We start from the raw sequence: 144,179 nt of genomic DNA on the forward strand, positions 1-144,179 counted from the left end.
AGGGATACTGGTCTGTAGTTGTTGACATCGGAGGGATCGAGTGTAGGTTTTTTCAGAAGGGGTGCAACTCTCGCTCTCTTGAAGACGGGAGGGACGTAGCCAGCGGTCAGGGATGAGTTGATGAGCGAGGTAAGGTAAGGGAGAAGGTCTCCGGAAATGGTCTGGAGAAGAGAGGAGGGGATAGGGTCAAGCGGGCAGGTTGTTGGGCGGCCGGCCGTCACAAGACGCGAGATTTCATCTGGAGAGAGGGAGAAAGAGGTCAGAGCATAGGGTAGGGCAGTGTGAGCAGAACCAGCGGTGTCGTTTGACTTAGCAAACGAGGATCGGATGTCATCGACCTTCTTTTCAAAATGGTTGACGAAGTCATCTGCAGAGAGGGAGGAGGGAGGGGGGAGGATTCAGGAGGGAGGAGAAGGTGGCAAAGAGCTTCCTAGGGTTAGAGGCAGATGCTTGGAATTTAGAATGGTAGAAAGTGGCTTTAGCAGCAGAGACAGAGGAGGAAAATGTAGAGAGGAGGGAGTGAAAGGATGCCAGGTCCGCAGGGAGGCGAGTTTTCCTCCATTTCCGCTCGGCTGCCCGGAGCCCTGTTCTGTGAGCTCGCAATGAGTCGTCGAGCCACGGAGCGGGAGGGGAGGACCGAGCCGGCCTGGAGGATAGGGGACATAGGGAGTCAAAGGATGCAGTAAGGGAGGAGAGGAGGGTTGAGGAGGCAGAATCAGGAGATAGGTTGGAGAAAGTTTGAGCAGAGGGAAGAGAAGATAGGATGGAAGAGGAGAGAGTAGCGGGGGAGAGAGAGCGAAGATTGGGACGGCGCGATACCATCCGAGTAGGGGCAGTGTGGGGAGTGTTGGATGAGAGCGAGAGGGAAAAGGATACAAGGTAGTGGTCGGAGACTTGGAGGGGAGTTGCAATGAGGTTAGTGGAAGAACAGCATCTAGTAAAGATGAGGTCAAGCGTATTGCCTGCCTTGTGAGTAGGGGGAGGGTGAGAGGGTGAGGTCAAAAGAGGAGAGGAGTGGAAAGAAGGAGGCAGAGAGGAATGAGTCAAAGGTAGACGTGGGGAGGTTAAAGTCGCCCAGAACTGTGAGAGGTGAGCCGTCCTCAGGAAAGGAGCTTATCAAGGCATCAAGCTCATTGATGAACTCTCCGAGGAACCTGGAGGGCGATAAATGATAAGGATGTTAAGCTTGAAAGGGCTGGTAACTGTGACAGCATGGAATTCAAAGGAGGCAATAGACAGATGGGTAAGGGGAGAAAGAGAGAAAGACCACTTGGGAGAGATGAGGATCCCGGTGCCACCACCCCGCTGACCAGAAGCTCTCGGGGTGTGCGAGAACACGTGGGCGGACGAGGAGAGAGCAGTAGGAGTAGCAGTGTTATCTGTGGTGATCCATGTTTCCGTCAGTGCCAAGAAGTCAAGGGACTGGAGGGAGGCATAGGCTGAGATGAACTCTGCCTTGTTGGCCGCAGATTGGCAGTTCCAGAGGCTACCAGAGACCTGGAACTCCACGTGGGTCGTACGCGCTGGGACCACCAGGTTAGGGTGGTCGCGGCCACGCGGTGTGGAGCGTTTGTATGGTCTGTGCAGAGAGGAGAGAACAGGGATAGACAGACACATAGTTGACAGGCTACAGAAAAGGCTACGCTAATGCAAGGAAATTGGAATGACAAGCGGACTACACGTCTCGAATGTTCAGAAAGTTAAGCTTACGTAGCAAGAATCTTATTGACTAAAATGATTAAAATGATACAGTACTGCTAAAGTAGGCTAGCTGGCAGTAGCTGCGTTGTTGACACTACACTAATCAAGTCGTTCCGTTGAGTGTAATAATTCTACAGTGCTGCTATTCGGGGCTAGCTGGCTAGCTAGCAGTGTTGTTTACGTTACGTTGAGTTAAAAGAACGACAATAGCTGGCTAGCTAACCTAGGGAATCGGTCTAGACTACACAATTATCTTTGAAACAAAGACGGCTATGCAGCTAGCCACGATCAAACAAATCAAACCGCTGCACTGCAATGAAACGAAAATGTGAAACCACCTGACCGGGTTGTTGAATTCAAAACAGCAGACGTTGGCTAGCTGTTAGCAGTTAGCTGTTGGCTAGCTAGCAGAGTCTCCTACGTTAAGGACGACAAATAGCTGGCTAGCGAACCTCAGTGAATTAAGATAATCACTCCAAGGCTACACACACTAAACTACACAATTATCTTGGAAACAAAGACAGCTATGTAGCTAGTTAACACTGAACTACACCATAGCTAGCTACATAATAAAAGGTTCACTTTGACCTCATAAAACCTTTCCACTACAAGCTTCTCTTCCTCTTTTTTGGGAACACTCATTGTTCTCGAGAGTAGCGTTTACCCTTCCTTGATCTATCTCTGAGAGGGCTGTGGTTCAGTTCTGAAGCCTGGGGAGTTTTAGCATGTCGGATGGATCGTCACATGGTCTTCATCCGTGAGAGACAGTGGAGAGAGAGGGTCGCTGTACTACCGAGCCAACCTCAGTCTCCTGACTCCTCAACCATCCTGGCCACTCTCTATTTCTCCTCTCTCCCTTTTGTTCTATGGTGTTCCCCAGGCTCTCCTTCCTTCAAGAGGCCTGGAAACCCGACCCTACTATAGTCATACTGTACCTGTGAGTTCATCGCTAGCTGGGCTTTTGGGTTAAATAAAGAGGAAGTTGAGAATCCAACTGTATGTAGGTTGCCTGCCTATGGAGGGCTGGTCCAGGGCTGAGGGGGAGTTGACGGAGGAAGGGAGGGAGAGGGTTAAGTTACACCAGTGGAAGAGCAGGAAACGCTGAGGTGTTGATCTCACTGAGAAGTCGCCTGTGCCGCTGAGCAGTGCCCTGGGTATCCCACTCTCTCTCTGAACGTTTACAAGTCATCCGTTCAGGACGGGGACTGGGAAACACTGCAGAGGACCGTGAGACCCCAGGAATTCAGGGTCCCTGACTGTGTACCAATCAGCAGCGCTAGAGAAGGTATAGAGCCAGTCTCCTAATTACCTGCTGTAATGACTGTGTACCTACGGGGCACTGTTAAATTGCTGCTGCATGCACTTAAGGCTGGGCAATAAATAAAATGTATTATGTTGATGTTTAAGACAATTTCGCTAGAGGTTAAATAGTAGTAGGCTATGAGCAGACAACAAAAATATATTCAGTTATATTCAAAATTGAGATCAAATGTGAAATGAGAAACCATATTCAAAGTTATTTTGAAAGTTATATTCAAAGTTATATTGAGATCAAATGTAAAATGTGTATAGTACAAGGAAGAACTGAAGCTGAATGTGCTCATATACATGTAAGAGTAGTTTTATAGATGGTTTGAACTCTTGCTGGGCTGTCATTTATTATATCCCAAAGACACATTGTGAACACATACTGCACTTCTGCAAATGTGTCTTAGTATATTGTTAGGAAATCTATTGGAAATACAGTATTATACTGTTACTTTATTTATTTGGTTGAGTGAATTTATATTGCGGTATTTTATTTTATTTAATGCAAAAATTATGAATTAATTAAATAATCACTAGGTATTTACAGACAGAATACTAAAATTGTAATTACACAGTATTAACATGCAAATTATTTGCTTGTTTAATCTGGGTTGCCATGTAGTTGCACATTTGAGTACCCTTACTATCATACAATCGCCTATTGGAAGCAGTAGTGTAAAATACTGTGCTACCACAAAATGTAATTCACTGAAAACACATGGATGTCATCGAGTCTGATCTAATGGATTGATGTTAGTTCTTTGAATCTGCACAAGAAGTCAGAATAAGTACTGACGGACGTCCGTCCATGAAATTCCTGAAGCGGTTCACCGTTTCTCCACTACTGGGTATTTGTAGCTGCGAATAAAAGATTCAAAACAACACAGACAGAACCAAATCACATTGTTACATTATTTGCTTCATTCATCAGAATATAAATCAAATTAAAGTATAATTGGTTGGGGCTTCACTACAATGACTCTCGTGTGTGTGTGTGTGTGTGTGTGTGTGTGTGTGTGTGTGTGTGTGTGTGTGTGTGTGTGTGTGTGTGTGTGTGTGTGTGTGTGTGTGTGTGTGTGTGTGTGTGTGTGTGTGTGTGTGTGTGTATGTGTGTATGTGTGTGTGTGTGTGTGTGTGTGTGTGTGTGTGTGTGTGTGTGTGCCTTTGTACGTGTGTATTGCACATCTCTGCTTTCTTATTGTGTTTGCAGCCATCCATTTGTGTTTTACAGTGTATTGATCGCAGGTAAAACCACAGTAATGGTTTCTATCCCATCAGTGCCTCGGTTTAGCTGTTTGCCCTGCAGTTCTATTTACTGACATTGATTAATGAATTCACATACTAACTCAATCATTACATCCTGGACAGAGCTGTTCAGAGAAATAGTCAAATTCATATGGTCCTTATTGTGAAGAAATACATCTCAGAACTTGTGAAAGATAACAATGAAAACATTTTTTAAAATCTTACCTACTGTAGATATATTTTACCATTAGAATGCATTGACTTGCCCTTTTACCAAGGTAAATCATCTTAGTGCACTAGCAGATCATTTTTCTTATTTAAAAAATAAAATATACAGCATATTTTTTAAAAGCTTTACTTACACAAGTGGTGTAAGATCATTAATCTCATTTCAAGTTATTTGATCTTAACAAGACATGTTACCAAGAAAAATTCCCTTAATGCACTGGCAGATCCTTTTATTTTTTTTTAAACTTAAAGCTAAAAAAGTCTTGAAACAAGTCAGAATATCTGAAAACAATACAAAATCTCTTGATACATTTTCTGATTAAGCTAAGTCAATGCAAAACAATTCAAATGCGCTTTCTTGGTGAGCCGGATCAACTCCCAATTTTTTATTTAATTTAATTATGTTAATACAATATAAAACAATATAGGTAATTTATAACGTTGTTTGCATATTTAATATTTTTCAACAAAAATTAGATAGAATAGAATGCAAACTTTTACCAGAGGTTATTGTTTTAGAGTTCTACATTTCAGTTATATCTAGTGCCTGAAGAAGTTTTGGAAATGTTTTTTTTTTGCAAAAAATAAGTCACTGTTTAAAATGGATCCTATGGCTCCAAGCCATTTATAATGTGATGAAAATGCATTTATGGTTGCTACTACTCTGTATGTTGACAAAAGCAACAATCCCTTCTAGGGTTTATGCTTCGCTTATGTCACAAAAGTCACTGTGGATTGTTATGTTGTGAGATGTGGCAGTGGCAGACTGCTGACATACCAGCTTCACTGCTGGCCGGGTCGCTGTGGACAGGTGGCAAATGCCGCTGGGTTTGTGGAGAGATAAAACACTGGAAACAAACACACACACACACACACACACACACACACACACACACACACACACACACACACACACACACACACACACACACACACACACACACACACACACACACACACACACACACACACGCACACACACGCACACACACACATACTGAACATGACCATTGACAGTGCAGTTATTGGGTACCTAATGACTACAAGACTCATAGTGCAGTATATCTGTAGATCTCCTCTCCCTGGGCTGCAGGGCTGGTTGGATGCTGGTTTCCCTGGCGTTGGAGACCGTTTAAAGTGGCTTCCAGCCCCAGGGCAGAGCTAAAATATGCAGCAACAACACTCTGTAGGAAAATGAAAGTGAGAGCAAGTCCTGGATGGTTCCAGGGGTATTCTCTTACACAAATGAAGGGAGACGTATTGAGGCTAAGCAGTAGCTTGGGGTCTTCAACTCCCAAACTGTGAACAATATCAGGGCATGGGATGTTTTTGGGGGGTTCTCAAGTTAGCTGTTCACCAAGTGCCTTGTCCTCGTGTCCTGCTTACCGTATTTAGTTATTTTGGGGCAGATTTTCCTACCCCTCAGCAGATCTCTAAAACGTACAGACAACTACACGAACGAAGAGTATGAGACTGAATACATTTTCACCTAATTTTAGAGAGTTGTCTGGGTTTCTCTATAGAGTATGTAGTGAGTAGGTATCGTTATATGAAGCAAAAATACTGGTCTCATGTTTACAGTGCCTTGCAAAAGTATTCACCCCCTTGGCGTTTGTACTACTTTGTTTCATTATAACCTGGAATTTAAATAGATTTTTATTTGGTTTTCATGTAACGGACATACACAAAATAGTCAAAATTGGTGAAGTGAAAAAAATATATAATAATAAAAAACAGAAAAGTGGTGTGTACATATGTATTCCCCCCCTTTGCTATGAAGCCCCTAAATAAGAACTGGTGCAAACAATTACCTTCAGACGTCACATAATTCGTTAAATAAAGTCCCCCTGTGGGCAACCTAAGTGTCACATGATCTGTCACATGATATCAGTATATATACACCTGTTCTGAAAGGCCCCAGAGTCTTCAACACCACGAAGCAAGGGGCACCACCAAGCAAGCGGCACCATGAAGACCAAGGAGCTCTCCAAACAGGTCAGGGACAAAGTTGTGGAGATGTACAGATCAGGGTCAGGTTATAAGAAAATATCTGAAACTTTGAACATCCCACGAGCACCATTAAATCCATTAATAATAAATTGAAAGAATATGGCACCACAACAAACCTGCCAAGAGAGGGCCACCCATCAAAACTTACGGACCAGGCAAGGAGGGTATTAATCAGAGAGGCAACAAAGAGACCAAAGATAACCCTGAAGGAGCTGCAAAGCTCCACAGTGAAGATTGGAGTGTCTGTCCATAGGACCACTGTAAGCCGTACACTCCACAGAGCTGGGCTTTACAGAAGAGTGGCCAGAAAAAAGCAATTTCTTAAATAAAAAATGGTTATGTTTTTCATCGGCAGGGACTGGGACACTGGTCAGAATTGAAGGAATGATGGTTGGCGCTACATACAATAATATTCTTGAGGGAAACCTGTTTCAGTCTTCCAAATATTTGAGACTGGGACAGAGGTTCACCTTCCAGCAGGACAATGACCCTAAGCATACTGCTAAAGCAACACTTGAGTGGTTGAAGGGGAAAGATTTAAACATCTTGGAATGGCCTAATCAAAGCCCAGTCCTCAATCCAATTGAGAATCTGTGGTATGACTTAAAGATTGCTGTACACCAGTGGAACCCATCCAACTTGAAGGAGCTGGAGCAATATTTCCTTGAAGAATGGGCAAAATTCCCAAGTAACTAGATGTGCCAAGCTTATAAAGACATACCCCAAGAGACTTGCAGTTGGAATTATGCAAAAGGTGGCTCTACAAAATATTGACTTTGAGGGGGTGAATAGTTCGTTTTCAGATTATTCGTCTTATTTCTGGTTTGTTTCACAACAAAACATATTTTGCATATTCAAAGTGGTAGGCATGTTGTGTAAATCAAATGATACAACCCCCCCCAAAATCAATTTTAATTCCAGGTTGGAAGGCAAAAAAAATGAAAAAATCCAGGGGGGGTGAATACTTTCGCAAGGCACTGTAGGTCTTTACACCTTATGATCAGGTTAGATAGAGCATTTAAAAAATACAAGATTGTTGCTGAATTGAACTGAATCAGCTTCGATCTATCCCGTGGAGGAGATATCTAGCTTTTGGTAAAGTTACAGAACTTTTGCTACATTAGCCAGGGCTGTAGAATGGGAGTGGAGATCAAACCAATCAATGTAGAATTATCTCTGTAATAACTGGGCAACATGTAGCATTGTTATTGATAGCTGGTGTGTTTCATATTTTCCAAGAACATGTACTCAGAACTGGTTCCAAGATGGTAACATTAATCTCTCGCTTTGCTCCTAAAGAGTGTGTTGTGCTGCAAAGCACTTGGCCAGAAGAACATATACACATCATACTAGAGGCAGAGGAGGAGGGGAATAAGAACAGGAGAATGTGACTAAATTCACTTTAATTGGTATTTCAAGGAGGTCTGGCAGAGTATGGTCATGGTGGCTTGTATTCTACGTTTATACATGTTGCTGCCAAGAAACAAAGCTTAAAAAGAAAAGTGGAAAAGTTAAGGTCTGCCAAGTGGGTGTGATGCTCTGCCTCTTTATTTAATTCTTGATTCCCAATCAGCTCCATTTGGATAAGACCTCGTTTCTGCATGTTAAATTATTTAACCCCAATTAGTGGTTAGGCCTAACTCCTACGTACATCTGGCTTGTAGGCTAGCTGAAAACAGATTCAAAATGATCCCTTTAAAACAATTCTATGTAACAATCTAAATAAATCTACTATAACACACTTTTATATTGTACTCCCAGGCAAGAAAAAATGGACACAACAACCACTAAGAAATTGGGAGACAAAGAGGATTTGGAGTTAGCCATGATAAGATCAGTAGAGACCACACTAAAGAGAAAGCATCTCATGCAAATCCCCATCGACTGATGTGGACGAGCTGCTGTATTAGTGTTAGGTCACTCAACATTTCCTCTCTCATTACAGGGGATACGTCCCAAATGACACCCTATTCCCTTCATAGTGCACTACTTTTGACCAGGGCCCATAGTGATCTGGTTAAAAGTAGTGCACTAAATAGGGAATAGGGTGCCAATTGGGACTCGCACAGGGCCTTCTCCTTTCTTAAAGGGGAGGTGTGGGCCCAGTTGACCCAGGTCAAATTGCAATGCCATGCTCAGTTGATTACCTGGTGGGGGCTGCTGCTGTTTAGTAAGTGGATCCCCTAACCTTGTGTCTTTCACATTAAAGAGGTCTAGCGCTGGCGGCAGATCAGGCAGAAGGCAAAGCATCGACCTCAACTGAGCTGGGGGGAAAAAGTGCGAAAAATAAACCGTTGCTAAGGCTCTCTCGCAAACATGTATAGAAATAGACAGACACACACACACACACAAGTACACACACACAAGCACACACACAGACACTAAATCTCTGGCGGGATGTCTCGCTCCGGCCTCCTTTTCTCTTCTCATCAGGGTTGAATGTTTTTTGGAATTGAGAATAGCCAATGAGATTTAACTGTCAGCTGTGAGAGTGGCACACGAATGGTCCAGCCCTGGGTATGATGTAATGGTGCAGGCAGTGGGTGGCACTCAGTGGTTTAATAAGAGGGTTATAGTGCAGCTAACAATAGAACAATACTTATTCCAGTTCCGTTTTTGTGCATTTTTTTTTACCCATTTGAACAAAATAACCTGTGTAGCCTATTATTTATTCTCCTTACAATCACGACATCAGATTAGTATTATGGTCATGTAGTACATTCAACTCTGAGATGTAATCATTTGGATTGTGATTTGTAGCTGAAGACAGTGGTTAGGGAGCAACATGTACATAACATTACACACCCCACATGGCATGTGAAGATGATTATGTTGATAGAGAACAAAAAAATACAACCACATGTACAGTACAATGACATACCACAGAGAATGTTTTGCGGAAAATCATTGTTTTTTTAAGCCTATAAATTCTGTTAACTGGACAGAAATATTCAGTCATGTTAAGTATCACATAAAAGCCAATATCACAGTGTAAATATCAAGGACAACACTTTAATTGTATGTACATATATTAACCACTAATCATTTTTCACTTAGTCGGGTCAGGGATTCGAACCGGCGTCCTTATGGTTACTGGTCAAACGCTCTTAACCGCTAGGCTATCTGCCACTGCTCTTTATTAACTATTACTATGCCTTTATTATAGCTAAGCTATAAAGCTATACATGACATATAATGTTTGAATGAGAAAATAATGAAGAACTAATATATGGCTAATAAGACATAATAAAGGCCTAATTAACTACTTATACACATACGTATAAACTACAAATTAGTGGTTGTATGTGTACCCAAGTTTGAATCTAACTGGACTGGTCAAATAGGGAAAGTATGCTGTGAGTTGCACTGCATTACTTGTTAGCCTTGTAGTTTGTGCTAGCTGGGGAGGGCTTGTTAGCCACGTAGTTTGTGCTAGCTGGGGAGGGCTTGTTAGTCTTGTAGTTTGTGCTATCTGGGGAGGGCTTGTTAGCCTTGTAGTTTGTGGTAGCCAGGGAGGGCTTGTTAGCCACGTAGTTTGTGCTAGCTGGGGAGGGCATGTTAGCCACGTAGTTTGTGCTAGCCGGTTGAGGGCTTGTTAGCCACGTAGTTTGTAGTAGCTGGGGAGGGCTTGTTAGCCACGTAGTTTGTAGTAGCTGGGGAGGACTTGTTAGCCAAGTAGTTTGTAGTAGCTGGTGAGGGCTTGTTAGCCACATAGTTTGTGGTAGCCGGGGAGGGCTTGTTAGCCACGTAGTTTGTGCTAGCTGGGGAGGGCATGTTAGCCATGTAGTTTATAGTAGCTGAGGAGGGCATGTTAGCCACGTAGTTTATAGTAGCTGGGGAGGGCTTGTTAGCCACGTAGTTTGTGGTAGCCGGGGAGGGCTTGTTAGCCACGTAGTTCGTGCTAGCTGGGGAGGGCATGTTAGCCACATAGTTTGTAGTAGCTGGGGAGGACTTGTTAGCCACGTAGTTTGTAGTAGCTGGGCAGGACTTGTTAGCCACATAGTTTGTAGTAGCTGGGGAGGGCTTGTTAGCCTTGTAGTTTGTGCTAGCTGGGGAGGGCTTGTTAGCCACGTATATTGTGCTAGCCAGGGAGGGCTTGTTAAAAATGTAGTTTGTGCTAGCCGGGGAGGGCTTGTTAGCCACATATATTGTGCTAGCCAGGGTGGGCTTGTTAAAAACGTAGTTTGTGGTAGCCAGGGAGGGCTTGTTAGCCACATAGTTTGTGCTTGCCGGGGAGAGCTTGTTAGCCACGTAGCTCGTGCTAGCCAGGGAGGGCTTGTTAGCCACATAGTTAGTGCTAGCTGGGGTGGGCTTGTCAGAACACAAGTCACAAAAGCCTTGTGTATGCCGTGCTGCCTCAGTCTCTCCTATTGCTATCCTGTCCTCTGTTTGAGGTAGCTCACACTTCCACTCTATCCTTTAAAACAAATGTTTTGTGAAGTAGTTTATATGTGCAGCAGCTCGATTATCTTGTGACACGCATGTGTTGGGCTTGGTCATGCCTGTGTGTAAGACACTCACAGGGATAAGAGCAGAAGTGGAAACAACATCTATCTCCATTTGTTCAGCTGCTGGGAGACATGATTAAGTGGCACAGATATGATCCAGAGAGACACCTCGCTCTGAGCCCCCTAAACTCAATACACACATGTGCATCCAAGCATGCACACAGACACACACAACACACCAGCTACACACACACACACAAACACACACTACACGCACACCAGCCACACACATACCAGCCACAAACACGCACACAATGTGACGGCTTGAGTTTCAGACCCTGGGTAGATTGGCTGGCTGCTGCTCCCTGTCCTGATTTATTGTTGCAAATTGAAATATTCCAAGAAGTGAGTCAGTTTGTGTTGGCAAGGCAACCGTCCAAGTTACAGGCTACACCACAAGCCTATTTTCATAGTATACACTGTATCAGCCATGGAATGATGTGGCCACAAAAACAATATGAATTAATCGAGATATTGCTGAAATATCTCAGGAAGATTTTGGCTCTGGACCTGGACTCTGGACATGGACTCTTGACCCTGGACCCTTGACCCTGGACTCTTGACCCTGGACTCTTGACCCTGGACTCTTGACCCTGGACTCTTGACCTGGTCTCTTGACCCTGGACTCTTGACCCTGGAATCTGGACCCCGGACTCTAGATCCCGGTGCCGTTCGGTCGGACCTCCAGTGAATTCTCCCAGGCACCAGCCGGAGTGATGGCTGGGCTGTCAGGGATCAAAGCAGAGGTGTGTAGTTAATGTTGGAGAGATGTACCGTAATCTGAACTCACTGTCAACACAGGCTATCACAGGAATGTTCGTAATACTGTCTGGCTGGGGGTTCCTGATTACTGTGAGTACTGCTTGGCACAGCCTCCTTCTATTGTTTTCCAATGCCAGGACCCTGCTCTGCCCTGGCATAGGGCTTATAAAATACATACAATAAATACAAATTAACTAAGCTGAAAAAAATGTGGGTCCATGAGTGGCCATATGTGGGTCCAGGAGTGGTCATATGTGGGTCCAGGAGTGGTCATATGTAGGTCCAGGAGTGGTCATATGTGGGTCCAGGAGTGGTCATATGTGGGTCCAGGAGTGGTCATATGTAGGTCCAGGAGTGGTCATATGTAGGTCCAGGAGTGGTCATATGTAGGTCCAGGAGTGGTCATATGTGGGTCCAGGAGTGGTCATATGTGGGTCCAGGAGTGGTCATATGTGGGTCCAGGAGTGGTCATATGTAGGTCCAGGAGTGGTCATATGTAGGTCCAGGAGTGGTCATATGTAGGTCCAGGAGTGGTCATATGTGGGTCCAGGAGTGGTCATATGTGGGTCCAGGAGTGGTCATATGTGGGTCCAGGAGTGGTCATATGTAGGTCCAGGAGTGGTCATATGTAGGTCCAGGAGTGGTCATATGTAGGTCCAGGAGTGGTCATATGTAGGTCCAGGAGTGGTCATATGTAGGTCCAGGAGTGGTCATATGTGGGTCCAGGAGTGGTCATACGTGGGTCCAGGAGTGGTCATATGTAGGTCCAGGAGTGATCATATGTGGGTCCAGGAGTGGTCATATGTGGGTCCAGGAGTGGTCATACGTGGGTCCAGGAGTGGTCATATGTAGGTCCAGGAGTGGTCATATGTAGGTCCAGGAGTGGTCATATGTGGGTCCAGGAGTGATCATATGTGGGTCCAGGAGTGGTCATATGTAGGTCCAGGAGTGGTCATATGTGGGTCCAGGAGTGGTCATACGTGGGTCCAGGAGTGGTCCTATGTAAGAGTGCTCTGGTAATCCCATTAGTTTTTTCAGTGGGGGTCTTCTCTTTCCTTCCCTTTCCTTTCCGCTTGATGGAGTGAAATGAGTGTTCATGCCACAGTCACAGCATATGTCCCAAATGGCACCCTTTTCACTAAATAGTGAATTACTTTTAGCTTGAGCCCTATCAAAATTAGTGAACTATATAGGGACTATGGTGCCATTTAGAATGCTTCGACAGACAACGTGGCATGGCATATGTTGGCCTCTTTGAGTCATGGTCTTTTAGGTAGGGTGTGCCCATTAGCATGGCTTTACAGACTGTGTCGTAAATTATGACACAGGGGTCAAGTCAGCAGTTTTATGTACAGGTAATGTACACTCACACAAATGAGCTAGCTTGCAAAACACAGGCCAGCTCTCTGTGTGCTGTCTGTACATTGTCCTAAAAAATATATAACCTTGAAGAAGTGGGCAGACAAGTCTACATTTTGACAGATGAAGAGTAAGGGATTTAGCTCAGCATGAGTTTGGTTTAGGGGTTAAAAGAGAATACATTTTAACAATAAATACTGTGTGCATATCACAGTAGCTGTCAAAACCAAGTACAAGTTTTCTGTAGAGACAACCCACCATTTAAATAAGTCAACCGTTGTTGTAGAAGATAGTGTAGCAATATTGAATTAAAAACAAACCCAACCGCACTTTGTCCATGTCCTGGAAATAGCTTTACTGTGACATACATGAGATACATGAATATGCATACTGGCACACTCAACTCAAAGTTAGACAGCTGACTCATTGTTCAACTCAAAGATAGGCTAAGGGCACCAGGCGAGACCCAGATGCAGACACAGGAGGCAGATGGTTAGAGTCCAAGATGTTTATTAACAATACAAAAGGGGAAGGCAAGAGAAAAGTCGTGGACAGGCAAATGGTCAAAACCATGGCAGGCAGGCTCGATGTCAGGGCAGGCAGAATGGCCAGGCAGGTTCGATGTCAGGGCAGGCAGAATGGCCAGGCAGGCTCGAGGTCAGGGCAGGCAGAATGGTCAGGCAGGCTCGAGGTCAGGGCAGGCAGAATGGTCAAGCAGGCTCGATGTCAGGGCAGGTAGAATGGTCAGGCAGGCTCGATGTCAGGGCAGGTAGAATGGTCAGGCAGGCTCGAGGTCAGGGCAGGCAGAATGGTCAAGCAGGCTCGATGTCAGGGCAGGCAGAATGGCCAGGCAGGCTCGAGGTCAGGGCAGGCAGAATGGCCAGGCAGGCTCGATGTCAGGGCAGGCAGAATGGCCAGGCAGGCTCGAGGTCAGGGCAGGCAGAATGGCCAGGCAGGCTCGATGTCAGGGCAGGCAGAATGGCCAGGCAGGCTCGAGGTCAGGGCAGGCAGAATGGCCAGGCAGGCTCGAGGTCAGGGCAGGCAGAATGGTCAGGCAGGCTCGATGTCAGGGCAGGCAGAATGGCCAGGCAGGCTCGATGTCAGGGCAGGCAGAATGGTCAGGCAGGCTCGAGGTCAGGTCAGGCAGAATGGCCAGGCAGGCGGGAATGGAGTCCATAAAAACAGGCAAAGGTCAAAACCGGGAGGACTAGTAAAAGAGAATAGAAAAGCAGGAGCACGGGAAAAACACGCTGCTTGACTTGAACCTTCCAAACGAACTGGCACAGAGAGAAAGGAAACACAGGGATAAAAACACCAGGGAAAATAAGCGACACCTGGAGGGGGGTAGACAATCACAAGGACAGGTGAAACAGATCAGGGTGTGACAGATATTCTGCTAATACACTGTTCAACTGAAAATGTGTCTGCTAGCTCACTGTTCAACTGAAAATGTGTCTGCTAACTCACTGTTCAACTGAAAATGTGTCTGTTAATACACTGTTCAACTCAAAATGTGTCTGCTAACTCACTGTTTAACTAAAAATGTGTCTGCTAACTCACTGTTCAACTGAAAATGTGTCTGCTAGCTCACTGTTCAACTGAAAATGTGTCTGCTAACTCACTGTTCAACTGAAAATGTGTCTGTTAATACACTGTTCAACTCAAAATGTGTCTGCTAACTCACTGTTTAACTAAAAATGTGTCTGCTAACTCACTGTTTAACTAAAAATGTGTCTGCTAACTCACTGTTCAACTCAAAATGTGTCTGCTAACTCACTGTTCAACTCAAAATGTGTCTGCTAACTCACTGTTCAACTCAAAATGTGTCCGCTAACACACTGTTCAACTCAAAATGTGTCTGCTAACTCACTGTTTAATTCAAAATGTGTCTGCTAACACACTGTTTAACTAAAAATGTGTCTGCTAACACACTGTTCAACTCAAAATGTGTCTGCTAACTCACTGTTCAACTCAAAATGTGTCTGCTCGCTCATTGATCACCTCAAAGTCAGCCAGATGACTCATTGTTCCTGTGGAATGAAATACCCCCACAAATTATAATTGACACAAGCAAGTATAATCCTAATATTATCTGTGTTCTTAGAGAGAGTGAGAGAAAGAGAAAGCGAGAGAGTGTGAGATGGCGGAAGAGAAAATGAGAGAGATTTTATTTTTTATTTCACTTTATATATTCACTTTATATATTATCTACCTCACTTGCTTTGGCAATGTTAACACATGTTTCCCATGCCAATAAAGCCCTTGAGTTGAATTGAATTGATAGATACATAGAGAGAGAGAGAGAGAGAGAGAGAGAGAGAGAGAGAGAGAGAGAGAGAGAGAGGGAGAGAGAGTTGAAAAACAGAGGGCCATTCTCTCTCCGCCAGCGGGAGATCCCAATCTCACCCTCCTTGTGGAAAATAGACATTTGCAAAGTATCATCTCCGAGCTCATTCTTTGCATTGTGATGAAAGTGTTTTGTCTGCTCTGCTGCGCGGCATACTGATAAGAGAGGCTCAGGGCTTGGCCATGGACCTTGAACTCCTTGGAAGTCTCTCAGAGTGGAGAAAAAAAAGGCATCAACTCGTCCACTTGTAAACATCATGATAATCTAGTCTACCTGTAAACAGCATGGTAATCTATCATCAACATAAACTGTGGTAGGGAGAGGGATATTTAAAAAGAGTGCTTTCTGTTTCTGTGTGGTAGTGCTTTCTCCCTCTCTCTGTGTGTGTGTGTGTGTGTGTGTGTGTGTGTGTGTGTGTGTGTGTGTGTGTGTGTGTGTGTGTGTGTGTGTGTGTGTGTGTGTGTGTGTGTGTGTGTGTGTGTGTGTGTGTGTGTGTGTGTGTGTGTGTTTGTATGAGTGTGTGTGTGTGTGTGTGTGTGTGTGTGTGTGTGTGTGTGTGTGTGTGTGTGTGTGTGTGTGTGTGTGTGTGTGTGTGTGTGTGTGTGTGTGTGTGTGTGTGTGTGTGTGTGTGTGTGTGTGCATGCGTGTTTGCATGCGGGAGGTTTGTGTGCAGGTTTTCGGGAGGTTTGTGTGCAGGTTTTCGGGAGGTTTGTGTGCAGGTTTTCGGGAGGTTTGTGTGCAGGTTTTCGGGAGGTTTGTGTGCAGGTTTTCGGGAGTCATCGGAACGGAGTCAAACACGTTGTTTCCATGTGTTTGATGTTTGGTACCATTCCATTTATAACATTCCAGACATTACAATGAACCCATCCTCCTATAGCTCCTCTCACCAGCCTCCTCTGGCACAGACTGCTCTCAGACTGCTTATGTTAAAATGTTAGTATGGGCAATCTGACAACATCCATACTGTCAGGTGCAAAAATTTGATTCCAAATGTGGATGCACAAACTGGCAAAGAGAATGAGTACAACCTCAGATGTTGCAAGTAAAATAAGATTAGAGATGGAATAATTTGGAGATAAATAATTTAGAAAAAGGGAGGGAGAGGAGAAAATGAGTCACAGGGAGAAGGAGAGAGCGAGGGGAAGTTTTATGACATCGCCAAGTTGGTAATTGCATGCTGTCAAATAAAAACAGTTCATTAGTGGATCCTGTTGAAAGATGACCATCATGCCCTGGGGTATTACTACCCACCTCTGCCAAGATGGACCGTGATGGGAAATGTGACTGGTACCCCCACACACACATACACTCCCTCCTCCTTCTTTCCCTCCATTAAAAAAAGCACAATACCTCTTCTTGTTTGAGGGATCTAGCTTCCAGCCAGCGTGTGGATTAATAATACAAATACGGCTAAGCCCAGTGCCGCTTGCGTTGATGTGGAGAGAGACAGGAGGGTTAGAGAGAGAGAGAGAGAGAGAGAGAGAGAGAGAGAGAGAGAGAGAGAGAGAGAGAGAGAGAGAGAGAGAGACAGGAAGGTTAGAGAGAGAGAGAGAGAGAGAGAGAGAGAGAGAGACAGGAGGGTTAGAGAGAGAGAGAGAGAGACAGGAGGGTTAGAGAGAGAGAGTGAGAGAGAGAGAGAGACATGAGGGTTAGAGAGAGAGAGAGAGAGAGAGAGAGAGAGAGAGAGGAGGGTTAGAGAGAGAGACAGGAGGGTTAGAGAAAGAGAGACAGGAGGGGTAGAGAGAGAGAGAGAGAGAGAGAGAGAGAGAGAGAGAGAGAGAGAGAGAGAGAGAGACAGGAGGGTTAGAGAGAGAGAGAGAGAGAGACAGGAGGGTTAGAGAGAGAGGGGAGGGTTAGAGAGAGACAGGAGGGTTAGAGAGAGACAGGAGGGGTAGAGAGAGAGAGAGAGAGAGAGAGAGAGAGAGAGAGAGAGAGAGAGAGAGAGAGAGAGAGAGAGAGAGAGAGAGAGAGAGACAGGAGGGTTAGAGAGAGAGAGAGAGAGAGAGAGAGAGAGAGAGAGAGAGAGAGAGAGAGAGAGAGGAGGGTTAGAGAGAGACAGGAGGGTTAGAGAGAGACAGGAGGGTTAGAGAGAGAGAGGAGGGTTAGAGAGAGAGAGAGAGACAGGAGGGTTAGAGAGTGAGAGAGAGAGAGAGAGAGAGAGAGAGAGAGAGAGAGAGAGAGAGAGAGAGAGAGACAGGAGGGTTAGAGAGAGAGAGAGAGAGAGACAGGAGGGTTAGAGAGAGAGACAGGAGGGTTAGAGAGAGAGAGACAGGAGGGTTAGAGAGAGAGAGAGAGAGAGAGAGAGAGAGAGAGAGAGAGAGAGAGAGAGAGAGAGAGAGAGACAGGAGGGTTAGAGAGAGAGAGAGAGAGGGAGGGTTGAGAGAGAGAGGAGGGTTAGAGAGAGAGAGGAGAGAGGGTTAGAGAGAGAGAGAGAGGGAGAGAGAGAGAGAGAGAGAGAGAGACAGGAGGGTTAGAGAGACTTTTGACTTTTGGTCTTGCTTTATTGAAACATTCTTAATTCATTTAAAACTCACCCCCCCACTCCTAAAATAAATAAAAAATAAAAAATAAATAAAAATACACAAAAACCATCTCCTACAACCGTATATCCAAAACATCTTCCCCAGCAATACAGACAGCCCCCCCAACACACCATATCTCCTCAAACATCTCCACACATTTGATCATTTTATAGAACTCAAACTCAACCCTAAGGCGCGCAGAGACCATCCCATGAAACAGTAGTAAAGGGTCTGTTATCCCCCCACCTTTGACCCTGTTCCTCCTTGTTAGCCAAATAGCTAACTTTGCCTGAGCAAACAGAAAATTCAACAAAACACATTTTTCTTTATCCTTACTCGAATACCTGTATCCCATTATAAACATCCCAACAGCAAAAACCACCCCCAACCTGTCACACAGACATTCCAACAGAGACATTAATGGCATTAACCTGGTGCACACAGAAAACACATGAATTACAGTTTCTTTCATTTGACAGAAAGGACACCCCTGCCCAATTCCCGGATCAACCCGTGCCAACCAGCTGTTAGTGGCCAGGGCTCCATGAAGAACCCTCCACTGGAGGTCCCCTGACCTCTTTGGTACTGGGGGTTTGTAGAGCGCCCTCCATCTAAAACCCACCATACTCTCCGCCCCACATACCCCCTGCCACTGATGTGCCTTCACTCCTGTTAGGCTTCTAATGCTCCTCACCTTAACGCAGAGGTTGTAGAGGGCTTTACCTCCCACCCCCTCAAACTCCCCAGGCTCGGAGTGTTAAAATCTAACAAGTCCTCCAGACCCCCTTGCCAGTCTCCAGTCTCTGCCGTCACCTGCAGTGGCGGGAACATTGGTGGCCCCTCTCCCTTTGGCCTCTCAAACACCCCCCTTACCGGCTCAGACAGTGCCTCCTGGACCTCCTCCAGGAATCTCTCCAGCAGCCTAAGAGACGTTATTCCTGTTTGTTGCGCCAAGACCTCCGGGGTTTTCCACCCCTCCTCTCCCAGCAGTCTCAGGTCACCCAGCCTTTGTAAACCCCCTGCCATCAGTTGCCTCTGCAGGGTGGCCGACTGAACCGATCTCAAAGGGATGGCTGGGTTGTGGAAGATGGGCTCCTCCCACACCCACTGCCCAGGCTCCACACCCCCTTCTCGTGTGGGCCTTAGCAGCTGCCAGGCCCTCAGCACCGCAGAGTAAAACTCTGAGAGACCTGCTGTACTCAGCCTCTCCAGCTTCATGAGGAACAGCTGCCGGTCCAACCCTCTCTCCTCTCCTCAGCAGCGCGCATGCTGGTTCCCTCCAGCCAACATCAGTGTGGTACAGCAGTCTCTGCACCGCCTTTAGTCTGAAAGCAGCCATCCTGCTCTCCAGTTCCACCAGGCCCTGTCCTCCTTCGTGGACGGTCATGTACAAAACTGCTGCCTTCAGCCAGTGATGTCCCGACCAAAAAAAGTCCACCAGCTTGCGTTGCAGGTCTGCAAGCAGACCGGCGGGGGGGTTGAGGACAGCCAGTTTATGCCACAAGGAAGATGCCACCAGGTTGTTGATTATCAGCACCCTCCCTCTATATGACACTTGGGACAGGAGCCACCTCCACCTGGCCAGTCTTGACACCACTGCCTGTGTCAGCCCCTCCCAGTTCTTGCTGACCCACCTCTCCGAGCCCAGGTACACCCCCAACACTTTAAGCCCTTCACAACCCCACTGCAAACCCCTGGAAGCAGAGGAGGAGCCCTATCCCCCATGCCCCACATAACAGAGCTTTGCTCTTTCCCAGTTTACCTTAGCTGATGAAGCTCCCTCATACACCTTCAGACTGGTCTCTAGTTCCTGCATATCTTGCCCATCCCTGACCATCACAGAAACATCATCTGCATATGCTGAGACTGCAATTCCTGTCACCACATCCATGCCTGTCCAGCACACTCCCCGCAGTCTCCTGCGTAGCAGTCCTAAAAAAGGCTCAATGGCTAGTGTGTACAGCTGCCCAGATAGAGGGCATCCTTGTCTAATGCCCCGTCTCACCCAGACTGGCCTACTGAGCCCCCTCCCACCTTAACCATACATGACGCCCCAGCATACAACAGCTTCACACAGGTCACAAAACTCTTCCCAAACCCAAACACAGACATCGCATTAAACAGATACTCATGATCCACTCTATCAAAAGCCTTCTCTTGATCTAAAGAGACCAGTCCAAAGTTCACATTAGAACCTCTCGACAAGTCCAACATGTCCCTAATCAAGAACAAGTTGTCCGTGATTGAGCGTCCCGGTACACAATATGTCTGGTCCTTGTGTATTATAGAGTCCAGATGGGACTTCAGTCTGTTAGAGAGGACCTTGGCAAAAATCTTGTAGTCCGCACAGAGTAACGCCACAGGCCTCCAGTTCTTAAGTTCACACAAGTCCCCTTTTTTGGGCAGGAGAGTCAGAGCCGCCCGACGGCAGCTCATCGGCAACTCTCCTACCCCTACGCATTCTCGCAACACGCAAAATAAATCCTGTCCAATTGTTCCCCAGAATTTTTGTAAAATTCCACTGGAAGTCCATCAACCCCGGGTGCACGACCGGGGGACATCTGGGTTACTGCCTCTGCCAGTTCATGTGACAACAGAGGAATGTCCATTTCATCCCTCTGTGCCCGAGAGAGCTTAGGGAGTCCTGCGAACAAGACCTGAGCACACATAGGATCACACATTTCTGCCCTATACAATTCAGTATAAAACTCCACAGTCCGCTCCCGCATCTCCCCCACCACAGAGGTCACCCGCCCATCAGACAGCCGTAGACAATGCATACCCTTGGCTTCACTGCTCTGTCTTTCCAAACCAAAGAAGAAGGAGCTGGGAGCATCCATCTCCTTGAGCATGGAGAACCTAGCTCTTACAAGTGCTCCCTTTGCTTTAACCTGGAAAAAACTGCCCAGGTCCCTACGTAGTCGGCTAAGTTAGCCTGGAGGCCTACATTGCCTTGCCCCACCATCTCTACCTCCATCTCACTAATACACCGCTCTAGTTCCCCCAACACTCTCCTAGCCTCTGAGGATGAGAGAGCTGTGTACTGTTGACAGAAAAGCCGAATTTGCACTTTCCCCACATCCCACCACTGACTCAGAGACTCATACTCCTCTCTTCGCTGCCCCCATCTTTCCCAAAAAGTCTGGAAACCTGAGCAAAAAGTGGCATCTTGTAAGAGCTTTACATTGAACTTCCAATAAGATGCCTGCCGGGGCCCTGGTGAAATAGACAGCCGAGCCATGGTTATGTGGTGATCCGAAAACCCCACTGGGAGAATGGTAGCACTCAGAAGCCTATTGCTCTGATTCCTGGACATGTAAAAACGATCAAGTCGAGCTGCACTCACCCTAGCCCCAAAAACCTTCACCCACGTATACTGTCTTGTGTTTGGATGTTTAGTTCTCCAAACATCCACTAGGTCAAACTGATTAAAGATGTCCCTTAACACTCCCACTGACACTGAATGAGGCTCTTCCCCATTTCTGTCTTTTGTAAAATCCATTGTACAGTTCCAGTCACCTCCGATCACCAGCGTCTCCTCAGGCGCTACTTGTGAGAGTTCCTGTCTAAGACTCCCAAATAGAACCCCTCTTTCTCTCCCTGTGTTAGGCGCATACACATTTATAAAGACAAAACACATGTTGTTAATTTCTGCTTTAACAACAAGCAACCTGCCCCTACACACCTCCTTTGAGGAGCAAATTTTTACAGCCAGACCCGGTGCAAAAAGGACTGCCACCCCTGCACTAAGATTTGTCCCATGGCTCAACACACTTGCCCCTTTCCACCAGAGCCCCCAATCAACTTCATTCACCACATCACTATGCGTCTCCTGCAGAAACAACACCTGTACTTGTTTATGTTTTACATATTCACTCAACACACTCCTCTTTCCCGCATCTCTGGCGCCATTTATATTGAGCGAGCCTACCCGAAGAGTCTCCATAAGAAGTGGGAGAAAAGCCAGCAGAGAAATAGACCAATAGCAAAGCTCAAAAAGCCCCAGTGTCAGTAAGAAATTAAACATTTAAACAGTGTCTGAAGGTAAACCTTTACGCACTGTTGTGACCCACTTCCTCAACCTAAACCGTTTCTTGGGTGAGAGGACACCATGCCCCTCATTTCTCATAGCATGTTGTACTGATCTTACAAACTTTCTAGGATCAGGAAAAAAAGCCTCAAGATTAACTTTTTTCCCCTTAGTCTCATTCAGGAACCTTGTCAGTTCTCTCAACGTGTACTTAGACCTCTCTGGTTGACTGGCTGTCAGCTCCGGGCCAATTGAAGAGGAGTCTGAAAAAAATACCTCCTCATCCTCTTCCTCAGACTCACTTTCCTCCTCTTCTCTATCTCCCACCCTGACCACCTGCCCTTTCTCTCTGGTTAGGGCCTCCCTCCTCCTCCTCCCCTAATCTCTTACACTTCCCCACTATACTCTCCTCATCCACTAGAATAACCTGACTAGACGCAGTATCATCTGCACCACCCTCCATAGCATGACTAGGGCCAGCCTCAGCTACAACACCCTCCATAGCATGACTAGGGCCAGCCTCAGCTACAACACCCTCCATAGCATGACTAGGGCCAGCCTCAGCTATACCACCCTCCATAGCATGTCTAGGCCCAGCCTCAGCTACCCCACCATCTCTAGCCTGACTAGACCCAGCCTCTGCTTCTCCACCATCTCTAGCCTGACTAGACCCAGCCTCATCTACACCACCATCTCTAGACTGACTAGGCCCAGCCTCTGCTGTCTGCATCTCCTTAGCAATTTTCAGGTCTCTTTAGAGATGTTTGATCAGGTTCAAGTCCTGGCTCTGGTAGGGCCACTCAAGGACATTCAGAGCCTTGTCCCAAAGCCACTCATGCGATGTTTTGGCTGTGTAGTTACGGTCGTTGTCCTGTTGGAAGGTTAACCTTCTGTCCAGTCTCAGGTCCTGAGTGCTCTGGAGCAGGTTTTCATCAGTGATCTTGCTGTACTTTGCTCCGTTCATCTTTCCCTCAATCCTGACTAGTCTCCCAGTCACTGCCTCTGAAAAACATCCCCACAGCGTGATGCTGCCACTACCATGCTTCGCTATAGGGATGGTGCCAGGTTTCCTCCAGACGTGACACTTGGCATTCAGGCCAAAGATTTCAATTTTGTTTTCATCAGACCAGAGAGTCTTGTTTCTCATGGTCTTAGAGTATTTAGGTGCCTTACGGTAAACTCCAAGCGGGCTGTGATGTGCCTTTTACTGCGGAGTGGCTTCCGTCTGGCCACTCTACCATAAAATGCTGTTTGGTGGAGTGCTGCAGAGATTATTGTCTCTCTGGAAGGTTCTCACATCTCCGCAGAGGAACTCTAGAGCTCTGTCAGAGTGACCATCGGGTTCTTGATCACCTCCCTGATCAAAGTTCTTCTCCCCTGACTGCTCAGTTTGGCCTGGCGGCCAGCTCTAAGAAGTCTTGGTGGTTCCAAACTTCTTCCATTTAAGAATGATGGTACCCTACCACAGATCTGTGCCTCAACACAATCCTGTCTTGGAGCTCTACGGACAATTCCTTTGACCTCATGGTTTGGTTTTTGCTCTGAAATAAACTGTCAACTGTCAACAGTATTGTGTGTAGATTGCTGAGGATTTTTTTCATTTAATCCATTTTAGAATAAGGCTGTAAAGTAACAAAATGTGAAAAAAGTAAAGGGGTCTGAATACTTTCCCGAAGGCACTGTATATCATCTGAACAGATTCTGTCAGACTTGGGCCCTGACAGTTAATGGTGTTCCAAAAAAAGTCGCCAGTTGCCAGGACCAAAAAATACAAATTCCACCGAGAGACTGTTGCCCTAGAGCACACAAAAAAACGACATCTACCTGGTCCTAAACATCAGCACCACAGGTAACTTCCAAAAAGCTGTGAACGATCTGAGAGGCAAGGCAAGAAGGGTCTTTTAGGCCATGAAAGGAACATCAAATTCGACATCCCAATTGGGATTTTACTTGAATCAGTTATAGAACCCATTGCCCTTTATGGTTGTGAGGTTAGGGGTCCAGTCACCAACAAATAATTCACTAAATGGAACAAACACCAAACTGAGGCTCTGCAGGCAGAAGTTTGCAAAAACATACCCTGTGTATAATATAATCTAAAACACCAAATGATGCATAAAGAACACAATTGTGACGATTCCCACTAATTATAAAAATCCAGAAAAGAGCTGTTAAATTCTACAACCACTTAAAAGAAGTGATTCTCAAACCTTCCTTAACAAAGCGCTCACCTAGAGAGAGATGAACCTGGAGAAGAGGCCCCTCTGCCAGCTGGTATGGGGACTCGGCTCACAAACACAAACAGACTCCACAGAGCCCCAGGACAGCAACACAATTAGACCCAACCAAATCATGAGAAAACAAAAAAGATAATTACTTGACGCATTGGAAAGAATTTGCTATTTGGCCCTTAACAGCGATTACACAGTGGCAGAATATCTGACCACTGTGACTGACCAAAAATGAAGGAAAGCTTTGATTATGTACAGACTCAGTGCGCATGGCCTTGCTATCGATCGTGCTCTCAAGAGATGACAAGCTATGTGCACACTGCCACACAAAATGAATTAGAATTTGAGCAACCCTTCCTAACCTTCTGCCAAATGTATGACCATATTAGAGACAACTATTTCCCTCAGATTACACAGACACACAAAGAATTTGAGAACAAATCCAATCTTGATAAAATCCCCTATCTCTTGGGTGAAATACCACAGTGTGCAATCACAGCAGCAGAAATTGTGACCTATTGCCAAAAGAAAATAATGAGAATGATTTATTTCCGCTTTTAATTATTTCATCACATTCCCAGTGGGTCAGAAGTTTAGTATTTGGTAGCATTGCCTTTAAATTGTTTAACTTGGGTCAAATGTTTTGGTAAGCCTTCCACAAGCTTCCCACAATAAGTTGGGTGAATTTTGGCCAATTCCTCCTTACAGAGCTGGTGTAACTGAGTCAGGTTTGTAAACTTTTGACTTTAACTGTATATACATAATATGACATTTGTAATGTCTTTTTTCTTTTGGAACTTCTGTGAGTGTAATGTTTACTGTTCATTTTTATTGTTTATTTCACTTTTGTATATTATCTACTTCACTTGCTTTTGCGATGTTAACATATGTTTCCCATGCCATTAATGACCCTTGAATTGAATTGAGAGAGAATGAGAGAACGAGAGATATGAGGGGCCTGTTTGCCTGCCTGTCTGCCTGCCTGCCTATCTGCCAGTCTGTCTGCCAGTCTGTCTGCCTGTCTGTCTACCTGTCTGCCTGCCTGTCTACCTGCCTGCCTTTGATGCCTACTGTCAGAGAGCCCAAATGTTATGTTCCCACTCAGCCTGCAAAGACACAAGAAAAAGGCCATTCATTAAAATGTCCTTCTTGTTAAGCCTAGCTATCAGTTGGATTGGACACAAGCCAATTCCTGACCCCAGGGGGATTTTAGCATGTCCCAGGAATGTGCTTTGACTGGGAATGTGGAGTTCTAGAATACCCCAACTGGAGTTATCTGACATTTCTACGGAATGCACAGAATTCAAGGACACATGGAACATAGAACACACGGAACACATAAAATAGCACCCTATTCCCTATATAGTGCACTACTTTTTTTTACCAGGGCCCATAGGTATCTTGTCAAAAGTAGTGCACTATGTAAGGTAATAGAGTGCCATTTGAGATGCAGGCCGTGCCTGAGGGGTGGCGCTGTGTTCCTTCCCGAACATGGCTAATGCATATCTGAAACAGTGCCCACTCCGCTAGCCTTGAAATACAGTATGCAACATGCCACATGCCACATGCAATGAATTGGACAGTGCTATTTTTTACATCTTGATTTATGAGTCAATTTCTCTGTTGGCTGGACTTTAATATGAAAGGCCTGGATTGTTGATGTATGGCTCGCTTTCTGTTGGCGTTGGACTGTCCATGTTTCAAATGTCAACCTTGCATTAACAGATAAAGTAATTCACAATGTTCTGACAAGACTATCCCAGTGTAAATCCTCACCCCCTAATTCACCACCATGAAAATCATTATGGTTCCAAAGAAGTCCTTTTGTATTTTAGTTGGTTGTCCTTGAATCCATTTTTACATTGAATTTTGCGGTCATTGAACAGACTGTAATATTGCTCTCGAGCAAATCTATTTAATCTGTGAATAATTACAAAAACAAACTTTGTGAGGCCCTTTCAGGAGCCCATAATCTTGCGATTAAATTAGGCTTGGGGCCTTTAAACACATGTTTCAATGGTCTCTCTCGCCTCAGCTCCTGCAGCACTTTGGGGGCCTTAGGGGCATTTACCGGGCCTGATAAATAATGATCACGGAGGGCTGATTTCTTAATGCTGATGTATGGCTCTGACGGGACAGGTGCTGGCTCCTCAGGTTCCTAATGCCACCGTAATTAATCTCATGTATCATGTGATTAACCTAAAGCCCAGGTAGAGTCCGGAACAGCCCAGAACAGCCCAGAACGCATGAATTATACAACAGTTAAAAATCGCACTAAAAACTATTTCACACACACGCAAACACACACACAGGTAGATAACCTTGTGTCTCCATGATATAAATGTTTCCTTTATCTCCCTTTTATTAGAAGACACGACTAGTCCTATGTCCAATATTTGTTGATTATCAGTTATAATACTTGTACTTTTCCTTGTGCAGATGGATATGAGCCACATGTGATCCATTTGCAGCGGTATGCTTCCAGTAATCTGGCTTGCGAGGTGGCAGCCTGGTGCTTGGCATTGAGCTGCCTGAAGAAGAGTTACACTACATGGCCAAAACTATGTGGACACTCCTTCAAATAAGTGGATTCGGCTATTTCAGCCACACCTGTTGCTGACAGGTGTACAAAATTGAGCAAACAGCCATTCAATCTCCACAGACAAACACTGGCAGTAGAAAGGCCTTACTGAAGAGATCAGTGACTTTCAAAATGGAACCTTTCTAACAAGTCAGATCATCAAATGTATGCCCTCCTAGAGCTGCACCGGTCAACTATAAGTGTCAACTGTAAGTGTCTAGGTGCAACAACGGCTCAGCTGCGAAGTGGTAGGCCACACAAGCTAACAGAACAGTTCCGCTTGGTGCTGAAGCGAGTAATGCGTAAAAATCATCTCTCTTCGGTTGCAACACTACCGAGTTCCAAACTGCCTCTGGAAGCAACACCAGCGCAAGAACTGTTCATCGGAAGCTTCATGAAATGTGTTTCCATGGTCGAGCAGCCACACAAGCCTAAGATCACCATGCACAATGCCAAGCTTCAGCTGGAGTGGTGTAAAGCTCACCATCATTGGACTCTGGAGCAGTGGAAATGCATTCTCTGGAAAGATGATTCACACTTCACATTGTGGCAGTCCGAAGGACAAATCTGGGTTTGGCAGATGCCAGGAGAAAGCTACCTGCCCCAATGCATAGTGCCAACTGTAAAGTTCAGTGGAGGAGGAATCATGTTCTGGGGCTGTTTTTTTGTGATTCGGACTAGGACCCTTAGTTCCAGTGAAGGGAAATCTTAATTTTACTGCACAGAATGACATTCTAGACGATTCTGTGCTTCCAACTTTGTGGCAACAGTTTGGAAAAGGCCTGTTTCAGGTCATGTTTCAGCATGACAATTTTTTTATTTATTTTTTATTTCACCTTTATTTAACCAGGTAGGCTAGTTGAGAACAAGTTCTCATTGCAAAGATAAAGTGTAGCAATTCGACAGATACAACAACACAGAGTTACACATGGAATAAACAAAACATACAGTCAATAATATAGTAGAACAAAAGAAAACAAAAAGTCTATATACAGTGAGTGCAAATTAGGTAAGTTAAGGAAATAAATAGGCCATGGTGGCAAAGTAATTACAATATAGCAATTAAACACTGGAATGGTAGATCGCCAGAAGATGAATATGCAGCTAGAGATACTGGGGTGCAAAGGAGCAAAATAAATAAGTAAATACCAATATGGGGATGAGGTAGGTAGATACATGGGCTGTTTACAGATAGGATAAGTACAGGTGTAGTGATCTGTAAAATGCTCTGACAGCTGGTGCTTAAAGCTAGTGAGTGAGATTTTTGCAATTCCTTCCAGTCATGGGCAGCAGAGAACTGGAAGGAAAGACGACCAAAGCAGGAATTGGCTTTGGGGGTGACCAGTGAGATATACCTGCTGGAGCGCGTGCTACGAGTGGGTGCTGCTATGGTGACCAGTGAGCTGAGATAAGGCGGGGCTTTACCTAGCAGAGACTTGAAGATAACCTGCAGCCAGTGGGTTTGGCGAAGAGTATGAAGCGAGGGCCATTGCGTACAGGTCGCAATGGTGGGTAGTGTATGGGGCTTTGGTGACAAAATGGATGGCACTGTGATAGACTGCATCCAGTTTGTTGAGTAGAGTGTTGGAGGCTATTTTATAGATGATATCACCGAAGTCGAGGATCGGTAGGATGATCAGTTTTACAAGGGTATATTTGGCCGCATGAGTGTAGGATGCTTTGTTGCGATATAGGAAGCCTATTCTAGATTTAATTTTGGATTTGAGATGCTTAATGTGAGTCTGGAAGGAGAGTTTACAGTCTAACCAGACACCCAGGTATTTGTAGTTGTCCACGTATTCTAAGTCAGAGCCGTCCAGAGTAGTGATGCTGGACGGGCGAGCAGGTGCGGGCAGCGATTGGTTGAAAAGCATGCATTTAGTTTTCCTTGCGTTTAAGAGCCGTTGGAGGCCATGGAAGGAGAGTTGTATGGCATTGAAGCTAGTCTGGAAGTTAGTTAACACAGTGTCCAAGGAGGGGCCAAGAGTATACAGAATGGTGTTTTCTGCGTAGAGGTGGATCAGAGAATCACCAGCAGCAAGAGCAACATACAGAAAAGAGAGTACAGAAAAAAAATACAGAAAAGAGAGTCGGCCCGAGAATTGAACCCTTTGGCACACCCATAGAGACTGGCAGAGGTCCAGACAACAGGCCCTCCAATTTGACACACTGAACTCTATCAGAGAAGTAGTTGGTAAACCAGGCGAGGCAATCATTTGAAAAATCAAGGCTGTCGAGTCTGCCAATAAGAATGTTGTGATTGACAGAGTCGAAAGCCTTGGCCAGGTCGATGAATACGGCTGCACAGTAATGTCTCTTATCGATGTTGGTTATGATGTCGTTTAGAACCTTGAGCGTGGCTGAGGTGCACCCATGACCAGCTCTGAAACCAGATTGCATAGCGGAGAAGGTATGGTGGGATTCGAAATGGTCAGTAATCTGTTTGTTGACTTGGCTTTCAAAGACCTTAGAAAGACAGGGTAGGATAGATATAGGTCTGTAGCAGTTTGGGTCTAGAGATTCACCCCCTTTGAAGAGGGGGATGACCGTGGCAGCTTTCCAATCTTTGGGAATCTCAGACGATACGAAAGAGAGGTTGAACAGGCTAGTAATAGGGGTTGCAACAATTTCTGCAGATCATTTTAGAAAGAGAGGGTCCAGATTGTCTAGCCCGGCTGATTTGTAGAGTCCAGATTTTGCAGCTCTTTCAGAACATCGGCTATCTGGATTTGGGTAAAGGAGAAATGGTGGGGGCTTTGGCGGGTTGCTGTGGAGGGTTCCGGACAGTTGACCAGGGTAGGGGTAGCGATGTGGAAAGCATGGCCAGCCGTAGAGAAATGCTTATTGAAATTCTCAATTCTAGCGGATTTATCAGTGGTGACAATGTTTCCTAGCCTCAGAGCAGCGGGCAGCTGGGAGGAGGTGCTCTTATTCTCCATGGACTTTACAGTGTCCCAGAACTGTTTTGAGTTAGTACTACAGGATGCAAATTTCTGTTTGAAAAAGCTTGCCTTAGCTTTTCTAACTGCCTGTGTATATTTGTTCCTAACTTCCCTGAAAAGTTGCATATCACGGGGGCTATTCGATGCTAATGCAGAACGCCACAGGATGTTTTTGTGCTGGTCACTGCCACGTGCACTAAGCGAGGTCCATACAGAAATCGTTTGTCCAGATCGGTGTGGAAGAACATGACTGGCCTGCACAGAGCCCTGACCTCAACCCCATCAAACACCTTTGGGATGAATTGGAACGCCGACTGTGAGCCAGGTCTAGTCGCCCAACATAGGTGCCTGACCTCACTAATGCTCTTGTGGCTGAATGGAAGCAAGTCTTCCCAGAAGAGTGGGGGCTATTATAGCAGCAAAGGGGGGACCAAATCCATATTACAGTTTTTCCCAATTTTTTAACACCCGTTTTGCTGAAACTACGTCTCATGTCCTCAACACTCTAAACACAAAACAGTTAGCCAATTCCCTAAACCCCACAGACATCTTGCTGAATGAAACACACCAATCAAAATCATGTACTCTCTGTTCAAATTTAAACTCTGGATACAAATGAGACACACACACACACATCAAATTAATCCAACTTAGTGACAACCGAGATCACACTAATGTGACATTCAAAACACTACTATTAAAATCTATTTCAGTGTAAAGACTAAGATTGTGTTGTTAAACTGTTTATTGTTTTTATACTCAAACAAGAAAGGAACACAAATGCAAAAATGTACGTTTTATATTTCAACATCATTCAATACATGTCAAACAGCAAGCACACATACAGTAAAACTGCAAACATATAGTAAATATATTTTTCATATGCAAAGGATGAAAAATATACCTATTTGTACTACTCTACTGTATGTTAGATGAATTGTAGGGAATACATTTTTAAAAACTGTCAAAATACAGTAAAATCAAAATCATCAAGAAACAAATACTCCACTGCGAAAACTAAATCAGTCATGTGTGTCGTTTTGGTCCGGTCACAGATTTTCATCAACATCACAGGCGATATTCTCCTTTGCCAGACAGCGGGGAAATATATTTTGGCATGATGCACCTACCCCTGACAGAACTCTGCTGGAATGTCACCACAGGCCTCCTCAATTGACTGGAGAAGAGCCATAGGTTCATGGGGTTTTGCGATCATACACCTCCCACCGCCATGCTGAAAACAACTCCTCAATGGGGTTGAGAAATATGGTGGGAGATAGGGAATTTTAAACCTGTGATGGTCATGGAACCAGTTGCGGACCTGAGCAGCCAGATGGAAACTCACGTTGTCCCAAATTAGAACATACATTTGCTGCTCAGGATCACTTGGCCATCTCTGCTCTGCTCTGTCTGAAAAAGCTTGTCATCTAAGGAGTTCAGGAAATGAAGGAGATGGGTAGTGCTGTATGGTCCAAGGGTGGCATGGAGGTGGAGGACCCCATTGTGGCTCATAGCTGCACATTTGGTGACATTACCCGTTACGCGCTGGCCAGGCAACTCAATAATGGCACGTAGAGCAATGATGCTCCCTCTTCTCCTCCTCGTCTTCGCTAAATTGAATCCTGCCTTCTCTATGAATATGAGTTCATGTGGGATGGGACGTGCATCCAAATCATATGAAATCGAATTGTATATGTCACATGCGCCGAATACAACAGGTGTAGTAGACCTTAACGTGAAATGATTACATATAAGCCCTCAACCGACAATGCAGTTCAAGAAATAGAGTTAAGAAAATATTCACTATATTAACTGAAGTAAAAAGCAATATTAAAAGTAACACAATAAAATAACAATAACGAGGCTATATACAGGGGAATCGGTAAAGAGTCGATGTGCAGGGGTACAGGTTAGTCGAGGTCATTTGTACATGTAGGTAGGGGTAAAGCAGCAGCAGAGTAAAAACAAGGGGGGGGGGGTATCAATGTAAATAGTCAGGGTGACCATTTGATTAATTGTTCAGCAGTCTTATGGCTGTGGGGTAAAAGCTGTTAAGGTGCCTTTTTGACCTTGCGCTCCGGTACCGCTTGTCGTGCGGTAGAATAGAGAACAGTCTACGACTTGGGTGACTAGAGTCTTTGACAACAAAAATGTTTAGCCTGCCTCTTACACCACCTAATAAATATGTCCTGGATAGAAGGAAGCTTGGCCCCATTGATGTACTAGTCCTCTGTCGGATGGTGAGCAGTTGCCACACCAGGCGGTGATGCAACCTGTCAGGATGTACTCGATGGTGCAGCTGTAGAACTTTTTGAGGATCTGGTGACACACGCCAATTCTTTTCAGTTTTGGGGAAAAGGTGTTGTCATGCCATCTTCATGATTTTCTAGGTGTGTGGACCATGACCGTTTGTTGGAGCTGTGGACACCAAGGAAGTTGAAACTCTCGACATACTCCACTACAGCCCCATCAATGTGAATAATTTTCCTGTAGTCCACGATCAGTTTCTTTGTCTTGCTCCCAATGAGGGAGAGGTTGTTGTTCTGGCACCACACTGCCAGGTCTCTGACCTCCTCCCTATAGGCTGTCTCATCATCGTCGCTGATCAGGCCTACCACTTTTGTGTTGTCAGCAAACTTGATGATGGTGTTGGAATCGTACTTGGCAACGCAGTCGTGGGTGAACAGGGAGTACAGGAGGGGATGACGCACACACCCCTGCGGTGCCCCCATGTTGAGGATCAGCGTGGAAGATGTGATGTTGCCTACCCTTTCCACCTCGGAGTGGCTCGTCAGGTAGTCCAGGATCCAGTTGCAGAGGGAGGTGTTTAGTCCCAGGCTCCTTAGCTTAGTAATGAGCTTGTGGGCACTATTGTTTTGAATGCTGAGCTGTGGTCAATGAACCGGTTGCTGTCTTTTTCTGTGGCTAGGATCAGAATTTAACAATTGTATTCATATTTACAGGATCGGATACATCACATATTATACGTGTTGTCGTTCAGCCACGACTCTTGAAACATAAGATTTTACAGTTTTTAAATGTCCTGTTGGTAGGACAGTCTCGAACGGAGATCATCCAGTTTATTCTCCAGTGATTGCACGTTGACCAATAGAATGGATGGTAGAGGTGGGTTACCCACTCGCCGATAAATTCTCACAAGGCACCCCGATCTCCGACCCCTGTATTTCCGTCTTTTCTTCATGCGAAGAAGGGGGGTTTGGGCCTGTAAATACTGTAATTACTGTATAGTAAAGTTCACTGGCAACATCAATGAGTCTCTAATGTTTCAAGAGTGTAATAATATTACATTACTTACTTGCACATATTCGTACTGTTTATCCTTCACTCCTTGGGAATTCCTTTCTTCCGGAGATGGTGTTGTTAAGGATGCGGGCTATGGTAGATAAGCTCACTGTGATGTTATGAAAGATGGCAGGGTTTTCAATAATCTGTTGTTGGATTTCTCGCTGTTTTATTGGATTATTTTCAACTACCATTTGCACAATGGCAGCCTCCAGTTTGTCAGTAAATAGACATGTGGTGGTCGTTTTTCAGTTCTACAAAAAAAATAGCATACAGGACAGTAAACACTACAGTAATACAGTATACGAGATACACATGTTACAAAGTAGTACAGCTCCCAATTTCATACAGTAAGACATTAAACATTTACTTTGTTTCTCCTTTCAGTATGTATTGGAATCTATAGTCTTTCCTGTGCTTCATTTTGTTCTACTGTCAAGTAGTAAACTTAGTAGAGAGGTCCAATGTCTGCAGTACATACCTATTTTCATTTTGGAACATCCGGCTACGGTGAAGCGGCTCAGATTGGGCTGCACTCTCTTCCCAGCCTCTCAAGGTCAAAACACAGGTGACCAAATGGTCCACCACAGTCGCCCAAATTTCATCAGAGATTACTCTCCTTGTTCTTGGTCTACCTCCATCCCCACCTCTTCCTACACCTCTACCTCTACCCCTACCTCTCTCCGCCAAGTTTGCTTCCAAACAATGGAGTACTCACCTGTGGCCTTTTTATCCATACTTAAGGTCTGATTACAAAGTGAACATTTATGCAATTAGTGTTTGCACATATGCAGGGTGAAAGTGATCAATTGGACATTGAGCTTAGCTTGTTGAAGAGTGTTGCTTTAGATTTGCACACAAGAGATTTTGGTCGTGAAGGTTGTGCCAAAGGTAGAGAATTGTGTGTTGTGTTTTGCCAAATGTTTGTGATAGAATTGCAATCTGAGTGTAAAGCAAAACATGTGCAAGTTGTATTGCAGATTTGGTGTATGGTTCTGCTAAATGAGTTTGGGTCATTGTGCCTCATGGGCCAGTTTTAGTGTGTAAACAATCGGGAAAAACTGGTGGCAAGCGTCCACATACTTTTGTCAATGTAGTGTATCTCTTCAGGTCCAACCCTCTAGTAAATAATGATATAAAGCAAAAAAAGAATCCTGTTCTTTATGTCTGACATTACCGTCACTCACTGGCCTACTTACTGTTTACTGTATACTGTACAGCAGGCCAAACTGTCGCAGACTATGTCCTGATCGATCCTTGCTGAAGATTCAAAAATATATACAGTATGTTATTTAGCTGTGTTGATCCTGGATAGACTTTATGTTGTGTTGATCCTGGATCATCTTTATGTTGTGTTGATCCTGGATTGTCTTTATGTTGTGTTGATACTGGATTGTCAAGTAGCTGTGTTGATCCTGGATCATCTTTATGTTGTGTTGATCCTGGATCGTCTTTATGTTGTGTTGATCCTGGATCGTCTTTATGTTGTGTTGATCCTGGATCATCTTTATGTTGTGTTGATCCTGGATCATCTTTATGTTGTGTTGATCCTGGATCATCTTTATGTTGTGTTGATCCTGGATCATCTTTATGTTGTGTTGATCCTGGATCATCTTTATGTTGTGTTGATCCTGGATCATCTTTATGTTGTGTTGATCCTGGATCATCTTTATGTTGTGCTGATCCTGGATCATCTTTATGTTGTGTTGATCCTGGATCATCTTTATGTTGTGTTGATCCTGGATCATCTTTATGTTGTGTTGATCCTGAATCTTCATATAGCTGTGTTGATCCTGGATCATCATGTAGCTGTGTTGATCCTGGATCGTCTTGTGATACTCAGCATTTTTAGGAAATTAAGACCAACGCAGCCAAGAATGTTACTGTAGAACTTTGATTAATGGATCTACTGTATTACTCTAACTGTGTGTGAGTAAATTAATTAATTGTGAGTTGGGCTGAGAAGAGAGCAATATGTTGATTTTTCTTTTTTCTCTCTCTCATGCTGGTGATGGTATAGTGTCAGTCAGAACACAAACTGTCCTTCCGACTGCCCAGCTGGGTTAGACTGAGCAGGCTATTACTGCTCTACTGACGTCATATGGAACATGGAATGAAAAAATATTTATTTACAAACCATCAGGTTGTCGTCCCTCTGACTCTTTGTAACAACATAGTTCTGAAGAGCTCCATGTTTCATTGCACTATAGTGAGGATAGATTTGGAAGTAGGAAGCGTGGTGGACAGTTGCGTGAGAGAGTTGTAACAGTTGAATGGAATCTGGAATCTGAGGACTACATCCCAAATGTCCCAAAATCTGAGTCTGCATCCCAAAGGTAACCCTATTCCCTGTATAGTACACTAGTTTCAGAACAAACCAGTCATATGAATCAGACTGGATCAAGAAGAAAGGAAAGAACAGCAGATTTTGGGACATTTCAACTCTCTAGAGACAGCAGGAGTGGTAGAGATACTCTTAATGATAGGCTATGAAAAGCCAACTGACATTTACTCCTGAGGTGCTGACCTGTTGCACCCTCGACAACTACTGTGATTATTATTATTTGACCATGCTGGTCATTTATGAACATTTGAACATCTTGGCCACCCCTCATAGCCTGGTTCCTCTCTAGGTTTCTTCCTAGGTTTTGGCCTTTCTAGGGAGTTTTTCCTAGCCACCATGCTTCTACACCTGCATTGCTTTCTGTTTGGGGTTTTAGGCTGGGTTTCTGTACAGCATGTTGAGATATCAGCTGATGTAAGAAGGGCTATATAAATACATTTGATTTGATTTTGATTTGATGTCAGAGAAGATAAAACTCCATCTAGAGTCTATTGATGAACTGGTGCATCAATCTAAGTAATATAATTTTAAAAATCCCCATCAAAATCTGTCAGCTAGAGATATCTGTTTTATTGCATGGGCTGCAACTCAATCAACAGCATCCGCCGATGTCGCCGTTCTGCATCAGAGGTAGGAAGTGGCAGAGCTACAGCGCTCTCTGTCAGACAAAGTATTCTCACGGAAACATCTGTGGCCTGCAAACTAATTCTACCATTCTTTAGATAGGGGAGACAGTCACAAAAATGATGTTGTTCTCCATTTTGCTCTATGTGAATTGTCGGAAGGTAATCCATACAAATCAATGAAGTATGGAGGTAGTTTTGTGCAAACAAAGATAAGGGGTTAAATATGTATAAGTATATACAGTACCAGGCAAAAGTTTGGACACACCTACTAATTTCACGGTTTTTCATTATTTGAACTATTTTATACATTGTAGAATAATAATGAAGACATCAAAACTATGAAATAACACATATGGAATCAAGTAGTAACAAAAAAATATATGTTATATTTGAAATTCTTCAAAGTAGCCACCCCTTGCCTTGATGACAGCTTTGCATACTCTTGGCATTCTCTCAACCAGCTTCATGAGGCAGTCACCTGGAATGCTTTTTCAACAGTCTTGAAAAAGTTCCCACATACGCGTAGGACTTGTTGGCTGTTTTTCCTTCAATCTGCGGTCCAACTCATCCCAAACCATCTCAATTGGGTTGAGCTCGGGCGATTGTGGAGGCCAGGTCATCTGCTCTGCTTCTAGGACAAATTGCCCCTACACAGCCTGGAGGTGTGTTTGGGGTCATTGTCCTGTTGAAAAATAAATGATAGCCCCACTAAGCTCAAACCAGATGGGATGCTGTATCACTGCAGAATGCTGTGGTAGCCATGCTGGTTAATAAGTGTGCCTTGAATTCTAAATAAATCACTGACAGTGTCGCCAGCAAAGCACCTCTACATCTCCTTCTTCATGCTTTGTTAAGGTGGGAACCACACATGCGGAGATCATCCGTTCACCTACTCCGCGTCTCGTAAAGAGACGGTGGTTGCAACCAAACATCTCAAATTTTGACTCATCAGACCAAAGGACAGATTTACACTGGTCTAATGTCCATTGCTCTTGTCTCTTGGCCCACAGAAGTCTCCACTTTTTATTAGTGTCCTTTAGTAGTGGTTTCTTTGCAGCAATTCGACCATAAAGGCCTGACTCACGCAGTCTGTTACTGTGTGTCTGTTACTTGAACTCTATCTTGAACTTTATTTGGGCTGCAATCTGAGATGCAGTTAATTGCCGATTTCAGAGATAACTCCAGATCTCCCTTTCCTGTGGCGGTCCTCATGAGAGCCAGCTTCATCATAGGTCTTGATGGTTTTTGCAACTGCACTTGAACTGCACTTGAAGAAACTTTCAAAGTTCTTGAAAAGTGCCCTATTGACTGACCTTCATGTCTTAAAGTAATGCCGTAATGTCATTTCTCTTTGCCTATTTGAGCTGTTCTTGCCATGGTATGGACTTTTACCAAACGTATTGGCTCAAACACATTAAGAAGGAAAGAAATTCCACAAATTAAAACTTCTTAGGGATAGCTCCCTTTTTTTTCAACTTTCGCCTAAATGACAAACCCAAATCTAACTACCTGTAACTCAGGCCCTGAAGCAAGGATATGCATATTCTTCGTACCATTTGAAAGGAAACACTTTGAAGTTTGTGGAAATGTGAATTGAATGTAGGAGAATATAACACAATAGATCTGGTAGAAGAAAATACAAAGAAAAAAACAACAGTTTTTTTTACCACCATCTTTGAAATGCAACAGAAAGGTCCGTGTTCCAGCCATCACTCTGGTTGTAATTCCGATGGTGTCCACAAGATGGCAGTAGTGCATGTGCAAAGTTTCAGATGGATAACTAAGTATGAGTAACTAACATAACTAAGAATAAGTATGAGTGAACTACATGACATTAGCGTGAGGTCACCCACATACATTTGGGCAAATCGTGAAGGAGACATTTGCATTCATATTACAGTTTTCTGCAAGAATATCGTCAAATCTGTATACTTGGACTTTGATTTAGCTTTTCCAGTATTAGCAGTCATATTATAAGTTCAACATTTGGAAAACAACCAGTTTTCATATCTTCATAACTCTGAATATTCTTATAATTTTTGTCCAAAAGGCATGCTGTCATATAAGGTTAGTAGCTACATTTTACGACAGATAAAAGGTTTCCAGATACTCCCGTAAAGCCCAGCTCATTGGCTATCTAGCTAGCTTTGTCACTGGCGTGCCATGAAGGTGTCTTTCTCTGACCAAATATGTTGTCCTATAGGATATACTACACCCCTAGTGATAGAGTGAAGTCTCGTTACGTTCTAGGATCTCTGAGGAGGACATACAAATGTGATTTCACTCTTTGAAACAACGTTTAGAGTTAGATATTCACAGATTCCCTTCTTTGCAAATGGAACGAGTGGAAATACAAAATTGATCGTGCATGCTATATGGACCTTTTTACGAGATTAAAAATGATTTTATCCAACAAAACGACACTTCATGTTATATCTGGGACCCTTTGGATGATATATCAGAGCAAGATTTCAGAACGTAAGTACACAGTGTTTTTTGTTGTTAGGAGCTCTCCTCAGACAATGTCATGACATTTTTTTGGACAGCGTAGTTATATTAACAATAATTTAAGCTTTCAGCCAATATAAGACATTTATATGTACCGACATTTGTTGTTTATCTAAAGTCTGCAATGGCGACACAAGGCGCTGCATAACTTACAGCTGTCCCGTTGACGGGCTGCCGATCCCTAATTCATTTTTAACAAGGCACACCTGAAATGAAATGCATTCTATGTGACTACCTCATGAATCTGGTTGAGAGAATGCCAAGAGTGTGCAAAGCTATCATCAAGGCAAAGGGTGGCTACTTTGAAGAATATCAAATATGAAATATATTTTGATTTGTTTAACACTTTTTTGGTTACTACATTATTCTATATATGTTATTTCATAGCTTTGATGTCTTCACTATTATTCTACAATGTAGAAAATAGTAAAAATAAAGAAAACCCCTGGCATCAGTAGGTGTGTCCAAACTTAATTTCACCAACATTTCACTTAGGGCAGCAAAATCAATGAATGTCACCAACTGACATTTTGAACTACTGTAATTATGGGCTGAGCAACTACTGCAACTTCTCTGCAGTTTTTGTGGAAAGGGGCAACATGATGGAGCGCTGTTTACAAGGGGGAACGTGATTAAGCTCTGTTTACAAGGGGGAACATGATGGAGCGCTGTTTACAAGGGGGAACATGATGGAGAACTGTTTACAAGGGGGAACATGATGGAGAACTGTTTACAAGGGGGAACATGATGGAGAACTGTTTACAAGGAGGAACATGATGGAGCGCTGTTTACAAGGAGGAACATGATGGAGCGCTGTTTACAAGGAGGAACATGATGGAGAACTGTTTACAAGAAGGAACATGATGGAGTGTTGTTTACAAGGGGGAACATGATGGAGAACTGTTTACAAGAAGGAACATGATGGAGCGCTGTTTACAAGGAGGAACATGATGGAGAACTGTTTACAAGGGGGAACATGATGGAGTGTTGTTTACAAGGGGGAACATGATGGAGAAATGTTTACAAGGGGGAACATGATGGAGAAATGTTTACAAGAAGGAACATGATGGAGTGTTGTTTACAAGGGGGAACATGATGGAGAAATGTTTACAAGGGGGAACATGATGGAGAAATGTTTACAAGGGGGAACATGATGGAGAAATGTTTACAAGGGGGAACATGATGGAGAAATGTTTACAAGGGGGAACATGATGGAGAAATGTTTACAAGGGGGAACATGATGGAGAACTGTTTACAAGGGGGAACATGATGGAGAACTGTTTACAAGGGGGAACATGATGGAGAAATGTTTACAAGGGGGAACATGATGGAGCGCTGTTTACAAGGGGGAACATGATGGAGAAATGTTTACAAGGGGGAACATGATGGAGAAATGTTTACAAGGGGGAACATGATGGAGAACTGTTTACAAGGGGGAACATGATGGAGCGCTGTTTACAAGGGGGAACATGATGGAGTGTTGTTTACAAGGGGGAACATGATGGAGCGCTGTTTACAAGGGGGAACATGATGGAGAAATGTTTACAAGGGGGAACATGATGGAGAACTGTTTACAAGGGGGAACATGATGGAGCGCTGTTTACAAGGGGGAACATGATGGAGTGTTGTTTACAAGGGGGAACATGATGGAGCGCTGTTTACAAGGGGGAACATGATGGAGAACTGTTTACAAGGGGGAACATGATGGAGAACTGTCTACAAGGGGGAACATGATGGAGCGCTGTTTACAAGGGGGAAGATGATGGAGCGCTGTTTACAAGGGGGAACATGATGGAGTGTTGTTTACAAGGGGGAACATGATGGAGCGCTGTTTACAAGGGGGAACATGATGGAGAACTGTTTACAAGGAGGAACATGATGGAGAACTATTTACAAGGGGGAACATGATGGAGCGCTGTTTACAAGGAGGAACATGATGGAGAACTGTTTACAAGGGGGAAGATGATGGAGCGCTGTTTACAAGGGGGAACATGATGGAGAACTGTTTACAAGGGGGAACATGGTGGAGAACTGTTTACAAGGAGGAACATGATGGAGCGCTGTTTACAAGGGGGAACATGATGGAGCGCTGTTTACAAGGGGGAACATGATGGAGAACTGTTTACAAGGGGGAACATGATGGAGCGCTGTTTACAAGGGGGAACATGATGGAGAACTGTTTACAAGGGGGAACATGATGGAGAACTGTTTACAAGGGGGAACATGATGGAGCGCTGTTTACAAGGGGGAACATGATGGAGCGCTGTTTACAAGGGGGAACATGATGGAGTGTTGTTTACAAGGGGGAACATGATGGAGCGCTGTTTACAATTGGGAACATGGTGGAGAACTGTTTACAAGGGGGAACATGGTGGAGAACTGTTTACAAGGGGGAACATGGTGGAGAACTGTTTACAAGGAGGAACATGATGGAGAACTGTTTACAAGGGGGAACATGGTGGAGAACTGTTTACAAGGAGGAACATGATGGAGCGCTGTTTACAAGGGGGAACATGATGGAGCGCTGTTTACAAGGGGGAACATGATGGAGAACTGTTTACAAGGGGGAACATGATGGAGCGCTGTTTACAAGGGGGAACATGATGGAGAACTGTTTACATGATGGAAGGGGGAACATGATGGAGAACTGTTTACAAGGGGGAACATGATGGAGCGCTGTTTACAAGGGGAACATGATGGAGCGCTGTTTACAAGGGGGAACATGATGGAGTGTTGTTTACAAGGGGGAACTGTTTACAAGGGGAACATGATGGAGTTTGTTTACAATTGGGGGAACATGATGGAGCGCTGTTTACAAGGGGAACATGATGGAGAACTGTTTACAAGGGGGAACATGATGGAGGGGGAACTGTTTACAAGGGGGAACATGATGGAGAACTGTTTACAAGGGGGAACATGATGGAGCGCTGTTTACAAGGGGAACATGATGGAGAACTGTTTACAAGGGGGAACATGATGGAGAACTGTTTACAAGGGGGAACATGATGGAGAACTGTTTACAAGGGGGAACATGATGGAGAACTGTTTACAAGGGGGAACATGATGGAGAACTGTTTACAAGGAGGAACATGATGGAGAACTGTTTACAAGAAGGAACATGATGGAGTGTTGTTTACAAGGAGGAACATGATGGAGAAATGTTTACAAGGGGGAACATGATGGAGTGTTGTTTACAAGGGGGAACATGATGGAGCGCTGTTTACAAGGGGGAACATGATGGAGAAATGTTTACAAGGGGGAACATGATGGAGAACTGTTTACAAGGGGAACATGATGGAGCGCTGTTTACAAGGAGGAACATGATGGAGAAATGTTTACAAGGGGAACATGATGGAGTGTTGTTTACAAGGGGAACATGATGGAGCGCTGTTTACAAGGGGGAACATGATGGAGAACTGTTTACAAGGAGGAACATGATGGAGTGCTGTTTACAAGGGGAACATGATGGAGAACTGTTTACAAGGGGAACATGATGGAGAACTGTTTACAAGGGGAACATGATGGAGAACTGTTTACAAGGGGGAACATGATGGAGAAATGTTTACAAGGGGGAACATGATGGAGAACTGTTTACAAGGGGGAACATGATGGAGCGCTGTTTACAAGGAGGAACATGATGGAGAACTGTTTACAAGGGGGAACATGATGGAGCGCTGTTTACAAGGGGGAACATGATGGAGTGCTGTTTACAAGGAGGAACATGATGGAGAACTGTTTACAAGGAGGAACATGATGGAGAACTGTTTACAAGGGGGAACATGATGGAGTGTTGTTTACAAGGAGGAACATGATGGAGAACTGTTTACAAGGGGGAACATGATGGAGAACTGTTTACAAGGAGGAACATGATGGAGAACTGTTTACAAGGGGGAACATGATGGAGAACTGTTTACAAGGGGGAACATGATGGAGTGTTGTTTACAAGGAGGAACATGATGGAGAACTGTTTACAAGGGGGAACATGATGGAGAACTGTTTACAAGGAGGAACATGATGGAGAACTGTTTACAAGGGGGAACATGATGGAGTTTTGTTTACAAGGGGGAACATGATGGAGAACTGTTTACAAGGGGGAACATGATGGATAACTGTTTACAAGGGGGAACATGATGGAGAACTGTTTACAAGGAGGAACATGATGGAGAACTGTTTACAAGGGGGAACATGATGGAGTGTTGTTTACAAGGAGGAACATGATGGAGAACTGTTTACAAGGGGGAACATGATGGAGTGTTGTTTACAAGGAGGAACATGATGGAGAACTGTTTACAAGGGGGAACATGATGGAGTGTTGTTTACAAGGAGGAACATGATGGAGAACTGTTTACAAGGGGGAACATGATGGAGCGCTGTTTACAAGGAGGAACATGATGGAGAACTGTTTACAAGGGGGAACATGATGGAGCGCTGTTTACAAGGGGGAACATGATGGAGTGCTGTTTACAAGGAGGAACATGATGGAGAACTGTTTACAAGGAGGAACATGATGGAGAACTGTTTACAAGGGGGAACATGATGGAGAACTGTTTACAAGGGGGAACATGGTGGAGAACTGTTTACAAGGAGGAACATGATGGAGCACTGTTTACAAGGAGGAACATGATGGAGTGTTGTTTACAAGGGGGAACATGATGGAGTGTTGTTTACAAGGAGGAACATGATGGAGAACTGTTTACAAGGGGGAACATGATGGAGTGTTGTTTACAAGGAGGAACATGATGGAGAACTGTTTACAAGGGGGAACATGATGGAGTGTTGTTTACAAGGGGGAACATGATGGAGAACTGTTTACAAGGGGGAACATGATGGAGCGCTGTTTACAAGGAGGAACATGATGGAGAACTGTTTACAAGGGGGAACATGATGGAGCGCTGTTTACAAGGGGAACATGATGGAGTGCTGTTTACAAGGAGGAACATGATGGAGAACTGTTTACAAGGAGGAACATGATGGAGAACTGTTTACAAGGGGAACATGGTGGAGAACTGTTTACAAGGGGAACATGATGGAGTGTTGTTTACAAGAAGGAACATGATGGAGTGCTGTTTACAAGGAGGAACATGATGGAGAAATGTTTACAAGGGGGAACATGATGGAGAAATGTTTACAAGGGGGAACATGATGGAGAAATGTTTACAAGGGGGAACATGATGGAGAACTGTTTACAAGGAGGAACATGATGGAGAAATGTTTACAAGGGGGAACATGATGGAGAAATGTTTACAAGGGGGAACATGATGGAGAAATGTTTACAAGGGGGAACATGATGGAGAACTGTTTACAAGGGGGAACATGATGGAGCGCTGTTTACAAGGGGGAACATGATGGAGTGCTGTTTACAAGGAGGAACATGATGGAGAAATGTTTACAAGGGGGAACATGATGGAGAAATGTTTACAAGGGGGAACATGATGGAGAAATGTTTACAAGGGGGAACATGATGGAGAACTGTTTACAAGGAGGAACATGATGGAGAAATGTTTACAAGGGGGAACATGATGGAGAAATGTTTACAAGGGGGAACATGATGGAGAAATGTTTACAAGGGGGAACATGATGGAGAACTGTTTACAAGGGGGAACATGATGGAGAACTGTTTACAAGGGGGAACATGATGGAGAACTGTTTACAAGGGGGAACATGATGGAGAACTGTTTACAAGGGGGAACATGATGGAGAACTGTTTACAAGGGGGAACATGATGGAGAACTGTTTACAAGGGGGAACATGATGGAGAACTGTTTACAAGGAGGAACATGATGGAGAACTGTTTACAAGAAGGAACATGATGGAGTGTTGTTTACAAGGAGGAACATGATGGAGAAATGTTTACAAGGGGGAACATGATGGAGTGTTGTTTACAAGGGGGAACATGATGGAGCGCTGTTTACAAGGGGGAACATGATGGAGAAATGTTTACAAGGGGGAACATGATGGAGAACTGTTTACAAGGGGGAACATGATGGAGCGCTGTTTACAAGGAGGAACATGATGGAGAAATGTTTACAAGGGGGAACATGATGGAGTGTTGTTTACAAGGGGGAACATGATGGAGCGCTGTTTACAAGGGGGAACATGATGGAGAACTGTTTACAAGGAGGAACATGATGGAGTGCTGTTTACAAGGGGGAACATGATGGAGAACTGTTTACAAGGGGGAACATGATGGAGAACTGTTTACAAGGGGGAACATGATGGAGAACTGTTTACAAGGGGGAACATGATGGAGAAATGTTTACAAGGGGGAACATGATGGAGAACTGTTTACAAGGGGGAACATGATGGAGCGCTGTTTACAAGGAGGAACATGATGGAGAACTGTTTACAAGGGGGAACATGATGGAGCGCTGTTTACAAGGGGGAACATGATGGAGTGCTGTTTACAAGGAGGAACATGATGGAGAACTGTTTACAAGGAGGAACATGATGGAGAACTGTTTACAAGGGGGAACATGATGGAGTGTTGTTTACAAGGAGGAACATGATGGAGAACTGTTTACAAGGGGGAACATGATGGAGAACTGTTTACAAGGAGGAACATGATGGAGAACTGTTTACAAGGGGGAACATGATGGAGAACTGTTTACAAGGGGGAACATGATGGAGTGTTGTTTACAAGGAGGAACATGATGGAGAACTGTTTACAAGGGGGAACATGATGGAGAACTGTTTACAAGGAGGAACATGATGGAGAACTGTTTACAAGGGGGAACATGATGGAGTGTTGTTTACAAGGAGGAACATGATGGAGAACTGTTTACAAGGAGGAACATGATGGAGAACTGTTTACAAGGAGGAACATGATGGAGAACTGTTTACAAGGAGGAACATGATGGAGAACTGTTTACAAGGGGGAACATGATGGAGTGTTGTTTACAAGGAGGAACATGATGGAGAACTGTTTACAAGGGGGAACATGATGGAGTGTTGTTTACAAGGAGGAACATGATGGAGAACTGTTTACAAGGGGGAACATGATGGAGTGTTGTTTACAAGGAGGAACATGATGGAGAACTGTTTACAAGGGGGAACATGATGGAGCGCTGTTTACAAGGAGGAACATGATGGAGAACTGTTTACAAGGGGGAACATGATGGAGTGCTGTTTACAAGGAGGAACATGATGGAGAACTGTTTACAAGGAGGAACATGATGGAGAACTGTTTACAAGGGGGAACATGATGGAGAACTGTTTACAAGGGGGAACATGGTGGAGAACTGTTTACAAGGAGGAACATGATGGAGCACTGTTTACAAGGAGGAACATGATGGAGTGTTGTTTACAAGGGGGAACATGATGGAGTGTTGTTTACAAGGAGGAACATGATGGAGAACTGTTTACAAGGGGGAACATGATGGAGTGTTGTTTACAAGGAGGAACATGATGGAGAACTGTTTACAAGGGGGAACATGATGGAGTGTTGTTTACAAGGGGGAACATGATGGAGAACTGTTTACAAGGGGGAACATGATGGAGCGCTGTTTACAAGGAGGAACATGATGGAGAACTGTTTACAAGGGGGAACATGATGGAGCGCTGTTTACAAGGGGGAACATGATGGAGTGCTGTTTACAAGGAGGAACATGATGGAGAACTGTTTACAAGGAGGAACATGATGGAGAACTGTTTACAAGGGGGAACATGGTGGAGAACTGTTTACAAGGGGGAACATGATGGAGTGTTGTTTACAAGAAGGAACATGATGGAGTGCTGTTTACAAGGAGGAACATGATGGAGAAATGTTTACAAGGGGGAACATGATGGAGAAATGTTTACAAGGGGGAACATGATGGAGAAATGTTTACAAGGGGGAACATGATGGAGAACTGTTTACAAGGAGGAACATGATGGAGAAATGTTTACAAGGGGGAACATGATGGAGAAATGTTTACAAGGGGGAACATGATGGAGAAATGTTTACAAGGGGGAACATGATGGAGAACTGTTTACAAGGGGGAACATGATGGAGCGCTGTTTACAAGGGGGAACATGATGGAGTGTTGTTTACAAGGAGGAACATGATGGAGAACTGTTTACAAGGGGGAACATGATGGAGCGCTGTTTACAAGGAGGAACATGATGGAGAACTGTTTACAAGGGGGAACATGATGGAGCGCTGTTTACAAGGGGGAACATGATGGAGAACTGTTTACAAGGGGGAACATGGTGGAGAACTGTTTACAAGGGGGAACATGATGGAGAACTGTTTACAAGGAGGAACATGATGGAGCGCTGTTTACAAGGGGGAACGTGATTAAGCTCTGTTTACAAGGGGGAACATGATGGAGAACTGTTTACAAGGGGGAACATGATGGAGTGTTGTTTACAAGGAGGAACATGATGGAGAACTGTTTACAAGGGGGAACATGATGGAGAAATGTTTACAAGGGGGAACATGATGGAGAAATGTTTACAAGGGGGAACATGATGGAGAAATGTTTACAAGAAGGAACATGATGGAGAAATGTTTACAAGGGGGAACATGATGGAGAAATGTTTACAAGGGGGAACATGATGGAGAAATGTTTACAAGAAGGAACATGATGGAGAAATGTTTACAAGGGGGAACATGATGGAGAAATGTTTACAAGAAGGAACATGATGGAGAAATGTTTACAAGGGGGAACATGATGGAGAAATGTTTACAAGAAGGAACATGATGGAGAAATGTTTACAAGAAGGAACATGATGGAGAAATGTTTACAAGGGGGAACATGATGGAGAAATGTTTACAAGAAGGAACATGATGGAGAAATGTTTACAAGGGGGAACATGATGGAGAAATGTTTACAAGGGGGAACATGATGGAGAACTGTTTACAAGGGGGAACATGATGGAGCGCTGTTTACAAGGGGGAACATGATGGAGTGTTGTTTACAAGGAGGAACATGATGGAGAACTGTTTACAAGGGGGAACATGATGGAGCGCTGTTTACAAGGAGGAACATGATGGAGAACTGTTTACAAGGGGGAACATGATGGAGCGCTGTTTACAAGGGGGAACATGATGGAGAACTGTTTACAAGGGGGAACATGGTGGAGAACTGTTTACAAGGGGGAACATGATGGAGAACTGTTTACAAGGAGGAACATGATGGAGCGCTGTTTACAAGGGGGAACGTGATTAAGCTCTGTTTACAAGGGGGAACATGATGGAGAACTGTTTACAAGGGGGAACATGATGGAGTGTTGTTTACAAGGAGGAACATGATGGAGAACTGTTTACAAGGGGGAACATGATGGAGCGCTGTTTACAAGGGGGAACGTGATTAAGCTCTGTTTACAAGGGGGAACATGATGGAGCGCTGTTTACAAGGAGGAACATGATGGAGAACTGTTTACAAGGGAGAACATGATGGAGCGCTGTTTACAAGGGGGAACATGATGGAGCGCTGTTTACAAGGGGGAACATGATGGAGAACTGTTTACAAGGGGGAACATGATGGAGCGCTGTTTACAAGGGGGAACATGATGGAGAACTGTTTACAAGGGGGAACATGATGGAGAACTGTTTACAAGGGGGAACATGATGGAGCACTGTTTACAAGGAGGAACATGATGGAGCTCTGTTTACAAGGGGGAACATGATGGAGAACTGTTTACAAGGGGGAACATGATGGAGAACTGTTTACAAGGGGGAACATGATGGAGCGCTGTTTACAAGGGGGAACATGATGGAGCGCTGTTTACAAGGGGGAACATGATGGAGCACTGTTTACAAGGGGGAACATGATGGAGCTCTGTTTACAAGGGGGAACATGATGGAGAACTGTTTACAAGGGGGAACATGATGGAGCACTGTTTACAAGGGGGAACATGATGGAGAACTGTTTACAAGGGGGAACATGATGGAGAACTGTTTACAAGGGGGAACATGATGGAGAACTGTTTACAAGGGGGAACATGATGGAGAACTGTTTACAAGGGGGAACATGATGGAGAACTGTTTACAAGGGGGAACATGATGGAGAACTGTTTACACGGGGGAACATGATGGAGAACTGTTTACAAGCGGGAACATGATGGAGCGCTGTTTACAAGGAGGAACATGATGGAGAACTGTTTACACGGGGGAACATGATGGAGAACTGTTTACAAGGGGGGACATGATGGAGAACTGTTTACAAGGGGGAACATGATGGAGAACTGTTTACACGGGGGAACATGATGGAGAACTGTTTACACGGGGGAACATGATGGAGAACTGTTTACAAGGGGGAACATGATGGAGAACTGTTTACAAGGAGGAACATGATGGAGCACTGTTTACAAGGGGGAACATGATGGAGCGCTGTTTACAAGGGGGAACATGATGGAGCGCTGTTTACAAGGGGGAACATGATGGAGAACTGTTTACAAGGGGCAACATGATGGAGAACTGTTTACAAGGAGGAACATGATGGAGAACTGTTTACAAGGGGGAACATGATGGAGCGCTGTTTACAAGGGGGAACATGATGGAGCGCTGTTTACAAGGGGGAACATGATGGAGCACTGTTTACAAGGGGGAACATGATGGAGAACTGTTTACAAGGGGGAACATGGTGGAGAACTGTTCACAAGGGGGAACATGATGGAGAACTGTTTACAAGGGGGAACATGATGGAGCGCTGTCTTCAAGGGGAACATGATGGAGTGCTATTTACAAGGGGGAACATGATGGAGAACTGTCTACAAGGAGGAACATGATGGAGCGCTGTTTACAAGGGGGAACATGATGGAGAACTGTTTACAAGGGGGAACATGATGGAGAACTGTTTACAAGGGGGAACATGATGGAGAACTGTTTACAAGGGGGAACATGATGGAGCGCTGTTTACAAGGGGGAACATGATGGAGAACTGTTTACAAGGGGGGACATGGTGGAGAACTGTTTACAAGGAGGAACATGATGGAGCGCTGTTTACAAGGGGGAACATGATGGAGCGCTGTTTACAAGGGGGAACATGATGGAGAACTGTTTACAAGGGGGAACATGATGGAGCGCTGTTTACAAGGGGAACATGATGGAGAACTGTTTACAAGGGGGAACATGATGGAGAACTGTTTACAAGGGGGAACATGATGGAGCGCTGTTTACAAGGGGGAACATGATGGAGCACTGTTTAAAAGGGGGAACATGATGGAGCTCTGTTTACAAGGGGGAACATGATGGAGCGCTGTTTACAAGGGGGAACATGATGGAGAACTGTTTACAAGGGGGGACATGGTGGAGAACTGTTTACAAGGAGGAACATGATGGAGCGCTGTTTACAAGGGGGAACATGATGGAGCGCTGTTTACAAGGGGGAACATGATGGAGAACTGTTTACAAGGGGGAACATGATGGAGCGCTGTTTACAAGGGAACATGATGGAGAACTGTTTACAAGGGGGAACATGATGGAGAACTGTTTACAAGGGGGAAATGATGATGGAGCGCTGTTTACAAGGGGGAACATGATGGAGCACTGTTTACAAGGGGGAACATGATGGAGCTCTGTTTACAAGGGGGAACATGATGGAGAACTGTTTACAATGGGGAACATGATGGAGCACTGTTTACAAGGGGGAACATGATGGAGAACTGTTTACAAGGGGGAACATGATGGAGAACTGTTTACAAGGGGGAACATGATGGAGAACTGTTTACAAGGGGGAACATGATGGAGAACTGTTTACAAGGGGGAACATGATGGAGAACTGTTTACAAGGGGGAACATGATGGAGAACTGTTTACAAGGGGGAACATGATGGAGCGCTGTTTACAAGGGGGAACATGATGGAGCACTGTTTACAAGGGGGAACATGATGGAGCTCTGTTTACAAGGGGGAACATGATGGAGCGCTGTTTACAAGGGGGAACATGATGGAGAACTGTTTACAAGGGGGGACATGGTGGAGAACTGTTTACAAGGAGGAACATGATGGAGCGCTGTTTACAAGGGGGAACATGATGGAGCGCTGTTTACAAGGGGGAACATGATGGAGAACTGTTTACAAGGGGGAACATGATGGAGCGCTGTTTACAAGGGGGAACATGATGGAGAACTGTTTACAAGGGGGAACATGATGGAGAACTGTTTACAAGGGGGAACATGATGGAGCGCTGTTTACAAGGGGGAACATGATGGAGCACTGTTTACAAGGGGGAACATGATGGAGCTCTGTTTACAAGGGGGAACATGATGGAGAACTGTTTACAATGGGGAACATGATGGAGCACCATTTACAAGGGGGAACATGATGGAGAACTGTTTACAAGGGGGAACATGATGGAGAACTGTTTACAAGGGGGAACATGATGGAGAACTGTTTACAAGGGGGAACATGATGGAGAACTGTTTACAAGGGGGAACATGATGGAGCGCTGTTTACAAGGGGGAACATGATGGAGAACTGTTTACAAGGGGGAACATGATGGAGAACTGTTTACACGGGGGAACATGATGGAGAACTGTTTACAAGCGGGAACATGATGGAGCGCTGTTTACAAGGAGGAACATGATGGAGAACTGTTTACACGGGGGAACATGATGGAGAACTGTTTACAAGGGGGAACATGATGGGGAACTGTTTACAAGGAGGAACATGATGGAGAACTGTTTACACGGGGGAACATGATGGAGAACTGTTTACACGGGGGAACATGATGGAGAACTGTTTACACGGGGGAACATGATGGAGAACTGTTTACAAGGGGGAACATGATGGAGAACTGTTTACAAGGAGGAACATGATGGAGCACTGTTTACAAGGGGGAACATGATGGAGCGCTTTTTACAAGGGGGAACATGATGGAGCGCTGTTTACAAGGGGGAACATGATGGAGAACTGTTTACAAGGGGGAACATGATGGAGAACTGTTTACAAGGGGGAACATGATGGAGAACTGTTTACAAGGGGGAACATGATGGAGAACTGTTTACAAGGGGGAACATGATGGAGAACTGTTTACAAGGGGGAACATGATGGAGAACTGTTTACAAGGGGGAACATGGTGGAGAACTGTTTACAAGGGGGAACATGATGGAGAACTGTTTACAAGGGGGAACATGATGGAGAACTGTTTACAAGGGGGAACATGATGGAGCACTGTTTACAAAAATTCCTTTCTGTATGAAGCATGCATATGACGCTGATGCACAAGAAGAAAAGTATGTGAATGCAATCCAGAGAGCCTTAATTGTCATACAGACCAAGGGCAAGGCTGTGTCCTATCAACATACATTTCAGGCGGATTAATTAATCCATGTGAAGATTCACTCAAAGACTAGAAGCCATTTTTCTTTCTTCTTACACTGTCTTCTACAACATATTTTTCTCCTCTCTTCAAGACGTTACTTTCTCCTTTCTCTCCCTCTCCTCCTCTCTGGGGGAGGTGTGGGCTGCAGCAGCTAACTATGTGTAGCAGGCAGCAGGCAGCAGGTAGCAGCCGGTATCTTCAGTGGTGGGGTGCAAATGAGATCAAGCGAGGCACGCCCTAGCTCGGCCCTCGGCCCCCAGTCCAGCCCCTCAACACCCAGTCCAGCCCTCAGTCCCCAGCTCGGCCCTCAGCCCCAAATCCGTCCCTCAGCTCGGCCCTTCAGGCGAGAGTACAGCCAGAACCCTCTCTGAGTCAGTGGAGTGGAGCCTTCTCCTGGCCCCGACCATCTGGTCCGCCCCTGCAGGCTGGGTCCATACTGATACAGACAGCCCAGGGCACAGAGCAAGAGGAGGAATGCAAAGAGGAAGGAGGGGGTGGAAAAGAGAGGAGAAGACTTAGAGAAAGAAGAGAAAGGAAGGAGGTGGAGCAGAGGGACGAGAGGGGGAGACAGGGAGGAGATCTGGTCAGCCACTGCAAGCCTAGTGATACAAGCTCCACAGAGCACAGAGAATGAGGAGGAATGCTGAGAGAGAGAGAGAGAGAGAGAGAGAGAGAGAGAGAGAGAGAGTGGAGGTACAGTACATAGAAGGGAGTCGAGGTGGGGGAGCAAGTGTGGAAAGAGTAGAAGATCAGAGTAGAAGTAGAAGAGCTACGTTGATGTCAGGAGAGAAACCTGGTTATTGCTTGAAGCTATTTATCTGTTTACTCTGTTTACTCAACCTCAACCTGGTGCGATAATCACAAAACAGCCATCAAGCACAGTACTGGATGTTCAGCGAATATTAACAACAATATCACTTGTATCATGGGATGAAATTAAAGTACAATAAAGGACAGAAAAATGAAGCGTTAGATTGGGCTGAGTGAGTGTTGTTGTGTCCTAGAACATGGATGCCTGTGGGCCTGCCTGAGGGTGTTGGTTGGTGAACCGGACTCCATGACGGTCTCTCAGGACGTTATTACTGTAGCTTACTACTCATTCCATTCCAACAAGTAGGGGTTGTATCTATTCAGACACGCTTTGTGTTCTAAACAAACCTCCATGGGTTCATGGTGTGTATCGCAAATGGCACCTGATTCCCTTTATAGTGCAATACTTTTGACCAGAGCCCCATAGTCAAATGTAGTACGCTGTAAAGGGGATAGGGTGCCATTTGTGACACAGACCATATCTCTACTCTGAACCTATGATCTGAGATTGAAGTTGATCTAAGATACATCTGAAATGGAACACACTGCTGGGACCTCCTTTGTTGTCTGATGATGTCAAAATGGGTCACACAAATAATGGTAATGGTCAGTAAAAAGAACACAGAGAGAGAAAAGACACTGGCAGAACTACAAACGATTTAGGATGTAAAACTCAGAGTGGAATATCCCCAATCAGACTTGATATCAAAGACAACGTATGGTGAGGAGATAGAGAGCGTTTTTGCAGAGAGTGGTGGAGATAGAGATCCGGGGAGAGATAGAATTTGACAGAGAAGAGTATAAATAATGAGCTGAAGAGAATGAGAGATGAATGAGAAAGACTGATGTGTGTACTGTTGAATAGAGGGGGTAGAGTTTGATAGATGGGAATTAGATTAGATAGTTTGATAGTCACATGTACAGTGTTGCAGATGTAATTACAGGGCACAGTGAAATTATTGTGCTCCGAGCTCCAACAATGCAGTACACAGCTAAAAACAACACATATAGAATAAATACAAATAATAATATATACACATTAAGGGGAGGGACAGGTGGAGGAGCTCCGAGCTCCAACAATGTGGTCCAACAGTATGCTCTCGATGGTGCTCCTGTAGAACACTGTAGAACACTGTGACGGCCCATGGGGACAGTCCACATTTCTTCAGCATCCTGAGTTTCAAGAATCGCTGTTGTGCTTTCTTCACCACAGTGTTTGTGCGGTTTGACCATTTCAGCTCCTCAGAGATGTGTACGCTGAGGAACACGATGAGGATGGGGACGTGCCCAGCCTGGTTCCTCCGGAAGTCCACAATCAGATCTTTTTTTTCGGACATCAAGGGAGAGGTTGTTTACCTGGCACCATGCTGTCAGAGTGGCAACCTCCTACCTGTGGCCATCTTGTTGTTGTTGGTGATCAGGCCTACTACTGTCGTGTCGTCAGCAAACTTGATGATGGAGTTGGAACTGTGTGAGGCCACACAGTCATGTGTACACTGCATGCACAATTATTAGGCAAATTGTATTCCTCAGGATGAATTTTATTGTTGAACAAACACAATTGTAACAATGTACGCTGAGAGTCGGGAAGCAAGTTCAGGGAGTGAATACATTTAATAAATAAATGAACTTAACAAGAAACACAAACAGAGCACTGACATGAAACAGCAACAATGACAACTGGGGAAGAACCCAAAGGGAGTGACATATAAAGGGCAGGTAATCAAGGAGGTGATGTAGTACAGGTGTGTGTCATTATACGTGTAACCCTGGTGACAGGTGTGCGCCATAATGAGCAGCCTGGTGACCTGGAGGCCGGAGAGGGAGCACACGTGACAACAATGCTCTCAGTCTATCCAAAATGTTATTTAACCTCAAAACTGTATATTTTACAAAGGAAAGTATAAACCTGCAACGTTAAGTAGGAGCTTTAGGCGAGACGGCCTCTGTCAAGGGCCATCTTAGCCATAGGGATAAAAAGTTCAAGACAGAAAATAAAACAGAGAGGAGAGTTGAGAAGAGGGGATAGAGATTTGTAGAGCGGGAGAAAGAGTTGGATTGACAAAGAAAAAGAGAGGGTAGAGGGAGAAGAGGGGATAGAGATTTTGTAGAGCGGGAGAAAGAGTTGGATGGACAAAGAAAAAGAGATGAGTGGGAGAAGAGGGGATAGAGATTTGTTGAGCAGGAGAAAGAGTTGGATGGACAAAGAAAAAGAGTGGTGAGGGAGAGAAAGATAGCGAAAGAGAGCTCCTGTTACCTCATTGACCCTCCCTGTCCTTAGCTCTCCTGTCTGTCAGTGTGTCTGTGGTCTGGCCAGTAACAGGAGTCTCTCTGTTAGAATCCAGTCTGTGTTTTCACAGCTTGACACACATTACCGAACCACATCCATGTGCTGCCATCCAGATCACGTATGTTGTACCCAGGATTTTTTTTTTGCCTCTTAATTTGCCTCAGACTGAGAACTGGCTGATTAAATAAATAAGTTTCTGATTGAACACTGACACCTTTTCTCTACTACTCCCTGGGTCTGTTTATTGTTTCTCCCTTTGAGGGGGCTGATGAGGTGTTATGGCTGTCTAGATGTCTAGATGTCTCTCTCTCTGTTTCTCTCTCTCTCTGTGTCTTTCTCGCTCTCTCTTTCTGCGTGTGTGTGTGTGTGTGTGTGTGTGTGTGTGTGTGTGTGTGTGTGTGTGTGTGTGTGTGTGTGTGTGTGTGTGTGTGTGTGTGTGTGTGTGTGTGTGTGTGTGTGTGTGTGTGTGTGTGTGTGTGTGTGTGTGTGTGTGTGTGTGCTTTAATAGAAATATGGTAAAATGGAAAAGTACAATGAAGCATTCATAGCTGTAACTCTCGTCAGACATAGAGAAGAATGTCATTCATATTGTTCACATCTCACAAAAGTACCCTTGGATAGATGGATCTGATGGTAGCATGAAAACATGAGAAAGTCATAGGAGGCTGCTGAGGGGAGGACGGCTCATAATGATGGACGGAACGGAGTGAATGAAATGGCATCAAACACATTGACACCATGTGTTTCATACTTTTGATACCTGCTCCAGCCACTACCATGAACCCGTCCTCCCCAGTTAAGGTACCACCAACATCCTGTGGAGAATGATATGACATATCAAGACAGAATGTTATATCATTTAAGAAGGTAATAACTTTGCCCTTTATAGACATTGAACAAAAATATTTTATGAAGCATCATCCATATTGTTTACTTTTACAGCAGATTAATATATTTTCTGGACAGATATTCATGCCCTGATAATCAACTGTACATCTCTATGTACTCGCAGGGTCACAATGATATGTTTTAGAGACTGTTCATGGCACAACACTTCAAGGGAAGGAAAGGTCTATATCCTTAAGCTTGAGAGTGTATCATGTGACTTACCATGACTCCCCCTCTCTGTAAAGAAGTGGTACAATCCTGTACACTACTGCCACCTTCATATAGCCTGTTGAACTTGCACCACCTGACTGAATGTGTGCATATAGTCCACATAAAGTATCCACTAGGTTTAATTTCATGGTTCACGTACAACCTTTGTCCTCCTTTAAAACCTCAAACCCTGTAGTCTCTCAAATCAGAAGTGCAATATTGGTTTAGATGAAACGTGCAAAGTTGTGGCACACTTAACATAACAAAAACGTATTCTATAGAAACATTATGCTTCCCTCTTTTGAGCTAGAGAGTGAATAATCAATTTCTGTAAAGTCAGACAGTGGTTTGAATATTGAAGACTGTGCTTAGAGACACTGAATTTGTTGATTTAGCAGCTGACTCCTAAAGCATCCATTCTGTAGGCTACATAATCTCATAATAACACAGGTTATTCCAACACAACGCAAACAAAATACCACAAGCAATTTATTGTTAGTGAGGGCCTGATATAGCCCATCATCTCATTAATAACAATAACCAACTGGCAGATTTGCATATCGTTTTAATTATGGAAGTGGTCAGAGAGAGAGAGCAGATGTGGCATTTGGCAGTTGAATTTAAAGCCATAAGCCCCAGATAATGTCACAATGAGGCAGTGGACACATAATACTAATGATGATATTCAAAGGCTAAAGGCCTGTGTATGTGTGTTTGAGAGAGTTATTCATGAGTATGTATGTGCGCACACACACATGTGTGGTGTGTGTGTGCGTGTGCGTGTGTGTGAATAAGCCAGATATAGTTGTTGTGGTGGGAGGCCAGAGGGAGGTGCTGATTTTGGAAGTGTCCTGCTCATTCGATTGTTCCATGGAGAAGGCTTTTTCTGAATTGCTCCTTAAATACCAGCCCATCAAATCACGCTTGGACAGCCTGAGATACAGATGGAAAATGGTGGCATTGATATTTGTCAGTATCGGCTACAAACAGTACATAGTATTACGGTACGTGGCCTTCAGATCGCAGGCTTGAAAACAACTGGCTTGGTACTGCTCTGATTCAGACGTTATGGGCAGCCTAGCTGTGTGGAAGAGAGGGTGCTTTTTGTTTCCTTAAGTGTCCATGCATCAATGACCTTTGAAATGTTTGAATCCTTTATGATGTCATGTGATTTGTGGAAGCAAAATGTTAGTATTCAAAATGTGTGTGTGCGTTCCTGTGTGCGTGCGGGTGTGTGTCATCTACATATGACTAATGATCACAAATTGATCCGATTGATCAATCAGTCTGCCTTTTGCATTGGTTATCCATATAGCCCATCCATTAACACGTACTCTACCCCTTTACATGCTGTCATTGTATCTGCATTGATACCAGTAATTAAAAAGCACACGTCAACCATTTCCAGGCAGGGTCATGTGGGGATGTAAATTTGGCTGGCAAAGCAGCATCAAGGTCACAGGCAATAGCTGCTTCATATCTGGTACATTACATGAGTGGACAATTTACTGAAAATGACAATTACAATGCTTTTGAATTAGGATTCATGTATATTTGCCATTGGAATTATTGATTGAGTGCTTTATTCACAAATTATACTAACACAGACAAGAATATATTATCTGCACTGTGTATTAGGATGTCCACTGTTTTTGTGTGGAACTCAGAATGGGCCATGTGGTGCTTCTACATGGGATTCTACTGACTGAGTGTGTGAGCGGGCTGAATCAGTGCTGTGTAATGTACTGTAGGAAAAACTGGATATGAACAAATACTGAGGGAATGTATCCAAATGACTGTTTGAATACTGAGGGAATGTATTCAAATGACTGTTTGAATACTGAGGGAATGTATCCAAATGACTGTTTGAATACTGAGGGAATGTATCCAAATGACTGTTTGAATACTGAGGGAATGTATTCAAATGACTGTTTGAATACTGAGGGAATGTATTCAAATGACTGTTTGAATACTGAGGGAATGTATCCAAATGACTGTTTGAATACTGAGGGAATGTATCCAAATGACTGTTTGAATACTGAGGGAATGTATTCAAATAACTGTTTGAATACTGAGGGAATGTATTCAAATAACTGTTTGAATACTGAGGGAATGTATCCAAATGACTGTTTGAATACTGAGGGAATGTATCCAAATGACTGTTTGAATACTGAGGGAATGTATTCAAATAACTCCTGCCATGGAATTCTATGGTCTCCAGTAGTGCAGAACACTTCTTAAGACATGTAGGAAATACTGGTTTGTGTGTGTGTGTGGGGGGGGGGTCAAACTCATCTGACCATTTTGACTTAGCTACCCATTTCAATAAATCATAACAGAATCCGCTCCCATCTGAAACCGTCATAATGAACACGTTTCATCTCAGCGGGAGACTGTCTGCCAACAGTGGTCGGGATATTCTGGTCCTGCTGTAACATTTTGTAATCCTATCCCAGTCCAACTCTTCACAAGAAACTATTAGCCACTTAGAGGTCCTGATTAGAAGGAACCCAAAATAGTCTTTCAAGACTCTTTTATTTCCATCTTGATAATATTATTTTTGAAAATAAATTGTGTACATTCATTATATGCGGAGCTGTGGTTTATATGTTATAGCCTCATGCAATATAGCCCAATAACATAGCAACAATGGTTAAATGAGACACTTGTATCTGGTATGCAACTAGCTAATGACAGAGGAGCAACGTTGACTCGTTAATTTGTTTCATAGCCAGGCACTGATGCCTCTTGTGAGGAAGTGATGCCCACACATTCCACCACAAAGCCAGCACCTACAGTTTAACCTACAGAGGACCCTCAGCCAACTGGTTCTGGGGGCTCTGCTCACAAACACAAACAGACCCCACAGAGCCTAGGACAGCAACACAATTAGATCCAATAAAATTATGAGTAAATGTTTCCTGGCCCTAAACAGAGATGACACACTAGCAGAATACCTGATCACTGTAAATGACCCAAAATTAAGAAAATAATTGGCTATGTACTGAATCAATGAGCATAGCCTTGCTAATGAGAGAGGTCACCATAGATAGACCTGGCTCTCAAGTGAAGACATGATATGTGCCCACTGTCCACAAAATGAGGTGGAAACAGCTGCACTTCTTAACCTCCTGCTTCATTTATGAATATATTAGAGACAGATATTTCCCACAGATCACACAGACCCACAAAGATTTTAAAAACAAAACGAACATTGATAAAGTCCCATATCTGTTAGGAGAAATACAAACAACATTGTAAATACCACAAATAGTAATCCGTTTCTGTATCTTCCCCCACTAGTGTACTACAACGACTTGCACAATGCTAAAACACAGAGCTAGATAGCTAGATAGCTAAAACACAGTAGATAGCTAAAACACAGTAGATAGATTATAATATAACACTAGAAATATCTTTATCTTTTTGAATCCGCTGTGAATGCAATGTTGACTGTTATTTTCTGAAAGTTTTTTGTTGATACTTTTAATTATTCTCACTTTTGTTTATTGTTTATTTCACTTGCTCTGGCAATTTAAACAGATGCCAATAAAGCTCCTTTGCATTGAATTAGAGAGAGAGAGAGAGAGAGAGGGAGAGAGAGAGAGAGAAAGAGAGAGCAGTGGCAGTGAGGATAGATCGCTATCAGCTGAATTGATTGCAGTAAACGTCTCCCAAGGGTTTCAAGGGGAAAAGGCAATTCTTGCATTAGCAATAAACTATCCGATGTTAGTCACTGTGACTGGGAGATCGGACCGCTTTATTGGGAAAAGCGCTCTGCCGCTGCATTCGGGTGTACACGGGGAAGGGGTGGGTGCCAAAAGTCCCCCGTTCTTCGCCTAATGTAATCATTTAATCTTTTGAAGGCAACACGGAACTCGGGGGCGCCTCTGAACCAGCCCAAGAGGCAAAGGACTGCTGCTGGGGCATCGTACTGCGGATAAACTGAATCGTTGCCTGGACCCGGACCCAAGTGGACAGCATGTCCCCCGCAACACCACCCACCTTCGGGGACTCTCGGACAGAGTCACTAGGACTACGGAGTACACCCGTCAAGATGTGGAATCGCAGCGTTGCCTGAAATTGTAAACGCCTGCGCTAGGTGTCATTTACTGGGGGGATCTGACCATGGATAGTTCACCATGCTCAATGGATATACAGTAAAACGGCTTTCAGCATCTCCGAAAAAGGTGAAGTAAGACACATTACTTTGTTGTTGCCCGTCTTACTGGTAGCGGATAGGCTATCCTACGTTTTATCGCTAACATCTGGACATGCGTTATGAAATACATACTACGCTGTCCACTAGGTATATAATAGCCCTGCGATGGTAAATATACATATATATATTAACACTTTAAATGGGCAATCTGCAGTTGAAACAATAACAGAGTGGTACCCCGCCACTGATTTGATAAAGAGCTGAGGGATGGATGGGGCTGGACTAATGTCACCACTCTCAAATTCATAGACAGAGCTATGGATGCAAGGACTGACCATCAATGATATAACAATTGTAGTTTCAACTATGTTTTGAGGCTATACATTGTTTGCTTACAATTGCATTGTTTACAAGCAATAGAGTAAAGCAAGCTTGTGTTTTGGGGTTTGGTGTGGTATGACAGTTAAACTAAGGTCATGAGGCATTCATAAGTTATATTCTTTTAAGTGCTATTCTTTAAGTATCGATGGGCATATACCATACATTTTTAAGTCTAAAAATTGATGTAGCAGTCGCAGATTGCTGCTTTAACTAAAATATAAGTAATTGGATTTTACGCATATGTTTTACGCACACATATTATGTTTATGTCGAAATGGAAAACAAGCCTACAACACTAACTGCATATTTTCAACAAAATCAATTTATATTTGTTTATTGTATTTGAATAAGACACTGCAAGTGAGCCATTTCAGACATTAAATAAATTGGCACCGCAAGTCTCTCGCTATATTCCCTCTTTTTTGCGCAGCGTTTGAAATTCACCTGCGTTCTGTGACAAATTGGTAATGACGAGGAACTTTTACCTACGCTGCTGCTGGCGACTGTAATCAACCTTAAAATTGATGGCTATGATTGAGACATCGGCCAAGGTTTTTACGGACATTGCCGAGGCTTTACCTGTGATAAATCAATATGTATCCAGATAGAAACTGGTGATCCATGTTTTGCAGTCTACCATTCGTTGCGGGGGAGGCACACCAACTAACCTCCTTATCAGCCAGGCTTCTGATCCTCCTGCCCTGACAGTGTAAACAGTGGAGAGTTACAATACATCATCAGATAATGTCTTAGCCATTTTGGATGACATTTGAGGCAATGACAGCCAGCCATGTGTAATATCATTACCTGCCCCCTTCATATCTTAACTACCTTTATAATTAATTCATGTGGTCATATCTGAAGATCAGTCCAAACAGATTTAAAAATTGATACTGTCTGAGATGGATAGTGGTGATATTGTCAATTATGGGAGGTGGGTTGCAAGTTTATTTGTGACTGCTTGAATACAAACTGTATTGGCCCACTTTAGTGTATTCTCTTACATCTCTTTGCATAACAAGTTAATTAAAGATGTAAACCCTCCAGGGAGGTTGTATGTTTTAAAGCACAATCGTCATTAACTGCATATTTAGTGCATTCAACTTCACTAGAGTATTGTGTCTTGTCTTGTGACCTTGTGCATTCAGCACCTCTTCCTTCAGAGAAGTAGTAGTCCACATCGATCTTAGTTTCCCTCCGAACAGTAGACATTTGTCCAGTTTTATCTCTGTTGACAGCCCATGTTCATCATGTCCAGCTTCAGCCTCAGTTGCAAGTTGCTCTTCCCCCTCTAACAAAAACAACTGAATCACAACATTTTTTATTTAAATAGAACTGTTTTCACTGATGTTTCTGTGCATCTCTCTCTCTCGGTGTAAGGGCTGTGTTATAAAATGTTATTCTTCATGTCATGTGCATCTCTCTCTCTCTCTCTCTCTCTCTCTCGGTGTAAGGGCTGTGTTATAAAATGTTCTGTGCTTGTTAAAATGTTATTCTTCATGTCATGTGCATCTCTCTCTCTCTCTCTCTCTCTCTCTCTCTCTCTCTCTCTCTCTCTCTCTCTCTCTCTCTGTTCTCTCTCTCTCTCTCTCTCCTCTCGGTGTAAGGGCTGTGTTATAAAATGTTATTCTTCATGTCATGTGCATCTCTCTCTCTCTCTCTCTCTCTCTCTCTCGGTGTAAGGGCTGTGTTATAAAATGTTATTCTTCATGTCATGTGCATCTCTCTCTCTCTCTCTCTCTCTCTCTCCCTCTCGGTGTAAGGGCTGTGTTATAAAATGTTATTCTTCATGTCATGTGCATCTCTCTCTCTCTCTCTCTCTCTCTCTCTCTCTCCCTCTCGGTGTAAGGGCTGTGTTATAAAATGTTATTCTTCATGTCATGTGCATCTCTCTCTCTCTCTCTCTCTCTCTCTATTCTTCCTCATCTCATCTCTCCTCTCTCTCTCTCTCTCTCTCTCTCTCTCTCTCTCTCTCTCTCTCTCTCTCTCTCTCTCTCTCTCTCTCTCTCTCTCATTACCATTGGAGGACTGCTCTGTGCTTCTTGTGAGTGCAGTGGAGCAGAGCTCTGTCCATCACCGCGGCATTTGACAGATTAAACACCTCAATGCCCTCTACAAGTTTGAGTGCACAGAGCCAGTGATCTCTTCAGCATCACTCACTTCACGACTCAGCGCTCATAAGACATTTGCCAGCTTGTCTTTATTCCAGACTCAATTTACTTTATTTATTGATCTATTTATTCATTTATGTATGCATTTGTTTTTCTATGTATTTATTTCTCTCTCTGTGTTGACTTCATTCAGTATTTCTTGTCAGCTTCAGCACATGCTGAAGTTTAAAAAAGTACAACCTGCACATTGATAATGTGCAGCTCCACACGATTATGTTTCCATTGTTGATTTTGATATGGATTAAACCCACAATGCAATACTGAAATTTTCATAGACACTTCATTTTTACAACTTTGTAATTATGATTTACAATACTTCTTACATTGTTCATTCTAATGTAATTACACTGTAAGAACACTGTAATGTAAGTGATATCTAATTATTTTTACAACAAGAGCATGGTTGAACATCAACTTTCTTTAAATAATATCCACTGCTGCAGTACATGTCTGGTGAGGAATATGAAATAAGAGTCAAACTCATTACCATGCACCAGTCTGTTCTATCCAATTGACAACTCCTCACTTTTTGTCTTTGAGTTATTCAAATTAAAGTATTCCTTTATGTTTATATAGAGGAAACACAAGCATTCTAAGAAAGAACAGCCCACTGATTTCTCTATTTGTTTCTTTGAAATAGGCCTCTGGATCCAAATTTCAAGTCCAACGGAGGCTACATCAGTCTGTGCCCAGCCTTGTGTGAAGCAAAAGAGAGAAACAGCAAGAGAGAGACTGAAAGAGAGGAAGAGAAGGAGGAGGGAGGGCTCTCCAATGATAACCCTGAGTGTACGTTACACGGCTCTCTGGTAGCCACCATTTTAAATTGGCCCTCACAGTGCTCCGCAGCGGCTGACTGAGAGTGAAAATGTGATGAGCTTTTCTGTCGTCCCCATAGCGAGCGAGCGTGGATGGAGGCCGGCGAAGGAGGCGCATTGCTTAATGAGACCATTGCTCTTGTGTTGGGAGGCTTAGGACAGGCAATTACTGAGGGATTACCACCAGAGGCCTCCTCCAGCAGTGCTGCTGCCGCCGCTCAACCACTGCTGACTGCTGGGGCAGGGAACTAAGCAGACACAGCTTGTTACAGAACATTTTTTTACTCTTTGGATTTTTATTGTTTTTGTTCCTTTTTTTGTTGTGGTGGTTGTTTGTTGGAATTTGTCATTTTTCTCACGACAAATCGTCTGTATGTCATATTGTTAATAATGGAGCTCCATCAGTCAGGGCGTGTGTGGAATAAGGACTGGGTCTCTTTCCTCAGGCCGTGGATACCCATACTGCTGGGCCTGCACATGCAGTTCTCCCGGGCGTCCGGGTCCAGCTGCCCAGAGGAGTGCCGCTGTGACAGGACCTTTGTTTACTGCAATGAGAGAAGCCTGACCTCGGTGCCTCTAGGGATCGGAGAGGGCTACAAGACCCTCTACCTCCACAACAACCAGATAAACAATGCCGGCTTCCCCTTGGAGTTTCACCACATAGCCTCCGTGGAGAATGTCTATCTCTACGGCAACCAGCTTGACGAGTTCCCCATCAACCTTCCCAAGAATGTTCGGGTGCTGCACCTGCAGGAGAACAATATCCAGACCATTTCCCGGACCGCACTTGCCCAGCTGCTGTGGCTGGAAGAGCTACATCTGGACGATAACTCCATCTCCACGGTTGGGGTGGAAGAAGGGGCGTTCAGAGAGGCAATCAGCCTCAAGATGCTATTCCTTACAAAGAATCACCTGAGCAGCGTCCCTATTGGTCTACCGGAAGATCTCAAAGAGCTGCGATTGGACGAGAACCGGATCGCGGTTATCGCAGAGGAGGCGTTCAGGAATGTGACGAGGTTAGAACGCCTCCTGCTGGATGGGAACCTGCTGACAGACGAGGGTGTGGCACCTGGAACCTTCCAGGACCTGGTAACGCTCCGGGAGCTGTCTCTGGCGCGGAACTCCCTCACCTACCCACCCCCACTGCTCCCGGGGGACGTTCTGGTGAAGCTGAACTTTCAGGATAATCAGATGAATGAGATCCCTGTGACGTCTTTCGAGGGACTGAGAAGGCTAGAGAGACTGGATATTTCCAACAACCAGCTGCAGTCCCTGACACAGGGGGTCTTTGACGGCCTCGTCAGCCTCAGACAGCTCACTGTTCGGAACAACCTTTGGCTGTGTGACTGCAGCATTAACTGGGTCATACTGTGGTTAAAGTCCCTGCCAACCTCCCTCAACGTGCGCGGCTTCATGTGCCAGAAGCCTGAGAGGGTCCGTGGCATGGTAATCAGAGAGCTGAACACTGAGCTGATCCAGTGCCCTCACAGCACCACAACTGCCCCGCCGCCCATCAACCTGCCCCCCACCTCACCAGGCCTGACCTCCCGCTCCCCTCCCTCCTCGACAAACTCCCCATCAGACATGCACTCCCTCTCTCCCCCCTCCAAGCTCCCCTCCTCACCCACACCTCACCCACACCCCCCTCTCCTCTCCTCTTCCCCTCCCAGAGACGGGGAACAGAGGACTAACCTGCCACCCCTGGACCCAGAGCGGGAGAACCTGCAAATCAAGTTCACCATACTCAACGGTTCAGCCATCCATGTCAGCTGGGTGGCCTCCTTCCCTGTCACAGCCTACAAGGTCACCTGGGCCAAGATGGGTCCCAGCCTGTCTGGAGACACGGTCCGGGATAGGATGGTGGGAGGGGAGCACCGGGGCATACGGTTGGCCAATCTCGAGCCTAAATCCACCTACCGAATCTGTGTCATCCCCTTAGATGTGTTCAATAACTACCGGCCCAAGGATGATACAGTGTGTTCAGAGGCTGTGACTAAGCCGGTCTCCTATGGTCCAGATAATAATAAAGGACCTTTGTGGCCGGAGCAGGCCACCCAGCAGGACCCCAGCTCTCCCTTCCTCCTGGCTGGCCTCATTGGAGGCGCTGTGATTGTTGTCCTGGTGCTTCTGCTCAGCATATTCTGCTGGCACATGCACAAGAAGGACCGGTCGTCCTCGACCAATTGGAAATACAACAAGGGCAGGAGAAAAGATGACTATGGAGAGGCAGGAACCAAAAAGGATAACTCTATACTGGAAATGACTGAGACCAGCTTCCAGATAGTGTCCCTGAACAACGAGCAGCTCCTGAAAGGAGACTACCGCATACAGCCCATGTATACCCCTAATGGGGGCATAGGCTTCAGAGACTTCCCTGTGGGGAACAATAGCACAGTATATTGCAAGAACAATGTTCAAGCAGACACAGACTTTTGCCGTGCATGATGGTTTTGCACAACAGAGTGTTATAGAACCCCCTTTGTATTAACACATACACTTAACTACATACAGTACCCTGTACAGTATATATTTCATAGACCCCTGTGTCTACAATGTAATTTATACACCAGCTGGACTATAATGTTGAATTCAGCTACCTTTTATATTCCCTTAGTTAAAATGCTAATTGATTTATAAGTTATTGGTTTCTTGAAGTTGTGTTACTCGGTTCTGTGCAGACAGATTTGTCCAATCAGAGTTCTCTCATCATTTTATATAAAGTTTGGTTCTGATTTGAGCTCCATAACCGCTGGGCCATTTTATATTCAGTTTGGTTCTGATTTGAGCTCCATAACCGCTGGGCCATTTTATATTCAGTTTGGTTCTGATTTGAGCTCCATAACCGCTGGGCCATTTTATATTTAGTTTGGTTCTGATTTGAGCTCCATAACCACTGGGCCATTTTGAAGTCGTGTGATAGCCAGATAGTGTACTCATTGCTAAAAGATGTGCCTCACCAGTGATGAATCTAACAAGCACAGTGTCCATAACAGATATGGCTATCCCAGGTTTTGGCAATGGGAATTGAAATAATTGGGGGTTATGTAAATTAGACTTGCTGTGTCAACTCAATGTGACAGAGAGAACCAATATAAAACCAGCCATTCAGGAAATGATATTTGGAGAGAAATATTTTCTCACGGTAAGGATTTGAGAGAGAGAGGATGAGAGGGACAGAGGGAAGGAGGGAGGGAGTGAGAAAGAGAGAGAGAGAAATAGAGAGAGTGAGACAGGGTGGAGAGAGAGAGAGAGAGAGTGCTTTCAAATATACCACAAGAGGGCAGAGTTGTTCATTATGGTCAATTAGTCATTACATTCATTTCTTGGACATTGCTTAGTACTGAACAGAGATTCTACCGATGTCGTCCTGCTGCAGTGAGTGACATCTCTCTCATCTTCACATATCACAACAACAACAAAAAACAGAGAGATCTGTTGGTCTAAAAGCTGCATGGACTCCTTAGTTTGGAGTGCTGATCTAGAATCAGTTTAGCCTTTTAGATCATATTGAATAAGAATTCAATGGACAGGAGGGACCTGATTCTAGTTCACCTCTCCTACTCTGGAATGCTTTACGAATACAAGCCCTGATCCAAGTATTTCTCTCAATAACAACCCACTCCTATGTTATTGGCCACTGGTCACTTACCACAACGTGGATATAGAGTTTATGAAATGGTAGAAGTAATCAAGCTTTGTTGAACCTTTTGATTGTTTCCAAAGCTGTTGAAAGATTTTTTTATAATGGACTTGACTCATGCACAAGTCATACGTATGCGTCTTACGCTTTCCTTTAAGTAGAATTACAGCGTAAGGAAACTGTACTGTTTGTTATAGTTGAGAATGAAAGATGGGTGTTAAACACATAGCAGAGTTAACTGGAACAAGCATGTCTGTCCAGAAAGATGGAAAGCAACTATTTCAGTTTTTGTTCAACAAAAAATGATGTTATGGTATTACATTATATGTGCCTTGAAATGATCCGCTCATAATGTAATGTCTTTTGAATCCATGTTTTTGCACAAACGTGTACTGTACTGTATATACATACAATTGACATTGAATTGTTGTTGAAAAAAACTATTTCCTGGTATTTGATGATTTATTTTTGTCGTATTGTTTTTTTCTTTTCTTCTTTTACCTCACTTTAAATTCACTTCACATTTGATCTCAGAATGTTCCTGACTTCTAAGATAATAGGAAATCATTTTTTTGAGATTTGATCCATGATGCTACTGTCTTCTCTGGGAGAAATACACAAATTATGTAGAGAAGCTATAATGATGCTTTGAGTTATTTTCCATCAACATGTCTCTTCAGATCTCACCAATTTGGAACAGACTTTACATGTGTAGGCTGAATAATTAAGAAAAGTCTGAAACACTGAATGTTACCCTTGAGAACCAAGTCTGGGGAGATGATACTGCAATCTGTTTGTTACAAAATGTATTGTGTCCCATATCAAATCACTTGTTAAGGGGATGTAGAACATTGAGGGTTTGCTTTTGTATCTCTAACATTCCAAGACCATATAGAGTCCTGTAGTAAGTTGCATCCCTCATCCTCAGACATTCATTCAACCTCTGACATTTGGTTTCATGAAGCTTCTATTTTATAATCTATTTACCAAGACTCTATTCTAATTAAAGGTCAACGGACATGTTGTAAGGCAGAACTTCTTTATTCACAATTGATACCTTGGCCAGACTCTACCCACATTGCATTGAAGGGCACACATACTAGTAGTCCTCTTTGGCTCTCTGACACCTTTTCTACTGAAGGATGCAATTACATGAACCAGTACAGAACCAGGCCAGGTTTCTGCTGTTGTCCTCATTAGTCTTGTGTTGTGTGTGTGTGTGTGTGTGTGTGTGTGTGTGTGTGTGTGTGTGTGTGTGTGTGTGTGTGTGTGTGTGTGTGTGTGTGTGTGTGTGTGTGTGTGTGTGTCGGTGTGTGTCGGTGCGTGGGTGGGTGCGTATATGTACACATACTCTCCTGTGATTCCTCTGAGAGCAGAGAACTAAAAGAGGCCTATAAATAGTATGCCGCTCTAAATTACCTCTAACCTCTGACCTTTAACCAATGATCCTGGTGGACCTGGTGGAGACAGAAATCAGCCTTTAGACTCACACTTCTGTGCCCTCCAGTTATGTGGTCATCCATAAAAGAGTTCAACTACCAAACAAACACTCCCTCTCTGGGGAGTCTAGTGTCCATGAGTGAGATACTTTTTTGAGGACATACAGTATTTGAAGATAGTGTATACATACAGTATAGTGTATATGTGTATACTTGGGCTCCAAGGCACTGCATCTCAGTGGCCTAAGGCACTGCATCTCACTGAATCTCAGTGCAAGAGGTGTCACTACAGTCCCTGGTTTGATTCCAGGCTGTATCACATCCGGCTGTGATTGGGAGTACCATATGGCGGCGCACAATTGGCCCAATGTTGCCGGTGTAGGCCATCAATGTAAATAACTATTTGTTCTCAACTGACTTCCTAGTTAATTAAAGGTTAAATAAAATGTCCAGGTCTTCCATGGTCCTAGTGTGGAGGAGACATTGAGGAATGAATGTGAACTTTATCTAACTCATAAATCATGCATTGCTGTTAATGTAATAATATCCACAGAATGTTTAGTTCTTCATGCATATCTCAAGTAAGATTTTAGCTCTTGGTGAATGTGCTAAACCAGTGACTTAGCTCAGTAACCAGTTTCTGAACCAACAAAGTCTCTCACATTCTGTATCCACACAGTGGCGACCGACTCTCCTCAATCGTTTATGCCTTGGAGCGTCTATCAGCTGAAACTTTATGTCCTTGATTGATCCACTGTCTTATTTGCTTAGGTTTGTTTCTAGTTTGAACGTTATAGTGTCAAGGGCTATTTTCTGGACCAAGGGAAGCACAGACAGTCATTATTCTCCAGTCATAAATGCCTGGGAGCAACCATCAGTTGAGAGTTTTATATTCTCCCTTTCCATGGCATACTTACTTACAATTGATCAATTGTACGCTATGTTTACAGAGGGTGTGCTTAGACTGAGTGTTTTCAAGGATCATTGCGTTGAGTTTTAAGATGTGTTTGATGTTTTGGTGGGTAAGACATGGCCCAGAATGATTCTAGTACAGGTTGACTACTATTTAAATGAAAATAATCTAGTTTATACACATATTACTTACTATAAGTAAAATACTTATCTGTTAAGTTGGTCGTATATCAATCAAATAGCATTCCAATGCGCTATGCTTGTATGGTTATTACCAAAACCACAGCACATGTGAATCTCACATTGCAGTTTAATCTTGGAGTCTTTAGCCTATCGACTCTGTATATTAAATGTTTAAGTAATCACCTCGGTTGCCCATGGTCATCCCTGAACCACAGTAGCTGTGCTGGCCAGACAACTAATAGGCCGGCCACTGTTAACTTGACAGCCTGATTCTCTCAGTACCAGAGGGTCACCGCAGGGTGAGACATCACACGGTTGACACTGTGAGTGCCTCCCAACTGACACCCTATTCCCTATATAGTGCACTACTTTCAGCCGCTGGTCCAAAGTAGTGCATTATGCAGGAATTAGGGTGCCTTTTGGGACACAGGGTCTTAGTACCAGAGGGTGAAACAGAACACACCATATTTTACACTTTCCTCACAATGAGAGAGAAGATGCTTAGGAATGGGGCAGGAAAGGAGGGAAGGGATTGATTGAACATACATTGTGATAAGTTCCCTTGGGAGAGTTGAAGAGATTTGAAGAGATTTACCAAATGGCTGGGGTCGCTGGTTGGCTGTATACCGAATAGAGCCATAGTGCCTAGTGCACAAATTTGAGTGACTCGGATGCCATTTGAGTCGCTAGTTGGCAGTTTCTGTTCCTGTTGTGGCTTCGCTTATGGTTTTTAGACAGCTTAGAACAGGATGAGGGAGCAGGGGTTCAATCTGGTAACTGACTAATAACTAGTCTGGAGGTTTTGGCAATGTGCAGAAAACAATAGTAGTGGACGATCCCTGAAATCAGTCCATAACGCCTGGTTGCAGCAGCTGGCTATAATGGTTCCCAGCTCACAGGAACATTTGGGCTGCAATAACTGGACATGTTGGTGCCTAGCTCACAGGAACATTTGGGCTCCATTCCTCATGGTCATTAGCATGGCCAGCTTCCATTAAATGAACGCACACACGCACGCACGCACGCATACACACACACACACACACACACACACACACACACACACACACACACACACACACACACACACACACACACACACACACACACACACACACACACACACACACACACACACACACACACACACTGGGGGCTGTTTCTAATGAGTAAGGGACCCCTGAATGATGGTCTCCCAGCTTCCTGAGCCAGAGGTATAAAGATTGAGTACACACACACACACACACACACACACACACACACACACACACACACACACACACACACACACACACACACACACACACACACACGAAAGTATTGATCTAAGTGGCTCCACTGGATTATGAAATATGATTCCCAGCCCTAATGGTGTTTGGCTTGAGATAGACTGCCTCCTCTGTTCTGAGCAAATAAGTTTCAAACGTTAGCAGAAAATAGAGAAGCTGTGTTAAATGCTGTCTGGGGTTGTCCTTGCGTCTTCCTGCATTGATTAAGAACTAAAACCAAGGTATTATGGGGTATCTGTGCTTTACTAACGGATGGTTTCTTTGGGAGAGGACCATTTCAGTTAGTTTGCAGCACCACAGGCCTGTGGTTTTATAATCACTGTCACTAATCATGAAAGTCAATCAGAAACATGCTCAGGCAATTATCATAATCAAGGACACGTCTGGTCTAGCTGAAAGGCATCTATCCGATGAGATAAAATATGGAGAATATGCACAGATCAAAACAACATGACATTGACTGCTTTTTATCCCTTTTAATTAAAATCGATTTAAAAAAAAAATCTGATATTTTTTTAATGTGAATTCAATCTAGTTGCAATTAGTATACAGTAAATAATAACAAGGGTTGCTTGAGTGTGAGTTTTAGAGACATTTCTAACTGAGATAGGCCTACGTGACATCGACACAAACCCTCTATTTGCCCCTTCTGTGAAAGTTGTCAACCAAACTTCAGTGCAGTTTTGACTTCATTTGACCTTGACACCATTGCCAGTGAGCCTCTCTCCTCTAATAAACTTTAGCCCACGCAGGGAAACTGTGTTCCTTCTTACCAGATTGTGTATGTTTGTGTGTGTGTATTCGTGCATGCGTCTGTGTACGTGTGTGAGTGTACACACGTGTGTGTGCGCCTGTGTACGTGTGTGTGAGTCCATGCGGACGAGGTTAGTTGTAGGATGCTTGGCTGGTAGAATGTGGCTTATTATCCTTAACATAATGGACTAGAGGGAGCATTACTCATAACGTTGGCTCTCATCCAACACTCTCTCTCAGCCTTTCCTTCATTAACACTACCGTTATTGCAGGCGTCATGACAAATTGAGCTTCACCTTTCAGAGAGGATTTAGAACCCCTCATATTTATCAAACTTGGTATCTGCTATTCATTCTCCAGTCAAATAGAATCATATGTGTTAGAAATGAATTAGAAAAAAAATGTATGTGATATTTGTGCCTCAATACAGGTGTTATGACTTTCTATAACTTTGAATGGATGACTTTGGCATCAGGCTGCCACTCTTAATCACCAAGCTGTCCTGAGTGGATCAGTTGGTAGAGCATGGCACTTGATCGGGGGACCACTGAATGAAAATGTATGCATTCCCTACTGTAAGTAGTTCTGGATAAGAGCATCTGCTAAATGACTCAAATGTAAAAATGCCTGAAGAGGTGCTGTGAGATTAGGATAGAAATAGAGAAGAACTGGAACGAACTAGAGAAGACCCTGGATAGATCCAGATAGGAACCAGTAGAGAACTAGACCCTGATAGAACTAAACGTTGGATAAAACTAGAGCCACAGATTAACAAGCTGCACTATACAAGCAAAACTCAGTCTAATGACAGGCATCTTGGCGACGTAAGTCCCACAACACATTCTAGTTAGAATGCAAAATATCATGTTATTGTTATGGAAAGTCTGGCACCAACATGGTGGATGCTTTGCCAAACTCTGTTTATGTTAATCACTATCACTGGCTCTGGATCGCTCCTCTTCAGCTGGATAGACTGTGAGTGCAAGATATTTGTGTGTGTGTGTGTGTGTGTGTGTGTGTGTGTGTGTGTGTGTGTGTGTGTGTGTGTGTGTGTGTGTGTGTGTGTGTGTGTGTGTGTGTGTGTGTGTGTGTGTGTGTGTGTGTGTGTGTGTGTGTGTGTGTGTGTGTGTGTGTGTGGAGCTGGTTTCAGAGGACAGACTAGGGTCCCCCAGCCATATCATAATTCACACGGGCACACAAATGATACATAGGAAAGGCTGGCAATTGCACTCAAGGGAGTGATTGAAAAAGATTATTCCACTTTCCCAAATGCAGTGGTTATCGCCACCCTGCTACCACGAAAATACTTTCACCCTGCCACCATACAACGGGTGAATGAAAGCATTTTGCGAGACTGTCCCTCAAAAACCTAATGCATACCTGGCACACTACTCCACCCTGGACTCCACCCGCATAAGCCTTTACGACCAGGTCCACCTCTACAGAGAGCAATCCCAATTTTTGCCAGGACCCTGAAAGACGTCACCCTCAACCGTAGCCCCAGCACCTCAAACAGGAGCGACAGAGCAACTGACACCCCGCCCAGACCAGCGAGAAACCCTCCCAGACCTGCAAAAAAACCTCCCGAAGGACCTGCACAGAGAATACCCACACCAAGAGGACCTACACCCAGACCACAGCATTACCAGCCACACCCCAACCAGCTAAGACCACCCCAAGCAAACCCTGGCCATACCCTATATAGATCCCCCATATCAGACCTATGCCCCCCCCGCACCTGTGGCAAGGCCTTCAACATGACTACAGGATATTTGACCAGGCCATGAGCAGGACAACAGAACCAACCCGTAGAGCAACAGAACCAACCCCCACTATTACAACGGCCCAAGCACCATCCTGTGACCTAAGATGCTCAACATGCTCTGCTCATACCTTCTGTGATGGTCTGGGCTTAAACCACACAAAAACAACACTAGACACTATGGAACACAAAACTTTTATTATCACATCCTGGAATATACAAGGGCTGAGGTCATCTGCCTTTGGCCTGAAGAGCAGGAACCCAGACTTCATAAAATAAATTGGAAATACAGACATTGTCATTCTACAAGAAACATGGTATAAAGGAGACGTACCCACTGGTTGCCCTCAAGGTTACAGAGAGCTGGAAGTTCCATCCACCAAACTACTTTAACGATGACAGATACTACATCCTAGAGGGGGAGATCAACAATTCTCAGGCTCAGGGCCAGGTACTGTGGTGACCTAAATGCCAGAACTGGACAAGAACCCGACACCCTCAGCACACAGGGGGACAAACACTTACCTGGAGGTGACAGCATTCCCTCCCCATATGCCCCCCTATGCCCCCTAGACACAACTATGGAAACATAACCAACAAAAACCAACAAAAACTCCTGCAGCTCTGTCAGAAACTGGGTATATACATAGTCAATGGTAGGCTTCGAGGGGACTCCTATGGTAGATACACCTATAGTTCATCTCTTGGCAGTAGTACTGTAGACTACTTTATCATTGACCTCAGCCCAAAGTCTCTCAGACTGTTCATAGTCAGCCCACTGACATCCTTATCAGATCACAGCAAAATCAGTCTACTTGAACAGAGCAATACTCAATCATGAGGCATCAAAGCCAAAGTAACTGAATAATATGAAGAAATTATAAAGATGGAAGGAAAGTAGTGTGTAAATCTACCAAAAAACAATTAGGCAACAACATATTCAATCCCTTTTAGACAATTTACTGGACAAAAGGTTTCACTGTAATAGTGAAGGTGTAAACTTCGTAGTAGAAAACCTAAACAGTATATTTGACCTATCAGCTTCCCTATCAAATCAATGGCAAATGGTTTAATGAAGAATGCAAAAAACCAAGAAAGAAATTGCAAAACCTATCCAACGAAAAATGTAGAGACCCAGAAAACCTGAGCATACGCCTTCACTATGGTGAATCAACAAAACAATACATAAGACCACTATAGAAAAGGAAGGAAGAGCACGTCACAAATCAGCTCAATGTAATTGAAGAATCCATAGAATCTAACCACATCTGGGAAAATTGGAAAACTAAAAAAAAAAAAAAAAAAGAAACATGAAGAGTTATCTATCCAAAACGGAGATGTATAGGTAAACCACTTCTCCAATCTTTTTGGCTCTATGAAAAAGAACAAACAGCAAAACCATATACATGATCAAATACAAATCTTAGAATCCACTATTAAAGACCCACTGGTTTCTCAAGAGAACCCACTGGATTCTCCAATTACACTGAATGAACTACAGGAGAAAATGCATACCCTCCAACCCAAAAAGGCATGTGGTGTTGATATTATCCGAAATTAAATAATAAAACATACAGACCATAAATTCCAATTGGCTATACTTAAACTTTTAAAATCATTCTAAGCTCTGGCATCTTCCCCAATATTTGGAACCAAGGACTGATGACCCCAATAACTACAGGGGGATATATGTGTCAACAGCAACCGTTGCATTATCGTTAAGAGCAGAAAACAATGCAGTGAGCAAATGTCAAATTGGCTTTTTACTAAATTACCGTATGACAGACCACGTATTCATCCTGCACACCCTAATTGAAAAACAAAGTCTTCTCATGCTTCTTTGATTTCACTAAAGCTTTCAAATTAAGTTGGCCAGCGATACAAATTGAAGGAAAGTGATGGAAAGTGGTGTTGGGATAAAAACATACAACATTATAAAATCCATGAACACAACTTGGGCAGTTAAAATGGACAAAAAAGACACACATTTCTTTGCAGAGGGCTGGGGTGTAAGACATGAATGCAGCCCCACCATGTTCAACATATATATCAACGAATTGGCGAGTGCACTACAACAGTCTGCAGCATCCGGCCTCACCCTACTAGAATCTGAAGTCAAATGTTTACTGTTTGCTGATGATCTGGTGCTTCTGTCCCCAATCAAGGAGGGCCTACAGCAGCACCTAGACCTTCTGCACAGATTCTGTCAGACCTGGGCCCTGACAGTAAATCTCAGTAAGACAAAAATAATGGTGTTCCAAAAAAGGTCCAGTTGCCAGGACGACAAATACAAACTCCATCTGGACACCGTTGCCCTAGAGCACACAAAACAATTATACATACCACGGCCTAAACATCAGAGCCTTGGTTAACTACCTCAACACTGTGAATGAGGGCCTTCTATGCAATCAAAAGGAAAATGAAATTTGACATACAAATTAGGATTTGGCTAAAAATACTTCAATAAGTTATAGAACCCATTGCCCTTTTCTGGTTGTGAGGTCTGGGGTCTGTACACCAACCAAAATGTCACAAAATGGGACAAACACCAAAGTGAGATCCTGCATGTAGTATTCAGCAAAAATATTCATTGTACAACGTAAAACAGGCCGACACCCACTAATTATCAAAATCCAGAAAAGAGCAATTACATTCTACAACCACCTAAAAGGAAGCGATTCCCAAGCATTCCATAACAAAGATATCACCTACAGAGAAATTAATCTGGAGAATAGCCCCCTAAGCAAGCTGGTCCTGGGGCTCTGTTCACAAACACAAAAAGACCCCACAGAGCCCCAGGACAGCAACACAATTAGATCCAACCACATCACGAGAAAACAAAAAGATAATGACTTGACATATTGGAAAGAATTTACCAAAAAACTGAGCAAACTAGAATGCTATTTGGCTCTAAACAGAGAGTAGACAGTGGCAGAATACCTGACCACTGTGACTGACCAAAAACTAAGGAAATGTTTGACTATGTACAGATTCAGTGAGCGTAGCCTTTCTGTTGAGAAAGGCCGCTGAAGGTAGACTTGGCTCTCAAGAGAAGACATGCTATGTGCACACTGTCCACAACATGAGGTGGAAACTGAGCTGCACTTCTTAATAACCTCCTGTCAAATGTATGACGATATTAGAGACACATATTTCCCTCAGATTACACAGACCCACAAAGAATTTGAAAACAAATCCAATTTCAATAAACTACCATATCTATTAGGTGAAATACCACCGTGTGCCATCAAAGCAGCAAGATGTGTGACCTGTTGCCACAAGAAAATGGCAACCAGTACAAATACCATACCTGATACCTGACTGTAGAGCTATAGAATCGGTGCAGTGCAAATGTAAAAAATGTAGGGAGAGAGGACATAAATAAATATGCAGGTGCAAAACAATGTGGGGATCAACAATATTATCTGTTTGCTGTGCATGATCACCAGAAATGGGGCATCATGCGGCAATTACTAGCATAGCCTGCTGGTCTTTTGGTATGTCAAAATTGCTTGAAATTGATAATTGAGTTATGAAGATTGCCTTTTGAATTTGTTGTTAAATGAATTATTACACAATCAAAATATGTTGGAGACAAAATAATGAAAATTGCTGTCCGGTAGCCTCAATAAATAGACAAAGATTTGTGACCTTCAGACAATAAGATTCTATCTGCACTAAGCATAGTTATGAGAAATGTAGCATCATTTTCATACATATTGAGCATCGCAGATCTTAGACCTGTTTTGTGGTGAATCATTTTTTCATAACCCATTAAGGTCCTCACCTTAAAGGTACATAAAGTATCCTGAGACATCCTGAGACATTTGTAAATTCAATTTGTAAATTAAATTTGCAAAGCTCCTGATAGAACCTAATGGCTCTGAAAAGTCCATCTGGCTTCCACCATGGCAGCTTTGAAGACTGTAGCGATTTGAATATATAAATGTCCCCAGAATCCACTTTTGCCAAGATGCAGCTCCAGTTTCAAACTGGCCTGGGCCCTATGACCATTCCCAAACTACCTGTCATTGTAGGACTCCTGCTGTCCCCAGAACCTGGCCATGCTGCTGCTCCAGTTTCATACTGTTCTACCTTTTTATTCAACCATGCTGGTCACAAACATTTGAACATCTTGGCACGTTCTGTTATACACAAACCCGGCACAGCCAGAAGAGACTGGCCACCCCACATATGCTCTCTCTAATTCTCTCTTTCTTTCTCTCTCAGGAGGACCTGAGCCCTAGGACAGTGCCCCAGGACTACCTGACATGATGGCTCCTTGCTGTCCCCAGTCCACCTGACTCCTGACTGACGGGCGGCTCTGCAGCTCCGGACAGTTTCAACTGTTCTGCCTTATTATTATTGACCATGCTGGTCATTTATGAACATTTGAACATCTTGGTCATGTTCTGTTATAATCTCTACCCGGCACAGCCGGGAGGACTGGCCACCCCGGACAGACGGGTTCCTCTCTAGGCAGGTTTTGGCCTTTCGGGAGTTTGGCAGCCTAGCCACGTGCTTTTACACCTGCATTGTTTGCTGTTTGGGGTTTTAGGCTGGGTTTCTGGCTCTGGCAGCTTTGAGATATCAGACGGGAAGGGCTATATAAATAAATTTGATTTGATTTGATTTTGGCAGCTCCGGACAGACGGGCGGCTCTGGCAGCTCCGGACAGACGGGCGGCTCTGGCAGCTCCTGACTGACGGGCGGCTCTGGCAGCTCCGGACAGACGGGCGGCTCTGGCAGCTCCGGACAGACGGGCGGCTCTGGCAGCTCCGGACAGACGGGCGGCTCTGGCAGCTCAGGACAGATGGGCGGCTCTGGCAGCTCCTGACTGATGGGCGGCTCTGGCAGCTCCGGACAGACGGGCGGCTCTGGCAGCTCCGGACAGACGGGCGGCTCTGGCAGCTCCGGACAGACGGGCGGCTCTGGCAGCTCCGGACAGACGGGCGGCTCTGGCAGCTCAGGACAGACGGGTGGCTCTGGCAGCTCCTGACTGACGGGCGGTTCTGGAGGCGCTGGTCAGGCGGGAGAACCTGGAGGGAGGAGACGGAGAGACAGCCTGGTGCGTGTGACTGCCACAGGACCCACCAGGCCGGGGAAACCTACAGGAGGCCTGGTGTGTGGATGAGGAACCGGATGGACCAGGCTGTGGGGGAGCACTGGAGCTCTGGTGCGCAGCCTGGCACCACTCCTCCAGGCTGGATGACCACTTTAGCCTGGACCCTCCAGAGTGAGGGCACAGGTTGAACCGGGCTGTGGGGAGTACTGGAGATCTGGTGCATACCACTTGCACCTCTCCCTTAGGCTCAATGCCCACATTTGCGTGGCACGGGAGGAGCGCAGGCATAGGGAGCACTGCACCCTCCCAGGGCCCCGGAGACACAGCACGCAGAGCCGGCGCAGGATACCCTGGGCCAAAACGGCATACCGGAGACTAAACACGCTGAGCCGGCATAATACGCCCTGGCTGGATGCCCACTCTCGCATGGCACGTGCGGGGGGCTGGCCTACAGCGTACTGGCGACACTGTGCGCTTGACCGCATAACACGGTGCCTGACCAGTACCACGCTTCTTCCAGTAAGCACGGGGAGTTGGCTCAGATCCATCGCCTGACTCCACCAATCTCCCCGTGTGCCCCGCTGCCTCTCGTGCCTGTTGCTCTGCCTTACCTCATATCGCCGCCGCTCATCTTTCATTGCCTCCAGTTCTTCTTTGGGTCGGCGATATTCCCTAGCCTGTGCCCAGAGTCCCTTACCGTCTAGAATCTCCTCCCATGTCCAGGAGTCCAGAACCCTCTGCTCCTTGTTACCACGCTGCTTGGTCCTTTTTTGGTGGGTAGTTCTGTAACGTCTGTTGTCGGGAGAAGGAGAAGACCAAGGTGCAGAGTGGTAAGTATTCATAATATCTTTTAATCAATAAGAATACTTGAACAAAAAACAACAAAACGACAAACGAACAGTTATGCAAGTTGCAATGCACAAAACAGAAAACAACTACCCACAAAAACAGATGGGAACAGGCTACCTAAGTATGGTTCTCAATCAGAGACAACGATTGACAGCTGCCTCTGATTGGGAACCATCCCAGGCCAAACACATAGAAATTCAACACACAGAACAAAACATAGACTGAAAAACATAGAATACCCACCCCAATTCACACCCTGATCAAACAAAAATAGAGACATAAAAAAGGAACTGATGTCAGAACGTGACAGTCATCACTGAACAACGATGTGACATCATTTATTTTAAGATTTCTGACAGTGTTTATTTTTTGCTTGTGTGCCATTGTTGTTGGCTAAACTATCTTGAACCTTACTGAGATTCATTCTATAGCTAGATGACTCCTGATATCTCCAGGAGTGAGAAGTGTAATTTTTGTCTTTATCTGTTGTCTAGTACTGTCTTTTTGTTAGCTAGAGCCATCTACTTTAAGTGCTACCTGTCTTCCCAGTAGCCTACATGGTGTGTGAACTGCTGACTGCTCATCATTTGCAGATAGTTGTTGACACGTCAACCAGGATCAAGGGGCAGGGCAATTTGTGACTTGTTTTCGTAATCAGTGGCTGTATTGGAGGTAGTTTCACATCTCCTAGGCAATCAGCAATTAGTAAAGGGAGGTGTGCTCTTCACCTCTGCTAGGCAATTAGCAATTAGTGTTAGTATGTCAGTCTCCCTTAGTTTCTCAGCGTCAGCTGTATGTGTCGGTTGTGTCACAAACTAAGACCATCGCTGAATCAAAGATGGTTCTGCCGAGCTGTTCTGTGGAGTGGTTCGAGGAAGGAAAGAGAGAAAGGCTCCACACCACTCTCTCACTTGAGTGTCTTACCTAGTTATTTTCTAGGTGCTCTTTTTGTAGCTTTGGCAACTTTTTATTTATTTGTATTTTTGATACCTGTACAGACTCTCCCCACCCCTTGGCTACAACCCTTCTAATTTAGTTTACGCTGAATGCAAAACACATGAAGAATTACGCGTCTCTGGCAGCATTTGGATCTATCGATCTGCGGTCATTAAAGTAAACTTTATCTCAGTCTTTGCAACCTTTCAGTCACTTTCCTTTTTTTCCCTGAAGAGGAAATGGATCACCCCGGAGAACACTTCTACTCCAGCTGCTCTTTCTTCATCTGACTACGTTTTCTCTTTAGGTCTGAGAGCATCTGGTCATTGCGATGGTGGCACAGATCTACTTATGTCCATCTACTCATTTGAATTCCATGCTGTCACTGTCACTTGTCCACTCAAGCTGAACATTATTGTCATCTATTTCCCACTAGGTGCACTTGGAGAGTTCCTCAATGAGCTTGACCACTTGATAATATAATTTCCTGAGGGTGTTTCACCGCTCTTCATACTTGGCGACCTCCAGACGTATGACTTCGATTCATTTTTTTTCTCCAACGCTAACCACTCAGCCCCTTCCGAGATGGTCATGTGTCATCGCAATCTTCGCTCTCTCGCTCCCACTACACTTTCCTCTTGTAAACTATCATCTCTCCCTTCTGCTAAATCATCCTCCATCCTGCCTCCTGATTCTGCCTCTTCGACCTTACTCTCCTACCTTTCCACATCCTATGACTCGCACTCTCCCCTTTCCTCCCTTCCGGCTAGGCCCTCCCCTCCTGCTCCGTGGCTGAGTGACTCATTGCAACCTTACAGAAAAGGGCTGTAGCCAGTCAAAATGTCCGAAAAACAAATCTTTCTGAGGACCTATCATCCTTTCACTCCCTCCTCTCTGCCTTCTTCTCCTCTGTATCCACTGCTAAAACCACTTTCTACACCTCTAACTCTAGGAAACAATTTCCCACCTTAATCCTCCACCCCCTCTCCCTCCCTCCTCCTTCTATCCGGACGACTTTGTCAACCACTTTGAAAAGAAGGTTGACAACATCCGCTACTCATTCATTCAGCCTATTGAGTCCACTGGTCTCACAGAACTACCCTACATCTTGACGACATCATGTGACTAGTGAGGTCTGGCCGCCCGGCAACCTGCCCGCTTGACCCCATCTCCTCCTCCCTTCTCCAGACCATCTCTGGAGACCTTCTCCCATTACTCACTTCCCTCATCAACTCAGCTCTGACCACTAGCTGCATCCCATCTGACCTCAGAATGGCCTGAAACAAACACTCAACTCATCTGACATCAAAAACTATACATGTGTATCCCTTTCTTTACTTTTCAAAACACTTGAGTGTGCTGTTTCTGATCAACTTTCTCGTTATCTCTCTCGGTATGATCTTCTTGACCCTGACCAGTCAGACTTCAAGACGGGTCACTCAACCGAGACTGCTGTTCTCTGTGTCACGGAGACTCTCCTTTCTGCGATAGCTGACTCTCTCTCTTCTGTTGTTATCCTCCTAGAACCATCCACTGCCTTCGACACAGTGAACCATCAGATCCTCCTCTCTACCCTTTCAGGGCTGGGCGTCTCAGGCTATGCACACATTTGGACTGCATCCTACCTGCCAGGCCGCTCCTACCAGGTGACATGGAGAGGATCTGTGTCTGCACCATGCACTCTTACTACTGGTGTCCCTCAGGGCTCGGTTCTAGGCCCTCTTCTCTCAATACACCAAGTGACTCGGCTCCGAGATCCTCACATGGTCTCTCCTATCATTGCTATGCGGATGACACTCAACTACTTTTCTCCTTCTCCCACTTCTGACACCCAGGTAGCAACACGCATCTCTACGCGCCTGGCAGATATCTCAACTTGGATGTTGGCCCACCACCTTAAGCGCAACCTCGACAGGATGGAGATGCTCTTCCTCCTGGGTAACGCCTGCCCCCTCAAAGACCCCTCCATCACAGTTGACAACTGCACAGTGTCGCCTTCCCAGATTGCAAAGAACCTTGGAATGACCCTGGACAACACTCATTCTGTCTTTAAGTAGCAGAACTGCATATTTTCTGATTCATTACATTAGTATCTGGCATGTCTCCACTGTGTGTGAGTGGATTGGAGGGGAGCTGCTATGATTTCCTGCTCAGTCCATCTCAGGGGATGCACCCTATTCCCAATATAGTGCACTTAAAATGAGTGCACTATGTAGGGAATAGAGTGGTATTCGGGACACAAACAGGCTTAATGGCTTGTTGCAGTGTCTTTAATTACGCCAGCCTTTGGAGAGATCCCTGTTACTTACATTGCTGACATTGGGAGTAGAGGCATCTCATGTCTCCCTGCAATTGTCAATAATCCCACTGATGGCACTCTAACTGGGTTAAGCGCCCCGTTAGCCACCTAACTAATGTACCATCTACCATTATTAGTATCATAGGATAGCACTCGGACAAGTTACTAGACCATGTGGACGTAATGCATGCTATGCATAGACATAACACTATAAAACATTACAATGGCAAGCCCTTCCTATAAACATTCCTAATTATGTTGTCCGGTGTTGTAAAAAATGACTGTATGCATTACACGTTTATTTATGGTATGATGTATCTGGTATTGGGGGAATAGTCATCGCTTCTTGTGATGTATGTATGTGGAACGGGTCAATATACATGAATAACACAAGATAAGTGGGAGGGCACTAATATTGCATTATCAATACATCCAATGGAATGACATTACTTCATCAGCACTTCTTAGTGTGTTTAACATATTCACCAGATTATGACTGCATGGATTTAGGTTGAGAATTTATTGTCCCATACAGGATCGTCAGCTAATCTGTGATCCTGAGACCCTATTCTCCATTTCATCATATATTTCCCACTGACTCTCAGGACAAGAAGATACTTACTCTTTCCTCAGCACATCCATATGGGCCTGATGTCCTTTCAGTGGTGTAATGACCCTCCTCTCTACCTCCCTCCCTCCCAACCCTCCCCCACCCTGGTCCCTGCATATCATTTATCACTGCTCCCACTTAATGAGAAATCTTTCCAGGGTATGTCAGAAAAAAAAGTCATTTAGATTCAATAAATAGGTGAGTCAATGAAGATATTACACCATAGTAATCAAGCAGCAAATTCAACTACAGTACAGTATGTGTTTACTTGTTTTTCGTTAGATAAATGCATTTTTTTTTAAATGCTGCTTCAGTAACAATGAGAACAAACAGATAAAATGGTAGCTCACTAAAGGCTGACCAAATGTTCACTAATCATACATTCTGCAATTGCATTTATCTTCAGTGTGGTTAAAACCTTACATCTTTGGATTGAAAACAAAAAACAAAAAAACAATGTGTGTAATGAGAGCTTTGTGAGAGAATCAGCCATAACATAATTATATCCATTAAATATCGGAACATTTTCTAATAATATTATCTAGATGTATTATTAATACAAAACATGTTCTCCTGTGGAAAGCTAAAATGAACCAATTCAACATGTTTAATGAATGCCCCTTAATCCATCCGAACCCGACAACTTTTAGTGAGTTAAAAAAGGGACTGGGGGATTCATTTAAATGATGGGTATTGACTGAACCAATGGACCTTCAAACTGTCAGGGAAGAATTAAACTGTGCGCAAATGTGCCTGAATTGCGGGGTAGCTAGCAAGGCCTTGATGGAAGGAGAGGAAGAAGTGGAGGGCAAGAGAGGGAGAGTTGGAGATGGAGGGAGATGGAGATGTGGAGGTGGAGGGAGATGGAGATGTGGAGGTGGAGGGAGAGGTGGAGGGAGATGTGGAGGGAGAGGGAGATGTGGAGGTGGAGGGAGATGGAGATGTGGAGGTGGAGGGAGAGATGGAGGGAGATGTGGAGGGAGAGGGAGATGTGGAGGTGGAGGGAGATGGAGATGTGGAGGTGGAGGGAGAGGTGGAGGGAGATGTGGAGGGAGAGGGAGATGTGGAGGGAGAGCGAGAGGTGGAGGGAAAGAGAGAGAGGTGGAGGGAGAGAGAGTGTAGGGAGAGAGAGAGAGGTGGAGGGAGAGGGAGCGGTGGAGGGAGGGAGGGAGGGAGAGATGTGGAGGGAGAGAGAGTGGAGGGAGAGAGAGTGGAGGGAGAGAGAGAGAGGTGGAGGGAGAGAGAGAGAGAGGTGGAGGGAGAGGGAGTGGAGAGAGAGAGAGGTGGAGGGAGAGGGAGTGGAGGGAGAGAGAGAGAGGTGGAGGGAGAGGGAGCGGTGGAGGGAGGGAGGGAGAGAGAGATGTGAAGGGAGAGGTGGAGGGAGAGAGAGAGAGAGAGAGAGGTAGAGGGAGAGAGAGGTGGAGGGAGAGAGAGAGAGGTGGAGGGAGAGAGAGGTGGAGGGAGAGAGAGTGGAGGGGGAGAGAGGTGGAGAGAGGTGGAGGGAGAGAGGTGGAGGGAGGAGAGGTGAGGAGGGAGGGAGAGGGGAGAGAGAGATGTGGAGGGAGAGAGAGTGGAGGGAGAGAGAGTGGAGGGAGAGGGAGAGAGGTGGAGGGAGAGAGAGTGGAGGGAGAGAGAGAGAGGTGGAGGGAGAGGGAGTGGAGGGAGAGAGAGAGAGGTGGAGGGAGAGGGAGCGGTGGAGGGAGGGGGGGAGAGAGAGATGGGAAGGGAGAGGTGGAGGGAGAGAGAGATACAGAGAGAGGTAGAGGGAGAGAGAGGTGGAGGGAGAGAGAGAGAGGTGGAGGGAGAGAGAGGTGGAGGGAGAGAGAGAGAGGTGGAGGGAGAGGGAGATGTGAAGGGAGAGGTGGAGGGAGAGAGAGATACAGAGAGAGGTAGAGGGAGAGAGAGGTGGAGGGAGAGAGAGAGGTGGAGGGAGAGGGAGCGGTGGAGGGAGGGAGGGAGAGAGAGAGGTGGAGGGAGAGGGAGAGAGGTGGAGGGAGAGGGAGCGGTGGAGGGAGGGAGAGAGAGAGGTGGAGGGAGAGGGAGATGTGAAGGGAGAGGTGGAGGGAGAGAGAGATACAGAGAGAGGTAGAGGGAGAGAGAGGTGGAGGGAGAGAGAGAGAGGTGGAGGGAGAGGGAGATGTGAAGGGAGAGGTGGAGGGAGAGAGAGATACAGAGAGAGGTAGAGGGAGAGAGAGGTGGAGGGAGAGAGAGAGAGGTGGAGGGAGAGGGAGCGGTGGAGGGAGGGAGGGAGAGAGAGAGGTGGAGGGAGAGGGAGATGTGGAGGGAGAGGTGGAGGGAGAGAGAGAGAGGTGGAGGGAGAGGGAGCGGTGGAGGGTGGGAGAGAGAGAGGTGGAGGGAGAGGGAGATGTGAAGGGAGAGGTGGAGGGAGAGAGAGATACAGAGAGAGGTAGAGGGAGAGAGAGGTGGAGGGAGAGAGAGAGAGGTGAAGGGAGAGGGAATGGGGTGGAGGGAGGGAGAGGGAGAGGGAGAGGTGGAGGGTGAGAGAGATACAGAGAGAGGTGGAGGGAGAGAGAGATGGAGCAAGAGATGGAGGGAGATGAAGAGGTGGAGGGAGATGTAAAGAGGGAGCTAGAGGGAACGGGAGAGATGAAGGGAGAGATAAAGAGAGAGATGGGAGGCAAAACTAACTGCCTATGCTCCTTAGTGTAATCGGTGCCTGTGATTGGATGCCCTGAGCTGTACTGAGGCCTAGCATCACAGATCACACCACAGCCAGCTACGCTCAGCAGATGGGAGCAAGGCTGGCTTTACCTTATCTACCTTATGGGGGATGTGAGGATTTGAAGTTGAAAGTTGTTTTGATGTGACATATGCTGGTGTGATGGTTTGATATTGAGGCTGATCTGGTAGACTAGCAGACCTGGTTAAGTGGTAGAACACCAATGTTGATTAGTTTTTTTTAGCCCTTTTTAAAAAGCTTTTGAAAGTTATTATAAAAAATACATAAATCCAGAAGTATAAATTGGACTACAATATGTTATGCGTATAGTACTGTAATGCATTTTCAAAGTACCTTACTATGCCAGAGAATGTACCTGTCCCTATCCTGTCCATGCTCAGAGAAAATACCTGTCCCTATCCTGTCCATGCTCAGAGAATGTAGCTGTCCCTATCCTGTGCATGCTTAGAGAATGTACCTGTCCCTATCCTGTCCATGCTTAGAGAATGTACCTGTCCCTATCCTGTGCATGCTCAGAGAATGTACCTGTCCCTATCCTGTCCATGCTCAGAGAATGTACCTGTCCCTATCCTGTCCATGCTCAGAGAATGTAGCTGTCCCTATCCTGTCCATGCTCAGAGAATGTAGCTGTCCCTATCCTGTGCATGCTTAGAGAATGTACCTGTCCCTATCCTGTCCATGCTCAGAGAATGTACCTGTCCCTATCCTGTCCATGCTCAGAGAATGTAGCTGTCCCTATCCTGTCCATGCTCAGACAATGTACCTGTCCCTATCCTGTGCATGCTCAGAGAATGTACCTGTCCCTATCCTGTCCATGCTCAGAGAATGTACCTGTCCCTATCCTGTGCATGCTCAGAGAATGTACCTGTCCCTATCCTGTGCATGCTCAGAGAATGTACCTGCCCCTATCCTGTGCATGCTCAGAGAATGTACCTGTCCCTATCCTGTCCATGCTCAGAGAATGTACCTGTCCCTATCCTGTGCATGCTCAGAGAATGTACCTGTCCCTATCCTGTCCATGCTCAGAGAATGTAGCTGTCCCTATCCTGTCCATGCTCAGAGAATGTACCTGTCCCTATCCTGTCCATGCTCAGAGAATGTACCTATCCCTATCCTGTGCATGCTCAGAGAATGTACCTGTCCCTATCCTGTCCATGCTCAGAGAATGTACCTGTCCCTATCCTGTCCATGCTCAGAGAATATACCTGCCCCTATCCTGTCCATGCTCAGAGAATGTACCTGTCCCTATCCTGTGCATGCTTAGAGAATGTACCTGTCCCTATCCTGTCCATGCTCAGAGAATGTACCTGTCCCTATCCTGTCCATGCTCAGAGAATGTACCTGTCCCTATCCTGTCCATGCTCAGAGAATGTACCTGTCCCTATCCTGTCCATGCTCAGAGAATGTACCTGTCCCTATCCTGTCCATGCTCAGAGAATGTAGCTGTCCCTATCCTGTGCATGCTTAGAGAATGTACCTGTCCCTATCCTGTGCATGCTCAGAGAATGTACCTGTCCCTATCCTGTGCATGCTCAGAGAATGTACCTGTCCCTATCCTGTCCATGCTCAGAGAATGTACCTGTCCCTATCCTGTGCATGCTCAGAGAATGTACCTGTCCCTATCCTGTGCATGCTCAGAGAATGTACCTGTCCCTATCCTGTCCATGCTCAGAGAATGTACCTGTCCCTATCCTGTCCATGCTCAGAGAATGTACCTGTCCCTATCCTGTGCATGCTCAGAGAATGTACCTGTCCCTATCCTGTGCATGCTCAGAGAATGTACCTGTCCCTATCCTGTCCATGCTCAGAGAATGTAGCTGTCCCTATCCTGTCCATGCTCAGAGAATGTACCTGTCCCTATCCTGTCCATGCTCAGAGAATGTACCTGTCCCTATCCTGTCCATGCTCAGAGAATGTACCTGTCCCTATCCTGTCCATGCTCAGAGAATGTAGCTGTCCCTATCCTGTCCATGCTCAGAGAATGTACCTGTCCCTATCCTGTCCATGCTCAGAGAATGTACCTGTCCCTATCCTGTCCATGCTCAGAGAATGTACCTGTCCCTATCCTGTCCATGCTCAGAGAATGTAGCTGTCCCTATCCTGTCCATGCTCAGAGAATGTACCTGTCCCTATCCTGTCCATGCTCAGAGAATGTACCTGTCCCTATCCTGTCCATGCTCAGAGAATGTACCTGTCCCTATCCTGTCCATGCTCAGAGAATGTACCTGTCCCTACCCTGTCCATGCTCAGAGAATGTACCTGTCCCTATCCTGTCCATGCTCAGAGAATGTACCTGTCCCTATCCTGTCCATGCTCAGAGAATGTACCTGTCCCTATCCTGTCCATGCTCAGAGAATGTAGCTGTCCCTATCCTGTCCATGCTCAGAGAATGTACCTGTCCCTATCCTGTCCATGCTCAGAGAATGTACCTGTCCCTATCCTGTCCATGCTCAGAGAATGTACCTGTCCCTATCCTGTCCATGCTCAGAGAATGTAGCTGTCCCTATCCTGTCCATGCTCAGAGAATGTACCTGTCCCTATCCTGTCCATGCTCAGAGAATGTACCTGTCCCTATCCTGTCCATGCTCAGAGAATGTACCTGTCCCTATCCTGTCCATGCTCAGAGTACATAGCTATCACTATGCCGTGCATGTTCAGACCCCAACTGTTGACAAATTGAACTTAGATTAACTGGTGATTGGACTTTAATCCTCTCTGAAATATGACCTCAGTCAGATGTTGGGTGGGCCCCAACCACAAGTTAGTAATTGACACAGCTTGACACAGTGTATTGTCATTATCTGTCATAAACTAATCAGTGCTCTCACTTCAGCTGTCACACACCTAGAGTAAATGAGGGCATGAATAAAATTTGTAAAAAATCAACAAGAAAAAAAAGTGATGGGGTTGAGGCAGGTTTATGAACCTTGTGGGCATGTAATCCAGTATAGTGGAAAGGCTGCCACCTCCAGACCACACATGCCCACTGTTGACAGGGTTTCTAGTCCTGCCTCAAGCCCTATCCCTTTCTTTTTTTGTCTCCCCCCGTTAGTCTTTGTCTTTATATCTGTCTCCCTGTCTCAAAGTATCATTGTCCATTACAATAATATAAAAAAGAAAAAAAAGACGAGATTCTATAGGATGTGTTGAAGTGTGTTATAAAACGCGTTATGGACAATGTAGTTGATTTGAAAATGGTATTTAGCTAGCTATCAGTTGTAGAACATGTATTTAGATGGATAAATGCGCACACATTAGAAGATTGTCTGAATATCTATCTAAACATTTCATGGAAAACAATCTCAAATAAAAATACAAGTCATGATCAAAGAATACCACAGCCTTTTAAGTCGATTGACGACTCTCAGACAAAAAAATGCATTGAACACCACGATTACCATGTCCCCCGTGGGGTCTACTCAGCACAGAGCAAGATTCATGTGTCAAAACTCTCTCTGCTCTGCTCTACATGCATACATTCATGTATGTCTCCCTTTGCTTTATGCATAACAGCTGTTTCAATGCCGCCATGACCTTTCTTGAACTGCGTCACAAACGGCACCCCATTCCCGATTTAGTGCACCACTTTTAACCAGGGCACATTTTACTAGTGCACCACTTTTAACCAGGGCACATTTTACTAGTGCACCACTTTTAACCAGGGCACATTTTACCAGTGTACCATAAATGACCAGGGGACATTTTACCAGTGTACCATAAATGACCAGGGGACATTTTACCAGTGTACCATAAATGACCAGGGGACATTTTACCAGTGTACCATAAATGACCAGGGGACATTTTACCAGTGTACCATAAATGACCAGGGGACATTTTACCAGTGCACCATAAATGACCAGGGCACATTTTACCAGTGTACCATAAATGACCAGGGGACATTTTACCAGAGTACCATAAATGACCAGGGGACATTTTACCAGTGTACCATAAATGACCAGGGGACATTTTACCAGTGTACCATAAATGACCAGGGGACATTTTACCAGTGTACCATAAATGACCAGGGGACATTTTACCAGTGTACCATAAATGACCAGGGGACATTTTACCAGTGTACCATAAATGACCAGGGGACATTTTACCAGTGTACCATAAATGACCAGGGGACATTTTACCAGTGCACCATAAATGACCAGGGGACATTTTACCAGTGTACCATAAATGACCAGGGGACATTTTACCAGTGCACCATGTAGGGAATGCGGTGCCATTTTGGAGGCAACATTGTTCCCCCAAACCCCGTAAACGAAGTGCCGAAAAGGCAAAAGCGCAGATGAATCACAATGCCTCCCTGACACTGCTGTTTGATTCCAGTCAGAATGAAAGAAAGGGGGGAAATATGTTTCTGGCTGCAATCTTCCAATCGGATTACGTTCCCTGTCCCTGCTTTATCCCGGCAGCTCTGTGGGATCAGGGTGACAGCAGCATTCAGGAGCGTCGGCTCTACAGCTCCATGCTATTCGAATGCAGAAGCTGCATCGCTGCCTCCCTGATAAAAATGTCACCTATGATTTCGCCGAGGATTCCTCATGTCTGCTTCCTTGCTGTTGTCGCTGCCACTCTAAATACGTAGGGCTAAGCTGACGCTGTGTTTTGAGGTCATTTCATAAAGCTGTTATTCTGGAGCGCTATTATATTATAAAAGCATGCAAGGAAAGTGTTTATGTTCAATGAAAGGCTACAGTGAGTCTGCAGCTCTCTAAAGGCACAATCTGGGATATTTCCTGCTGTTCCATAATGATCCAAGTGATGGGGCTGCCATTAAGATCAAATCAAAGACTCAGGATTGTGGCTTTACTCCTAGCCTTTGGAATGCTGTCAGTGTGTTGGTTTCAGCTATAACATCTCCAAATCAAATCAAATGAAATCAAATGAAATCAAATCAAAGGCTACATCTCAATTATAGCTCAGTGTCTCTGGCTTCATCCCAAATGGCACCTCTATATTGTGCACTTCTTTTGCTCAAAACCCTATGACCCTTGTCAAAAGTAGTGCACGACATAGGAAATAGGGTGCCATTTGGGACATACTGTGTCTGAACACAGGATGCAACCCTGTGCCTCGTGTCAAAGCATCACAACCCAGCAGAATCAACCCAGCAGAATCAACCCAGTAGACATGGGAAGACAAAACATGGCTGACTGGACACCTAGGAGACCTCATTTACATTTGATGGAGGTCAACGACAGGCTCATCTTGAGAGAGAGAATACTTCCCAAATAGCTCCCTATATAGTGCACTACTTTTGACCAGAGCCCTATGGGTCCTGGTCAAAAGCTGTGCACTATTTAGGAAATAGGGTTCCATTTGGGTCTATTCAAATAACTGAATTATTTACAGTTCATTCCCCATTCTGAGGATAATATATATGAGAGAGAGAGGGAGTTAGAGAGAGAGAGATATAGTAGTCTCTGCTCTGCTTTGACTCAGAACCATGTCACCCTGCTCCTGGACAGGCAGGTACAGCACCGCTCTTCTACCCCTCTGAGCCCAGATACGCACCGAGAATCTTGATCCCCTCACAGCCCCTCTGCATCCCACCTGGAAGCTGCGGAGGTACCCTTTCCCTCCTTGCCCCACATAAGAGTCTTGACTAGTCTCCAGGGCCAGTAGGTCTTGCTCACCCTTAACCATCACTGAGACATTATCAGCATATGCTCACAATGCTATACCTGTCCCCAACCCTATGCCTGGCTCTCTCAGAGAGAGATGCCCTCATATACATACATTAAATGCACATGTCCCTTACTGCTAGGAACTCTATTATTTCTTTTCAAATTCATTGATGTTGATTTTGAAAATATTTCCTCTCTCTCGTTTTGCCTCCTGTTGGGTCTGGTTATTTTTGGGATCTGCACACTGTGATGGTGAAGGTTGCATCCCAAATGGGCTCTGGTCAAAAGTAATGGACTAAATAGGAATTGGGTGCCACTTTGGATGCAGTTCAAGCCTCCACTCCCCAGCTTTGCCTTGTCTGTCAACCTCTTAATGCCTTACTTAGTGTCTTACAAACATATGGGTATGAGTCAAAAAAGACAGACAAAATTACACACACACACACACACACACACACACACACACACACACACACACACACACACACACACACACACACACACACACACACACACACACACACACACACACACACACACACACACACACACACACACACACACACACACACCTACTGTGCTCACTCATACCCTCTACTCCTAAACCCCTGACTCTTCTCTTGAGGGATTAAACTTTTTCACACAGAGAGAGAGAGGGGGGTAATTGTCATGTTTATGGAACCTAACAGCTATTGAGTCTTGAAACATACAGTGTTACATTGCTTTGTATCAAAATGATCATAACACCAGTTTAAGTCATTCCTTACAAGATATTCCAGTCTGCTTCCGAGAATCGGTTATGCTTTGTCAATGGTCAAATAAAGACTTTCAAGTCTTTGCTTAGGCAATAAGCACACCCTTACATGGTACACTCCCTGGCACACTTCCTGAGATAAGTTATGGTGAGCCACAAATACAGTAGCATCAACTTCCATAATGTGAGAAAAGCAATATTATTATTGAATAGAAATATCTTTCCACTATGACCAGCCTGCCAATCAAGATACCAGCACACCGGTAAATGATCCCACAGTTTATTGTGCAACGTTTCGATCCAAAGGTAAGGTTTTTAGATGTGCATACATCATGTTTGAAACTACCCTATCACTCAGTTCCATTAGCCGTGTTGGTCACAACAACATTCTGAACACATTGGCTATGCAGCAGGTGAGTCCTCTCCAGCAATGGGAATAAAGACGTGGACAAACCACCCACAGCAGCAATGAATCTCTCCCTGCCTCAGATTAATTCATTAGTCCACATGCAGAAAGAAGTGCACCTAGAACTCAATTTGCTGTTATCTCTGTGCCTCTGCAGGGACGGCACAAAATAATGTCAATTCAAACAATTTGATTTGAGTGAATTAATTGCTTGGTATGGCAGTCTGTCGGTGTGCTACTATATTATTAACATCCGCAGGCAGCACCACCCACCACCACCGCCTGCACAGAACCTCTCTCTCTCTACTGTACGGAAAGAAGAAAGAACAATATAAGCATGTGATATGTTTCCCAACATCAAGACAATCACATGAATTAGAACAGTAGAACTAGAACAATATAATTAGAACAATGGAATCATGTGATATGTTTCCCAACATCAAGACAATCACATCCATTAGTTCACACTCACCTGAACAAATATCTAAAGAGAGAATAAATGAATAGGTCAATGTACGAAACAGATGTACATGAGGTTGGGAAGGAGTGAGAGAGCAGAGTTAGAGAGTGAAGGTCATCCCATGGTCTCTACTCTCTTTGCTTCTGACTATCACATCGATAGGCGATATGATCGCTACAAGCAGCCGCCCAGACGCCTGAAGCACTGTTTGCTTAGGACCCTGTTGCCTCGGCAAATAAATGACTGATGAATATTTAAAGCCCCATGCAAACCGAAAAAGACTGGGCCGTCTGAGGTGAATAGCACACAACACCTCCTGTCCCCCCTCTCCGCTCGCTGTAGCTCTCACACAGAGGATGCATCCTAAATGGCACCCTATTCCTTGTATTGTGCACTAATTTTGACATAAGCTCTATCGGATTTGGGACGGGCCCAGGAGAGACACTCCAGAAGCGAAAGGTCAAGGTATCACTGAATTATAGTGATGCAGTCAGTGGTTTGGGGTGTCTCACACACACACACACACACACGCACACACACACAATCTGACACTGTGTTAAGCCGCTCAGAGGAAAGTGAAAGTGTCATTTTATGACATCTGAGGTTTATCACCTGTGTGTGTACGTGTGTCTGTGTAAATTAGGTTAGCAGTGGATTAGGTTGATGCACCTTAGTTGTGTAATGCAGTTTATTCTCTCTCTCTCTCTCTCTCTCTCTCTCTCTCTCTCTCTCTCTCTCTCTCTCTCTCTCTCTCTCTCTCTCTCTCTCTCTCTCTCTCTCTCTCTCTCTCTCTCTCTCTCTCTCTCTCTCTCTCTCTCTCTCTCTCTCTCTCTCTCTCTCTCTCTCTCTCTCTCTCTCTCTCTCTCTCTCTTCTGACAGTGTCTCCTTGAAGGGATTTGTAGTGGTGGCAGGCTGAATGTTATCCCTACAGTGTAACTCTTAGGTTTTGAGACTTGTCGAGGTGGAAAATATTGACCACCATGTATAGTGTTATCAAGACACTTTTGATTCCCCTAAAACAGTAGGTTTTCACTTTAGGGTGATTAGCAAGTACATGTCAAGGAGCTATTGTGAACATAAGGCAACATTTTCATATATAAATAATTGGGAAAGGTGCAAAACGTACCAATGCTCAATTATTTTTTCACTGCAAAAATATTGCTATATTCTTACAATGGAGTAATCTCTATTGTTTTTCATTTATTTTATTTAACCTTTTTTTAACTAGGCAAGTCAGTTAAGAACAAATTCTTATTTACAATAACGGCCCACACCGGCATAACCCGGACGACATTGGCTATTTGTGCACCGCCCTATGTAACAATCTGCATTAAACGCATATAGCCTATGTTTGTTTCTAAATCAAAGTGAAACAAACAACGTTGACAAAATGTTATTTCATTTATCTCACAACATGAACAAAAATTATAATAATGACAAGTTCTAAGTTAACCCAGCTGTCCAGAATGGAATCCACCAATACAGCATCAACAGTGAATTGACTCCGTTAGGGTTGACTTGACATGACAAACTGACCAGAAAGTGTTAACAGAATGAATGGCTCAGTCACAAGTGATGCTGCAGTGAGATAACCCAAGGCCACTGTTCATGTATGCCATCTACCTCAATGTGTATCAATATCCCCATGTTCTGTGTGTGGAGTGAAACACCAGCATCTATCTCCCCCAAGTTTAAACAGCCATGTTTGCAGTGCAGAAATGACTGTGAAATAATCGGACATTACAAAATGAGCCCGCTGCCTGTAGCAAACAGATAAGTTAAATGCATTTACAGATGGAAGCAGGGTGGGCGGACTGAGAGTGAGGTTCCAGGGAAATGCAGGCCAGAGAGAGAAAGAAGAAAGTTTGATGGACGACATAAGTGATTTCTAAATGTAGCCACGCTGCAGCATCCGTTTAACCCTTAAACAGGCTGTGCATGCTCCATTCTATTTTACCAAGTGTGGTGTCAATGCCTGACTTTCATTTAACCGTTTCAGCATAACGACAAATGCAATTTGGAATTATTTTGATCCAATGTAGTAATGCTTTATAACTTTTTATTGATGTTTCCCTTGGATATTGGCTTTTTCGTTATTGCATATTGTCGTAAAGCTGTGAAAACTGTCCCATCAACTCCAAGAGAGACGTCTTAGAGGACCAATGGGAAGGAAGCAGCAGACAGACTCGGCCAGGCCGGCTGACAAGGTCAAGCCACAGGAGATGAATCTCTGGAGAACACACAGGAAATGAAATATGGATTGGAAAAATCTATTTGCTGTCAGTAAACGTAACGAAGGGAGGAATCAAATCACCTGGGGTGCTTCACCAAGTGGTTGTCCTCCATGACAGCAACCCTGAAAATGGCACTTGTCACAGTCCAGAACCGACCAGATCTCTCAACTGTCCAGTCTCCAGCCAACTGAAGCACTGACTGACTGGAACGATGGATAGGATTTTGATGTAGTTAGGTGTCTGGACATGCACAAAGAAATATACATATGTGTCTCAAATGGCACCATATTCCCTATGTAGTGCATAACTTTTTACCATAGCCCTATGGGCCCAGGTCAAAGTTAGTGGACTATACAAAGAATTGGGTGCCATTTGGGACCCATCCAACACAAACACAAATACAAATACATCCAAAGAAATGATGGAATGTGAAGAAAAAAACTACCACCAAATGGAATATGGGGTCTGTTTGCCCTTCCTAAACATTAGCCCCTTGGTGTTCATGAGTAACCAAGTGAACAGTTGAACTTTGCCACCACAGATAATGAGCAAATAAGACAAGTCTGATATAGTCCACCTCTGATCCTGGTTTTCACCAACCTTCACAGTGATTCCATTTTTGCAAAAGCTCCCATGGAATAACCAACAGTCTGAGTGTTACAGGATGACACTGAGTGTGACAGAGACACTATCATATTTCATTGTGACTGCTTGACATTTATGAAATGACTGGACACTTCATTTATCTTTTCATTTTCAGTGATAACTTGTGTGTTTTGATTTTATTGTGTGAATGATATGCTGCAGCTTTTACTCTGATTTTCCACCATGGGGGGCAAGTTTGAAATGCAAGACAGCAATAGGCATCAACAGCCCAGTAACTGAAATATCAGCCTGTCCAACCCTCCAGTGCTGGTGTGTTCTTGTCTCCCGGGCTATCGGTATACATTTAGCTCTCAACACAGACAATCAGTGGCTCACTAGTTTATAATAGTCTCAGAAGAATACTTTCCTCAGAATGGAATTCCTCATGAAACTCATGTAATGTTGACAATGGAAGAAAAAGCATGATGCATTTTATACTACAACATATGTTGATTTCTGAATAATAACATCTCAGTGGATGATATTGTGATAGCATTGGACATAACATCACTGACATTGTACAATCCTAATTTTCATCCTTCAACACATTCTCATCAAAATCCAGGATGTCAACAGAAAGCACAATCTCAACCTATCATATTGACCTCATGGGTAACATCACCACAGGGGGGGTTTACTGCAGATATAATAGAGTGAATAATTAAGTTAATCTATCACAGCTCTGGAAAGACGGGCCCAAAGTGTCGACCAGAATCTCTGATAGCAAGCCGAGCCGTGCAGAAGTTCATGGACTATAATTGTAGTACTGCTCCTTGCTAAGGAATGGTCTATTCCTTTCAGAATTGTTGATCTTGTGAGTTGTTACCACCAAGTTAATTTCCTCAGGGGCCTCAGTATAAATTGCATGTCACCATACAGAAGTAATGGCTATGGTCTTAGAGATATGTTTGGAACCAACTTACAAGAGGCATTGCGCTCTGTGCAGTAGTTGCAGAGAGGTGTCCGGCTTTCTGTGTTCTTGTTATTAACACATTTTGAGTAGATATCGCTGCTTTTCTCCCCATCATTTTTTATTGAAGACTTGGGTTTTAGGATTCGTTATTTGTGTATTATTTCCATGCATGATGCGTATGATTTGTTGTTATTACGCTTATATTTTCAACAAGGTTTGAAGTGAAAAGCATATTTCATGGTAATTGAGTCTAATAGAAATGTTAGCAGCCATAGAGATTGGAGAGGTTTGGAGAGCATTGCTTTTTAATTAAAAAATCCAACCGCACATAATTGCAATATGGTCTCGCACCTTGTTCTTTTTTTATATTTCAGTGTCCAACCTCACTGCTTGTGTTCTCTACTCAACAAAGACAAGACTAACAACAACACTAATGGATCTATACCATGCCTCTGAGGCGTATGACATGAAACGCTTTTCTTTGCACGTAGCTTGTATACTGGCAGAAAGAATGGCGCCGAAGGAAATGGCTGCCTTTTTACGATCCAGCAACCATTGTGCTATTGTGTATGTAGTTTTTGCATTATTTGTAAGTTATTTAGAATATAGACCGGAAAGAGCTTCTAGATATCAGGACAGAGATTACTCACCCCATACTGAAGGAATACTTTTTCTACCATAAGTCGGACGGGAAGGATTTACTTCAGACGCCAGATAAGGCTCTCATCCCCGTCATTCCTTAGGAGAAAGAGGCAGGGGTATCGTGGACGAAGATCCGAGTGACTTATTAGGGTCCGTCGCCGAGAGGGTAATCTACTTTCACCATCGGTCCTATTAGCTATTACCTATTACAATCAATCGATAATAAATTAGGCAAACTACGATCACGTAAATCCTACCAACGGGACATTAAAAACTGTAATATCTTATGTTTCACCGAGTCGCAGTTGATTGACGACATGAATAACATACAGCTGGCGGGTTTTAAGCTTTTTCGGCAGTATAGAACAGAGGACTCTGGTAAGACAAGGGGTGGAGGTCTTTGTACAGTTGAAGTTGGAAGTTTACATACACCTTAGCCAAAGTCAATGAAACTCAGTTTTTCACAATTCCTGGCATTTAATTCTAGTAAACATTCCCTGTCTTAGGTCAGTTAGGATCACCACTTTATTTTAAGAATGTGAAATGTCAGAATAATAGAAGAGAGAAGCAAATCAAATCAAAGTTTATTTGTCACGTGCACCGAATACAACCTTACAGTCAAATGCTTACTTACTGGCCCTAACCAATAGTGCAAAGGTGAACAATATGTGCACAATAGGTAGGTAAAGAAATAAAACAACAGTAAAAAGACAGGCTATATAATATAATAATAATAATAATATATACTGTACAGGCTATATACAGTAGCGAGGCTATAAAAGTAGCGAGGCTACATACAGAGATCGGTTAGTCAGGCTGATTGAGGTAGTATGTACATGTAGATATGATTAAAGTGACTATGCATTTTGATGAACAGAGAGTAGCAGTAGCGTAAAAAGAGGGGTTGGAGGGTGGTGGGTGGGACACAATGCAGATAGCCCGGTTAGCCAATGTGCAGGAGCAGCAGTTGGTCGGCCCAATTGAAGTAGCATGTACATGAGTGTATAGTTATAGTGACTATGCTTATATGATAAACAGAGAGTAGCAGCAGCTTAAAAAGAGGGGTTGGGGGGAGGCACACAATGCAAATAGTACGGGTAGCCATTTGATTACCTGGTCAGGAGTCTTATGGCTTGGGGGTAAAAACTGTATGATTAGAATGATTTATTTCAGCTTTAATTTCTTTCATCACATTCCCAGTGGATCAGAAGTTTACATACCACTGGTGGAAACATACCACTGGTGGGAAGATGCGCATATTTTCTATATGCAGATTTTTAAATATTCGCATGAAAATCTGTCACCAATTGGATGGAAACCGAACTAGTGAGAGCAGCTGTGTGTGAATACCACCATAATTGTTCTCACTTTGTTTCCTTCAGTTATAGCAGGTAGAATGATCCTGAGTTAACTTCTCAGGCCAAGGGCATGTGCAATTCAGCTCCCTTAATAATGCAAAATTGCAAATAGAATTTTTCTTGACTTTCACATAATTAGACTTGGTAGCCTAGGATAACGGCGACCCATATGGAGCTATTCATAATTGATAGCCTTTTGATAGAAGTGCCCTCATGCGATGCAGTAATGCTCTATGTGGAATGTAAATCAATCATGTGGGTCTTATTTGGCTTTTCCTTTTTTAATGTTGTTGTATTTTTGGAACAGGGAGATTCTTCATTTCAGGACTCCATGCCTGAAGGAATAACCTTGTGAAGTGCAGAGTCTTCACATTGCTGGTCATGGTGATACGTACTGTATATGATTACTGTTTGCTTGGAGAGCATGGCATATTCATATCTTTAGCATATACTGTATATAGTTTACTGTGTGTGTATATATATATATAAACAAATCAAAAATATATATATATATATATATATATATAAGAATGTGAAGAGAGAGGACCAACATTTTTTTGATTTTACAAATATGTAATCATGAATACCTTTTCATAACCCAACTTTGCAAAACCATGTCTATCTATGACATGACAATACCCTTCAAGCATTGTCCATGCATCTCAATTTAACAAATGTCACATACATGGTAAAGGCTAAAAACCGGTATTGTGTCTGTGATTCCTGATTCAATACGAATGGACTGCTGATTGATACTAGCCCTCACACGTCCCGTGGAGTCAAATGACTGGCTTATGTTCTGAATGTACAATAATTCACTCCAAAATTGAAATGTGCCATCCGTCAATGGGGTCCCTAATTTCCCCCTGGATATAATGAGGCATGAGAAGAATCAGCTAAATGACATATATTATTATATTATATTATTATATTATATTATTATATTATAGAAGAAGGAAAGTTACCATGGACCACTCTCTCTTTCTCCCTCCTCTCTCTCTCTCTCTCTCTCCCTCTGAGTGTGAGACGTGTGTTCATCAGGGTCTAGTGACTCATTGATTGTGGCTGGGGGCATCTTCAGAAACTTTTCAATGGCTTCACGTTTCTCCCTCAGCCCCCTCCACTTATGACCTACGTCTTCTCCACCAACACCTCAGACCTCAGACCTCAGAGAAAAAACAAGGACAAGATTCATAGGTTGTCTCTGAGGGTTTGGCATGTACACCAATCTTGTAGATTAAAGAGTTGTTACGGTATGGCCCTTGGTGGCCTACTTCTGATCTAGGATCTGTGATGCATGGTGCCTTTTCGAGCCACTAAAAAGGGCAGGTTGATTAGATTTTTTTTGTCTTGTTTGCAATCGGTATAGTAGTGGAATATCTGAATATAAAGCCTAATCCATTAACAAAGAAAATCAAGCTTGTACCTGTGGACACATTCAATCAACAAAAGTGTTTTGTGTGGTTTTGGTTTGTTTTATTGGACTCTGTGAGCCGTTAATAATCAACGTAAATAAATAGATTCTATCAACCGTCACCCAAAAACAAAGATATGAATCTCCTGCAAGGTCACATGAATTATTTTTATATGCTATTAAGATTTTATTGTTGATATAACTCATTGGTAGACAGACATTAAGTCTTTTTCCACAGTAACTGGTCTTTTGGAACTCTCTCCAACTGTTTATATCTGTAGACTCTGTATCTGCAGACGTGGACTAGGAGCAATACAGTAATGTTGTTGATGGGGTCAATCTCAGATTGGTACATCCATTTTTGGACTTTTAAATGAGTAATAGACATTGGATTTCGGAGAATATAACTTATAAATGCCTCATGAGCATACATGTAGATAAACTCATTGGAAGTTCTGGATCTAGAATCATAGACGTGAAAAGATTCTCTCTTACTTTGTGTATTCACTTGGAAACACATAGCCTGCCTTGATTGGATGTTTTACCCCTGCAGGCTTTTGGATGTTTTACTCCTGCCTTGATTGGATGTTTTTCCCCTGACCACGGAGCTCTGTGATTGGTGTGTTTTCTAATCAGAGATGACAGTCTGATTACACCGCTGGTCTTGAGAATTAAGGCCACAAAGGGACATTGGACTCACCTTACACTGTCCGGCCAAACAAAAAATAGCTTTATGTCAAAGTATATGCTTCCATGACACCTTACACATCGTAGGACGCTGCGTCCCTGAAATGTTTATTTATTTTGGTAAACCAGGAGACCCTACCCACTAGGCAAAAACAGGTTGAATTAACGTTGTTTACACCTCATTTCAACTCCAAAAATCAATGTGATTATGTTGAATCAATGTGATGATATTGAATCAATGTGATTATGTTGAATCAATGTGATGATGTTGAATCAATGTGATTATGTTGAATCAATGTGGGAAACTAATTGGATTTGCAAAAAGTAATCAATGTAAGGGCATTTCATCTTTATTTGTTTTTTTACATTGAATTCTCAATCAAATGTAAATCAAAACTAGACATTGAACTGACGTCTGTGTCCATTGGGTAGAGACCTGGAAGTAAGCCTTGGATGTTCATTACTGGGCCACGATGTTGAGTCAACAAAAGCAAATTAATGAGCTGATGAGTTACGAATATAGTTCATGCAAATTGAGTATAATTGTGAATTATATTTTTTTCTCCTGGTTAATAGATTTGTGCCAGAGAAATGCACTGCAATACAACTTTTTACCTTTTCCAAGGTACGATACATTGAAATACGAATAGATAGACAATTGCTACTTGGCTCAGCTCTAATTATTTTGATACCAATGTTTATTTCAAGCTTCAGAGCATTTACTTTTGCAAAACACAATAAGAAAACAAGACAAAAGTATTACATTTTGTTTGCTAGTTGGCTCTTGAAATCACAGCGTAATTATTTCAAGTGCATGGGCCAGAGATGAGTGAAAAGCCATTGACATTCCTTCAGCCTACAAGGTTGAGACTTCTTATGAAGAGTGATGACACACGACAACAAAAAAAAACATTTTCCGATGTCTTCAAGTACAGTACCAGTCAAAAGTTTGGACACACCTACTCATTCAAGAGTTTTTCTTTATTTTTTAAATTTTCTATATTGTAGAATAGTAGTGAAGACATCAAAACTATGAAATTACACATATGGAATCATGTAGTAACCAAACAATCAACAAATATTTTAGATTGTAAGATTTTCAAAGTAGCCACTCTTTGCCTGGATGACAGCTTTGCACACTCAACTTCATGAGAATGCTTTTCCAATAGTATTGAAGGAGTTCCCACATATGCTGAGCACTTGTTGGCTGCTTTTCCTTCACTCTGTGGTCCAACTCCTCAAACCATCTCAATTGGGTTAAGATCGGGTGATGGTGGAGGCCAGGTCATCTGATGCAGCACTCCATCAATCTCCTCATTCCAATAGCCCTTTCACAACCTGGAGGTATGTTTTGGGTCATTGTCCTGTTAAAAAACAAATGATAGTCCCACTAAGCGCAAACCAGGTGGGATGGCGTATCACTGCAGAATGCTGAGGTAGCCATGCTGGTTAAGTGTGTCTTGAATTCTAAATTAATCACTGACAGTGTCACCAGCAAAGCACCCCCACACCATCACACCTCCTCCTCCATTCTTCACGGTGGGAACCACACATGCGGAGATCATCCGTTCACCTACTTTACGTCTCACAAAGACACGGTGGTTGGAACCAAAAATCTCAAATTTGGACTCATCAGACCAAAGGACAGATCTCCACCGGTCTAATGTCCATTCCTCGTCTTTCAAGGACCAAGCAAGTCTCTTCTTATTCTTTGTGACGTTTAGTAGTGGTTTCTTTTCAACAATTCGACCAAGAATAACTGATTCACTCAGTCACCTATGAACAGTTGATGTTGAGATGTGTCTGTTACTTGAACTCTGCGAAGCATTTATTTGGGCTGCAATCTGAGGTGCAGTTAATGAACTTGTCCTCTGCAGCAGAGGTAACTCTGGATCTTCCTTTCTTGTGGCGTTCCTTATGAGAGCCAGTTTCATCATAGCGCCTGATGGTTTTTGCGACTGCACTTGAAGAAACTTTCAAAGTTCTTGAAATGTTCCGGATTGACTGACCTTCATGTTTTAAAGTAATGATGGACTGTAATTTCTCTTTGCTTATTTGAGCTGTTCTTGTCATAATATGGACTTTGTCTTTTACCACATCTTCTGTATACCCACCCTTACCTTGTCACAACACAACTGATTGGCTAAAACGCAATAACAAATGAACTTTTAACAAGGCACACCTGTTCATTTAAAAGCATTCCAGGTGACTACCTCATGAAGCTGGTTGAGAGAATGCCCAGAGTGTGCAAAGCTGTCATCAAGGCAAAGGGTGGCTACTATTAAGAATATCAAATATAAAATATATTTTGATTTGTTTAAAACTTTTTTGGTTACTACATGATTCCATGTGTTATTTCATAGTTTTGATGTCTTCACTAGTATTCTACAATGTTGAAAATAGTACAAATAAAGAAAAACCCTTGAAAGAGTAGGTGTGTCCAAACTTTTGACTGATTGTGTGTCTGCTTAGCTTTGACAACATACATTCACAGACACTTGCACTTCTAACGGCCTGTAGATTCACAGTAGCTTATATAACTGTCTGGTGGTAGCTTTTGTTTTACGCAATCACACTTCCTGCAATGTTATGACACACGTCAACTGGTGAAGAATGCAATAGTCTCTTTAAGTTATACTATTGGTTAAAGTTGAACCAAAGTTGAACCAATCACATGCAAATAACATTATCTGGATCTGTGAAGAAGTGCATTGCACTTTATAACCTTCGAAATTGTCACACTTCCTGATCTAGGTGTCAGTCTATTTCTTCTCTCTTGCCAACTCCTTATGGAATTATCATGTCATGTTTGGCTTGACAAGAGCACAGACAGATCTGGAACCAGGCTAGAACTAGACATTGTGATAAAACTTAAGCTACGGTTTCAGCAGTATCTTCTGACATGACAACCGTTTGTCAAAGCTCTCTGGCAAGAATTACAATTCAATCAATACTACATTAGACATCAGTCATGCTGCAACTTCTAGCACCATCAGATCTCTACCAGTCCGAAAACTGTCACTGCTCATCCCATTGGAACAACAAAAACATAAATCATTTGAGCCGTTAGATCATGTGTGTTCACATGTTAATGTTTGTCTGTGGCTTCTCTCTCAGCCATGGTTCCAAATAAACATGGAATTTCATAAGGTATATATGGGGACTGGGAATGGAATGATGGAAAGTCACAATTTGAGCACTGTTCAAACCACATAACCTCATTCTATATTATAAAGCTATCACTGACACAGTGCAGTAAAGGATCTTTCCTCTTCCTCACTACCACATTGTATCTCTCTTCTAATAAGGCATCCGTCAAACTCACAATAGTGTCATCTGAAGGCATGTCAGTTACGCAGACATAACAAAGCCGTTAACATTATATTACCATTACACAAGTCCAAAATGATTAATTTAGCGTGCATCAGGTTCGCAGTTTAACACTGGCTCCCTGGTGTATTTTTAAAAGCCACTGCTCAATGAAAAATAAATGAGGGGTGTTAAGATGTTAAATGTCACTATTAAAGGCGTGCCGTGGCCCATAAAGAGATGTATCCCAGGGTCCCTGCAGGTGACGTCTTCCCAGTCTTTCTGCCTGATGGATGGCCGTTTATGCCTCCCTTCTCTCCGAGCCTCAGTGAGAGTGAAAATGGAAGGTAAGTGTGGGTCGCTCCCGGAATGGAGTGCGGGAAGTGGACCGGAGCAAGAGTATTCCCAATGAAGTCAGCCGAGCGGCTTGGCTGGCCTGGAGATGTGGAGATGCCTGGAGTAGTGGAGGGCGATGAGCCCATGGGAAGGTATAGGAGGGTCAAGTGTAATACCTGGCTGCATTTGACTTGGTGGTGAGTTTGGGTATTTCAATAGGGGTAATAGCCATTGTGGCAGAGAAGAGGACTCTCAACTTCTCATGATTGCTTTTTAAGGGAAAGAGGAAGTAGGTTCATGTGGTCTGGAAGTATGGTCCATAGAGATGCTATAGCTCTACTTCGTTCTGTGGGGTGGTCAATGTACATAGTGAAAGGGAAGGAAAAAGTGTTCCTGGAAATATCTGTGTATTTAATTTATATTTCAATCAAAATGTTCTTGAACATTGAATCATATTTTTTTGATATAATTGTTTTATTAAACCTTTATTTAACTAGGCAAGTCAGTTAAGAACAAATTGTTATTTACAATGACGGCCTACCAGAAGGTGACGGGGGCTGGGATTAAAACGTATCAAATATAACGACAAGAGACCCAGACACAGATACAGGAGACAGATGGTTAGAGTCTCTGATATTTATTAAAATACAGGCAAAAGGCAGGCCGACCATTCAGCCTGGTACGCTTGACAAGACGAACTGGCAACAGACAAACAAACACAGGTATTAAATACACTGGGGATAATGGGGAAGATGGGAGACACCTGCAGGGGGTTGGAGACAAGCACAAGGACAAGGACAGGGGAAACAGAACAGGGTGGAGCAAAGACAAGCACAAGGACAAGGACAGGGGAAACAGAACAGGGTGGAGCAAAGACAAGCTCAAGGACAGGTGAAACAGATCAGAGTAGAGCGAAGACAAGCACAAGGACAGGTGAAACAGATCAGGGTGGAGCAAAGACAAGCACAAGGACAGGTGAAACAGAACAGGGTGGAGCGAAGACAAGCACAAGGACAGGTGAAACAGATCAGGGTAGAGCGAAGACAAGCACAAGGACAAGTGAAAACAGATCAGGGTGGAGCGAAGACAAGCACAAGGACAGGTGCAACAGATCAGGGTAGAGCGAAGACAAGCACAAGGACAGGTGAAACAGATCAGGGTGGAGCGAAGACAAGCACAAGGACAGGTGCAACAGATCAGGGTAGAGCGAAGACAAGCACAAGGACAGGTGAAACAGATCAGGGTAGAGCGAAGACAAGCACAAGGACAGGTGAAACAGATCAGGGTAGAGCGAAGACAAGCACAAGGACAAGTGAAAACAGATCAGGGTGGAGCGAAGACAAGCACAAGGACAGGTGCAACAGATCAGGGTGGAGCGAAGACAAGTACAAGGACAGTTGAAACAGATCAGGGTGGAGCGAAGACAAGCACAAGGACAAGTGAAAACAGATCAGGGTGGAGTGAAGACAAGCACAAGGACAGGTGAAACAGATCAGGGTGGAGAGAAGACAAGCACAAGGACAGGTGCAACAGATCAGGGTGGAGCGAAGACAAGCACAAGACAGGTGCAACAGATCAGGGTAGAGCGAAGACAAGCACAAGGACAGGTGCAACAGATCAGGGTGGTGCAAAGACAAGCCCAAGGACAGGTAAAACAGATCAGGGTAGAGCGAAGACAAGCACAAGGACAGGCGCAACAGATCAGGGTGGTGCGAAGACAAGCCCAAGGACAGGTAAAACAGATCAGGGTAGAGCGAAGACAAGCACAAGGACAGGTGCAACAGATCAGGGTGGTGCGAAGACAAGCACAAGGACAAGTGAAACAGATCAGGGTGGAGCGAAGACAAGCACAAGGACAGGTAAAACAGATCAGGGTATAGCGAAGACAAGCACAAGGACTGGTGCAACAGATCAGGGTAGAGCGAAGACAAGCACAAGGACAAGTGAAACAGATCATGGGGGAAGCGAAGACAAGCACAAGGACAGGTGAAACAGATCAGGGGGGAGCGAAGACAAGCACAAGGACAGGTGAAACAGATCAGGGTGGAGCGAAGACAAGCACACGGACAGGTGAAACAGATCAGGGGGAGCGAAGACAAGCACAAGGACAGGTGAAACAGATCAGGGTGGAGCGAAGACAAGCACAAGGACAGGTGAAACAGATCAGGGTGGAGCGAAGACAAGCACAAGGACAGGTGAAACAGATCAGGGGGAGTGAAGACAAGCACAAGGACAGGTGAAACAGATCAGGGTGGAGCGAAGACAAGCACAAGGACAGGTGAAACAGATCAGGGTGGAGCAAAGACAAGCACAAGTGAAACAGATCAGGGTGTGACACAAAACATACATCACGACAAGAGAGACAACGGAACACTACATCAAAAGAGACCTAAGACAACAACATAGCATGACAGCAACACAACATGACAACAACATGGTAGCAACACAACGTGTCAGCAGCACAACATGGTAGCAGCACAAAACATAGTACAAACATTATTGGGCACAGACAAAAGCACAAAGGGCAAGAAGGTAGAGACAACAATACATCACACAAAGCAGCCACAACTGTCAGTAAGAGTGTCCATGATGGAGTCTTTGAATGAAGAGATTGAGATAAAACTGTCCAGTTTGAGTGTTTGTTGCAGCTTGTTCCAGTCGCTAGGTGCAGTGAACTGAAAAGACGAGCGACCTAGCAATGTATCTACTCTGGGGACCTTTAAGAGTGTGACTGGCAGAGCGGGTGTTGTATGTGGAGGATGAAGGCTGCAGTAGGTATCTCAGACAGGGGGGAGTGAGGCATAAGAGGGTTATATAAATAAGCATCAACCAGTGTGTCTTGCGACAGGTATACAGAGATGACCAGTTTCAGAGGAGTATAGAGAGCAGTGACGTACTCCCAAGTACTTGTATGAGGTGACAACCTCAAGCTCTAAACCCTCAGAGGTAGTAATCACACCTTTGGGTTGAGGGGCATCTTTCTTACCAAACCACATGACCTTTGTTTTGGAGGTGTTCAGAACAAGGTTAAGGGCAGCGAAAGCTTGTTGGACACTTAGAAAGCTTTGTTGTAAAGGGTTTTAATGTTCAAGAACATTTTGTAATATATATATATACATGTAGGTCCTCATGCGGAGTCATTTCATTTGCTGCTGTTGGAGTTGTCATGTCGATATCAGACAGTGCTCAAACGCACCAGAAAAAAACCTGGTAAAACTACATTTTTTTTTTTTTTATTACCATGTAATATATATATATATATATATATATATATATATATATATATATATATATATATATATATATATATATATAATTACATTATTTAACTAGGCAAGTCAGTTATGAACAAATTCTTATTTACAATGACAGCCTACTGGGGAACTGCCTTGTTCAGGGGCAGAAAGATTTTTACCTTGTCAGCTTGTGGATTCAATCCAGCAACCTTTCGGATACTGGCCCAACGCTCTAACTAGGCTACCTGCTGCCTGCTGCCCCATATCATTGTAATTACAATTATATGTGTAATTACACTGTACCACGTATTGCAGATAATTGCAAAAACTCATAGTTGCAGTGTAATAATGACATGTACTGTAACTGGTAGTAATTGTGGTATGTAATGGATGGGTTTAATAATTCATGCTTGTCGCAATGCTTGTTACAAATGGACAGGTTTCCACTAAATTCATCAACTTGGTGGTTTTCTTCTTCTCAGCTGCATACAGTAATACCTGTCACAAAGGTTGTGATCCCTCATGAATGTGCTGGGTGTCTGAGAGATTATAGCCTATGCTCAATAGGCTCTAATTACTTATCCTTGAATGTGAAATATTCCATCTGTATCTCGACTCAGTGCTGTTGCTATCCCCCAGAATGAAGTGTACCATCTAGGATAACTAGGTTGATCAGTAGGCATCCCAGATGTGGACAAATACACTATTTCAGAGCATAGTACATGTAATGTTTGCCTAAGTACAATGTAATTACTAGGCGTTACACAGGATCTATCTCATTAAAATGAAGTGTATCTTGAGGGGTACTTACTTGTAATGAATGTATACTTATACAGTACATCGCCCACCTGACATCATGGTCCCCATTTTCCAGCTTCTGGAAGTTTCACTTCATTTCACAATAAGGTACAGAAATTAAATTAAACTTCCAGAAGTTTAACCAAACACTATCTCAGAATTTTCTCAACAACTGGCATTTCTTAAAGTAGTGTAGTTACAGAGATCCTATAATTCATTCAGGAGATTATACAGGCCTATGTAATTCCATGACTGTATCATTCTCAGAATATTCTAATAACAGTGGCATTTTATCTGTTATTGCAGGTTTAAAAATAACTTTAAAAATAACTCTCAGTTTATCAGTCTTAACAGAGAAACTCTGAGCTCGATGGAAGTTCAATCCATCCAACACTATCTCCAATCCAATGGGTGAGAACATAAGCGGCCAAACTGACAATCAATCGAGAGCGAGTCGCCTGGAGTGTGCAATTCCTCAGCGGTCGTGGTGGTCTCGTCTCAGCTTCCATTTGTAAAGCCGTCCCTCAGTTCACCCATGCATCTGTCTCAATCAATGAGGGCAATAACCAGAGGCTCCAGACAGGCCGTCTGTCTGTCTGCCCGTCCCTGATATTCACTCTCCCATCTGTGGTTACAGAGAGCGGGCTTGAGGCTGTTCAAGGCTGCTTAAAGGCCCACTCAGCACTGGATTATGCTCCAGAAATAAATTTGAGGTCCTGAAGGGCGATAGCATCTCTACATAACACACTTAACACAACTCCGTCTCAGGGGGACAGGTGGAACAGAGGACAGATGCACATGAAGCAGGATTAGAAGTGATGAGTTGGCACCCTACTGTGAAGGACTACAAAGGCAATGATCGGCAAAAACACTACTATGCATGTTCAGTACAGTGGCTGGTGTAGAATAGGCTAAGTCCATATTTAGCAATATACAAGTTGTTTTGCCTTCCTCCATAGAGTGTAGACTAGAGTCACTGTATTTGCCTCATTCTCTGACTTGGGGAAAAGGTAGCGTAATTGAATTTCCTCTTGCTTTTGAACAGAACAGGGAGAGGTGTACAGGGAAGAAGTGACAATTTAAGTAACTAAAGTAAAGTAAAAAAGCCTTTGTTAATCTGAGATGAAACAAAACACCATCATGAGTAGCTTCTCATCACTTGGGTGGTGCGGAAGAGAATTGGCTTTGAACCGTGTGCCAGGCTTTGGAGTCTGTAGGATCCAACACCGGGCTGGATGGAGCATGGCAGGCTGTTGAGAGCAGGGATTGCTCAGAGGAAGGGAACATGGGAAGATGAATGTCTCTACACCGTTTTTTAGAAGTCTCACCACACCGTAATAATAGAAAGACTCAAAACACCATGATTGTGTAATGAAACCATGAAAAGTAACGCACCTAAACTGACATGTGGTTTTTGGAGGTGTTAAAATGTTATGACACACAGAAAGGTTCTTTAAACAGAATAGAAGTACTCCCAAACACCCAACCTGAATATTGGTGTTTTTAAGAGAGTGTTGTGAAAACACCTTTTGGGGTTTCAGTGCATGTAAAAGGCAGCATCAAAACACACAAAAAAAATACATAGACACTATGAAAAAAAGTCTGTGGACACCTGTTCGTCAAACATCCCATTCCAAAGTAATGGGCATTTATATGGAGTTGGTCCCCCTATTTTGCTGGAATTTTACACACTCAACCACACAGCCACACTGTAAAAAAATATTATTTGATGATTACAAATTTATAAACTACTACCAACATATACTTAATAAAATGGATGCAAGTCGTTTCAATGATTTATTCATTTAATTTTATATGTTGCTCAAAAAATGTATGTATATTTTATGAGGATAGAGACAATTAAGAGATTGAATTTGTTGGAAGTCTGGTTTAAATCTCCTTGCACTTCCTATCTTGTGGCCATGTGGGTCTGTTTTCAGTTGATTCTGGGTAATTAAATGTTTTTTGACTTAATGATTATATTACACGATTTTGTATGCCTGTTTGAAGAAAGAAAAGTATAATCTACACTGAGTGTCCAAAACATTAGGAACAGCTATTTCCATGACATAGACTCACCAGGTGAATCCAGGTGTAAGCTAAGATCCCTTATTGATGTCACTTGTTAAATCCACTTCAATCAGTGTAGACGAAGGGGAGGAGACAGGTTAATCAGGATGTGCCCGTTTTTCCAATTTCCGCCTAAAATGACATACCCAAATCTAACTGCCTGTAGATCAGGACCTGAAGCAAGGATATGCATATTCTTGATACCATTTGAAAGGAAACACTTTCAAGTTTGTGGAAATGTGAAATGAATGTAGGAGAATATAGCACATTAGATTTGGTAGAAGATAGTACAAATGAAAAAAATGTGTTTTTTTCAAAACAAAATTGCACCATCACATTTGAAATGCAGGAGAAATGCCATAATGTATTTTTCCAGCCCAGGCGCAATTTTGATTTTCCCGCTGGATGGCAGCAGTGTATGTGCAAAGTTTTAGACTGATCCAATGAAACCAAAATGTTGTATCAAGACTTCCCAAATGTGCCTAACTGGTTTATTATTACATGTTCAAGTTCATAACTATGCACTCTCCTCAAACAATAGCATGGTATTCTTTCACTGTAATACCTACTGTAAATTGGACAGTGCGGTTAGATTAACAAGAATGTAAGCTTTCTGCAAAGATCAGATATGTCTATGTTCTGGGAAATGTTCTTGTTACTTACAAACTCATTAGCCTACGTTAGCTCAACCATCCTGAGGTCGGGACACTGATCCTGTAGAGGTTAACGAAGGATATTTAAGCCTTGAGACAATTGAGACATGGATTGTGTATGTGTGCCATTCAGAGGGTGAATGGGTAATACAATAGATTTAAGTGCCTTTGAACGGGGTATGGTAGTTGGTGCCAGGTGCTCTGGTTTGAGTGTGTCAAGGACAGCAACGCTGCTTGGTTTTTCACACTTAACCGTTCCCCATGTGCGTCAAGAATGGTCCACCACCCCAAGGACATCCAGCCAATTTGTTATATTTCACCATAAAACCAAACAGTATTACGTATTTGAGAGAGGTGGATATAGCATTTTGCAAAAAAAAAACATTTATCTGAAATGAAATCATCAAGCGTTAGAGTTGAATGAAATACATGTATGTTAACCCTATACCATGATTATATAGTGATAAAACACACCAATCTATTTCAGAATTTATTGAAACAATAAACTCTAATTTACCAACATTTATGAAAATGGATGTAGTGTTTTGGAATGAAAGTCTTCATATATGCAGTATATAGTGTACGTTGAATGACCTCACATCACAATCAAATATCTAAATGCTGTATACAGGTATTATGAACACGATTTGTTCTCTACAGAGCTGGTCAATTAGCCGAGTGCTAAACAAGTGTGTAGGCTGAGCATCTCAGGTGCTGCGGAGTGCTCACTGAAAGGAAACCCTCTCCTCTCTCTCACCCAACATCCTGATCAATAGCTGTGTTCTCTAGAAGTCTGTGTCCCACAGCAATTATCACACGCGCCAGAGAGCAACACTGGGGTCAAAATCCATTTGACCTCCTCTCAGCAAAGTCAAAACAAAGATGCGGTACTCACGCCTCACTTAGCATCATTACCAGAATCACCACCCACCAGGCTAAGACATGGAGAGGTCGTAAAGCATATTATGAGCTAGTAGTCAAGCAATATTAACTATGAAGCTTTCAACTGTGGTAAACAGTCCTTCCTGGAGTTAAGTTGAGTTGTCCTCTATGAGTTGGACAGCTACGGTGGGAAGAAAAAGTATGTGAACCGTTTAGAATTACCTGGATTTCTGCATAAATTGGTCATAAAATGTTATTTGATCTTCATCTAAGTTACAACAATAGACAAACACAGTCTACTTAAACTAATAACACACAAACAATTATTAGTGTTTTTATTGAACACACCAACACACCGTATAAACATTCACAGTGCAGGTTGGAAAAAGTATGTGAACCCTTGGATTTAATAACTGGTTGACTCTCCTTTGGCAGCAATAACCTCAACAAAACATGTTATGTATTTGCCGATCAGCCCTGGACAACAGTCAGGAGGAATTTTGGAACATTCCTCTTTAAAAAACTATTTCAGTTCCACAATATTCTTGGGATGTCTGGTGTGAACCGCTCTCTTGAGGTCATGCCACAGCATCTCAATCGGGTTCAGGTCACGACTGACTGGGCCACTCCAGAAGTCATAGTTTCTTCTGTTCAAGCTGTTCTGTTGTTGATATACTTCTGTCTTTTGGGTGGTCGCCCTTTTGTATCACCTAACACCTAGCTTCAACTGGCAGACAGACATTCTCCTGCAAAATGTCTTCATAAACTTGGGAATTCATTTTTCCGTCGATGATAGCAAGCTGTCCAGGCCCTGAGGCAGCAATGCATCCCCAAACCATGATGCTCCCTCCACCATACTTTACAGTTGAGGTGAGGTTTTGATGTTGGTGTGCTGTGCCTTTTTCTTCTCCACACATAGTGTTGTGTGTTCCTACCAAACTACTCAACTTTAGTTGAATCTGTCCACAGAATATTTTGCCAGTTGCGCTGTGGAATATCCAGGTGCTCTTTTGCAAACTTCAGACATGCAGCAATGTTTATTTTTTGACAGCATTAGCTTCTTCCATGGTGTTCTCTCCCGAACAACATTATTTTTGAGTGTTTTACGTATTGTAGACTTCCAAAGGGTTCCCATACATTTTCTTGCCACTGTACACTTTAATACATTTACATTTACATTTACATTTAAGTCATTTAGCAGACGTCATTTAGCAGAAGTCATTTAATCTCCCAGTACAGTATTGCATTAACGGGTGGGAGTAGGTACAATTTTGAGGATATCCCAAAACCCGGCCCCTTGGCCCCAAGGCAAGTCCGTTCACCACATTCCCAAGAGAATTACGTAGCTACCTTGGATAAGTTTGTAATTCACTTAGTAGACTAGTGGTTTTACATTATACATACTTTGTCTGTGCAAACTACCCCACTTTCAATGATCAGCAATGATGAAAAATGCATATTTTGATTTGAAAATTAGTAACACTTTATAGACCAGATGAATACAATCTTCCCTCTTCGGTTAACTTTCATTTGCCCTTCAGCTACTGTATCTCCCATGTGCTTCCCTCCTTTTCCGCAGCTTACTCTTGCCAAGAGGAGGAAATTAAAAGCTAACAATGAGTTGTTGTGCCAATGTGATGTGTGTAGAGAGCATGTCTGTTTCCAAGTTGGGGGAAAGCTTTGTGCTGTAGCTAGCTACTGTATTTGAGGTGGTCATCAATCATGCTTTTAGGAACCATTACTGCCTGTCTCTTGTTCCCCTGTGGGAAATGTGGGCTGGAACACTTTGAAACTCCTAGCTGTTAGCTTGTCTTCCTTCCTATCTGAAGTGGGTGTGCAGTTCCGTTCTGTGTGAGTTTACTGGCTCTGCAAGTGTTCGCCTAGTGTCGCCTAACTGCCAAAAGTGAAAGCTGGAGAGGGTGACCGAGATATCCAAGGTCTTGAGATGCAGCCAGCTGTTAGTTTTAGTTGTAGACATAGCTATGATCATTTTCATCTTTCCCCAGTGAGACAGAAAAGCATGGCATGGATTTTAATCTCTCTCAGATCATGTCCCTATTATCTTATTCCTTGATGTACCATATCTGTTCCAGCTCACTGTCAGAGTGGAAAACAAGTCAGATATGAAAAATAAAAATAGTAAAGAACTGTAACGGCGTTCTTCGTTTGTAGAAAGAGAGTCGGACCGAAATGCAGCGTAGTGGTTACTCATGACTTTAATAGAAAAAGTGACACATGAAATAACTATACATAATACAAAACAACAAATGGAACGTGAAACCAAATTACAGCCTATCTGGTGAAACAACACAGAGACAGGAACAATCACCCACGAAATACAAAGCGAAAATCAGGCTAACTAAATACGGTTTCCAATCAGAGACAACGAGAATCACCTGACTCTGATTGAGAACCGCCTCAGGCAGCCAAGCCTATACAACACCCCTAATCAGCCGCGATCCCAAATACTACAAACCCCAATACGAAAATACAATAACATAAACCCATGTCACACCCTGGCCTGACCAAATAATATAACGAAAACACAAAATACAATGACCAAGGCGTGACAAGAACAAAAGTAAAGCTGCGACCTAGAAATCAAATCATCAGAATGTCGTAGAAACTACAATTAACATTTTTCCTTGGCATTTATGGGTTTTAATGTGATGGTAAAGAATAGCTATGGATAATGAGGTGTTACATTTGGTGTTAAATATGCAGTGTATTGACAGACGATGCTCCGGCAAAGAAGAATAAATGGGAGCTGAGAGTGGAGTGTGGGAGTGACAACTAAGGGTCATTTCTTGATCTAAACACAGTTGCATAGTTATTTATTACTACCATTTCCAATACCAGGATCCAAGTTCTGGGAATATCCCCCCAACCAAACTGAGCGTTATTAGATAAGCCGTATTTGACCCACATGCAAATGAGAGTGAGATTAAGATGATTCCAACATACGTCAATACTTTTAGCTCTGAGGGGAAATAACTAAAAGAGCTGAGTTATTTTGTCTTGTTTTGAATAACTTAACATGAAGCGTGAAAAAGCTTGAAAATGTTTGATTAACCCTGTTTACTCCTTGTACCAGAGCAGATATGTATACACATAGAATGAGGGCATTACAATGAAAGCTGTGAACTATGCTAAGCTATAAATATGGCATGACCCATCCCACATAATGATAATGAGAGTTAATGAGAGCATACACACTCCAGATCTTCTTTGGGCGTGGCCCCTTTTTTCTCAATTTCTGCCTGAATGATGTGCCAAAGTTAACTGCCTGTTGCACAGGCCCTGAAGCAAGGATGTGCATATAATTGGTACCATTGGAAAGAAAACACGTTGAAGTTTGTAGAAATGTTAAAATAATGTAGGAGAATATAACACAATAGATATGGTAGGAGAAAATCCAAAGAAAACCCAACCGGAAATGTTTTTTGTTTGTTTGAGAGACCATGTTCTTACAATGGCAAGTATAAGGGCATACTAGCTCACCAGGATGCAATTCCTATTGCTTCCACGGGGTGTCAGCAGTCTATGTTCATGGTTTCAGGCTTGTAACTTCCAAAACAAATAAGAAATATCAGTTTTAGTACAGGGACACAGTCTTGGAAATTTGTGTTTGCGCTCGTTATGAAGACAGAATGCACCTGCTAAAATTGGTTTCCTATTGAACATACTTTGTTCCATAAGACACATAGTTTGATTACATTCTAGGGTATCTGAGTGGTGAATAGAAAGGTATTTTAACTTGTTGAAACAAAGTTTAGGGGTAGATTTTCGGATTCCTTTCTCTCCAGGTTGAACGAGTGGATTACTCAAATCGATGGCGCCAACTAAACAGACATTTTTGGGATATAAAGAAGGATTTTATCTAACCAAACGATACTACATGTTATAGCATGGACCCATTGGATGACAAATCAGAGTAAGATTTTCGAAAAGTAAGTGAATATTTAATCGCAATTTGTGAATTTATGAAACCTGTGCCGGTGGAAAAACATTTTGATGTGGAGCGCCATCCTCAAACAATCACATGGCATGTTTTCACTGTAATAGCTACTGTAAATCGCACAGTGCAGTTAGATTAACAATCATTTAAGCTTTCAAACAATATAAGACACTTATATCTACCTAAATGTTTAACATCCATAATATTTCTGATTATTTATTTGAATTGCACGCCATCCAGTTTCACCGGAAGTTGTCCTGCTAGCGGGACGCCTAGCCCTAAAAGGTCTTCTTTTCTTCCAGCCTAGCACTATAACACTTGTATAGTGTACATTTAAAGATATTGATGAGCTAAAGCAGGTGTCTTGGTGCTGAACTAGGACAAAAGCTTCTTAAAATACTCACCGAAGCCAAAAATGTCAATGACCTGATGTGCTGTTATCCGAGATAACAAAGGAAACTTGTTTTGAATTAAAACTTGCATTTGCTGCTATTCCTACCGTCTTTGAGCAGATTCAACAACTATATGGCATCTAAACTTTGGAGAAGTAGCTAATACCCGTACATCCTCTAAACCAGGTATTCCCAGACTGGGTACGTGCAATGCCATCGGGGGTACGCCAAATAAAAATGTTATTCACATTTAAATATATACATTTTCAAACAGTCCATTTATATTTTCTGAAAGGGCTATATGTTTAGCTTCATTTCACTACCAAAAATAAAATGAAACCATCCAGTGTTCAGCGAAATAACAACACGATGTCAAATATATAGCCTAGTCAAATAACTAACATCCAATCACATTAACCATTACTCTCTCACGGGAATTCCACTAATGGTCCGTATATAGCCACACGTAGCTGCTGCTCATGTTGGTATCTGTACTGACAGGGAGACATAGTGGAGTGGTAACGCGCGTGCAAGCAGTTGCTCCCGACACCACTTGGGTACACTGCAGAGGCTCTTGCTGCCAAGGGAAGGCCTGTGTCATGAAGTTGGCCTGGGGATAGGTTTATGACAGTCATAAATACCTCTTCTCCCCCGTTTCCTCTCTCTACCCTACTGATGTTACATTTGCAAACACCTTGGTTAACATAGAGATTCTGGGAACATCAGAAGGTGGGGGGAAATTAACTGTATTCTGATAATCCGACAAATTGAACATATGCGGTGGTACTTAATGAATATTATGTCAGTTCGGTTGTCATCTGAGACATTCTCATCAATGATAAGATGACATAAACTCTACAGTGGAAAGTCAACACATCAGAGTTATCGGATTCACATGGAATTGTTATTCAATTTAAATGTTTGAATATGAAATGATTTGTGATGGGATGAAATGTGATTTTAGCTTCTAAAATGCGAGATTTGGGTTTTCATGAGTGAATTAGGCCCGACTCAGTGGCCCGCCCATGTGAAGAGACATAGGTTGTAAACTATGAAACACACCCCTTTTCTCCCTTCCTATATAAAGCCTTGACGACAATATAACCTCCTGTTCCGAGGATGTGAGGACGACGGTCCAATGTCAGAATGGGTCAGATAATAACTACACAACGAAGCTAACATCAGCGTGAGCTTTGGTTGCGAATGATATGAACTTTGAACTCTTATTCACTACAGAAGTGATACCTCCTCGCCGTTGAGTTAGCAACAGCAGCTGCAAACGCAGGTTAGGAAGGAACAGACAGAGTACCCCGTCTACCACACAACGATGTTACTACAACGTAACCAATTACCAGCAGACATTCTTCAAAGGACAAAGGACTCGGTTGGGCAACACGGCCTTCTATCGACCACCAACTTACTGAAGCGCAGCTCAGAGTAAATATTTATTTAATTTTCCCTTTCCAAATGGGCGGTAATTTAGAATGCATAAGATACTGTATTTACGACAGCACAGCTTCTCCCTGTGTCCCTCAGTCTTCCCGCTCTTTCACTCAAACCCAGCCCCTTTTCTTTTGTGTAACCAGCTGTCATATCTGTTCCGCCCACTAGGGACATTTTCCTTGATGATGTAATTTGTAATCAAGTTATGATTAATTATGTGTATGTGTAATTCTGTGTGATTAGTTAGGTATTTAGCAAATAAATAATTAAACCTAATTTTGTATTGCTGATTCAACTTGTTAGCCAGGGTTCGTGCAGATAACCAAGAATGTACAACTTTCAGATGAGACTGAATTAAGATGAGGATTAATATTGACTGCTATTGATGTAAAATATTACTAGGTCTTTAAGAGTTTTTTAAAAATTATTTTATTGAATGGTATGTCATATCACTTAATCCGGCATAGCCAAAGACACGACTGTCACGACTTCCGCCGAGGTTGGCTCTCCTGCCCGTTCAGGCGGTGCTCGGCGGTCGTCGTCACCGTCCTACTAGCCACTACCGATCCCTTTTCGTGTATCTGTTGGATTTGTCTGATTGGTTTCACCTGTGTGTTGTTGAGTTTATTAGTGTCTGTATATATAGTAGGTTGTCCTGCCCTTGTTTTGTGCTGGATTGTTTATTTGTCATCATTGTCTGCGTTTTTTATCCTGTGTTGGATTGTTCACCCTGTGTTATTGGGTTGACCGTGTTTCTCGTTCACCTGAGAATAAACTTTCATATCGCTATCTGCTCTCTGCGCCTGATTCCACCCACCTTGATTAGACGTGGCAACGACACCTGACAGCTTGAAAGACATTTTGGACACTACAGTGAAAAAAGTTTACTTTGTTAAAATCAATCCCCCTGAACTCTCATGTTCTTTCTGCACAATGGAATGATATGGGTAGTGACCATGTAACGCTTTTACAACATACAGAAGTGGGTTGCTTTTCAAGGGGCAAGTATTGACACGTTTTTTTTAAATTGAGAGACTAAAGTTTTCTTTACTGACCATAATTTTCACTTGTCTGATTGCATGATGACGAGTTTCTCACATGACTGACCTATCTGGGTGATGCGTTTTTTTCCGCCTGAATGATTTGAATCTAGAATTACAGGGACTCTCCGAAACTATATTCAATGTGCGGGACAAAATTGAGGCTATGATTAAGAAGCTGGAGCTCTTCTCTGTCTGCTTTAACAAGGACAACACACAGGTCTTTCCATCATTGTATGATTTTTTTGTGTGCAAATAAACTGAAGCTTATGTGACATAGGGAAGCACCTGAGTGAGTTGGGTGCAAAATTACAAAGGTATTTTCCCGAAAAGGATGATACAAACACCTGGATTCGTTATCCCTTTCATGCCCTGTCTTCAGTCCACTTACCGATATCTGAAAGGAGAGCTTCTTCAAAATTGCAACCGGGGTTTCTGTGAAAACGTTATTTAATTCGTTATTTAAAACGTTATTTAATTTAAAGGATTGGAAGCAAGCGGCTCAAATACTGTGAAATTATAGATCGGTCTGATCACGTGTTTGTTACGGAGAAAACAACATGATCTTACGTGACCTTTTATTAAGAGACCTGAAACTACATCTGGTAAGCATGTGTTTTATTAACATGTAATAAAGAGGTAATATAGAAATATATGATAAACATTCCTTTTCTACTGGAACATATTCTATGTTCTGGTTGCCGGCAGAGACATACGCATATATGTAGATAGGGGATTTAATTTAAGACTTGTGCCTCAGGCCTGTAGTTTTAGCTTCTAGGAATTATGGGAAATGTGTTGAGGTAAAATCTGGTTCAGCAACATTGAATGCATATATAGACAGATGCATGCAGGGCCCATGTATGGAATAAAGTGCCATTTGAGACAAATGATCTTGTAACTGTATGTATTTCTCGTTACTTATTCATGATTTGCTCTGCTGTTGTGTGCACCTTCAAATGTAGAGATAGTCTCAATGTTATACCAATGTAAAGATGGAAAAGAATAATGATAAATGTCTTGTTCATTTTATTGACAAATCGGTAACACTTTACTTGACACCTAGCTTCATGACACGGTCATAATCATGTCATAATATGTCATAACAGCAAACATAACTGGTTATAACACTGTCATGACACATATGTTAGACCTGTTATGACATACACTACATGGCCAAAAGTATGTGTACACCTGCTTTTCAAACATCTCATTCCAACAGCTGCTATGACAGCCTCCAATCTTCTGGCAAGGCTTTCCACTAGATGTTGGAACATGGACTTGCTTGCATTCAGCCACAAGAGCATTGGTGAGGTCGTGCACTGATGCAGGGCGATTAGGCCTGGCTCGCAGTCGGCGTTCCAATTCATCCTAAAGGTATTCGATGGGGTGAGTTTGGTATTTGGTATTTTATTAGGATCCCCATTAGCTGTTGCAAAAGCAGCATCTAATCTTCCTGGGATCCACGCAAAACATATGGCATGTCTGGTTAGATAAGTGTGTGTGTGTCAGAGCTGTGTGTAAGTTGACTATGCACACCAATCTCAAGAAACCATTTCTGTATGGACCTCGCTTTGTGGACGGGTGCATTGTCATGCTGAAACAGGAAAGGGCATTCCCCCCCGGCGCTTGGTATTGTGCATAGTGATCTTAGGCTTGCCTACATATGCTTTATAGAACCATGAGCATATTTGCACAATGTAAGCGCACACAATGCACTGTGTGACTGCTCGGCCATGGAAACCCATTTCATGAAGCTCCCAACGAACAGTTCTTTTGCTGACACCTGCAGCTAACAGTTCAACAGTCTCTCCCTAGTGGTAGCGCTAATTATACATCTATATTAAAGCAAAACCATGGAGGACTACAATGATAATATCGTGAAGAAACTTTGATTCCAAAATATGGAAATGTAGTCTTTCACAGAAAATGTTATGTTGTTGTCTGGGTAATAATATAAGCCATATAGTCCTGCCAAGTAAATGGCTATATGTCAATCATAAGTTCCAGAGAAGGTGGTTTGTCCTGCTTCTGGTTTCATCCAAGTCATCAGCGGCATTGGGCTCGGCACATGTTTGACATCCATGTGTGTACAACTACAATGGTAATGAAATGGCCAATTTAAGAAATGTTCTATAACATGTTATTTTCAAGTTGAATGGAATGGTTTGCCTTGTGTGGTAGGATTTGTGGGAGTTGGCATTCTTATGTATGTGACATAACCAGCCATAAAATAACACAAAATATGTCACAACAGGTCAAAATATGGTCATGACGGTGTTGTGACCATATTATGACAGGTTATCACAAGTTATGTCAGCTGTCATAGTATAACATGGTTAGGTCTGTATCATAACATGTTATGACCCTATATGTCAAGTAATCAGACAAACAACATCCTCTTTAACTTTCAACCTTGTGCAATCTTAGGTCAGTGATGTTTGTCTACCAAGGGAAATAAGGGCGTGAATATTTCAGGGTGTTTTTTAGTGGCACAATGACTTATGTGTCTTACAAAAAGCAACAGCGGTGTGGACGTGTCATTTCAATAAATGATGTTTGCTCTCATTGCTTTTGACAGTTTTATTCATAGCCTTGTCATATAAACAATGTCAAGCCTTATCTCTGTTTGAATATTGTACAGCAAAGTCACAGACAAACACGGTACATTTAAAAATATATATTTTTTATTTTACCTTCATTTAACTAGGCAAGTAAGTTAAGAACAAATGATTATTTTCAATGACGGCCGAGGAACGGTGGGTTAACTGCCTGTTCAGGGGCAGAACGACGGTAGCATGTTATAGTTCTGACATCTGAATGGTGTCTCCTCATCACCTCTGCAGTGTCAGTGGAATATCTTCAGAAGATACTTTGGTCTCTGTTCATGTCAAGTTTGATTTGTTGCAAACAAATCTGATCATCATGTTTCAGTGGCAGTTTGACAGTTCAAACTAGATACAACCTAAATCACCAAACTCCTGACTGATTGATTGGTGTAAGATTGTTTAAGTAACCAATAATACAACAATTTGTTTGATGAACATGCAACATCTGCAATTAAACTTAACGTCAGTAGCAGCTAGCTAGGACAGAAAAGGTGGAAACATTAGTTTCCCAATGAGAACATTAGGAGTGACTTGATCAGATTTATGAGTGTAATTTAGTCCAGGCATGCCTACATATAGTTTATAGAACCATGAGCATATTTGCAAATGTAAGCGCACAGCAATATACTGATGACGGCAGTATGTATGGTCTTAGCTGGCTACACTGTTACGCAAGTAAGAATGGAAACAGAAAAAGTATGTATGCTAAACGCTAAAACTAACATTCTCACACACACACATGCACAAACATGCACACAGACATGCACACACACACACACACACACACACACACACACACACACACACACACACACACACACACACACACACACACACACACACACACACACACACACACACACACACACACACACACACACACACACAATTATCAAACACACCATCAAACAGCTGATCACAGATTATTTATTTTAAAAAACATGATTTGTAACAGGGTAATGACAGTGTAGTAACTTACATTTTGGGAAGTCATTGTACTGTATCACAAAGGTCACAATTATGGTTTAAATAATGTGTTTCTTTTGATGTCATCAGTCATGTTACCTGTCATATGTGTGTGTGATGGGGGAGGCAGACATTATAGGAACAAGGGCCCTGAGTAATACACTGAATGTGGCATCCTGACAGCGTTATATGGAAATCAGAGACAATGTGCTGCAGTATATTGGACCAGAGAAGCACTGCAGCCTTATCCATGCACCATCAAGCATGTGAACCAAAGCTGCTCTACAGTATGATATTTATTTTCCCTTATTTTTTCACACCCGGAACATTTGCCATCGTTTCTCAGGTAGGCGGAAAACAGAAAAACAGCACAGCAGGGCAAAACAGATGTTAGGATCAGCGGAGCTCCTTGGCCAGAACATGAACTACGGAATGGCTCCGGAGGTTGTCGGGTATCGACAGTAAGTCAAAGACCACCGTGCTGCTTTGTGTTCCACTGCTGTTTTGATTCAAGGACACGATTACTCAGTTCCCCTCCACGCTGCGTACCCGTGTAGAGAGACAAAGCTGCCAGTCTCACAACCACAGGCCTCTGAGCTGAGGCGGAGGCACCACATGGTGCATTGTCATTCTCCCTCCCACCTCCTCTCTGTACACCTGCAAAGTGTGTTTGTGATAGTGTGTGTGTTTGTGTGTGAGTCAGTCTGTCTTGATGTTATTCTGCCAAAACACAGTGAAGATTCTTGTAATTTGTTGTTTCCCACCTTGTCTCTCTACCTGCAGAGTATGTTTGTAAGGGTGTTTGTGAGAGAGAGAGAGTGTGTGTGTGTGTGTGTGTGTGTGTGTGTGTGTGTGTGTGTGTGTGTGTGTGTGTGTGTGTGTGTGTGTGTGTGTGTGTGTGTGTGTGTGTGTGTGTGTGTGTGTGTGTGTGTGTGTGTGTGTGTGTGTGTGTGTGTGTGTGTGTGTGTTTGTGAGAATGTGTGTGTTTGTGAGAGTGTGTTTGTGAGAGTGTGTGTGTTTGTGAGAGTGTGTATGTGAGAATGTGTGTTTGTGAGAGTGTGTGTTTGTGAGAGTGTGTGTTTGTGTTTGTGAGACTGTGTGTTTGTGAAAATGTATGTGTTTGTGAGAGTGTGTGTGTCTTCATGTGTGTCTTTGCGTATTCCGCCAAACACGAGCCAAATTATAGATTATTGTAATTCCTTTAAAATTGAATTAAATATAAAAATTTGGTGGGCACTTATATTTGTCATGTTACACACATACAGGTGTGTATTATACAGATGTGTGAAACAGAAACGTTTTTTTTTTCACCTTGTCGGCTCAGCGATTCGAACTAAGGACCTTTCCGTTACTGGCACAACACTCTAACTGCTAGACTACCTGCCGCCCCTATGCCTTTTAATACTTGAGTTCCAATTCGGGAACTCAGTTATGCCACAATTACTAAATATGGTGCGTGGAACTGAACAAGGTAGTAATTGCAGCCAGGCAGCACTCCTGATGCATGGTAATCATAGTAGTGTATTTTTGTAGATAACATAAGGCTCTTTAGAACATCATGCTTTTTCAGGTGTTTATCATTGGAGGGAAAGAAAAACACTTTGCTGCAGCAACATGATTCATTACATATTGTCCAAGCCATTGTCAGTCAAATTGATTTAATCACCAGAATGTTGTCGTTAGCGTTTTAAATGTGATTTTTCCCTCTTGTTATTGTTGTTTTTGCTCAAGTGTTAAGCCCTTCAGGGGCTGCAGAGAGCTTTAAAAGTCACACCTTAGCTGATTGTGACCTGCAGGACGCTGCCATTTCTCTTCTCCTCGGCTGGCAGTCTGCTGCAGTGACGGAGGTTTTAAGAAACTAAAAGGTCAGTGGCAACACAGCACCGGGTTACTGCTCCTTACCAAGCCAAAGCCTGTCAGAGGTGATAAACTGGAGAAATAGGCTTCTGGTACATATTCAATAAAATACCAGTTTTTCTGCTTAAAATATGATGCAACTTGCAGCGTTCCATAAATAACGGTGTTGTTGTCACAGCTCTGCCTCAGTTCATTCGTTATTCGGTTATAGATTCTTTATCAAGCCCAATGGAAAGGTAACTTGTCTAACAGATACGAACCAACATTACTGTAAGCTACCTTTCATTTTGATATTTATGATATGTAGCTCCGGAAATCATGTGACGTCTTAAGAGATTCTATGTGTGAGGTGTGTTTCAACCACTGTGCTCCAAGGACCATCCATTTAAATGATTAGATAGGTGTCTCTGTTGCCTCTAACTCAAGACCTCTAAGGAGGAACGTGTCCAGAAAATCCATACAGATAAATCACTCGATGCTCCCATCTTAAGTTCCGGGAGCTAGCGTCAATACCCTACACAGTACAGATGAGGACCAATGCAGACGTGTTGCACATACCAAAAATAGAGGACATCTATCCTTGAAGCTTAATTTATACACTACATAGTACACAACGCAAGAACTACGAATAGCTATGCAAAATGGCAATCCTGTACAATGGTGTAGCAAGAAAAGGCAGACGTGAAGCCCCGCAATTATAAACTTTTTACCCCCAATTGGTAGTGACAGCCTTGTCCCATTGCTGCAACTCCCGTACGGACTCGGGAGAGGCAAAGGTCAAGAGCCATGCGTCCTCCAAAACACAACCCTGCCAAGCCTCTTGACACACTGCCTCATGGGTCTCCCGGCCACAGCCAGCTGCGACACAGCCTGGGCTCGAACCCGGGTCTGTAGTGACACCTCTAGAACTGTGATGGAGTGCCCCTAGACCCCTGCGCCGCTCGGGAAGCCCTCACAATTATGAACTTGATGCAAGTACGTAGGATCACCATTTCGCTTTTGTGTTCTTTCGTTGCGTATGTACGGTGTAGATTAGGTTAAAGTCCTGCAGGTCATATTTCTGGACTGTTTTAGTAGATAAAAACACATATTCACTATTGTTTTTGAACATCTAATTTCCCACCAAAAAAATTGCATTTGTGGATGGGGCCTGATGAATACACATTCCTGACAAACCAACGAAGACACACTTAAAATGAAATGAAATGGTAGAATTAGACATAGCCATGTATAGAAGTATTGAAGGCAGATTGCAAGGACAGACGAAGTAGGCTCCGTTGCCCATTCCGTCGACTGAAAAATTCCTCCACTTGTCGAGTCGATTGCCAGCCAATTCACTGGGTTATTGTCATGCCAGTTACTTTTAGATTCCTAAAGGAGGGTACACATTCTTTGAAAAGTCTATTTACTCTATTTCATTCTATCCTTGGCTGGAGAACTGATTTAGTTATTCACTGGGGTCTGTGCGTCTCTTCTCTCTATAGGCTGAGCTGCCACCTCAGAAATCATCAGTGGAGTGCTGTTTCAGTCTGAAATTGCCTGAGCAGACGGATATGGCCTAACAACTCCCTTCATAATTAGCAGTCTTCAAACCAGTGGCACACTGTTTGTTCTCTGAAGATTAAACTTTACCCAAACCAAGTTTCATTAATAATTATATGGGAATATGTTTTCATCTTCGAGATTCATTGAGGGACCCAGGTTTGTTTGATTGTGTCCAGGATGTGTATTCTGCTTGTGTCCACTGAGACTGCCTTGTCTAAGGGTAGTTTCAATTAGGTGCATATGAATAAAACGTTAATAACTCTTGAATACAGACATCAAGCCATCGTTTTACCAGCTAAAACAAATTATGTGGAAAGTACTGTCAAACTTAACCACAGTGATAAAATCTTCCACTTTGTATTTGATTGGTAACTTTCTCCCAAATAAGTAGTTGTCATCCATTGCAAGTTGCACTAATTCTGACACAATCAGAATACTGTCTTATGAGACAGCATTTCGTTCCATTCTAGAAGTGTGATTACCGAGGTGCTGACCTGTTGCACCCTCTACAACCACTGTGATTATTATTATTTGACCCTGCTGGTCATCTATAAACATTTGAACATCTTGACCATGTTCTGTTATAATCTCCACCCGGCACAACCAGGAGAAAACTGGCCACCCCTCATAGCCTGGTTCCTCTCTAGGGTTCTTCCTAGGTTCTGGTCTTTCTAGGGAGTTTTTCCTAGCCAATGTGCTTCTATACCTGCATTTCTCGCTGTTTGGGGGTTTTAGGCTGGGTTTCTGTACAGCACTTGTGACATCTGCGGATGTAAGAAGGGCTTCATGAAAACATTTGAATGATTGATTGATTGATTTAAAGAGCGGTGTAGAGTAGATGCAGAGTAAATCTACACACAATACACCTCACTGTGACCCACTAAAAACTATCTACAGCTTCCCTAACATCTACAGTTTCCTTCGCAACTCGCAACACTTTGTGATTCTCCCAAATTCACCAGGGACTTCATTACGCTTGTATTAATTAATAAAACGTGTTAGAAGAGCTCTACATAAGTAGATCAGGGAAGAAAAGTGAATTTAAAGACAGAACCATCACCATGGCAACCCTGTAATAGCACTATTTGATAATGACACCCTTAGCTATATATGTCACCAATATTCTACAGTTTAGAGATTGGTTCATTAGATGGTCATTTTTCAAATGCAAATGCACTCATTTAAAATGTGATACAGGGTACACTTAAATTAGCAAATTACTCAGCTAGCATATTGGTTGCTTTCACACAAATGTAATATCTTTTGATATCTGGTAAAATATCTGGTTTTGATGGACAGTATGATGAAGAGCAATTCATTTGTAAACAGAGGACAAGGATCGTGTCCTTGGTATTTGTTTCTATATCTATGGTGTTAACATGCAGTTACCAAACACTCCAAGCCTGGTTACCCTCTGAAGGAATCTCTCTCTTTCTCTGCCAGTAATTCGAAAGGGATGACCTAACTGGAGAGGATTCCCAAAGACTAGGCAGGGTCCGGTTAAACAGAATATTCCCTAGCACAGGATTAGAGTTAGAAAATTGGCGTCCGTGTATTTAATGAATCCCTCAACCGAGCCCCGTATAAACTCTCTATCACTCTCTCTCTCGCTCTCTCAGGCACAGGGTTGGGGACAGGTATAGCGGTGTGAGCATACGCATGCGAGCATACGCTGATATTGTCTCAGTGATGGTTAGGGGTGAGCAGGACCTGCGGGCCCTGGAGACTAGTCTGCTGGGTGGGGGGGGGGTCTTCGGCTAAGGTAAACTCAGACAAGAGTGAGGCTCTGTTATGTGGGACAAGGAGGGAAAGGGCACCTCTGCAGCTTACAGAGCGTTGCAGAGGGGCTGTGAGAGGATCAAGATTCTTGGGGTGTATCTGGGCTCAGAGGGGTGGGCAACCTGTGCTGTACCTGCCGCTACAGGAACAGGGTGTCAGGGTTTCGACTCAAAGTGGAGCAGAGACTACTGTACAACACTCTCTCTCTTCTCTCTCTCTCCTCTCTCTTTCCTCTCTCCTTTGATCTCTCTCTCCTCTCCTCTCTCTCTCTCTCTCTCTCTCTCTCTCTCTCTCTCTCTCTCTCTCTCTCTCTCTCTCTCCTCGCTCTCCCTCGTCTCTCCTCTCTCTTTCTCTCTCTCTCTTGCACTCTCTCACTCCCTTTCGCTCTCTCTCTCTCTGAACACAATGCTTTTGTTTGTTGTTGTCTCAGATTTGTATTTTCTATCTGACCTAGATATGTGGAAAGTATGTGGACACCTACTCGTCGAACATCTCATTCCAAAACCATGGGCATTAAAAATGGAGTTGCTCCCCCCTTTGCAAGTTTGTCCCCCCTTTTGCTGTTATAAAAGCCTCCACTCTTCTGGGAAGGCTTTCCACTAGATGTTGGAACATCTAGATGCTGCAGGGACTTCCATTCAGCCACATGAGCATTATTGAGGTCGGGAAGTGATGTTTGGGTGATTAGGCCTGGCTCGCAGACAGCTTTCCAAATCATCTCAAATGTGTTTGATGGGGTTGAGGTCAGTGCTCTGTGCAGGCCAGGCAAGTTTTTACACACCGATCTCGACAAACCATTTCTGTAAAAACATTGCTTTGTGTACGGGGGCATTGTCATGCTGAAACAGGAACGGGTCTTCCCCAAACTGTTGCCACAAAGTTGGAAGCATAGAATCGCCTATAATGTTATTGTATGCTCTAGCATTACGTTTTCCCTTCACTGGAACTAAGGGGCCAGACCCATGAAAAACAGCCCCAGACTATTATTCTTCCTCCACCAAACTTTACAGTTGGCAATATGCATTCAGGCACGTAGCGTTCTTCTTGCATCCTCCAAACCGTCGGCCTGCCAGATGGTGAAGCGTGATTCATCACTCCAGAGAATGCGTTTCCACTTCTCAAGAGTCCAATGGCGGTGAGCTTTACACCCCTCCAGCAGATGCTTGGCATTGAGCACGGTGATCTGAGGCTTGTGCGGCTGCTCGGCCACAGAAACCCATTTCATGAAGCTCCTGACGAACAGTTATTGTGCTGATGTTGCTTCCAGAGGCGGCTGTGAGTGTTGCAACTGAGGACAGACGATTTTTACACACTAAATGCTTCAGAACTCTGCGGTCCCGTTCTGTGAGCTTGTGTGGCCTACCACTTCGTGGCTGAGCCGTTGTTGCTCCTAGACGTTTCCACTTCACAATAACATCACTTACAGTTGACTGGGGCAGCTCTAGCAGGGCAGAAATTTGACAAACTGACTTGGTGCCACGTTGAAAGTCGCTGAGCTCTTCAGTAAAGCCATTCACTTGCCAATGTTTGACTATGGAGATTGCATGGCTCTGTGCTCGATTTTATACACCTATCAGAAACAGATGTGGCTGAAATAGCCAAATCCTCTCATTAGAAGGGGCGTTCACATACGTTTGTATATATAGTGTATTTTATTCAACTTTGTAAAAGCCCCAGTATCGTTAATTGACTGAAAAGATTTGGGTGCTCTCTCACAGCACTTTGCCAAGTGATGAAAAAGTGAAAAGGATGAAGCAGAGACCTTTTCCGTTGTCTCTTTCTAAAATAAAAGGCTACTGTGATGCAAGACTATTTCACCTTTTGTTAAGACTGTTTTGTTATTACTTCTTTACTGTGTAATGCTGATTTCTCTCTCTCACACCTCTCTCGCACTCTCCCTCTGTCTCTCTCTCACTCTCACTCTCACTCTCCTCTCTCTCTCTCTCTCTCTCTCTCTCTCTCTCTCTCTCTCTCTCTCTCTCTCTCTCTCTCTCTCTCAGAGACAACAGATATGCAAATATTTCATACATTATTTGGCTTAGAATAGCTTAAATACATTTGCTCTGCTGCTATAACAAAGGTGCGAATTAACATCAAATGGAAGAGTGATTAGAAATATCTACTTTCAATCCAATTCACTGTTTTTCAAACAATCTTGACATATTTATAATTATAATTATAAATATAGCTTGGAGCAGCAATGAACGGGGTTCACAGGATGACAGATACGACACAAGATCAAAGCCAGAAATTTGCTATCCAATTATGAAGGAGCTGTCTTCTTTTATGCGCAATCAGTGAAAGCATTACCATGTTGATCTCTCAATACCACAATGATGATGCAAGTGAAGTTTAGTCTAGTGCAGTATGCAGCAAATACTCATTACTTAATGTATTGAGTTTATTTACCAATTCTGGGGTCAATTTGACAAATGGTTTATGTTAAGATTTGTGAAATATTTTCTGTTTATTTTAATGATACACTGGCACCAATGACATCGATAGTGCCATCAACTGGTCTGGCACAGCCATATAAGGTTGCAGTGACTTTATACTTGCATAGCTTCTAAGGACATATACATAAGCTTTACAAACTAGATGTCATGGTCATTTAACCTCTTCAACCTATGGGGGCGCTATTTCATTATTGGATAAAAAAAAACGTGCCCGTTTTAAGCGCAATATTTTGTCACAAAAAGATGCTCGACTATGCATATAATTGACAGCTTTGGAAAGAAAACACTCTGACGTTTCCAAAACTGCAAAGATATTATCTGTGAGTGCCCCAGAACTGATGCTACAGGCGAAACCAAGATGAAACTTCAAACAGGAAATGAGCAGGATTTTTGAGGCTCTGTTTTTCATTGTCTCCTTATATGGCTGTGTAAGCGCCAGGAATGAACCTGCCCTTTCTATCGTTTCTCCAAGTTGTCTGCAGCATTGTGACGTATTTGTAGGCATATCATTGGAAGATTGGCCATAAGAGACTACATTCACCAGGTGTCCGCCCGGTGTCCTTTGTTGAAATTGCTGCATAATCTCCAAGCTGCTCGCATTCATCCACATTTACATTTACATTTACATGTACATTTACATTTACATTTCATCCATGTGATTGTGACAGAGAGGAGACTTCCAGGAATGATATATCATGAAGAGATATGTGAAAAACACCTTGAGGATTGATTCTAAACAACGTTTACCATGTTTCAGTCGATATTATGGAGTTAATGTGGAAAAAAGTTTGGCGTTTCTTTTTGGTAGCCAAACATGACTCAGAAAACGGACCGATTTCTACTGCACAAATAATCTTTCAGGAAAAACTGAACATTTGGTATCTAACTGAGTCTCCTCATTGAAAATATCTGAAGTTCTTCAAATATAAATGATTTTATTTGAATGGTTTTCTGGTTTTTGTGAAAATGTTGCCTGCTGAATGTTAATGCTAAATGCTAACGCTAGCTATCAATAGCTATCAATACTGTTACACAAATGCTTGTTTTGCTATGGTTGAGAAGCATATTTTTGAAAATCTGAGATGACAGTGTTGTTAACAAAAGTCTAAGCTTGAGAGCTAGCATATTGATTTCATTTCATTTGCGATTTTCATGAATAGTTAACGTTGCGTTATGCTAATGAGCTTGCGGATAGATTTACACAATCCCAGATACAGGTTTTTTCTTAGCTAAACGTGACGCACAAAATGGAGCGATTTCTCCTAAACAAATAATATTTCAGGAAAAACTGAACATTTGCTATCTAACTGAGAGTCTCCTCATTGAAAACATCAGAAGTTCTTCAAAGGTAAATTATTTTATTTGAATGGTTTTCTGGTTTTTGTGAAAATGTTGCCTGCTGAATGCTAACGCTAAATGCTAACGCTAGCTATCAATAGCTATCAATACTGTTACACAAATGCTTGTTTTGCTATGGTTGAGAAGCATATTTTTGAAAATCTGAGATGACAGTGTTGTTAACAAAAGGATAAGCTTGAGAGCTAGCATATTTATTTCATTTCATTTGCGATTTTCATGAATAGTTAACGTTGCGTTATGGTAATGGGATTGAGGCAGTAGTCACGATCCCGTATCCGGGATGGCTCGACTTTGAACACGTCCAACGCTGCTCTTTGGTCCTCACCTTCTTCCACCAACGGCTGTTACAGTGGAATTCCAGAGACCAAATTTGTAATGAATACCACTTTTAGTCCATGAAAAGTAGATATCTTACGATCATTTTAAGCAGTAGCGTCATATAGTCAAAAAAGTGAATTGTTCATTGTTTCCATATTTTTGAAGATATCAATGCCAAACTTAACATAGTTTATCGTGGTAATGGCTTTGACGACCCTAAAATGTTCAAGTTGATAGGCCATTGTGGAGTGGATTTACAAGGGATTTAAATGGACAAGTAAAATCAGATTTCCTGATTTATTAATAACTCAGACATCTCTTAATTAACCAAGCTTTAACCAAGCATTTCTCAAACTAAGTTAAGATAAAGTCAGCAAAAAATGAAATGTCCTCTCACTGTCCACTGTGTTTATTTTTAGCAAACTTAACACGTGTAAGTATTTGTATGAACATAAAAAGATTCAACAACTGAGACATAAATTATACTAGTTTCAAAGACATGTGACTAACATAAATTGAATAATGTATCCCTGAACAAAGGGGGGGTGAAAATCAAAAGTAATAGTCAATATTTGGTGTGGCCACCTGCATAAGTACTGCAGTGCATCTCCTCCTCATGGACTGCACGAGATTTGCCAGTTCTTGCTGGGAGATGTTACCCCACTCTTCCACTAAGGTACTTGCAATTTCCTGGACATTTCTGGGGGGAATGGCCGTAGCCCTCACCCTCCGATCCAACAGGTCCCAGACGTGCTCAATGGGATTGAGATCTGGGCTCTTCGCTGACCATGGCAGAACATTCACAGTCCTGTCTTGCAGGAAATCACGCACAGAATGAGCAGTATGGCTGGTGACATTGTCATGCTGGGGGGTCATGTCAGGAAGAGCCTGCAGGAAGGGTACCACATGAGGGAGGACTATGTCTTCCCTGTAACGCACAGAGTTGAAATTGCCTGAAATGACAACAAACTCAGTCTGATGATGCTGTGACACACTGCCCAAGACCATGACGGACCCTCAACCTTTTCTTCGACGATAATCGCAAATCTGACCATCACCCCTGGTGAGACAAAACTGCGACTCGTCAGAGAAGATAACTTTTTGCCAGTCCTGTCTGGTCCAGCGATGGTGGGTTTGTGCCCATAGGCAATGTTGTTGTCTGGTGATGTCTGGTGAGGACCTGCCTTACAACAGGCCTACAAGCCCTCAGTCCAGCCACTCTCCGCCTATTGCGGACAGTCTGAGCACTGATAGAGGGATTGTGTGTTCCTGGTGTAACTTGGGCAGTTGTTGTTGCAATCCTGTACCTGTCCCGCAGGTGTGATGTTCGGATGTTCGGATCCTGTTGTTACACGTGGTCTGCCACTGCCAGTGTAACGGATGTGAAACGGCTAGCTTAGTTAGCGGTGGTGCGCGCTAAATAGCATTTCAATCGGTGACGTCACTTGCTCTGAGGCCTTGAAGTAGTAGTTCCCCTTGCTCTTCTTTTTTGGAGCTATGGGTAACGATGCTTCGTGGGTGACTGTTGTTGATGTATGCAGAGGACCCCTGGTTCGCGCCCGAGTATGCGCGAGGGGACGCTCTAAAGTTATACTGTTACACGAGGACGATCAGCTGTCCGTCCTGTCTCCCTGTAGCACTGTCTGAGGCGTCTCACAGTATGGACATTGCAATTTATTGCCCCTCATCTGCAGTCCTCATGCCTCCTTGCAGCATGCCTAAGGCACATTCACGCAGATGAGCAGGGACCCTGGGCATCTTTCTTTTGGTGTTTTTCAGAGTCAGTAGAAAGGCCTCTTTAGTCTCCTAAGTTTTCATAACTATGCCGCTAATTGCCTACCGTTAATTGTAAGCTGTTAATGTCCTAACGACCGTTCCACAGGTGCATGTTCATTAATTGTTTATGGTTCATTGAGCAAGCATGGGAAACAGTGTTTGAAGTTATTTACTAATTATCTTTGAAAGACAGGGTCCTGAAAAAGGGATGTTTCTTTTTTTGCTGAGTTCATGTACCATGGGCCTACATTGTGTTATTGGGACTTAAGGTTCATGAGTATACGTTTTTCAAAGACGGACCTTATGGGTCCTTGAGACAAATGTGTTCAGGGGCGACGGATATGAGGGTTTAAGTGAGACACGTCAACTAAAGGCCAATTGGTGACATTATTTTTACCAAGTTACTCATTGGCCTCTAGTTTCTGTTTGCCAAATTAGAAGAAAAAAAATTAACGAACTATGCTTGAGTTATTTAAAATCAAATCAAAATTCATTTGTCACTTGCGCCGAATACAACAATACGACCTTACAGTGAAATGCTTACTTACAGGCTCTAACCACATACTAACCAAAGTATGTGTGTGTGTGTGTGTCTAGGTAAGTAAAGAAATAAAACAACAGTAAAAAGACATTTGAAAATAAGAGTAGCAAGGCTATATACAGACACCTGTTAGTCAGGCTTATTGAGGTAGTATGTACATGTAGGTATGGTTAAAGTGAATATGCATGTATGATGAACAGAGAGTAGCAGTAGCGTAAAAGAGGTGTTGGCGGATGGTGGGTGGGACACAATACAGATAGCCCGGTTAGCCAATGTGCTGGAGCACTGGTTGGTCGGGCCAATTGAGGTAGTATGTACATGAATGTATAGTTAAAGTGACTATGAATAGAGAGTAGCAGCAGCGTAAAAGAGGGGTTGGGGAAGGCACACAATGCAAATAGTCCGGGTAACCATTTGGTTACCTGTTCAGGAGTCCTATGGCTTGGGGTTGAAAACTGTTAAGAAGCCTTTTTGTCCTAGACTTGACACTCTGGTACCGCTTGCCATGCGGTAGTAGAGAGAACACTCTTTGACTGTGTGGCTGGGGTCTTTGACAATTTTCAGGGCCTTCCTCTGACACCGCCTGGTGGAGAGGTCTTGGATGGCAGGCATCTTTGCCCCAGTGATGTACTGGGCCGTACGCACTACCCTCTGAAGTGCCTTGCGGTCGGAGGCCGAGCAATTTGGAGCCTTGCGGTCGGAGGCCAGGCAGTGATGCAACCGGTCAGGATGCTGTCGATGTTGCAGCTGTAGAACCTTTTGAGGATCTCAGTACCCATACCAAATCTTTTTAGTTTCCTGAAGGGGAATAGGCTTTGTCGTGCCCTCTTCACAACTGTCTTGGTGTGTTTGGACCATTCACGTTTGTTGGTGATGTGGACACCAAGGAATTTGAAGCTCTCAACCTGCTCCACTAAAGCCCCGTCGATGAGAATGGGGACGTGCTCGGTGGTCCTTTTCCTGTAGTCCACAATCATCTCCTTGACCAGCTTTGCTTTGAACTCCTAATAATAATAATTTGGGGAGTGCTCATGTTTATCCTGTTACAGACCTTTGCAAGTGTGTAACTGGACAAATAATAACAGGACACTTTTACAAGTATGTAATGGAAATGTGTTTTTTTTATAGATCTCAATTCCCCCTGAGACAGTGAGTGGGGTCACAGTCACCATTTCCCAGCACCCCTGAAACAATTAGGATTAAAGGCTTTGCTCAAGGGTGACAGCGTCAGACAGTGTCATCTCTGGGATTCAAACCAGCATCCTTTCAGTTACTGGCCCAACACTCTAACCTCATGGCTACCCCCATACATTTGCTGCCAGGTCAGGATGGGTGTATTGTAGCCATGCTAAAACAACCTTTTACATCTCCTGGCTTCATTAGTCCCAGCTTGAAAAGTAACAATTACAACCTCATAGGGAGGAAGTTGTCCTGCAAACATACTGTCTCAATCTTTGCTTTAATAAAAACAAAAACTGCAGTCATGTTTTATTAAAGACATTTTACTGTTGGGGAATGCAAAGCTTTCACAGCAGTCTTTGATGTTCAGACCAATTCCACAATGGATATTTTGTCAGCTTTGATATTAATTACATGTAACTTTGCGCATTGTTCTGCTTTTAACCTTGTTTAATTGCAATAGAGGTGGACATCTTTTCAAGGTTTACAGATTTGTATTTATTTTTAAAGTGTTTTGTCCACAGAGTTCATTCAGAGTTGTTCACATATTCCTTTAGACTGTGAGACTTTCATATGTTTCTTATGTATTGTTTCTGAGTGTGGTTATGAGAGCTATGTTTTACAGTAAGTGAGGCAATGCTTTAAACATGAAGGAATTCCTTTTTAGTGTAGATCCATGGACTCCAGAACCGTAGAAAGCATCTGGTAACGCCAGAGTTAGAATGAGGGTAGCAGGAGTTACATTAATGTAATAAATTGACACGGACACAAGAGATTATAGAGATAGCGAACTATGTTGATTTTCAATGTAGCCAGCATTTTTAGATTCAGTGTTTTCTTATCTGAGCTCTGTTACTGGGTGTGATTGCACTTTGACCTTAGTGAAGGACTCACTGTATATTTATATGTAACACAATCATCACCATTGTCTAAGTAAATTAATACAAAACAGTTGACACTTTGATATCTTCTCGTAGCCATATGCTTGCAGTTTCAAAAGCTGAAGATGTTGCCAATCCAAATGAGTTGTAGGTACATACAAAATGCTTTAGGGTTTCCCTTTAAAGCATGCCTCCTATTCCCTCCAGCACAGCCTGAACCATTATACCAACACATGATAGTTTACATGTCTGAATACCACAACCACAGTCTATTGTGTTGCATCACCATGTAAAATAAGTAAATCGTTTCACATACTGCGTACAATATAGTGTTCCTAGTGCTCCCACACACTCCAGTAATCATTACTCCTCCAGGGTAGGATATATGAGCATTTTTAATAACAACATCCAAAGTTAATTACCTTCAGCCCAAGTCTCCATGCATCATGTCTCACTCCTGACAATACACCGCTAACGCACTTAATTATGTTGCTTCTACTGGCATGTAACAGATTTGAAATCTCATAGCCGCCGCAGCTGGGACTGGGGGTTGAAGGCTTGGGGCTAGAGGTTGGGGGCTTGGGGCTGGGGTAGGGGCTGGGAGTTGGAGGCTTGGGGCTAGAGGTTGGGGGCGTGGGGCTTGGGGCTGGGGTAGGGGCTGGGGGTTGGGGGCATGGGGCTGGGGGTTGGGGGTATGGGGCTGGGGGCCGGGGGCTGGGGGTTGGGTAGGGGCTGGGGGTTGGGGGCATGGGGCTAGAGGTTGGGAGCTTGGGGCTGGGGGGAACTTGCTGAGTAGCCACACCCCCTCTCAGTGTGTTTGTATATTACATTATTTGGTCGCGACATGCTGACTGGCTGCACTTGTCTCTGAACATTCATCGTCTGTATCTCAGCCTTGGAGTCTGCATGGAGCTATCTGTGTGTGCTCTGTCCGGCTCTATACACTCAACTAAGTATTCAATACAGTCAACAACATCCAGGATTTTAAATTAGTCATGTCTGTATTGAAAGAAAAGTGTCATATCAAAATAGTCATCCCAGTTATATAAGATTAAATATAACTGATGAAAAGTGGAGACGGGAATATAGTGTAGAACTTTTTATTAATCTGTTTCCCCATGTTTTTCTGTTTTTATAGAGAGAAGCCTATGGCAATGGTGTCCCACAAACTAGTCTTATTGTTTTAGAACCACAGTCTTGTGAAGACGAAAGAAGGGATGGTTTTATAGGGCCTGTGTGCATATAGAGAACTGCAGTTACAGTAGCACAGGCTACATTGATATGCTAGTCAGAATAGCTCAATGAATGCATCCGAAATGGCACCTTATTCCTCCAGGGCACTGGTCGAAACCATTTGGAACGTACTCAATGCCTATGCCACCGGATGCATCCTGTTGTGTAGGCATGTATTTATTGGATTAACAACATCTATGTTTCGCAAAAAACAAATGTTGCTTTAATATGGTGAGGATAATGTCAATGACGGACCCTTACAAATGCAGACTAAAGCTAAATGTCAATCTACTAGACTTTGATACAATTGACCGCAATGAAGCAATCCCTGTATTACTGAGAACTAATCATCATAATGCAAATATCAGACACTTTGTCATTACTCCTTATTCAAATGCACATGGGTAAAATTCTAAATGTTTGAAGTGTTCATAAATGTAAACTCAGCAAAAAAAGATATGTCCCTTTTTCAGGACCCTGTCTTTCAAAAGATAATTAGTAAAAATCCAAATAACTTCACAGATCTTTATTGTAAAGGGTTTAAACACTATTTCCCATGCTTGTTCAATGAACCATAAACAATTAATGAACATGCACCTGTGGAACGGTCGTTCAGACACTAACAGCTTACAGATGGTAGGCAATTAAGGTCACAGTTTGGAAAACTTGGGACTCTAAAGAGTCCTTTCTACTGACTCTGGAAAACATCAAAAGAAAGATGCTCAGGGTCCCTGCTTATCTGCATGAATGTGCCTTAGGCATGCTGCAAGGAGCAATGAGGACTGCAGATTTAAATGGCAATGTCCGTACTGTGAGACGCCTAAGACAGTGCTACAGGGAGACAGGACGGACAGCTGATCATCCTCGCAGTGGCAGACCATGTGTAACAACACCTGCACAGGATCCATACATCCGAACATCACACCTGCGGGACAGGTACAGGATGGCAACAACAACTGCCCGAGTTACACCAGGAACTCAAAATCCCTCCATCAGTGCTCCTATTGTCTGCAATAGGCTGAGAGAGGCTGGACTGAGGGCTTGTAGGCCTGTTGTAAGGCATGTCCTCACCAGACATCACCGGCAACAATGTTGCCTATGGGCACAAACTCACAGTCGCTGGACTGGCAAAAAGTGCTCTTCACTGACAAGTCGAGGTTTTGTCTCACCAGGGTTGATGGTCAGATGTGCGATTATCGTCAAAGGAATGAGCATTACAACGAGGTCCGTATTCTGGAGCGGGATCGATTTGAAGGTGGAGGGTCCGTAATGGTCTGGGGCGGTGTATCACAGCATCATCAGACTGAGCTTGTTGTCATTGCAGGCAATCTCAACTCTGTGCATTACAGGGAAGACATCCTCCTCCCTCATGTGGTGCCCTTCCTGCAGACTCATCCTGACATGACCCTCCAGCATGACAATGCCACCAGCAATACTGCTCATTCTGTGCGTGATTTCCTGCAAGACAGGACTGTCAATGTTCTGCCATGGCCAGCGAAGAGACCAGATCTCAATCCCATTGAGCACGTCTGGGACCTGTTGGATCGGAGTGTGAGGGCCATTCTCCCCAGAAATGTCCAGGAACTTGCAAGTGCCTTGGTGGAAGAGTGGGGTAACATCTCCCAGCAAGAACTGTCAAATCTGTTGCAGTCCAAGAGGAGGAGATGCACTGCAGTACTTAATGCAGCTGATGGCCACACAAGATACTGACTGTTACTTTTGATTTTGAACCCCCTTTGTTCAGGGATACATTATTCAATTTATGTTAGTCACATGTCTGTGGGACTTGTTCAGTTCATGTCTCAGTTGTTGAATCTTGTTATGTTCATACACATTTTTACACATGTTAAGTTGGCTGAAAATAAAAGCAGTTGACAGTGAGATGACATTTCTTTTTTTGCTGACTTTACATGTGTACATTCAAATTGATGCTTAACACAAAAACAGAACAATTTGATCGAAAGATTTGGCTGCATCCTAAAAGGCACCCTATCCCTATGGGCCCTGTTAAAAAGTAGTGCATTACTTAGGGAATAGGGAATAGGGAGCTATTTGAAACACAGACATGGACTCCCAAAGCCATAAATCAACAGGTGATCAATGAGGCTCAGGTTGATCATAGGCCGTTGATCTTAATGGCAATTACTGGACTGGTTAACTATGTGGACCTCACTTCTTCATGTCCTTCTTTAACCTTGTGGCTCTGACGGAGGAAGGGAGTGTGGCACAGGGCCATGCACTAATCGAACTGTATCTCATGCAAATGACCATCCTCCCCATTCCCCATTACAATCTCTCTGGTCTGAGATATGATTATGAGTCTGCATAAAGGAGCCACACAGAGGTCTGCAGACCAGGGCTTATTCAGACTGAGGGAATGGGTTATGATTGATTACGCACAATTTAGCCATTGGTCTTTCAGTGAAATTGGCACAGCAACAACTAACAAATCAAATGTGTAGTTGAGTTCCAGGAAGTGTTGTCTGACTTTTGATTTGTTTTGATATGGATGTTAACTACAGGAGGAGCTTCGCTTTAGACTTTCAAGGGAGATTTCCAAGAGAGGATCTGTCCAGAATAGGGACAAGGTTAAGATATTGATGGATGGCCAGTCCTGCATAAATTCCCAACCTGGCCCTCATACCATCATGGCCACCTAATCATCCACAGCTTCCAATTGGCTCATTTATCCTCCCTCCTCTCCCCTGTAACTATTCCACAGGTCGTTGTTGTAAATGAGAATGGGTTCTCAGTCAACTCACCTGGTAAAATAAGTGTTAAACAAGGATAAAATAAGAAAAAAAACATTAGTTGTTTGCCGCTGTCCATGATGCTGATTCTGTGGTAAGATACATGACAGCAACATCATTAATCAGCTGTGGTAGGGGGGATACAGTACAGACACATAGAGTACAGGTCCACAAGTATGTGGACACCTGCTCGTCAAAAATCTCATTCCAAAATCATGGGCATTAATATGGAGTTGGTCCCTCTTTTGCTGCCATAACAGCCCATACTCTTCTGGGAAGGATTTCAACTTGATGTTGGAATATTTCTGCCGGGACTGGCTTGCATTCCATCACAAGAACATTAGTGAGTTCGGGCACTGATGTTGGATGATTAGGCCTGGCTCGCAGTCAGCGTTCCATTTAATCTCAAAGGTGTTTGATGGGGTTGAGGTCAGGGCTTTGTGCAGGCCAATCTCGACAAAACATTTCTGTATGGACCTTGCTTTGTGCACAGGGGCATTGTCATGCTGAAACAGGAAAGGGCCTCCCCCAAACGGTGGCCACAAAGTTGGAAGCACAGAATCGACAAGAATGTAATCATATGCTATAGCATGAACCATGAAAAACAGCCCCAGACAATTATTCCTCCTCCACCAAACTTTACAGTTGGCACTATGCATTCTCCTGGCATCCGCCAACCCAGATGATTACGTCAGACTTCCAGATGGTGAAGTGTGATGAGTTTCACTGCTCCAGTGTCCAAAGGCGACAAGCTTTACACCAATCCAGCTGAATATTGGCATTACTAATGGTGATCTTAGGCTTGTGTGCGGCTGCTCGGTCATGGAAACCCACTTCATGAAGCTCAGACTCGTTGTGCTGACGTTGCTTCCAGAGGCAGTTTGGAACGCGGTAGTGAGTGTTGCAACCGACGACAGACGATTTTTACATGCTACGCGTTTCAGCACTGGGCAGTTCTGTGAGCCACTTCACGTCTGAGCCGTTGTGCTCCTAGACGTTCCCACTTCACAATAACAGCAGTTATTGTTGATCGGGGCAGCTATAGCAGGGTAGACATTTGACGAATTGACTTGTTGGAAAGGTGGCACCCTATGAAGGTGCTACGTTGAAAGTCACTGAGCTCTTCAGAAGGACCATTCTACCTCCAATGTTTGTCTATGGAGATTGCCTGGCTGTGTGCTCAATTTTAAACACCTGTCACTAACGGGTGTGGGTGAAATAGCCTAATCCACTAATTTGAAGGCATGTCCACATACTTTTGTACATATAGTGTACTCTAAAAGCCAGCATGACCTCTGACCTCTATACCAAGTTGGTTCAAAACCTCAGCATGTCTGCCACATGGAAGCAGCACTGGGATGCTACCATTATCATTTAAAAATATTTGTCACCTCATTTATGATAAATGGATGGATGATTGGATGATTGTATTTTTTGCTTTCCAAGGGCTGGGGCTAGGGCTGAGGCTTGGGCCTAGTGCTGTGGCTAGGGCCTGGGCTGGATTTGGAGATAGTACTGGGGCTAGGGCTGGTGCTGGCATTGGGGCTAGGTTTGGGGCTGGGGATAAAGTTTGTTTTGGGGTTAGGGTTAGGGCTGGGGCTGTGGCTGGGGCTGGGCTGCTATATACAGTATATATCATATAATGGGGACCAGAACAACCTAAAGCTAACCTCATGACTTAGAGCAGCAGAACTATTGAAGGGCTTAGAATAAAGATAATATATTTTAATTAAAATTTCACCGGGCACAAAAAGGAAAGAAAATACTGGCCAGCTCCCACTTTACCAATCCCAGAGTGCTGCTATTTTATCTGTTGGAATTCTATGGTTGGCCAGACCCAGAACATTTACATCACTCTGGTAGATTTAGGGCAGTCAAGGTATTATATATAAATGAGTATGGTAAAGAATAGGTGGAGACTGATAAAACAGCAAGCATTCGCAAATCTGCATCCCAAATGGCCCCCTATTCCCTATGTAGTGCACTACTTTTGACCAGGACCCATAGGGAACTATATAGGGAATGGAATTAATTTGGGATTAAAGTCAGCTCAAAGTGTCTAAAAAGCAGCGGTGAGCTGTCACAATGGAGTCAGACCAGTTTGACTTAAACCTGGTTCACCAGGGCTTAGGCCTCAATCCTCTTCCAGCTGTCAGAACCATTGTGTTGGTTCTGTCTGACAGGAATATATTATAGATTTTCGCTGGGCTCATAATGCCACAGCAGCTAAGAGTCGGTAAACAGGTAAATATTCTCCAGGCTTCTGATGGCTTTGAGTTATGTCTTTAGTCATGGGTTTGGTTTGTTTTGTTTTTATGAGTTAGAAGCTAATTCCCAAACTGCGTAAAATATCCGAACTTCAGTGTCTTGCCTTGTAATCTCTCCTGAGTCCCTTCCCTTCGTTCTACCCTCAGCACTTCAATCAAAGTCTTTACGACACCTAAGAGGAAGAACAGTAATAATATAGAACTTCAGCCCAAGTTCAGAACAGATCATTTCCTTGTAGCTATGCAGCACTTAGTATCAGCTACTCATAAATCATTTAGTAATTATGCCAGTCATTTTCAATACTTAACCATTCATGGCAGCATATAAATATACTGGCAATGTGCCCACAGTTCATAGTTTCATCACTGCTGAAAAAATAATTCAATTTTCATGAAGTAGTTTGTTGGCCAAATACATGTCCAACTGTGTTTCTAGGAAATAGTTTTGATTAGTTGCGGGAATTTCTAGCTTAATGATCTCTGAAATGTATTGTCCATTTGCTTTGAATTAAAGTGGGAAATGTCTGTCGTATTATATCCATAAAGAACCAAGGAGCTGCTCCCATATATTTTCTGGACTATTACATTTCTGAATGTTTTATATAAATTCCCTCCACATTTACACTGTATGAATGTGTCTTTTCTTTTCAGATGGTATCCAGTAAGGACAAAACATCTTTACTCTCAGTTCGTGAGATATGATATGTGTTCCCTTTATTCACTATTGTATTTCACATAGGATGAATGTTAAGATGTCTCTCATTTGTATGTCAAAAGTTTTCAGTCTTTTCTGTTTGTAGCGATGGAAAGCAGCATGTACCAGCAGCAAGTCAAAATATGAAAGGATATTGAAAGATCTCACTTTCAATGATGTTAAAGGGTCATGTATTTTCATTTCATAAAAAATAAATGTATTGTTAATTAACACACATCTTATTTTGTAGAAAATAACCCACAACCTTGGTGTTTCCAGCACAATACTTTAGGCAACCATACTGCTGTACCACAGTTAACAGACTATTACAGAATACTGTTAAATACTGTCTGCCTGCTTGGCCCTTTGGTCTGAGTTGGCAAATGTATAAGTAGTGCTGTGGATCCTTGGAGCTTGTTAATTAAAGGAAGGTTACATCCAAACATGATCTATTGGTATTTGTTTCATTACTCCATTGTTTATACAGTCCCAAAATGTTTTTTATGTCATCAATCAAGTTCTCAAGATATATAATGTTCAAAGTACAGAAATACAACTGGTATCATGCATCATATGATGCAAAACACAGCAGCATATGAGGCAAAATGCATCATACTGGCTTATTTCTGTACTTTGAAAGTTATATATCTTGAAATCTTGATTGATGACATACAAAACATTTTGGGACTGTATCAGCAATGGACTAATGAAACAAATACCAATCGATAGTTTTTGGGC

General features: G+C 43.5%; 1 protein-coding gene across 3 annotated transcripts; it reads left to right on the forward strand.

Moving 5' to 3' along the window:
* Positions 1 to 2,841: 2,841 nt before the first annotated feature.
* On the forward strand, positions 2,842 to 68,052 carry LOC118368085 (leucine-rich repeat transmembrane protein FLRT2-like). Of its 3 annotated transcripts, XM_052496648.1 has the most exons (4): positions 2,842 to 2,986; positions 59,865 to 60,188; positions 63,353 to 63,498; positions 63,608 to 68,052. In XM_052496648.1, the coding sequence occupies exon 4, from the start codon at positions 63,918 to 63,920 to the stop codon at positions 65,970 to 65,972; it is 2,055 nt and encodes a 684-aa protein (XP_052352608.1). In that variant the 5' UTR covers positions 2,842 to 2,986; positions 59,865 to 60,188; positions 63,353 to 63,498; positions 63,608 to 63,917; the 3' UTR covers positions 65,973 to 68,052. The 3 variants fall into 3 exon arrangements, with proteins under 3 accessions (XP_052352608.1, XP_052352607.1, XP_035607735.1); XM_052496647.1 differs by having other exon boundaries at positions 63,353 to 68,052; XM_035751842.2 differs by lacking the exon at positions 59,865 to 60,188 and having other exon boundaries at positions 63,353 to 68,052.
* Positions 68,053 to 144,179: the final 76,127 nt, after the last annotated feature.

The sequence above is a fragment of the Oncorhynchus keta genome, chromosome 35 (genome assembly GCF_023373465.1).
Source record: "Oncorhynchus keta strain PuntledgeMale-10-30-2019 chromosome 35, Oket_V2, whole genome shotgun sequence".
Lineage (NCBI taxonomy): Eukaryota > Metazoa > Chordata > Actinopteri > Salmoniformes > Salmonidae > Oncorhynchus > Oncorhynchus keta.

Bases quoted from the DNA above. Each gene is read 5' to 3' on its own strand.
- LOC118368085 (XM_052496647.1), top strand. From the start codon at position 63,918: ATGGAGCTCCATCAGTCAGGGCGTGTGTGGAATAAGGACTGGGTCTCT.